The 138,401-nt window shown below is 60.5% G+C and overlaps 3 protein-coding genes and 1 non-coding gene across 6 annotated transcripts; 3 read left to right on the top strand and 1 right to left on the bottom strand.

Moving 5' to 3' along the window:
* Positions 1–43,145: 43,145 nt before the first annotated feature.
* On the top strand, positions 43,146–46,507 carry TMEM250 (transmembrane protein 250). 2 transcript variants are annotated; one of them, XM_075559800.1, is made up of 3 exons: positions 43,146–43,496; positions 44,551–44,607; positions 44,809–46,507. In XM_075559800.1, exon 3 carries the CDS (start codon positions 44,900–44,902, stop codon positions 45,317–45,319), a length of 420 nt encoding a protein of 139 aa, XP_075415915.1. In that variant the 5' UTR covers positions 43,146–43,496; positions 44,551–44,607; positions 44,809–44,899; the 3' UTR covers positions 45,320–46,507. The 2 variants fall into 2 exon arrangements, with proteins under 2 accessions (XP_075415915.1, XP_075415914.1); XM_075559799.1 differs by lacking the exon at positions 44,551–44,607 and having other exon boundaries at positions 43,150–43,496.
* A 9,823-nt stretch (positions 46,508–56,330) lies between these two features.
* On the top strand, positions 56,331–102,240 carry NACC2 (NACC family member 2). 2 transcript variants are annotated; one of them, XM_075559796.1, is made up of 6 exons: positions 56,331–56,498; positions 78,950–79,936; positions 95,718–95,882; positions 96,993–97,098; positions 97,409–97,506; positions 98,075–102,240. In XM_075559796.1, the coding sequence occupies exons 2-6, from the start codon at positions 79,018–79,020 to the stop codon at positions 98,575–98,577; spliced, it is 1,791 nt and encodes a 596-aa protein (XP_075415911.1). In that variant the 5' UTR covers positions 56,331–56,498; positions 78,950–79,017; the 3' UTR covers positions 98,578–102,240. The 2 variants fall into 2 exon arrangements, with proteins under 2 accessions (XP_075415911.1, XP_075415913.1); XM_075559798.1 differs by lacking the exon at positions 56,331–56,498 and adding an exon at positions 77,405–77,837.
* Positions 102,241–107,738: 5,498 nt separating this feature from the next.
* On the bottom strand, positions 107,739–107,840 carry LOC142460427 (U6 spliceosomal RNA). Its single transcript, XR_012786636.1, has one exon. It is a non-coding gene; the product is annotated as a U6 spliceosomal RNA (small nuclear RNA).
* Positions 107,841–116,376: 8,536 nt separating this feature from the next.
* On the top strand, positions 116,377–128,168 carry UBAC1 (UBA domain containing 1). Its single transcript, XM_075559795.1, has 10 exons — positions 116,377–116,677; positions 121,729–121,849; positions 122,186–122,259; positions 124,377–124,484; positions 125,063–125,165; positions 125,439–125,547; positions 125,837–126,104; positions 126,571–126,657; positions 127,087–127,225; positions 127,707–128,168. Exons 1-10 carry the CDS (start codon positions 116,540–116,542, stop codon positions 127,820–127,822), a joined length of 1,263 nt encoding a protein of 420 aa, XP_075415910.1. The 5' UTR covers positions 116,377–116,539; the 3' UTR covers positions 127,823–128,168.
* The last annotated feature ends 10,233 nt before the right edge of the window (positions 128,169–138,401 follow it).

Genomic DNA, 138,401 nt, shown 5'->3' with positions numbered 1-138,401 from the left:
ACTGTGGATTTAGGCAGTGGTTCTCAATCTTCCTAAACCCTTTAGTACAGGTCCTCATGTTGTAGTGACCCCCCCAACCATAAAATTTTCATTGCTCCTTCATAACTGTAATTTTGCTACTGTTATGAATTGGGCAACCCCTGTGAAAGGGTCGTTCAATCCCCAAAGGGGTTGCAACCCAAAGGTTATGATATTGGCACACCTGGGGGCCAGGTAGCAGCTGGGCGTTGTGCCAGAGTACTGGGAGTCCCCAAAGATTCTGGGGTCACCTCACCCAGATGTGGTGAAGTGGAAGGCAGGTGGCTTTCAGTGCACAGGAGGGGAGCTGTGCTCACCCAGTGGGGGGCAGTGGGCTTGGAGGGAGCTGAGAGAGAAGGAGAGGCCAGGGTAATTCTAATTTAAACCAAGTGGAGGCCTCTGGTGCCCATGTGCCCCTGCCCTTGCCCCTGACGTGGGGCCTTGGGGACAGTTTTGTCTCACAACCTGGCAACCACAGTCATGATGTTCACAGCCTCCAGGATGGACACGTGTAGCCACTGTGAAGGAGTGAAGCGGGAGGGGTAACCTACGTGGGGAGGGGCATGAGGGCCAGCAGGAGGCAGAGGACAGTTCAAGAAGAGAAAGCAAACCAGGTGGTGTCTCCCAGCACAAGAAACTTGACGATGATGGTCCCTAGACAGGCCCAGGGTGAGTGCCCCACCCCCCAGTGGAGTGCTCCCTGAGCAAATGCCCCAGGTGGAGTGCTCCCTGGTGGAGTGCTCCCTAGGATGAGTGCTCCCTGACTAAGGGCTCTCTGAGTGCTCCCTGACTGAGTGCTCCCTGAGTGAGAGCCCCAGGTGGAGTGCTCCCTGAGTAAGATCCCCCAGATGGAGTGCTCCCTGAGTGAGAGCCCCAGGTGGAGTGCTCCCTGAGTGAGAGCCCCAGGTGGAGTGCTCCCTGAGTGAGAGCCCCAGATGGAGTGCTCCCTGAGTGAGATTCCCCAGGTGGAGTGCTCCCTGAGTGAGAGCCCCCTGTGGAATGCTCCCTAGGATGGGTGCTCCCTAGGATGAGTGCTCCCTGAGTGAGTGCCCCGGTGGAGTGCTGTTTGTTACTGCCATGATCCTTATCAACTGTGTCCTTGTCCCCACCCGAGGAGTGACAGTCACAGACTGCTGCTTCCATCCACTCTCACCACCTTGAGGCTCTGGCCCGAGTCTCTGACCCCACTGAGCCCCTTCCTCGCCCCCTACGCATCCCGGAGGACACAGGACAGGTGGCGAGAGGCATCCATGGACCACACTACCTTGAGGACTGGCAGTAAGGAGGGAATGGGGTGAGCTTAGTCCGCTGTGGTAGGTGAGGCCTTGTTGGGACCAGGGCTATGGCCACCCTATGAAGAGAATGGACGCTCACCCCCCTGGCTGGTCTCCCCACCCTTCTCCCAGGGCCCCCTCCCCCTTGCATCTGGCTTTCCATCTGGCTCTTTGTGTACTTGGGTCAGGGGGGCAGCAGCTAAGGGGGCCGAGCCCCTCCCACCACCTGGTGGCTTGGCAGCTCCTTAGAAGGCCCTCGGAGGAGGAATTCAAAACAGGAAATCACAGCCCTGGCCCCTTCCTACAGTCTCCATGAGATGAAGCCAGCCTCGGGGTGAGGGTCCTCAGGGGCGGGCCATGGGGACACAGCTGTGAGCAGTACCTGCCCATCCTGAGAGCCCCTGCTGCCTTTCCTTTGTGGGTCTTGGGGAATCCCTGGGTTGTCCTGAGCCTGCCACCCAGGACAGGTGCGTGTAGGGGTTGTGCCGCCACCACACTGATCCAGTCTGCCTGCTGAGCAGATAATGGGGAGGCTGCGCTCTGTGCATGAGAACGTGGCTTCAGAAATGAGAAAGGCACGTTCACAAGCTGCCATGTGCAGTGACCCCACCTTGCTTGCTGAGAGTGAAGGGGACTCGAAGCCCTTGCTGATGAAGGTCAAGGGCAGCAGCCTTCAGGGTGAATGACCAGGCACTCCGGGGGCTGTGCATATGGAAAACGGGGAGTACGGGGGACTGGTATTCAGTGGTGTCATGGCATGCCTAGTGCCACACCAAGGCTGCTTCCCAGGTGTCAGCCGTGCCCCTCGCCCTGAGGAGGACACCCTGCCTCTGCCCAGTCCTGGCCATCTCACCAAGAGCTCTCAGGTCTCTGCTTGGCAGCCTGGGGGGCAGGACCCCGGGGTCCTGTGAGGTTGCATGGTTCAGGGTCAGGGCACCCATGGGGGTGCTGGGAGTCTGGACCTCCTTCCAAGCCACCCAACCTCCCCTTCTCCATGAGGCGACCCTGGGGGACTTCCTGCCCAGTGTCCCCTGCCCCCAATCTTCACACAGTGTCCTCTGGGCCTGAGGACATACCGGGGACAGAGATGAGTCAGAGCCCCTCCCCCATTGGCAGGTGTGCCCCAATCCGCCCATGTTAGGGAGGAGGTGAGTCTGATAATTGATGCCAAGTTCTATGACAATCCACTCCAGTTTACATGTCCCTATGCTAATTCCTCATCTCCATAAAGACCTCTTTGGCTCCCATCCCCGGGGGCTCCCTTCCCCGCAGCCAGGACTCCTAATGAGATTACTCCTCCTGAGAGTGGGGGGTGTCTCGCAGGGGGAAAAGGTAAAAGGTCGCAGTTCAGATGATTTCTCTCTTAATAGATGGTCCTCGTGAGGTGTTGGTGGGGGGCGGTTGATGTATGAGGGGCGGACGGGCTGGACCCAGTCTCTGTGAAGGACGCAGAGGACAGAGAAATGCTTTGGAGGGGTTGGGGCTCCAGAGCCCGGGAGGGGGCCTGGATGAGAAGCAGAATCCGGGACAGTTCTTGGGGTCACCGCCCTTCCACCCACCAAGTCCCTCAAAAGAAGGTGGCCGGCCGGGCACTTTGCCTTGGCTCTGTCCTGGGCAGGGAAGCTGGCGCTTAGAACGCCAGCCAGTGTCTGTCAGTCTGGGGCCTCACAGGTGTGCAGTAGGGAACTTGGTTGGCCTCAGAGCCAGCCGGGCTGGGTGGTGGGTGGTAGCAGGGCTTGAAGAGACCCCTGAGGTGAGGAGACAGAGGCTTCCTGACCCAGGACAGACTCCCCGCCTGAACGCCACGCCCAGGGCAGGAGCTGAGGCTATAGTCAATGCCTGCAATAAAAATGAGTGTCTGTGCTCCCCAGTCCCCCCTACCCCTCCCCACTGCATTCCAGAGTGAGGATCCTGGTCCCCTCCACCCCCCAGCAGAGTTGTGTAACCCACTGTCCCTGGTGGAGACCAGGCCTGTGATTGTCACCCCTAGACCTCAGAGATGCCCTCCTGGTCCCCAAACTCCTGAGAGGTCAGCGTGGGGAGCACTGCTCTCTGCCCACCCCTGTCTAGCTCTGGAGTGACCCTTACCCAGGCCACTGGAGGGTCATGGGGAAGACCCAGCCCCTGGCCCCTCAGGCAGCAAGACCCCACCTGGGCCTCCACCCAATAGCCAGCACCTTTACCTGATGGTGCAGGTGGGCCGGTCCCCAGTCTGTCTCCAGTCTGGATCAGCTCCTGGGGCTCCTGGCCTTGGCCCCCAACAGGGTGGGGATCCCCATGGAGTAGAACAAACTGAAGCAGGTAGGCAGGCAGCCCTCCCGGCCGGGCTCCCAGGGATCCAAGGGGTACTAATGATGCAGGATTTATAGAACACCTGTCATTTTAATATCAGAACAAATGTGATAAGCTGGGGTGGGGGGCGCCGGGGGTCACAGGAAGATATTTCTGAGAGGGCTTTTCCCACTAGAAAATGATGTGTGTGTGACTTTATGAAGTCAAATTTATAGACCTCATTTAGGCTTATAATTTAAAACTCCTGATGAGGAAGACATGCAGCAGAGTGCTGGGGGTGGAGGGGACACGGGGAGAGAAGCAGAGAGGGGAGAGCGGGTGGTCCCAGAGCTGGAGAGAGATGTTGTCCGTGTGGGAGGAAGGCTCTCCCCTCTGTCAGGGTCCGAGCAGCAGGGCTGTCCAGGGAGGGCCTTGCAGCCAGGCACCCCATGTATGGACACTGGAACCACCAGTGTGCAGCCAGCCTGGGGTCACACGGACCGGGTCTCGAGGGGGGAAGCCTGTTTGCAGGGCCCAACACACAGTGCTTTCCTGTGCCCTTACATTTGGTCTGCCTCCATGCCCACATGCGTCCTCCTCCAGCACACGCTGTCTCCCCCCCCCACACGTCTGCCCCCCCCCTCTAGCATATGCTGTCTCCCCAGTTGCCTGAGCGGCAGGCCTGTGACTGGAGCACACAGGCATATGGCTTCGGGCACACTTGCACACACAAGTACGTGGGGACTAGCACACGTGCGCCCACACTGCAGGCAGATCTGGGCACAGACGTGTGCACACACAGGTGCACACGTGTGCCGCACCCTGACAGGCACACTCATTTGCACACTCACATTCATGCTCCTCCCCAGCCTCCTCTCTGAATTCCTGGCTCCAGAGTCCTTGGCTCCTGTGTCCTGTGCCCGAGCGATGCAAGACCATCCTTGTCCCTGGCTGGCGAGGCCACAGGGAGACACCCCCCCCCCCCCCCGGGTGTCAGTGGAGGAAGCCTTGCTGGGAGCTGCTCAGGGGCTTCTCCTTCTAGAAAGAGCATCCTCTGGGAGGCCCTGTCTAGGGTGGGCAGGTGAGGCAGCAGGCCACAGCCCCAGTGGTTCCCAATCTGCCCTGTTGCTCTGAGCAGAGCCTCTCCCCTTGGAGCCTCAGTTTCCCCAACTGTTAACTGGAGCGGTTTGGGCGAGTGGACTGTGTGTCCCAGGAAGCTTCTCTGAGGAGTCAGATCCCAGCCTGCCATGTTCCCTGACACCGTATATGTGTGCACATGGACTAGGCCCGGTGGGTGCTGGGAACTGCCCCCACTGCCCCCTCTCACTGCCAGGAGACCCAGAGCGCCATTTCCATTTCCGGGGGGATTAGACCCTGGACAGGGTGGGATTAGCCAGTCTGCCGAGGGGATCACCTTCCCCGCCAGCTGCAGAAAGGAGTGGGGCTGGCCTCCCCGGCTCCGGCTGTCCAGGAGGGTGAGGGCGGGCTCAGCTAGACCCCGGTTTCCCTAGCTACAGCTCTCTCCCTCCTGCACTGGCCGGCAGACCCACCTCCTGCTTGGTGCTTGGTCCCTAGGGACCAAGGGGGGCCTGCCACTGGCTCAACTACTGCCCACTGGGGTCTCCCCACTGGGGGGGTCCCTGCCCAGCACTGTGCTCTCACTCACCCCTGACTCTCATCACCCAAGTCCCAACACCTCCTCATAGGGGGCACCCTCCCACGCACAGGGCCCTAAGGTCCCCGTGAACGGTGGTCCTCATCTTGGTAGAGATGAGTCACAGGTGCCCCTCCACGTGGGCCCGTGGGCAGGCGGGCGGGTGGGCAGGCGCACAGCCACATTTTCAACTTTATTAAAGGAGAGAGACTCGGCCCGGGCCACCTCCGCCCCGCGGCCTGCCTGCGCGGCCTACGCCGGCCGTAAATCCCGCCTGATTTGTGGCTCTGTGCTCCCAATAAATTAAGCCCTTCCTGATGAAAAGCCTCCTCGCAGGTCACCCTGCCGGTCCACCGCGGGCGGGGCCGGAGGGGCGCGTGGGGATGGGGGTCTGGCCACCAGGCTCTGTGCCCAGCCCGCCCCCGCCCCACCCCCACATCTGTCTGCTGGGTGGGGGAACCGCCTCCGGACACCCGCACCCCAAGGGACTTGTGCCCTGGTAAGCTCTGTGCCATAAAGACGGAGCCAGGCCTGTGCAGGCCCGCGCCCACCCTACCGGGAGTGGGATGACTTCCAGGTGACCTGGCCACTGGAGAGGCAGACTCAGGGTGGGGGGTGGGGTGGGGGGTGTCCCCTGACCAGCTGTCCTCGGGCTCCTAAATGGTATGTCCTGCACAGCAGGGCCACGGGACAGCCTGGGGGGGGGGCTGGGGGCCCTGGGGTGGCCTGGAGGCCCTGTCAGTGGCAGTGGGGCCCAGAGGGAGGGGAGGTGGCCCTGGCTTCATACCAACCACAGACAGAGCCGGGTCTGAGGCGCCCTGGAAGCCTGGGCAGTGCTCAGGTTTCAGGCGGGGTCCCAGCCACATTCCAGCCAGGCAGTGGCTTAGGTCCCTCACAGGGACAAAGGCTCCCGGGCTTCCTGGGCCTCTGGCTGCAGGCCCATTATGCTGATGAATCGGCCCCTTCCCAGGCTTGCAGGCCTTTTTGGCTGATTGCTTGTGGAGTGCCCCCACCCCTGTGCCCCATGGAAGCCCCCTCTAATTATTTTATTTCTCTTTTAGTGGGGAGTAGGAGGGAGCAGCCCCCCGGCCAGGCTCAGACTGGGGAGGGCACTTAGAAGGGGCATGGATAGACCTGTAATTGCACCATCCTGCGAAGGGGGTGCCTGGAGCAACTGCAGAGCGGTTGGGGGAGGGCGGGGTGTGTATGTGTGTGTTGGGGGGAAGGTGGGGCAGGAGGGGAGCAGTCAGGTCAGGGGCTCACAGCAAAGCCCTGGAGCCCAGGCCTCTGGTGGAAGTGTGGTGGGCTCCGGGGCCACACAGCGGGGCTCACGACCACAGGTGTGTGCTCACGGCTCTGGGGTACAAGCCTGAAATGGGGAGCCCTGGCACCTTGCCACCCCCAGTTTCTCTCGGGGAGGGTCCTGCCCGGGCCCTCACAGCTTCTGGTGTCCTTGGCTTGCGGCCACCTCCCTCCACTCCTCCCTGCGTCCCTCCTCTCCAGTCTCTCGTGGGGACACTTGTCATTGGACCATCTGAATCTAGCATGATATCTCCTCAACCCTGACCAAGAACCTCATTTTCAGACAAGGCCCGCCGGGCTAATACGCACACGGGTCACCGTGGCAGACACATGCTGCCGGCAACATGGCTTTGTGGTTGTGAACATGCCGCTTCCTGGAGTTTGGATGGACAGTGTCTGCCGCCCATCAGTGGCTTCCACCAGACCTTCTCCACAGCGGTGGTCTGTGGCTCTGGCGTGACCGGATGAACCGTCTCCACTGCGGTGGTCTGTGGCCTGGTGTGGCCAGGATGAACAGTCTCCACAGTGGTGGTCTGTGGCCCTGATGTGACCGGGATGAATAGTCTCCACAGCAGTGGTCCGTGGCTCTGGTGTGACCGGGATGAACAGTCTCCACCGTGGTGGTTCGTGGATCTGGCGTGGCTGGGGTGGACAGTCTTCACGGCAGCTGTCTTTGGCTCTGGCGTGGCTGGGTGGACAGTCTCCATGGCAGTGGTCTGTGGCTCTGGCGTGGCTGGGTGGACAGTCTCCACGGCAGTGGTCTTTGGCTCTTGTGTGGCTGGGTGGACAGTCTCCACGGCAGTGGTCTTTGGCTCTGGCGTGGCTGGGTGGACAGTCTCCACGGCAGTGGTCTTTGACTCTTGTGTGGCTGGGTGGACAGTCTCCACGCAGTGGTCTGTGGATCTGGCGCGGCCTGGTGGACAGTCTCCACGGAAGCGGTCTGTGGATCTGGCGTGGACTGGTGGACAGTCTCCACGGCGGTGGTCCGTGGCTCTGGCATGGCCATGGTGGCTGGCCATGTGTGGATGGCTCTTTGTGTGCAGCTGCTCCCTTGGGCCCTGGCTTTCTGGCCTTCTTTTGATAGCTGTCTTCTCACTCAGCACCGTCTGCTTCTGCCCCCAGCCTCACAGCAGCATTCAAAGCCTGCCTCTCTCAGTGTGAAAACCACTGTTCCTCGTTTCCCCTTTTGTAATAGGGTTTCATCGGAATTTGTCCTTGAGATTGGACAACCCTGAGCAAGGGTTTCTGAATTCATCCAGGTCATGAAGTGTGTCATATGTGTTGTGTGTGTGTTGTATGTAGATAACAGCCCACTGTGTGTTGTGTCTGTGTGCGTGTGGATAACAGCCCACTGTGTTGTATGTGTGTGTGTTGTGGTGTGTATGTGGATAACAGCCCGCTGTGTGTTGTGTGCATGTGGATAACAGCCCGCTGTGTGTTGTGTGTGTTTTTGTGTGTATGTGGATAACAGCCCGCTGTGTGTGTGTGTTGTGTGTATGTGGATAACAGCCCGCTGTGTGTTGTGTGTGTTGTTGTGTATATGTGGATAACAGGCCGCTGTGTGTGTGTTGTTGTGTGTATGTGGATAACAGCCCGCTGTGTGTTGTGTGTGTTGTTGTGTGTATGTGGATAACAGCCCGCTGTGTGTTGTGTGTGTTGTTGTGTGTATGTGGATAACAGCCCGCTGTGTGTTGTGTGTGTATGTGGATAACAGCCCACTGTGTTGTGTGTGTGTGTGTTGTGTGTGTATGTGGATAACAGCCCGCTGTGTGTTGTAGGTGTGTTGTGGTGTGTGTGTTGTTGCCGTCAGGTGCCATTGTGTCCTGGCTCACAGTGACCCTGTTCACAACAGAAGGAAGCACCTCCTGGTCCAGTGCCGTCCTCACAAAGCCCCTGATTGCAGCCACGGTGTCCACCCATTGTGTCCACTTTGCCATGCACCATGTCCTTCTCCAGGGACTGTCCACAGCCTGTGACACAGAGAGCACGCTAGTTCCCTCACCCACCAGCTGTCTGGGCCCTGCCCTGCCCTGCCCTGCTCTGTGTGGGAGAGCCAGGCACCTGAGGGGGATGGGGCAGCTGGGGGGTGGGGCAGCTGGGGGGATGGGGCACCTGAGGGAAATGGGGCAGCTGGGGGGATGGGGCACCTGAGGGAGATGGGGCAGCTGGGGGGATGGGGCAGCTGAGGGATGGGGCATCTGGGGGGATGGGGCAGCTGGGGGGATGGGGCAGCTGAGTGATTGGGGCATCTGGGGGGATGGGGCAGCTGGGGGGATGGGGCATCTGGGGGGATGGGGCAGCTGAGGGATTGGGGCAGCTGGGGGGATGGGGCAGCTGGGGGATGGGGCAGCTGGGGGGATGGCAGGAGTGGTGTCAAGTTGCCATTTGACTGGTGCCTCTCTGGACGGGTGCTTGCTGGGTGCGAGTGCTCTGGAGCAGGGTGGTCCACATCCTCCGTCTGAGGTGACCCTTGCTTGTCATCAGGCTTGGTTGTTGCAGCCGTTTCTAGACTTTAGAGATTAGACCCTCCCAGGTCAGTCCTTTCCCAGGAGTTTTGCCGTCGGGCAGCCGTCTGTTGGCTCTTAGAGCACTGTCCTGGCTGGCCCGCTCTTCACGTGGTGGTGGCCGGTCGCTCCCCGGATACTTCGGTGCTGCGGCCGCCACTCACTGGCTGACAAGGTTTGGCTTGAGCCTCCATTGGAGCTTCAGTGTGCTTCCTGGGAGATGGGCGTGTGGGATAAGGGGACACCAGGTGGGCCCAGGTGGGAGCGGACTCAGTAACTGCCTTTCCCTGCTCTCCCAGTGAAGCCCAATCTCGTGGCCTCGTGCCTGTTTGTGGCCAGTGCTGGCTCAGTGGATCCAAGTGGCCCCTCTGTGACTGTGCTCTGAGCTCCTGGAACAAGGAGCAGGCCATGACGGCTGTGGGCTCAATGACCACCCCATGCTCCTGGGGGCTGCCCAGATTGCTGAAGCCTCAGGCCTGGACCCAGGCATCTCTGCCCACCATTCACCCCCACTCACTGGCCCCTCAGGGGCTAAGAGTGGACACAGAGGCCTCAGCCCACCACTCCCCATAGGTCACGTGGCTCCCTGTCCTTGTGGGCCAAGTGAGCAGGGCAGAGCCAGCCACCACCTCAGAGCACCTGCACGCCCCTGGACTCTTCCTAGGGTCTGGGTGGGGGGCCCACCCTCACCCTCACCCTACCCTTACCCCCAGGGGAGTGAGAGTGTAGGCCCACCACCCTGCACCTCACAGTCCCACGTGGATGCCCTGGCTTAGGGATCACCCACAGATTCAGTCACAGGCCTTCACCCCAACTTCTTCCTGGGTTTCATGTGGGTGGGTGATCCCAACATCACCTACAGCTGGGCACACAGACCCAACACCCCACAGGAGGAGTAGGCACCCAGAGGGACTGGGGGTGCACCCCAGGCAGGCTGCCTCTCCCCAGAGTCTGGGTGCCAACGGAGTGTGGCAGAGAACCCCAGGTGGCATTGAAACCAGACCCTCGTGCAGGCATCTGAGAAGAGGAGACTTCCCACTCCTGGGGGGCACATTCCCAGCCTCTGGCCTCTCTCTGTGGCTCTGGGGACTTAATTTGGGCTTTTGTCTGGGGTGCCTGCTCCGGGATTACCTGGGGATCCGGTGACCGCTTCCAGGCCTGGCCCCACAATCCGAGTTCAGGGCAGGTGGCAGAGGGGAGCCTGAGGACTGTTTACACGTTGCCCGGGTGACAACCTCACCGTCACCTCCGGCAGGGAGTCGGGGTGCTCCTCCTGCCCTCCTGTGGAGGGAGGCTGGGGTGGGCTGCCCAGTGGGCAGGGGGTGGGGGCACACAGGTGTGGGCGGGCCCTGGGGGCCTGGGCAAGAGCAGTAGGAGGCGGGTTCCCTGGGGCAGTGGGAGGAGCACACCCCCAGGAGGTCATTTCAAATGGCGATGGAGGTTTTGACACCTAGGTGGGTGGGGGTATGGAGTAGGTTCCAGACTGGGGCTCAGGGGACAGGGAGAGAGGTCCCAGCCTGGAAGGGAGGTTGCAATGACAGGACCACCTGCTGGGGCTGAGGGCACAGTCCAGCAGAGGGCTGGGGCTGGGGGTGGGGAGCAGACTGGCCGGCGCAGACACCAAGGTCTGAAACAAGAGCACCTCATGTGGTTCTTGCTAGGACACTGGGGCCAGGGCCTGCGGGGAGCTGGACCTGAGGGGACATCCAGGGGGAGGTGTCCCTTGGTTGTGCTGCTGGATGCTCCGAGGGCCAAACAAGGGGTGGCCAGCGGGGCCCTCTCACCAAGGAGGGCACTGAGGGTCAGAGAGACCCAGAGGCAACATGCTGGGGACCCAGCCGGACCACCCCCTGCAGGGTTTGCAGCCAGGGCTGACTGTCCCAGGAGAGCACAGCTGGCTGCCTGCCCTCTGCTGCCCCCTGGCTGCCACCCGGCCGGGCAGCATCCATCCAACCATCTTTTACCCGGAGGAGGTTCCAACCTGGGATTTTTCAAACAGGCTCACCAAATTGTCAATTAAGTGAAAATCAATCCGCAGCCGTTCATCACCCAGCGAGGGCGTGAGGCCCATCGACCGGCCCCCAGGGAGCGATTGAGGCCAAGTGCAGCTACATCTGTGCTAGGATTGATCACCCTGCACGGCCCTGCCATCCCAGGGCCACTCACCCTGCAGCCCAGCCCCGCTCCGACCCTCGACCCCAACCCTGGGGAGGGAGGGGGGCTCGGGACAGCTCTCAGCGGAGAAATTCCAGGGAGGAGCCCCACCCCCACCCCCACCCTGAGCCCACTCTGCCTGACTCAGGAACTGAGGTGAGTCCCACCACATTGGCCTGGCCGCTGGGCAACCTGACTTCTGCCCTTCTGACCACTTGTCGCCCCCCTCCTCCCGTGGAACCAGGCCCTGTGCACCCCTGGCTGGGCTGCAGGGCTGCACCCTTTGCAGCAGAGTCTGGGGAAGCCCCACTGGGGTCCTCCTCCAGGCAGCGGGCTAAGGGTGTCTCCCAGAAGCCCAGTGCTCCCTTCCAGCCCCAAGGGACCCCTGCAGTGCCTGCACCCCCAGCACTGACCAGCTCACCATGGCTTTTCTCTGACTGAGAGGACACAAATCCTCCACCCGCCCCCCTGCAGACAGCACTGGCCTTTCCCCAGACCTGCCCTGTTGGGGTCCTCACAGCAGGCCATGGTTGGGATGGGCAGGGTGCTCCCTCATGGTTGGCCAGGGCAGTCTCCCTTCTGAGGGAACACCCCTTTCCCCCAGGCCCCGGGGTGTGCTGTTCTCCTGAAAGCTAGCGGCAGCTCTGCTGGGAGCCTTGAGCCGGGTGGTCACTCAGGGAGCATGTGGAAGCAGGTGATCACAGCCCAGGGCATGGGGGACTTTCCCACAAGGCCTTGGGAAGCAGTTGGACCCAAAGGGTCAAGAGCCGTATGAATGTGGACCACCAGTGGCTTCCTCGGTGTGACTCTGGGGGTCAGTTCCCAGCTGGCCACTCTGCGCTGGTTGCTGCAGACTCTGAGACAGACGGGTCCACTCAGGAGGTCCAAGGCACCCCCCAAGGGGCTGAGGGGCTGGCTGCTCTCTGACCTTCACCCAGTCCTCTCTCCCTGCCTCCCTCCAGGGGTACCGAGGGTGTCTTGGCTCCAGGGCATCACGCTTATGCTGACGGTGCAGAGGCTTGGGGAGCTCGGGCTCAGTGTTGCAGCGTCCACGCGTGGAACCTGTGGAAGGGGCGTGGGCTTGGTTCTGTACGCAACAATAATTCCTCTAAGCACATCTTTATTTATTTAAATTTTTGCCATAGGGAGAATTCTGGTTGTGCTTTTATATTTTCTTAAAATCATTGTATGGGGCTCCTCCAACATCCCGCACGCCCATCGTTCAAGCATGTTTGTGCCTCTGTCCCGTCATCATTTCCAAAGCGCTTCCATTTGAGGCCTGGGTGTCAGCGCCGCTTTGCCCCAGGGCCACAGCCAGTGGACGTCGGAGGGCCGTGTGCCGATGGTGGTGAGGAGAAGCGAGTGCTCAGCATTGCCGCGTCCACGCGTGGAACCTGTGGGAGGGGGCGTGGGCTTGGTTCCGTGGGTAGCAACAACTCCCGAAGGACATCTTTATTAGACCTCTTGTTTCCAGTCACCAAGGAGTCGAGTGATGGAACAGCACGCTGGTTTTCAGATCTTGGCGAAGAGGCAGGTGGGTGACGCTGTGATGCAGGGGCGTGGGAGACAGCCAGGGTGCTGCTGTAAATTGCGCTGGGCCACTGCACAGGAGAGGGGTCCAGAGAGAGCCCAGCAGCCTCTGCGCCATGGGGGCCAGGCTGGGAACAGTCCTGGAAGCCGGCATGACATGGAGACAGGTGTATGGGTTTGCACAGAGGGGGAGCCCTCCAGAGATCTGCAGGGGGTCCTCTCCGCCTTCTGCTGAGCACAACCAGCTCGTGAGTGTGGTGGAGCAGACGGAGCGATCATGGAACTCACAGCGGGCTGGAAGTGGCTGCTCCCACCAACCGAGTGGGAAAGACCCGGGGACCCGGGGGCCAGGGAGAGGCCCCGGGAGGGTATGGTCTCAGGGTGGCAGCAAAATGAGACCTGACCCAAATGGTTCTGCTCCCACGTGCAGCCAATGCCCCCAGCGAGCAGCTGTGTCTAGAACAAAGCCCAAGCGTCGGTACAGGAATGTGACAGTCCTCACTGTGCAGAGTGGGGCTCACACCGCCTGGCTTTCCATCAAAAGCTACCAGGCACACACAAAACCCGAGACCCCGAGCGGCACAGAGAGAAAATGAGTCAACAAAGAAAAAGGCAGGCACCAAGCAGTTGCTATAGCAACAGTACATGTCACGAAAGTAGAAGACAGTCAACATGTGAAGGAGTTTCGAGAAAAACCCAAATCCACGTCTGGACGTGAGAAACTCACTTAGCGGACTGACAGCGGAGGAGACACTAAGATAAGACAAGTGAACTTGAAGACGTAGCAGGGGGACCCGTCCGAGGGGGAACACGGGGAGCTACGAGAATTGGGGCGGGGTGGTGGACAACATCAAGTGTCTGTTGTTAGTGTCAGATGCCATGGAGTCAGCTCGACCCACAGCGACCCCATGCTCAACTGAACAAACACCACCAGATCCTGCGCCAGCCCCACAATCGTCCCCGTGCCTGAGCCCGTGGACACAGCCACAGTGTCCATCTGTGTGAGTCCGGTGGACTAGGGAAACAATCTCATAGAAGAGCTTTCTATCAAAGAGCAATTGAATATTGAGAAAACATCCCACCCAGTCCACATCAAGTCCACAAGTCCGATATTAGCCCAGATGTCCGATACCAGTCTATAACGTCCTCTTCAGACTCACGCAACACATGCAATGATGCCGAATGCAGGAAGATCACAGGCTAGTGGGTGGGAAGTCTTGTGGATCCTGTGGCGGTGGAAGCATCTCAGTACTGGTGTGGGTCTCCACGTGGCTCCTCCGACTCCAGGGCGCTGGCTCCATCAGCGTGACTCCATATGGCTTGTCAGCAGGAAGACAAAGCAGGGAGAGTGTGTCCCACCTCCAGGGAGGAGGACAGGAGTTCCCAGAATCCTCAGGGTAAGGCCATGCCCACACAGAGGCCGCATTGGCTGGGACCTGATTGACAGGCTAGACCCAGGAGATCATGTTGCTGCCACACCATCCATCTGGTCCAGGGCCTTCCTCTCTTTCCCTGCCCCTTCACTCTACGCAGCATGATGTCCCTCTCCAGGACTGTCTCTCCTAGCAAGAGGTCCCAAGTGCGTGAGACGGAGTCTTGCTGCCCTTGTCGAAGGAGCACTCGCCACACTTCTTCCAACACAGACCGCCTTGTCCTGGGAGCCGTCTGTGGGGCCTCCGGTCTTCTCCAGCACCCCACCTTGAATGCACCCATGCTCCCACGGTCTTCCGACTTTCGCATGGACGAGAGGCAGTGGAGAAGGCCAGGGCTGGGTCAGGCACACCTTAGCCCTCAGCGTAACGTCCTTGCTCTTCAGAACCCCAACGAGGGTTGTGGCTTGCCAAATGCAATGCGGCTTCCAGGAGCATTGACTGTGGATCCAAGCAAGACAACCCCCCACCTTTTCTCCGTCTGTCACAACCAGGGACCGCGGCCTTCAGTGTGGGTGACAGCCCAAAGCCTCACCACCGGAACCATAAGCCATGATCAAGTGACCTAGTATCCCTATCAATGGAGCCCATGAAGGAGGAGAGAGAGAGAGGTGGGAGGGGTGCTGAGATCATGGTCAACATTCTTTTGAAGTTGCTGAGCTCCGGAAACCCACAAGCTCAGGAACCGCAACAAGTCACAGGTGTAAGACACAGGAAGGCGTCATGCCAAAGCCCCTGAAAGCCACGATGGGCCGTGTGGCACCGAGACACTGAAGACGGCAGCAGATCTGAGCTCCAAAACCACGCGAGCCAGAGGACGGTGGAGCAACGCACCGGCAAGAGACATGCCTCCGGTGTGGAGGCCTGTCCACCAATGAGGATGAACCTCCCACTGAGCCGAGTGGGGCTGCGGACGTCGAGGGACACTGGCTGTGGGATCTGTGGCTTAGACGAGGTGGACACCAGGGCAGGTTCGGGAGCTGACGCTCTGTTCTGGCTCACTGCTATTAAACAGTACGTCAATGCATAGAACACCCCCCCACCCCCCAGGCAGAATGAATCGTGTGCTGGCTGCATACGGGGGGGCGGGGGGGCTCCACTCCTCCTGTGCTTCAGTTGGGTTCCAACAACGCTGGCCATGAGAGCGTCATCGACGGACGTCTGCTGCCCAGTCCTCGTGGCTGGAGAGGTGAGTGGCAGCCCATCGCGTGGTACTGTGTGTACGTACAGTCACCTGTGCACCTGGGCGGGTGCGATGAAGAGAAGACGGAAGCTTTTTGGACACACGGAGGTTAAAGAGCTCGTCGCTTCAAGAAATGATGGAGGAGACGCTGCAGACAGAGGCCGGAGAAAGTAGATGGAAACAGCTCCCCGACAAAGACCACAGGGCATCGGAAACGCGAGCAGTACACAGATTCTTCTTCTTTCAAACCCTCTCGCAGCGACTTCGGGCCGCCGTCGGGATGAATTATGGGTTTGTAGTGGACACGTCGGGGAGTCTGAGAGCCACAGCACAAAGACGGGGGTGAAAACCCTCCATTGTAAGGTTCTCAATGGGAAGCTGCATTAATCCGTGTGGACGGGAGAAACAAATTCATAAACACACGTATGCATATAAGGGAGAGGTTTACACGAGGAAATGAACATCGAGAAAACATCCCAGCCCAGTCCAGTCTAAGGCCATAGTCTGATATTAGCCCATATGTGTCCTGTCCCGCGGGAACTTCAACGCGGACCCTGGAGGAGGCAGTGGGAATTGGGGGGGACAAGAGACACGAGAAATGGAGACAAGACAGCAGTCTGATCAAGTCTCATTTATTGAGTAAAAGGCTACAGCTTATATAGGCCAGGGAAAGGGAAGCAAGCCGCAGGTGTTTCCCTGAGAACACTAAATGGGGGAAGCAAGCCGCAGGTGTTTCCCTGAGAACACTAAATGGGGGAAGCAAGCCGCAGGTGTTTCCCTGAGAACAACGACCGCAGAACAAACAGTTCCTGTGGAAAGTTACAGAGCTCAGACAATAAAGATCAAGACAATGGCCGGGCCTCATGGTTCCCGACACATATGTCCGACCAATCTATACAATCCTCTTCAGACTCACAAAGCACATGCAATGAAGCCAGATGCAGGACGATCACAAGCCAGTGGGTGGAAAGTCTTTCGGTCCAGTGGCGTAAGCATCTCAGCGCTGGCAGGGGTCTCTCTGTGGCTTCTCCGGCTTCAGAGGCCTGGTTGCGTCCATGTGGCTTGTCTTCTGCAATGTCTCCCAGGGAGTGGCAGAGAGAGAGAGAGAGACTGAGAGAGAGAGAGAGAGAGAGAGAGGTGTCTTCTGCCTCTAAGGAGGAAGTACCAGATTTCCCAGAATTCTCAGGAGAAGGCTGTGCCCACAGAAGTCTCCTTGGTGATCTCCAGATTGACAGCCTAGATGCCACCTGTACCCTCTCCATCCTTAAATTGACCCCAGATGAGGTGACTGCCACAGAAGCAGTCACGTCTTTCTTGCAGGTGGACTGTGATCCTTTGAAGACGCAGAACCCCTAAAGCACCCAGTAAACACACGACAGAGGAGATAAAGCAGAATCACACACACACACACACACACACACACACACACACGCTCAATTCGTCCAAAGGAAGAAGACAAAGTGGGGCAGCGGATGAGGAAGGGGAGAGAGGAAGACCAGTGTCAGATGATGCAGTCAGCCACACTGGATGTAAGGGGTCTAGCTGCCCGCTCCAGGGCCAAGCCTGTCAGCTGGGGTGAAAGGGCATTGGGCAGCCTCGTGTGCCAGGCTCCCTTCCTGACCCTGGGGGTCGAGCCAGGACCAAACCAGGGGGGGGTGGTCTCTCCTTTCCCAGAGCAACGGGGACGGAGTGAACCAAAGACTGCCCCCCAAGAAGAAACCGACCCACAGGGCCAGTCACCGACATGAGCTGCACACGGACCCACCGACACCAAGACCAGAGCAAGACGGTGGCCACTCCCCACGGTCTCCCACTCGATGGGCGCTGAAGCTGATGGGCCCGAGTAGAAAAGATAAACATCGCGTGACGGGCTCTCACCAGCCAGACCAAACAGAACACCCTCCGCACGGTAGAGACTGGGGGACTTCGGGCCTAACATTCTTTACACACCTTGTATGACAAACAACGCCTTCGCTGGAGCCAGAACGCGCACGCACGCCAACTCACACACACGCTCATGCACGAACACACACACGCTCACATATACATGCTCACACGCACTCACGTGCACCCACACACTCACGTGCACCCACACACTCACGTGCACACACACTCACGTGCACACACACTCACGTGCACACATGCACGCTCACGCACGTGCACGAACACATACACACTCACACGTGCACACACACTCATACATATGCACACACATTCACGTACACGTGCGCATACACACTCACACACACTCGGGGGAGACACACGGTGGACACTGCCCAGCAGTAGTGTGTTTCTTTGATATCAGCGGGCAGCTGTGAGTTGGGAGCCAGGCTCAGGTGGAAGACAGGGGGAAGTGGACAGCACGGACAGCCAGGTGGGGGACCTCCTGCTGTGCAGGCTAGGACGTGAGCTGCCCGACCACTGACCACTGGGCGGACCTTCCTGACGGAGACCTCTGCTACTGTCGGGCCCTCCGTCGGGAACGCAGTGAGGCACACGTACTGAAAACACAGCAGCCAACCCTAGAAGTGCTCACCTGAAGCTCACCTTCCAGAATGAACCTGTGGCCAAAGGACCCCTTACAGGAAGCAGGCCAACTGTGGGACCAGCGAGGATGGTGGTCACCCAAGGGGGTAGGGGGAGGTTTCTTTGGGAGGTGATGCTTTGGGGAATGGTGGCCTGAGAGGGGCCACCTGGAACAGGTTTCTGAGGCTGCAAACAAATCTTTGCAGCAACGGCCATCTACCCTTAGAGTGGCTGGCAGGTTTGAACCGCTGACCTTGCATCTGAGGGCCGATGCCTAATGCACAGCCCCACTGGGCTCCTTCGTGGGCACAATGGCAGTGGGTCTGGGGGAGAGTCAGGCACAGGAGGAAGGACACTGATTGCTTCCTGGCTCCCGGGTCCCCCTGGCGAGGTGACAGGCATGAATCCATGGGTGGGGGATTGAGCCACCTGGGGATGTGTCTCTTAGGACAGGCGAGGGACAGAAGGCAATGCTGGCCGTGCGCACGCACACACACGCCAATCACTTCTTGTTAACAGAGGACAGCAGAGGCCAGGCCGTGGGTACTGATCCAGGTGGCCAGGTCTCTGGGCTTCCTCCTTCCAGCTGGGGCATCCCCCAAGGTGAACAGGACTCCAGAGACCCCGTGGCATCCCCAACCAAGTGGACGGAAGCCCATGCAGGTCAGGGCGTGTGCACAGCGTGGCCGAGGAGTGGCCTGACACGGACTCCTGCCGTCTCAGGAACAAATTAGAGCCGTACTTGGGCCCCATAAATCTCTCTTCCTGACAAATCCGGAGAAGGGGCTGTGACTTCTTCCCAATGGCTGTTTATTGAAATTAGGCACCGGGGACACGCGGGCTGGATCGATCAAGGTCTGTCTAATACAATCAGCTTGGGCAGAGACACCCGCCCCTGGCCGCCTCCCCCCTGGGTGACCATGGAGAGGAAGGTGCCGGCCGGGTACTGAGAGTGGCCACCCCCTGCCTTTCTTCCCCTGAAGGGTGGGGGCTGCTGAGGCCAGGCCACTACTGTCACCGTGGACACCTGCAGCTACCAGTCCTGCTGTGCCTCGCACCTCCATGCCGAGCTCAGCTGCTCACCAGACCCCAAGTCTCCGGCATCATTGCCCATGTCCTGGCCCTGGGTCACCACATAGGCAGGTGGCCAGTGCCGGGCGGGCTGAGCTGGGTCCTGGGCCTGAGCTCCCGGCAGGTGCTTCATGCTACGTGAACTCATCAGAGGCTTCCAGGGTCTCTGACACGGGACAGGAGGAGACAGGACCCACCTCACTGCTCCGGAGGTTCTGACTTCAAGGGTGGCCCCGCTGGGGGCTTGGTCGGTAGAGCGTGGATTTGACCTCTGGTTCTGCAGGGGTCCCTGAATGGGGCCTCTGGGCCATCAGTGGGGCCTGAGTTTAGCCTGCTTCCTTCAAGATCTGGGACTGCCCAGAGGGGAGCTGGCGCTTGGGAACCCCAGGCGTCCATTCAGGAGACTTGGGGTTGTCTAGGCCCTGATTCCTGGGGTGAAGTGCAAGCAGGTGCTCCTGGCCCAGCCCCCAACTTTCCCACCTGGATCGCTTTCTCCATCCTGACATCCTGACATCGGGAAGCAGTAGTGATGGATGAGCTGGCCCCCAGCGGCTGCGAGAGATTAAAGGCGGGGAGGAGGGGCAGTGCCTCGGGGCAGCAGTCTGTGATCAGCTGCTGGAGACCTGCCTGCCAGCAAGCGGAAGGTTCTAGAAATAGATCACCCCCTCTGCCCAACCCCCTTTGTAAAGTCCCTGTTGGGCAAGTGTTCTGGTTTGGCCAGTTCCTTTTCCTTGGGCTGGTGAGCTTGGAGGGTGTCCCTGGGGCGGGGGGAGAGGGGGTCAGAGGGTATCCCTGGGGTGGGGGGCTTAGAGGGTATCCTGAGGTGAAGCTGGTAGAATTGCAAGGCAACACTAGTTCCTTGGTCCTTTCGGTGAAGGGACAGTGTTGCTTTCACAGAATGCACTGGACGCTGTAGTTGTTGGGACCCAGCAGAGCTGACTGGCTGGCCCCTGGTCCTAGCCCCAACCCTGACTCAGGGTGAGTGTCTGCCCCCAAGCCCTTAGGTGGCTTATTCTTGCAGACAGTGGCCTAGTCAGCTGACGGTCCAGAGTTCCCAGCTTATCCCTCGAAGCCTCAGGGTGGCCACTGGCCCTTGGGAGCCCACTTCCCATCAGGCTGAGTGCCCACCCAGCCTCAGTTTCCCCATCTGGGTGCTGGATCCAGTCCTGGCTGGATTGAGGCTCCACGGGTGCAGCCGGCTGGGTGCACCACAGGCAGCCTTCTGAGGGACAGGACACGGCCGTATGTTGTTGGAGACTGGGTTTTTGAAGGTCCTGGGGGAGGGGGACAGGACCAGCTAAGGGTGCCTCCTGCCCACTGAGGAAAGGTCCTCTCTAAGTGGACCAGGAGATACCGAGGGTGGGCAAGGCCCCCACCCAGCCTGGGGTGCCAGCTCCTCCGCCTCTGGGGGTGAGGGTGGGGGTGGGCTCTTCCCAACAGGGGGGGTCCGGGGCTCACCAGGGCGCACTGCAGACTAAGAGGAAATCAAAAGCAAATTATTTTCGGGATTATAGCTGCCTCGGCCCGGCCAGGGATTGCTCATTTTTCACAGCAGACAAAAACATTTTCCGAGGGATCAATTTTGCCCGTAGAAGAGCCGCCTTCTCTCAACCCTCAATCCATCATATTTCCACATTTGCAATTTCCCGGTGTCGGGGCGCTTTAAGTTTCCGATGAATTATTTTATCAAGCTGGCCGGCTTCCGCACCCTGCACCCAGGCCGCGGGGGTGTCCGCCCGCCGGGGAGCGGCATTGAAGGGACCTTGTGACCTACAGCGGATGATGGGCCGGGCCCATACCCTTCCCACCCCAAATGCTGGGAGCTGTCCGAGGGGACAGTGGCAGGCAGGACTGGGGAGTAGGGCCGGGAGGTGTCTGCAGGGACGGGAGGACAGAATCGGGGAGGGCAGGGCTGAAGGGCAGGACCGGTGGGACAAGGCCAGTAGGTATCTGTAGGCCCAGGGCTGGGTGGCGCTCGTGGGGAACAGGGGTGGGCAGGGCGGGGAGGCGCCTGCGGGTGGGAAAGTTTGGAGATTGATTCTGCTGTACTCGGGGCAGCTCCATCCTTCACGCCCGACGCATATAAAGCCCCGGCCTGTTGATTGGCCTGTCAGGGTGATTGGTGACTGTCCTCTCGCCGTAACAGGGAGCCGGGGCTGTGGGGGAGGCGGCAGGACAGATTGCTGGGCCTGACGCAGGGGGCCGGGGACCGCGATTTATGGCCCTCGACCCGCGAGGACCGCCCCCCTCCCCAGTGCACGTCATCTGCCTTTCAACCTGTCACCACTGAGCCTCGTGACCGCTGGCCGGCCTGCCACTGGGGCTGGAGGCACTGGGAGAGGAGGCGGCATCCTGGGCTTGCTGTCTGGTCTGCAGCCAGGCGCCCAGGCTGCTGGCGGCACGAGGGGCCCACTCAACAGCTGCTGGTGGACTGACCACCGGCTCGGCTCCGGCCTCCCTCGCGGCCATCAAGTACGCCCTGACTCAGTGCGACCCTGCAGGGCAGGATGGAACCACCCTGTGTGCTCCTGAGGCTGTGACTCATCCATCTCCTGAGGAGATGCTGGTGGTTTCAAACTGCTGACCTGGTGGTTAGCAGGCTTGCGAGTAGGCGCGACACCAGCAGGCCTACGGCGGCTGCTGCCAGGCAGTGGTGACTAAAGAGCTTGATCAAGGTTCTCCCCACACATGTGCTCACAGTCCACCCTGTCAGAGGGTCGCGGCCATGGGTCCCAGCCCTCCACCCCGTGGGGCTGCCGTCGCCCCACATGCAGGGTGTGGTGGTCCTCTGGGGGGTGCTCCTGACTGATAACGGAGAGGTGGGCGGTTTCAGTCCACATAGAGGTGCCTCAGGAGCCCCAGTGGTGCAGTGGTTACACATTGGGCTGCAGCCCACAAGTTTGGCAGTTCGAAACCACCAGCCTCTCTGCAGGAGAAAGGCAGGGCTTTCTACTCCCATAAAGAGTTACTGCTCAGAAATGTGCCGGGACCGTCCTACGCCACCCAGAGGGTCGCCGCGAGTTGGCGTGGAGGCGATAGCAGTGAGCTTGGCTTGTGCGTTGGTTCTTCATAAGAAGCCCTTGTCCATCAAGAATATCCCTCAAGACCGTCGCCACCATCACCTGCTGGGCTGACTTCTCAGCCGGGATTCTGTGCCCACCCCACCCCGATGACTGGGAAGCCCCTGTTTGGGTCAGACCTCCTTTAAGAAGCTCCCCGACAACTTAGACGCAGATGGGTGCATGACAACCCACACACAGGTGGACACACGTCTGGTTTGCCGTAAGCCCATGCACACAATCTCGGACCCGGGCAGCGAGACTTTTTGACTGACCTAAGAGTGGATTTGTTGGCCGCAGGGTCAGCCTGTGGCCAGCTTCTCCAGGAGCACCATCAAGCCAGCTCTGACCCATAGCAGTCCTGGACGACAGCACCCCATGGATACTGCCCACTCCTGCACCATCCTCCTTGTGGCAACTGCTGCATTCATGCAGCTCAAGGCCCCCTTTCCTCTGTCCCTCTGCTCTACCTGGCAGGATGTTGGCACTGACTAGGCTTAGTCAGTTCAGGTGGGCCAGGACCCTCCCACGATGCGATCTCACACAGCGTGGTCAGCTCCATGACCACAGTCTAGACATACTGAGGGAGTTGCTTTCGGGCGTGGTCCACTGCAGGCTGAGTCTGGATCCTGCATCGGTTCACAGACCTCTTGTCCTCTTGCCTGCCAATGCCAGGAGCCATCAGCCAACTGCAGATTCATTCAGCTCGGCCTCCCCCAGCCTGTGGTCTTCCTGCTTCCTGTTGGTCAGCTCCTGCAGCCACAGGAAGGAGTCAGGAGAAGCCTCCAGCTGACGACGTCTGACCCTCAGACTTGAACTGGACTGGCCTTAATCCACGTGCACAGCTGTGTGAGCCGTGTCTTGATATAAGTCTCTGTACATACAGACACATTGTCTCTGGAGAACCCTGCCTGCCTGACACACCTCCTTCCTGAAGGACTGGTCCCTGCTGATCACACGTCCAACCACCCTCGTTTCTACGGAGCGGTGTGAGTCTGGGTGGACCAGAGAAACAAATCCAGGGAGACTCGTGTGTGTGTATGAGAAAGCTTTATATCAAAGACCATTGTGTATTAAGAAAACTTCCCAGCCCAGTCCAGATCAAGTCCATAAGTCTGATATTAGCCCAGATGTCCAATACCAATCTATAAACTCCTTTTCAGACTCGTACAGTACATGCAATGTCACAGAATGCTGGAAGATCACAGGCCAGTAGATGGAAAGCCTTGTGGATCCAGTGGCGGTGGAAGCATCTCAGTGCTGGTGTGGGTCTCTGTGTGGCTCCTCCAGCTCCAGGGCTCTGGCTTCCATCAGCGTGGCTCCATGTGGCTCATCAGCAGGAATGTCTCGCAGGAAGTGTGTGTGTCTCCAGGGAGGAAGACAGGAGTTCCCAGGATCCTCAGGAGAAGGTCACGCCCACACAGCGCCTTCATTGGCTGTGACCTGATTGACAGGCTAGACTCCACCCCTTCGCTCACGTGGGCAAGAGATGATGTCACTGCCGCAGGAACACTCTGGCCGTGCTTTTTCCAAGGCAGATTTGTTGGCTCTTGCAAGACTCTTCACCGAGACCGTGATTCTGACGCGTAAGTCCTTCTTCGATCTGGACTTCCTCATCTGTGGTCCGATTCCCACATGCCTCTGAGGGACTGAGAGAGCATCACGCTTCAGTCCTCGGAGTGACCTCTCGGCTGACTAACACTTAAAGGGATGCTCCGCCGCAGACTCGCCCAAGGCAACACATCTCTGGTTTCCCTGCTGCTGCTTCCCGAGCATTGATGGTGGCCCAAGTGGAGCAATGTCCCAGACGGTGTCAATCTTTTCTGTTTGTTTCCATGCTGTCTGTTGGCCCGATTGAGAGGGTTTTTTTTCCCTTTACCTCAAATCGCAAACCAGCCTGAGACCACAGTGCTCGACTTGCATCAGCAGGGGCTGCAGGTCCTTCTCAGTTGCAGCAAGCAAGGTGAGTCACCTGCCCATCACAGGTTGACAAGACGCCTTCCTCCAATCCTGATGCCACATTCGTCTTCACTGGGTCAGTGTCTGAGGATGTGGCTCAGCACACAGACTGAATGGTCGTGGTGAAGGGACGCAGCCCGAGACACGTGTTTCTGGATTCTGGGCCCTGTAGCTGTCCCAGCTCTGTCCAGTTGGCTGTGCCTGGTCGGGGCTCAGTGTCCACGTGAGCACAATCCAGGGTTCTGGAATGCCCGCCCTTTTGGTCGGTTGGTCAGGCAGCTGTCTGCAGGGGCCTTGGCGTGAGAGCTTCCTGAGCTGCCCTAGTCGGGGGAGCACTTCCGGTGTTGCTGCTGCACCTTGGTCCTCCGTGTCCCCCCATTGCCAGAGCACAGCGTGCTTTTTTCCCTACGCGAGGGACCGGCAAAGTGTGCAGAGACAAACCAAGCATGGCTGCCTGGCAGCACCGGGGGTGGCAGTGAAGGGAGGGCCCAGTCCTGCGCCCAGGAATGTTCGGAGCTTCATGGGTGGACCTGGCAAGGAGACACATCCTAAGGGTAGACCCTGCTGCTCTGCCCCTCCACACCCATTGAGCTCCCAGCTCCACCCTTCCTGACTTCTTCTCACCCAACCTGGTCTTTGTATTGCCACCCCCGCCTGTTTGGTGCTGGGCTCCGATCCCTGGACCCGGCTACGGACTGTCATAGACTGGTCCCTGATCTCTGTCACAGACTGGGCCTTAAGACCTGTCATAGTCTAAACCAGCAGTTCTCAACCTTTGGGGGTCAAACGACCCTTTCACCGGGGTCACCTGATTCATAACAGTAGCAAAATGATAGTGATGAAGTAGGAACGAAAATAATTTTATGGTTGGGGGGGTCACCACAACACGAGGAACTGTATGACAGGGTCACAGCATTAGGAAGGTTGAGAACCACTGGTCTAAACCCTGATCCTAGGCATAGACTGAGCCCCGATCCCTGTCACGGACTGGGCCCTGATCCTAGGCATAGACTGAGTCCTGATCCCTGCCCCATCTGTAGCAAAGAGTGGCACCTGGCTGCCCTCACTTTCCGAGGAGGGAGACGGGACTGGGGATGACATGTTGATCAGAGAGAGGGACCGGCTTTGTGTAGTTGGAGCCTGTGTGAAGGCCCCTGTTCTGCAGCATCTCAGGGCCCGCCCCCCACCTCAGGAAGGTGGACTACTCCAGGGTGCTCCGTGAGGGTAGCCCGGGATGTCTTCCCACCTGGGGGACAATCCATCTGTTATTGACCGCAGAGACCACGTCCCTCTCTCAAAAGGGCCAGGAACCTCCATGCTTAGAGATCAATACCCACCCAGCAAGGCCTCGCTCAGCTGGGAGAGATGCCTGGGGTGGGGGTGGGCTGGGAGGTGGTGCCGCCCAGCAAAACACATCGCCCCTTTAAAGACACTTTTCCAAGCCTCCTCGGGGGCACGGTGTCTGTCTCCGCAATCTATTCCGAGCGCCCCCTTGGAAATTAAATTCTCCTTAACCAAAACACTCCAGGCTTCAATCAATCCCTGCTCCTGCCTGTGCCCCCCCACCGCATCTGTTAAGCATGCAAATGGGGACCCCTTGTTAGCTGGGCAGCCAGATTGATCACGCTCAGCTCAGCGCAGGAGGCAGAATGGAAGGGGCCTCCGGCACTGGACTGCCTGCTCCCACGCCGCATCCTCTGCCTGGCTGTTCTCCCAGCGTCCAGGCCCCTGCCCCTGCTGCCCCTGCTGCCGGCTTTGTGACATCAGTGATAGCCCAACCTTCAGGCTGGGTTGGGGGTGGGGGTCCGCCTGTGGGACCCCTAGTAAAGTCTCAGTCCCCCTGGCACATTGGTCTCACCACATCTGAACCACTGATGGGGACTCAGCCCCCCCCAACCATGGAGGAGACTCAGCCCCCCAGGCCCCAGTGCAGGAGGGGAATTCAGGCTCTCAGAGCCCCTGGCAGACCCCTGAGGCTGAGGGATCCAGCCCTCTGTGGGCTCCAGGTAGCCAGCATGCACCCTCACTGTCTGCAACCTCCAATCAGCACTCACCGTGAGTTTGAAACGACTGCCTGGGAGTGGGGACAATGGCTCTGTGATGTTAGGGTTCAGACTGGGGGACTTGGGACTGAGTATCTGTCCAGGGGCCCGGTTACCCCCACCTCATGATGAAGTGGTGCTAGGTCACGCGCCATGTCACCTCTGCCTGTCACCCAAGCCAGGGCAGGCCACTCGGAACGCATCTCAGGGGGGTGGTTTGGGTACAACCGGTAGCCCCCCCAGCAGACAGGAGGACAGTAAGGACCATCCAGAGCCTCTCCAGGCCCCGCCCCATGACCTCCCAGATGACACACAGCTCTGGAAGGAGCCACCAGGAAGACAGGGGTGTGGAGTATGGAGCGGGAGGGGCGGGGGGTGGGAAGGGTCAGTCAAACTCTACTCCCAGGCCCTGACCACCCTCTATGCCTGCCTCAGGGTCTTTGCACCTGTGTCCCCCACCCCAGTCCCTGGTGGCCAGGCTAGACTCAGTCCCAGCACCACCTCCTGCCTTCCTCACGGACCCACCCAGTGTCCCTCCATCGCCTTGCCACCACCTCCATCTTGCTCAGCATGGGCACTTTGGCCCTGGGTCCCTGTGCCTGCGCCCTGCCAACTGGCCCCGGGACGCAGAGCCAGCTCTCGGTGCTCTGCTGTCAGTGGGTGTGTGAGTCGTACTCTGAGTGACAGACAAGGCCGATCCCTGGTCGTGGTCATGTTGGTGGATGGAGGTGTCCACTGCAGGGGGTCATCCTTCGCAAAAGGGCAGCAGGGAGGTGTTTCCTTTCTGGACCTGGTGTTGTGGGGGCCCCGGGGCCCCACATTTCCTGTGCCAGCAGGGTGGAGAGCAAGAAGGCTGTCCAGCCAATACGGCACCCTCCACCCGACCCCACCCCATCTTTGATTAAGCGCTCTTACGTCAATTATGACGCGTGAGTCTCACTGTAATTAAACGGATTAATTCCCAACAATCAAGGTGACGCTGCATAATGTATTTAATTAGCCGGGTTTCCTGAGCAGCCCGGTGCTTCCCCCCTCCACCCCCCGTAATACACTTAATTCTGCAATAAATCATCCCAGGGCACCCGCCCTCGGCACCGGTACTCGGTCCCCGCACTGGCAGCTTGCGCGCCGGCTCCTTCCTGGGGTGGGAGGGGGTGTGTTAGTCTGGGTACATTAGAGAAACAAATCCACAGAAACTCAGATGTATAAGAGAGTGTTTTATATGAAGGGTAAGTGCACATCAAGAAAACATTCCAACCCAGTGCTGCCCAAGCCCATAGTCCAATATGAACCCATATGTCCGACACCAATCCACAAAGTCCTCCTCCATCTCACAAAACACACAGTATGATGCCAACTGCAGGAGGAAAGCGAATCAGTGAATATGTGAGCATCTCAGCGCTGGCAGGGGTCTCCACATGGCTGCTGCAGCACCCAGGGCTGCATCAGGGCAGGTCCATGTGGCTTCTTCTAGGGGATATTTTGCAGGAAGTGAGCCTTGCAAGCTGAAGCAGGGAACTGACTAAGGCAACTGCACCCTGGTCCAAACATCAGAAAGCAAGAGACCCGAGAACTAGAAAGGTCGGGCTCACCAAGCCATTTATCCCTCCGCCCTTCAGTTAACCCCACATGTGTTTGTTGGCCAGGTTGGCACAGTAAGGTGAGGGTGGGGGAGAGGAGGCCTGGCTACCATACTGAGTGAGGTCCACGGCCCTCCAGGCCTTGGCTGGCCAGGTGGGGTCTGAGCCCAGCGGGGTCAGCGGTCCGGTGCTCCAGTAGACCAAGGTTGGTGGCAGGGGTGTCTCATGGACAAGGAAGGGGACTGCTGGGTCAGCCTGTAATCGGGGAGGTCTGAGCTGGGGCTCCCAGGGCTGGAGGGCCAGAGTCCCTCACTGCCACCACCCAGCCCCTGGCCCTGTCCCAGGGCCTGCCCCCTCTGCTGAGGCCCCTCCCCCAGAGTGGCTTGTTTCAGCCCATCCTGCTCATGGGGGTACAGTCACTCCCCCCATGCTGCTTTCCTTTGCACTGGGATTCACCCCTGGCCTGTGGTGGGGTCATCTCTCTGCATCCCAAGTCTTGCCCTGCGCTGGGGTTCCCAGCCCTGTTCTTCATGGGGGCCAGTCAACCTTGCCCTCGTCACCATGGAGAGAGGTGCTGCCTGTGCCCTGGACTGAGGCAGGGGAGGCAGAGACTCCAACTCACTCAAAGCCCCCACCCGGCCCCACCCTCGGGCTGTGTGGCCACCGCATGCCATTTCCCCAAACGTGCCCTGGGTCCTAGCCCTGAGTGGGCCCCACAGAGAGAGCATCTTGCTCCCCAATGGTGACAAAGTAGCTCTCAGCGTATCGGCAAAGACCCCCCCAGCCCCTCTCAGCACCAGCCCCCCACCTTAGCCCTTTCCACCATCTCTCTTCCACTCCCCACCCTCCAGTCCTGCCAGGCCCCGTGGGAGGGACTGCAGGTGGGTTCCAGGAGCCCCTGGGCACACTGTCCCCCACCCTGGCTAGGCTGGGTCCAAGTGGCCTTGAATGCCAGCTCCATGAAGTTTCTGGGCTCCGTGGGGCGAGGCGCTGCCCAGAGCCGGCCCCCTATGCCGTCCTCTGAAGGACAAGCCCCTTCCTGTGACGGGGAACCCTCCCCGGGTCTCCTCTGGCTCCTGGTGAGGGGGGGCAGTGGGCGGGAGAAGAAGGGGGAAGGGAGGGCTTGCGATGCCCCAGGCAACCCTGCCTGGCTCCAGTTACCTCCTTGCCATCTGCCGCCCGCAGCCTCATCCTCCTGCATAATTCAGGCCCTCGGAGGGGCCCCTGTGCAGAGCTGGGCTGCAGGCATCCAAAGGGCCAGGGGGATCAGGTGTCTTGACATCGGACACAAGCCTGTCCTTTTGCCCCTTCTCGGCCACTGAAAACGCTGTGGGGGGCAGGTGGGGGGCAACGTGGGTGGCCCCCAGGCTCGGATTCCAGTTCCATTCACTGCTGGTGGCCTGGGTGGGGTCACCTTGCTCCGGCCTCAGTGAGCAGGGCTAGGGCAGCCTGGGTTGACCACTGGATAAGGACTGGCCCCAGAGGCCCAGCCCAGGGACAACTGAGCCTTAAGGCACGCTAGGGACAGCAGGCTGAGGGGTGAGATGGGGGCACAGGGTCCCAGCCCCCAGGACCCAGCACTCTCGGACCTCATGCTCCTGGGACTGCCAGCCCCTGGAGACGTGGCAAGCCGGGGGGGGGGGGGGGGAGCATCCCTGAGGGGGCCCATCCCTCTCCACCCACAGGGCTTTCTGGAAAAGCTGGGGGCTAGACACCGGGTGCATGGCCACACACTTCCAGAGTGAGCCTTCCTAGGCAGCAGCTCCGGCCCCACTCACCCACTTGGCTGCATGGACACCTGCACACAGGTGACCCGCCTGCTACGCTGCTGCCGCTGCTGTTTCAGATGGAGGGTCTCCATAATTGATGAGCCGCGCCCACAGGCGCCCAGAGCACCTGGCAGCTGGGAAGCGCGGGCAGGTGGGCGGGCAGCGGCAGCCACAGAAGCTCGCTTTCCTGGAGGGCAGGGTGACACGGGGCTGGGCCTCTCCTGGCCAGGAGGCAGGAAGACCTACCACTGGGCCCCCTTGTCTGGGCTTGGGCACTCCCTCTGTCCGGGTTTCAGCACTGGGGGCTCCACGGCGTCACACACCTGGGCTCATGTGCATGTGCACACACACAGGCACACGTCATAAATGTTTACACATACAGAGATCCACACGGGCACACATGCAGGTGCACAGCATGCAGGTATACACCTGTATAGGCACACATGGGAGCACACTCACGTGTGTACACGGACACACATATACCCCCCCACAGGCACCCATCCAACATATGCACCCACATATACACCCACGGCCACACACACTGAACATAGATACCCACAGGCACACATATGCATACATGGGGACATGTGTGTGGATACAGAGGCAAGGTCACACACATACATGTACATGTCTGTACACACACCAAACACACACACACATATGGCATACCCATCATATACGTGCACTCACACTGGCATGCATGTACTCCTAGACCCCAGACACACCGTGCACACACATGCACACAGATACACATTAAGCACACACATGAACACACACCATGCGCACAGCACGCCCATCAAGTATTTACGTACGTACCCATCGACACATACTCGGCACACATATCACACACATGCCCATTCACAGGCACGCATGTGTAGGTACATTCAGGGAGCGCTCACACGCATGCTCCGTGCTCCTCCGAGCACTCCTGTCCCCAGCTGGCCCACTCCCTCCCAGCCCCACAACCGCTCACGTCTCCAGCATAGCTGCGTCCTCTGACCCTGCCAGTGACTGGTGACGGTGCACGGAGACGGACAGTGTCACCGACCACCAGTGACCTCAGCCAGGGCCACTCCCAGCCATTTCCCCAGGAGGAAACTGAGGCCAAGGGAAGAGCTCCGTGCTCAGGTGGCTCAGTAGCTAGTCTGTGGCTTTCTGCACCTGCCCCCTTGCCAGCCCCAGCAGACAGACCAGTGCCTGCTAGGTGGGCTGTGGGGTCAAGTGCGGTCCCCTGCCCCTGAGTTCTGGGAGCCAGGATTCTGGCCCAGTGGAGTCAACCCTCACTTCAGACCGAGGGTTCCTGCAGGGGAGAGATGGGGGCTATTGAGGAGGGAGGGGTTCCTGCAGGGGCGAGATGGGGAGGCTATTGAGGAGGGAAGATCAGGTAGTACAAACACCCTGCTTGCTGTCACCTCGGCCAGGTATGGCAGGTGGTGGGTGACCTGTAGCTGCCCACGCTGTGAACATGCTGGGGGTGGGGGGTAATGACTGAGAGGGGGTGTTCTGTGGGTGGAACCTCTGTGGGGAATGGTTTCATTGCCCCACCAGAAGTCAGGCCAGGCCCAGCGGAGGGGTCACCTCATGGTAGTGTGGCCTGGGGTCCCCCACTGGACTCCACTCAGGGTCCGGTCCAGGGTCTGACCAGGCCAAGAACTGCTTCACTGGAAACCCAGTCTGTCCTCCTGGGTCACCCAGCAGTGTGTGCACCCAGCCCCTACCTGACCTGAGGCCACCCAGCAATCACTCAGCACCCCTCAACTTCTGTGCCCTTTCGTGCCTGAGCCTGGTCAACCCAGAGGCGGCTGTGGACAGGATGAATAAACAGGATCAGGGGTTAAGCATTTTGTTTTACAACCTGCAGACAGGTCTTTAAATGACCTCCTCGGCTTGGGTGGGGGGCGTTGCTTTATGAGGGGAGAGCGTTTCCCAAGCACGCCTGGCATGGCCCCCCTGGCCCCCAGGTCCCAGTGCCTGGGCTCACCATCGGGAGCAAGCAGGGCTGGCCCAGGGGAGCCCGCTGGATGGGCCACGGTGCAGCTCCCGGTCATCGATCGCCTGGAGTTTTTAAAGGAGATTTTATTTGTTTGGGTTTCTGGTCATTAAGGTAAAACCAGTAAAACAGAGCAAAATCAATATGTGGGGCATTCAGGCTCGCGGCCTTAGAGAGGGGGTGAGAGTCACTGGGGGGGACCGCCACACCTGGGGTGCACAAGGTGGGAGTCTAAGAGTCTACTCTCCATTTGGGTCGGGGGCTGCCTCTGCCTACACAACAGCTGCACCCGGTTACGGTTCCAGCCTCAGTGGATGGGGGGCTCCATGCCACCACTACTTCTACCGTTCCTCTGCCGTCTGCATCTCAGTGGGCATGAGACCGTCTCAGCAGGGCGGTCATCTGCATGTCCCTAACAACTAGTGACGCCAGCCGACCTCGCAGGCCCCGGCCCAGGGAGGGGCCAGAGCACCCTCCACAGAGGTGACTGGGGCCGTTGGCTGTGCTTCGGAGACTTGGAATAATGAGGGAGCACTGTTGGCGAGGCAGCAGGTGACCAGGGCACCCTAATCTCACCGGGGACCCCAGGCTTGTAACTCCTCAGTCTGGCGGTGAGGTGTCCTTGGGACAGAAAGGAGTGGCCCCTCTCTGGAGGCGACACCCCCACCCCCTGCAGCTCCGTTTCCCCCTCCCCCTGCTTCTCAGAGCATCCAAACACCTGCCTGAAGCTCTCTAGACTCCCAGCGGGACAACCTCCCCCCCGCCCCCAGGCACGTCACCAAGTACAATGACATCATTCTGGGCGTCTCCCACTCACCCTCTGTGGGACTGGGTGGGACATGCTGGCCCTTGGCCATCTGTGCCATCTTCCTGTCACTCTAGCCCCGGGGACCCCTCTCCCCTCCCAGGGCTCAGTTGCTCACAGTCTAGAGTCCAGGGGCCTGTGCCTTCCAGCAACTGACCCGCAGCAGCGTGTGCCAGGCCTTTCCTGCCAGTCTGTCGTCCCCTGGACGCTCCATGGAGACCTGACCCCGTGGATGGCCCTGCAGGGCTCTGGGCACCACAGCAGCAGGCAGGCCACAGGACGACATGTGGACAGGTGGGTGGCTGCCATTCCTAACTGTCCTGTGCGGCTGGGAGCCGTCCAGTCGGTTCTGGGTCTGACCAGCTCCATGGACAACGGAAGGAAACATCGCCCGGTCCTGCGCGCCTCACACACTGGTGATGTCTTAGCCCATGGCTACAGCCACACTGTCCATCCCTCTTGCCAGGGCCTTCCTCTCTGGCGCTGCCCCTCTGCTTTACTGAGCACATGCTCCCTCTCCAGGGACCATCTCTCCTGACCTCGCCAGGGGCCTCCTGGCTGCACACAGAGGTGTGTGTTCTTCAGGAAGAACTGCAGCCACGAGGCCCAGTGGACACCCTGCCACCCAGAGGCCCGCATGGCCCTGCTGCAGGGAGCCCACTGCACCCTCTACCAGGGCTCTTTCTGGCCACTGTGTGTGTGTGTGTGTTTGTGTATCAGAGGGGGGCAGGCTGGGAGTGCAGTCCCTGCACACCTGCGATTCAGCCCTCACTAACCACAGAAAATAAAATCAATCACGGGTTTAATAAAGAGCTCAGGGTTTTTAATTAAACGAGGCTTAATTACGAGGCAGGGGCGTGCTGTCAATGCCCGGCCAGGCCCTGGGGAGTTGGAGCACAGAGCCTCCAGGCCAGGGGATCGATGATGGTGGGGCGGCCCAGGCAGTGACAGAGGGCACTGGGCAGGGGGCTGCCCGCAAACACCCCTCAGAGGGACTCCATCTCCTTCCCTCCCACTAGAGGCGACCTGGGACCCGCAGCTGTTTGACTGAGGCCCTGAGAGCTGAGGCAGGCAGGCAGCTAGGGCCTCCCAGCGTCCAGATGACAGCCTACCTGCCTGCTGGTGGGACCCTCTCCCAGGCCACAGCCCCCCACCCCACAGGAGGGGGAGAGAGGACTCATGGGGCACAGCAGCTCTTCTCTGCAGCTCTCCCCACTGCACTGCCCCCCCCCGCCATCCCCCCTGACCTACATCCTTGGCCACCAAGGCCTGGGGCACTAGTGGTCATGGAGGCAAGGACAATGGGGTCCCACAGAGTCCGTGCACCAGGACGGGGCCCAAGCCAAAGGTCTGGGACTGTGTCCTTCCTGGCCCAGGCACACATGCTGCTGCTGGCCCATGGCCCAGCTGAGACCCTGACCACTGCAGTGGGGATGGTGGCCAAGGGAGCAGTAGCCCAGAGACCCCTCGGGGTGCCAAGCTCCGGATGCCTCAGGTGGGCAGTGAGGGGTCTTGATGGGGATTAGAACCAGCTGGGATCCGGGCTGTCAGTGAGCTTGTGATGGCAGACGATGTCCGGGGTAGCTGGAGGGTCTGGGCTGCCTTGACCAGGATGTTCCCCAGCACGATGCCCAGGATGTGTGCGCCCAGCCTCAGAAACCAGCTCCTGGGGCAGCAGAGAGGGCCTGGGCTTCACACCCTCCCTGTGGACAGCTCTCTCCATCCCTGTAGGGAGCATCACCCTACCCTGGGGCCCTCGAGCGCCACCCCACTGGCCACCCTGCCACCCGTGGGACTCTGGGACATAGCCATGCCCTATGCTGCCAAGGCTTGCAAAGAGCTCTCCCAGCAGCCCCCGACGAGGAGCGCGCCTCCCCGCCACAGTCTGGCCTGCGCTCACTGGGACTCGGACAGAAGCCATGGCAGCCACCCCAGTGCTGACGTCCATCGTCGCCCCACACAGCGCCAGTGTGGTCCTACGCCCAGCTGTGACTGCAAGCCTGGCCTGCCCCCAAGTGTCAGTCCCAGTAACAGCTCGGCTAGTTGTCACTTGGCCCCCACCTGTCACCTGTGTGGACATAACCTCTGACAAGTGTCACAGGGGACAGACAGACAGTCAGTGCGGTGATGAGACAGGCCCCTGAAGGCTTTCCCTCATCCGTTCAAGCGTGTGGCTGACAAGCGTCGAGGGGGGTCATGGGCGGTCGCGTCTGAGGACTCCTTCACAGAATGCCACCATGGGAGAGGCTTCCAAGCTCCTTCTTCAGCCCCCCCCACCCCCCGCTCAGAGACAAAGCCTCATAGGCTGTGCACCCCATCCCACTAGGGGCCCTGTTTCTGACACCCCACTCAGCTGACCTCATAACTCCACCCCATGTCCCCAAACAAGGTTGCCTTCAGGGTGCAGGGCAGGGGCGAGGTGCACACCTCTTTGAGAGACACACCCTACATTCGGGGAGTGAGATGCATGTGGGGCACTCGGTGGTGGAGAGTCCTGGGGCCGGAGGCTGGAGGAGGCAGGGCTAGCCCAGTGCCTGCCCCGGGCCGTTCACCATGGGTGCTCCCTGCCACCCAACTGTCTGGCTGGGGGCAGCACCGGCTCCCCTCAGTTCATGGAGCTCAGCTGGTCTGTCTCCCCGATTTGTGTGTTCCCCATGGGACTGTGACCCCACCCCAGCCCCACGGTGGGTGTCCAGTGGGTGCAGCGTCACCCTCACACCCGCCCCCATTCCACCTCCTTGTGTTTGGTTCACCTGTGCTTTCTTGCCTGCGGCGAGGGGTCCCTTCTCTGTAGGTTGTCTCCTCCACCTACGAAGTGGGATCCCCCTCTCCTGTGAAGGGAATCCCCTCTGCTGTAGTTGGTCTCCCTTTCCCGTAAAGTGGGGTGTCCCTCTACAGTGAGGTCCCTGTGACATAGGGTGCCCTCCTGTGAGTAGTTTCACACCGCAGGTGCCAATTGCAGGCAGGCAGGAAGGGCGCGGGTGCCCCCTGCTGACCACCAGCGGTGCCGCCGGATGCCTGTCAGAGGCCACTGGGCTGCCCATATGGCCGGCCCTGGTCTCTGGGAGCCCCTGGGAGTCGCCACGGGGTGGGGTGGTGAGGCTGTGCGGCTGCAGACACACACGCACCTTCTGCAGGAAGCCTGTGCCCGCCCACCCGCAGACTTCTCAGTCAGCCCGGCCATGCAGGGACCCAGCAAGAAATAGAGGCACCTTAGGGAGAGAGGCCCTGGAGGAAGGGAAGGGGGAGCTCTCAGGACGTAAGCACCAGCCAGCTGTGACCCTGCACCCTACCCCAACTCGCCCCCTGGGGTGACACCCTGGCTCAGTGTTGAGCTGGAGCACTGAGGCACCCAACCACGTGGATGAGGTCTCCAGGGGGCTCTTCATAGTCAGCATGCAGGTGCCTGAGCACCCACCCACCACCCTTGGCCTGAGCCCCAGATGCCCACCCACCACTCTCGGCCTGAGCCCCGTGTGCTCACTCACTGCCCTGGGTGTAAGTTGGAGGTACCCACCTTGTCTTCTTTCTGCCTGGGCCCTGGGAACTCACCCACCACCCTCTGCCTGGATCCAGGTGCCCAATGCCAATGCCATTGCCCCTCAGTGGCAGGGTAGCCTCAGGGAGCCCTCACCTGGGGGACAAGGTCGGCTACCTTCCTTCCTCCTCCCATGCAGATCTTGCCAGGTGGTAGACACCGCAGAGGGTAAGCCACATGGTGCACGCTGGGATGCTGTGGTCATCCCTTACGGGGGGGGGGGGGGGCGGGACACTCCCCCAGGCAGGGTAGAACTCTGACCAAGCAGCCTAGCCACCCTGCAAGGACCCCACCCTGAGAGCCCCAGGGACAAAGCCCCCCAGCTCTCGGCAGAGCCTAGCAGGAGGTGCCTCCCCCAATTATCTGCTCCCCAGGTGGTGAAGTGACCATCACACCCCCTTCCCTGCTTGTCCCTCCCCCTGAGCTTGGGACCAGCTGTGTCTGTGGTCCAGTCACCCAGCCGGAGTGAGGCCCCAGAGGTCCCCAGGACAAGGGGGTGCAGTGCCCCAGTCAAGACCTCACTCGGTGGAGACCCCAGACACAGCGCAGCTCACTCCCTGGAGACTCCTTTGTGCAGGGCAGGCACCCGACCCCACCCACCAGGAACAGACAATCCCCCCTACCATGTGACAGCAGGCAGCTCAGGGTCCTGGAATCAGCGAGGCCAGGTCTGCAGGGACCTGGGGGGCTTGGCCAGTGAACAGAGCTGCCCAGGTGAGCAGGTTTGTGTCAGAGGTCGGTGTCCACCCCAGAGATGATCAGGGAAGGTGCCAGTGCCCCCCCATGCCCCTGCCCCGCAGCCAGCCCCTGGTGCAGCAGGTGGGCTGTGTGCCCACAGACTTGCGGGTGTGGGAGCCTACTTAGCACTGAGGACATCCACCCAGCCGAGGCACCGGCTCACACGGCCAGTTGAAGCAGGCCCCTTGGGCGCTGTCGGGTGATGCAGCTTTGAGTGGGGAGGCCTCGCTGGCAGGGGAAACATTTCTCATACCTGGTCAAGTGGGGGACACATGCCTCTGAGGGCTGGGCTTGGCTGCTGCCATGCTGCCCATCCCGGCTGCTGAGAGGACCCCATGTGGTCATTGCACCCGCAGACTGAACTCCGGGCGGTCAGCAGGGCGAAAGCGTGGGAGGGCGTGGATACTGGTCGCCCACTGTCAGAGCACATCACCCAGGGGGAGGTGGACCTGCCTGCCCGCCCTTCTCCTGGTGAAAGTGCATGAACACGTCTCCCCTGCTGGGTTACCCAGTCTGCCTGCCACCTCCCAGAAAGAGTGAAATTGCTCAGTTGAGCCCCCGTGTGGCTGGGACAGGCTGGCTCTGAGGCAGACATCAGGACAGTGGGACCCTTCAGAGCACGCCCTCCCAGTCTGTCCTAGAAAAGCCCACGGAAGCCCAATCCACGGCAAGGCGAGGGCACAGGGGCCACTGGGACCCCACAGGGTCAGGGGGCTTTCTTCTGACCAGAGGCCATAAATGTCGCATCCCCCTTCCCATGGGCAGCCTGGTGGGCAGCGAGCCCTTTCGGCTCGCCCCAAAGCAGCCCCCAGCCCCGATGGGCTGGTGTCCCAGCCAAGGTGCCCACCCAGCGTCCCCCGGCCATCCATCTCCCCAGGCCTCCCAATCCTGCCGGGCTGATTAAATTAGCAAATGCAATCACACTCTGAAGCAAGTTAATTGAGAGAATTTATTTGGGCCTGACAGCTTTACGCATGTTTGATGAAGTATTAGGAGCCTGGTTTTTGATTTTGCATAATTTAACTTTAAATTCTGCTCTGGCGTTGGGTGGGGGGTGCATCAGCCACAAAGGGACCAAAATAAACCTCATTGGGAATGCATCTATCTATGATTTATTCCTTAGTGCAGCAGCTCTCTGAGCTGCCTCTGAATTGTGTGTGTGTGCAGTTGCCTCAGTGACAAGAATGTTTTAAGGTAACATCCCTGCCAGCCCATCCACCCTGTACATCTGCCTGCGTGTCTGCAACTCACTGCAAGTTCTGTGAGGCCCAAGGTAGTAACACCAGCCCACTTCTCTCTGTCTGCCCAGTGCAGCAGCTTCCCAACTCACGCATGCCACGGCCCGCACTCTGCGGTGAGACCATGCCACAAACCCCCACTCCTGTCAACACGAGTTAGTTAAAGAGTATTGTGCCAACCCGGCCAATAAACACGTGGGGTTAATTGAAAGGTGGAGGGATAAATGGCTCGGTGAACCTCACCTTTCTAGTTCTCGGGTTTCTTGCTCTCTGATGGTCAGATCAGGGTGCGGCTTCCTTAGCCAGTTCCCTTCTTCAGCTGGCAAGGCTCACTTCCTGCGAGACATCCCCAAGGAGAAGCCACATGGACCTACCCTGATGCAGCCCTGGGTGCTGGAGCAGCCGTGTGGAGACCCTGCCAGTGCTGAGATGCTTACACATTCGCTGACTCAGCTTTCCTCCTGCAGTTGGCATCACTGCATGTGTTTTGTGAGACGGAGGAGGACTTTGTGGATTGGTGTCTGACAAATGGGCTGTTGGACTGGTGGGCTTGGGCAGCACTGGGTTGGGATGTTTTCTTAATGTGCACTTACCCTTTCTATAAAACTCTCTTATACATCTGAGTTTCTGTGGATTTGATTCTCTAAAGTACCCAGACTATCACACCACAGGAGCACTAGCCTCCATCAGATCACCCTCCTCTCTGATAGGGGGACACATCCCTGGGGGCAGCCAGACCACTAAGGCGGCCCTCTGTGCCACCCTCCTCCCCAAGGGGCTTGTTCCACTAGTTCCACACAGAGCAAGCGTGTCTCTTAATGGCCCAGAGCTGTGCTTGCTGCTGCTGCTAAGGGGCAGGGAGTCGTGCCGACCCACAGCAGCCCTATGCACGGCGGAGGGAGACACTGCCCGCTCCTGTGCCACCCTCCCACCTGTGCCCAGGCCTGAGCCCGCTGTTGCAGTCCCTGTGCCCATCCATCTCTTGAAGGACCTTCCTCCTTGCCGCTCCCCTCTCCTTTACCAAGCAGGAAGTCCTGTCCAGGGACTGGCCTCTCCCAACATGTCCAAGGTACTACAGACAAAGTCTTGCCATCCTCGCCCCTAAGGAGTGCTCCCGCCGTGCTTCTTCCAAGACAGGCTTGTTGGCGCTCTGGCAGCCCACAGCGCGTTCAGTATTCGTCTTCAGCACCATCCTGGGAATGTGCTTTTCTTTCCTCACTCCGTGTCCGGCCTCCACGTGCATGTGAGGCAACTGGGAATACCATGGCCGAGGCCAGGCGTGCCTGAGTTCGTGAAGTGACCACTTCACAGAGGCCTCGTGCAAAGGATCTTCCCTGTGCAGCACGCTGTCTCATTTCTGGGCCTTGCTTCTGGTCGATCCAAGAGGAGTGGAACCCACACCCCGCCCATCATCTCTGCAGTTTTACGGGATGCTGTCTGTCCAGTTGGTCGGGAGGGGTTTGGGTTTTGCACTGAGATGCCATCATCCTGAAGGCCGCAAGCAGTCCTCAGGGGTTTGGGTCCACCCCACACCTCTCCTCCATAGGGCCCTCAGGAGACAAGCCTGGGGTTCTATTGAAGAAGCAGCCTCGAGAAACCTTAGGGAGACAGCTCCACTGCGGCCCATGGCCTTGCTTGCTAGGAGCTAGTTCGATTGGGCAGCAATCAACTCTTGCTGGGTTGGGCGCTGCACTGCTAATGACAAGGCCAGTGGTTCAAATCCACCAGCTGCCCCATGATAGAGAGAGGAGGCTGCTCCCGAGAAGGCTGACAGGTCCCTCAGAAACCCTATGTAGGCCTGCCTTGAGAGCCAACTGCATGGCAGTGGAGTATGTTTGTCGGCTCTGTGCCCTGGGCGTGGACAGCATCAAACACCCAGCCCCAGCCCCGGGCCTGGCCGCCAGGAGCCCAGCTTAGGTAGGAAGGGTGAGTGGTTGACCCCTGGGGGAGGACAGTTGGGCATGCCTCTGTTATCCAAATGTCCCAGGCCATCCCCAGGGTCACTTGGCTTTCACGGAACCCAGCAGGCCTACATTCCACTGGCCCCTGTGGGATCAGGAACCTCGTGGAGTAGTGATTACAGGATGGGCTGCGACCCCCAAGGTCCCCAGTTCAAAACCACTCACCAAGCCACTTCTCAGGAGACGGAGCTTTCTACTCCTGTGAGCGGTCTTGGAAACTCAGGGCAGTTCTCCAAGTCCTGTAGGGCCACTGTGAGTCAGAGAGCTGTGATTTCACCATACCTGAGGGGCAGATCAAACCTGGTAGGTAAATGGCTGCGGGCACTGACTGACACAGCTTGAGGCCCCTATCTTTACTGTGTGACCTTTACCACCTCGGGCACCCTGTCCTTCCTGGGCCCATGCCCTCCTTCCTGCCCCTTCCCGCCTTCAAGGAAGGCTTTGCTTTGGGGTACAGGTTGTCCCTTTTAACCACCTTGCGCCAGTTCTGTGAGACTGATTGCACTTTGTTGGGGAACCATTGCCACTGGTCAGTTCATAAAATGCAACCCCCCCTCAAATGCAGACCCAGTCCCCTTCACTCGGCAATAACACCCCACTCCCTTCCCCAGCAGCCACTGTAAGCCTGTCATCTGGGTATTTGCTGCACAGCGTGGCCTGACCTGGGGCACCAGCTCCGAGGCCTGGTGGCGGTCCCTGACACAGGCAGCTTGTTTACCTATGGGCCTGTCGTTGGACTGGGGCTGTGCCCACCTTTGGGTGCTGGTGAGAACATCGGTGTCCCTGTCCCACCCCCACCAAGTCAGCAGAAACTCAGAGACCCCACAGGACAAAGTAGGCTGTCCTCCTTAGGTTTCTGAGGTGTGAACCCATGGGAGCAAATGGCTGGTAGATTCAGACTGCTATTTCGAGGTGGGCAGCGCAATGTATACCTAGGGCCCCTGCGCCCAGCTGCAGGGTGGTGAAACGGAAGCCAGTGTGGGCAACACCTCCTGCGAAGGCCTGGTGGTGAGTGTATAGGCCCTGTTGGGCAGCCCAGCCCAGGCTTGTGCCCGCTTTGACCCTGCAGGTGAGGCCCACAATGGAGGAAGGCCAGCAGGTGGCACCAGCCTCAAGGGCTAAGTGGCCCAGAGTCAGGGAGAGGAAGGAAGACCCCAGAGGCAGTAGGGGTTGGGGGGGGGGCTTCATCTGCTGAGGAGGAAGATGGGGTGCAGAGACCTTAGAGGGCACAGCCAGGACTGTGGGGGGAGGTCAGATGTTTATAGACATGCCTGAAGGCAATCGCTGCCTGCTCTCTGCTGCTGGGGACAATGGATTACTTCTCCCTGAAGCTTGCAATCATTAGCTTGGTTCCTGTAGGTGGGGTGACTGCTAACGGTTCTTATGGAGATCCAGCTGCCATCCTGACTCTAGAATTCGCCCATCTTGCCACATGTGTACCCCCAATCCCTCCTCTTTCTAATGCATGGATCCCCCTAGATCACCCCCTTCCATCACTGTATCACCTATAGCACAACCCCTTCCTGTGACGTATGTCTTCACCTGTAATTAGGGGGCTTGCATGTTCCCAGAGAATATAAAAGTCTTGGTTAGCATTAAAGACTCTCTCCCTCCCTCCACGTGGACCACCAAGTGGGGCTGAGGTGAGCATGCTACCATGAATCGTACATGACTCCATTTATTTCAATACTTCTATCTCTCATGCTCTCTACAACTTTACTATGATCTTTACTTATTATTGCTGTACAATAGTACCTACTGGACCCATAATGATGTGTTAGGGGCTGGCTTCCCCTGGCACAGGACTGTATTCAGGCCTGTTTGGTTTGGAGGCTACCTGGTGGGGGGCAGTTTAGACAGGCAAGGGGAGAGATGAGTGGGTGTCCACTCTCCCACCACTTCCATCAAGTGTGTGCACTCAGCAGACACCACCCCCCAATAACCTCCCAGGTGCACCTGGGTCCCACTCCCCACCCCCAGCAGCTGCCAGGGCTTCATGTATGGGGTGGGAACAGTCAAGGGAGGGAAAAGACATTCTAGGGGCTGTGAGAAGCAGTGGGGGCTGTCCCTGAAGGAATTTCACATTCTGGGCAGGGCAAGGCCCTGAGGGAATTGGGCACACACTGGCTTGGAAGGGTGGCATCCTGCTAGAGAGGCTTGCAGAGGGGCTGCTAGTATAGGGCTTTGAAGGCTGCATAGGAGCTTGGCAGGCACAGGGAAGAAGAGGGCAAGCTGCACCAGGCCCAGGTGCAGAGGCGTGTTGGGCTGGTAGGGGCTGGACAAGAAAACAAGGCCCTAAAGGCCCCCAGGTCTGGGGCTGGCCAGTGTAAAGGCCTCCCCTGCCCTCCTCTCCACTGCTGGCCAGAAGCTTACAGCCCTCCTGGCCAGAATCTTATCCCTCAGCTGACTTAGTGCCTTAGTCCTGGTCACCTCCGTCCCACCTCACTGGCTGGGCAGGGGTTGATGGGCAGGGCCTCCCATGCGTGAGTGTGCACACACATGCCAGATGAGGGCAGGAAAGGGGGGTAGCCATGCATGTGAGGCTCCTGTGAGGTGAGGCTGGAGGCCCTGGTGGGTCAGGGAATGGCACCGCCCACTGTCCCCCATGATGCCTGAGGGCTGGGCAGCACAGAGCACAGTGACAGTCACAGAAGGCCAGGCTTCCCAGCGGGGGGAGTGCCTGGTCAGGGTCATCCCCTGCCCTCACTCTGACGCCAAGCCTGGGGACTAAAGGAGGCTCCTGGGCACAGTGGGAGTGGAGTCTCCACCGAGTTCTTTCTGGCCCCAGACCAATCCGATGAGATTTTCTAACCCGCTTCTGCTGCCCCTTCTGGGCCATCACGACTGTTTCCCTGTGCCCCACGTCCTGTGGAAGCAGCTTCGACACCGTGGCCTCCTGCAAGTGGTTCCTGCATCCAGAGGGTCTGTCTCTTCTTGGTCCTGAGAAAGACTTCACAGAGGGGTCGCTGGAGGAAGCGGATGGAAGCCGGGCCTGGATGTGGGGAAGCGCGGAAGTCTTCCCTGAGGGCCAGATGGGAGCTGTGTTCTCCAAATGCCTCGACCCGGGGGTGGGGAGGGCGGGCCCCGACGGAATGCCCACCCTGATGCTGGGGAGGTCTCACTGGGAGGAAGACCTTGTTGTACTGGACCTTGGAGCTGGAGGACGGAGGAGGGTCCAGGAAGTGTGCCCGGCTAGCTCAGGAGGACCGTTTCCCGCTCCTCGCTGGAAGAAAGTCCTCCCCAAAGCTCTTTCCTCCCCAGATTCCCGCGTCCAGCTAGGCCTCCAGGTGGCCGCCCCGGGACTCCGGCCGGCCACCTCTCTCCCCCGGGCAGCATAAGGCCAATAGGGCCCGGGGACCACGGCCAGGACGCGCGCCTGCGCACTGCCGACGGAGTCCCGGGGCGCGCGCGCGCGCTATCGGGGCCGTGCGCGCAGACCCACTATCTGCGCTTGCGCAGGCCAGGCTCCAGCGGCGGAGCACGTAAGGGGCGCGCACGCACGCACGCACGCACGCACGCGACCTGGGAAGCACCGAATTCCGGGACAGCGGCGCAGGCCCGCGGAGGGGCAGGGAGGCGCTTCTCTGGACGGGGTGCGGGGGCGGGGGGCATTGAGAAGCGCCCTACGGTGGCTGCAGAGGGACTTGATACGGCGCCCACGCTGGGCCAAACGCTGCAGCCGGCCGGGTGCCGGCGTCCCTTCGCCTACGAGGCGGTCCCGGGCAGGGAATATTGAAGCCGGCCCGCGGACAGACCCGGCGCTCTGTGTCCTCGGCACCATGCTGCCTCCCTGTTCTCTACGCCCCGAGGGACACGGGATCCCGCAACCCCAGCCCCCAGCATCGTCGCCGGCTGGCCCAGGGGCTCGGGACGCCGGCGCCACCGCCGACAGGGCAGCCGGTGAGCGGGCCACGGGGTGCGCCTAGGGCGGGGGCGGCGGGACAAGCGTTAGTGCCGGCGGTCCGTCTCCAGAGTAACGGGCCGAGGTGACAGTGGAGCGGGGCCCGGAAGTGAAGGGACCTGCGAGTGCCGGCGCTGCCCACGGTATGGGGCCCGGGTGCCCGGTGAGCCGTGGGCCTGGCTCCGCAAGGCGCCCGCGGCGGCAGCCGCTTCCAGCGATCTGCATGCACACGGTCCACGGGGGGCGAAGGGGGCAGCATCCTCCCAGGGAGCCCCCACCCCAGCTGCTGCATTGCCTCCTGCACTCGCCCAGGGCTGAGCTGGGGGGCAAGTCCGCAGGCACAAACCCGCGAGGAGGCGGACCCTTGAGAACCACGTGGTTACTGGTCAGCGTGACTAGGTCGTCAGGGGCGATCCCAGCGCTGCGGTCGGCCCCCCAGCCCCGTGGAGAGAGGGGACCTCGTGGTGCATCCTTCCTGGAAGTGGGGAAGTGAAGCTTCGAGAAGCCGCCCCACACCTCGGGTTCTGTGAAGCTAGAGAGGAAAGAAGGTGGCCAGAGAGGGGCTGGACGGGCAGACGCCCCCTCCTCCCTGTGCCTAGGTGGTGTTCGTCAGGGGACCAGCAGGAGCCAGACCCCCCCACCCTGCCTCCATTCTTGCCCTTTCATCTCACCGGTCCCAAACTCCCACGGCCTACCCTCTCTACCCACAAATAACTTGGCACGTGGTAGGCCACCAGCTGCTGTTTCTGACCAAGGCATCGGACCCACTCCCACGGATTCAGAGCTGCCTCACGGGGCCGAGGTCCTCTGCCGCAGCGGTTTGCCACACCTATCTCCCGCCGAGGCCCGTTGGGATGGCAATTGATTGCTGTAGCCATTGTGCCACTTTTGGAACCCCAGGCAAACTGCTTAAGCCAGGACAGTGTTGGCCCCTGACAGTCCACTTTGGGACCAATCAGGAGCCAGCCTCAGGAAGGTGCCGCCCACCAGGCCCCGCCCCCGGCACTCGCGTGTGAGCTCGAAGTCTCCAATGTCCTGTTCCCTGTCCTCCAGGCTGCATCCTGGGCGCCCTCACCTGCGGACAAGCCCCATCCTCCCGCACGAGCCCTGGTGACTTCCTGTGGGGCACTGGGGGGAGGCCAGTATCACTACAAACTGCTACAGTGGGCCAGGAGCCAGGGCGGGACAAGATCAAGGCAGGGTTTGGGGTGGCAACCTGGAGGGGGTGGTTTCACAGGTAGGTGGGGCCCCCTCCCCACCTCCCCAGCTCCCTGAAAGTTAACCACACATCTTCTGCCCCTTCCCTTGCAGGCCTGCATCTTTCTGGAGCCTGGGCTGCGAGCTCTTGGTCCTAGGCGTCCATGCCGCCGCTGCTGACAGCCGCCTGTCCGCCACCGGCCCCATGCCGGTCATCCCCATCCCGCGGCGGGTGCGCTCCTTCCACGGCCCGCATACCACCTGCTTGCACGCAGCCTGCGGGCCGGTGCGCGCCTCCCACCTGGTGCGCACTAAATACAACAACTTCGACGTGTACCTGAAGACGCGCTGGCTTTACGGCTTCATCCGCTTCTTGCTCTACTTCAGCTGCAGCCTCTTCACCGCCGCGCTCTGGGGTGCGCTTGTGGCGCTCTTCTGCCTGCAGTACCTGGGCGTGCGCGCGCTGCTGCGCTTCCAGCTCAAGCTCTCCCTGCTGCTGCTGCTGCTGGGCCGCCGCCGCGTGGACTTCCGCCTGCTCAACGAGCTGCTCCTCCGTGGCATCCACGTCACCGTGCTGCTGGTGGGCGGCCTGGGCTGGTGCTTCATGGTCTTCGTGGACATGTGAGACCTCAGCGCCCTCCCAGCGCCCAAGAGAAAAGGGCTTAGACCAATTTCTGCTACAGGGACCAGAAGGCCCTGTCTTCCTGCTGCCCCACCCTTGTGGGCAGTGAGGGAGTGCCCCCCCCCCTACTGCGTGCCTCCTTCAGGTCCCAGAGTGGGGCTTACCAATCCCAGCCCCCACTGCTTCTCTGGGGTCACATCAGCCCCGACTTTCATCAGTTGGGGAAGAGTCTGCCTTTCTGTTGGCTGTACAACACCCACACCCCCATGCAGCTGGCTCAGCTACGCAGAAGGGGCAGCTCCACTCACTACTGCACTGCCGCCAACCCTGCAGCACAGCCGCTGGTCCCCCCAGCTTCTCCCCCAACTTCCCAGCCCAGGCCTTGGGGATCAGATCCGTGAATCACAGGCCAGGTGTCCAGGTCACAGGTCTGCTCCCACACATCCAAGGGGCCTACACATGGCCCCAACAGATTCCTAACTCAGGCCCTGGGCCGATGACACCACCTAGAAGGGCTGGCTGGGTACCTGGGGCCAGGGCCCGGGGCAGGTCTGTCACTTAGTGAGCTGCTGTATAGTCACAGGGGTGCCCTGGCTTCCCTTGGCTGTGCGTGTGTGGGAGTGGGTGCCCTGTGTTGCACTCTTAGCATCTGAGCAGCCTCCAAGGTATGCCCACACAGACTGTAGGGAGCAGCTAGGGGGGTGGGCAGGAAAGCCCTGGGTGGGAGCACCAGGACTGGGAAGAGGTCTTGTCTCTGTGGTGTGACCACGGCTGGTCTTGTAGCTTTAGGACAAGGTGAGTGGGAAGGACCTCTGGTCATGTCACTACAGAAACAGGCCGGAGCCCTGGCAGGTGGTCATCCGCCTCCCAGGCAGACCATGGCCAGGGTCCTGTGTGCACCAGACAAGCCTCAAAAACCCAAATCAGGTGGAGAAAGCAAAAAAACAAAAAACCCAGCGGCCCGGCCAGTGTGAGCTGTGGCCCTCCAGTGTGAGCCGTGGCCCGCCTGTGGCCTGACCCCAACCCCTCGCACTATAAACCACGCTGCTTCCCAGAGGAGCCCCTGCCCATCCCACCCCACATTGCTCGGCTGCACGGAGCCCTCTCGGGCAGGCCGGGCAGTGAGAGGGGTCACCGCCAGCACCCAAGCTCCACTGAGATTCTCTCTGCATTAAACATATTTTCCTACCATGTGGACAGTGGTGGTTGCTTGGGGCCAGGGCCCCCTGGGTTGAAGAGGTTACTTCTGTTGCTGTTGAAAGTGTCCAGTAGCACACACACTCCTTCAGGCTTCTTGCTGTCCTGTCAGTGTGGCCCATGGCCCCTGAGTGCCCCTCGGGCTCCACAGTGCTGTGGTCCATCCCAGACTGACCCCTTTAAGAATGGTCACCGGCCAGAAGAGAAGCACTTGCCTAGGTGCCAGTGTCACCTGCCAGCTGAGGACCATGTGGGTGGGCTGAAGAGGGTGGCCCTGAAATGCCAAGGCCACTGTGAAGTCTGGCCTGGGAACAGCCAGAATTAGGGGAGGGTCACGGAAGAGGGGGCTCCAGAGAACACTAAAGTCCCATCAGTCTACTTTCACCACAGGACGTGGGGTCCCTGCGGCCCATGGGGATGTGGTGGGGACCTACGAGGAAGGCTCTGGTTCAGGTAAAGGCCTGGACAAAGGCGCTAAGTCTCCAGAACTGCCCAGCTTGTTGGGGAGGGTTTCATGCTGACTTGGTGAAGGGCTCCCAGAACCAAAGGAAACCCCTGCCAACAAGTCCATCTTACTCAGGAACCCTGTAGGACATGGCAGAGTTGCCCCTGGGTTCCCAAAGTTCAAAGTGGAGACTGGCATAGACTGTAGGCAGGCAGGCCTTTATTCCACCTGAAGATGCCTTCCTACCAACACCAGGACAGCCACTCAGACCAGCGGTGATGACCACAAATGTCACGCAATGGTGTTGCCACCCCCATTGTTACTAGTGTATGACAGCAAGAGGGGGAAACTCGGGTCACTCCCCATCTCCTCACAGAGTGCCCCCCACTTCCCGGAAGCGCAGCACCCCTGCTTTTCTACTCCTGGGGCACGAGCCTCTGCGCAAGTGCAGGGCACTTGCAAGGAGCGTGCATGCACGCATGCGCACACAGGAACACAGGCCACATGCACAGTGCACCTGTGTGTGTGCGCTTTCATACACACACCAGAAGCTATCCTGCCACACTGCACCAGTGAGAAGTGCTCCCTGCCCTGCCGACGGGCTGGCAGCCGGCCCAGATGCCCAGAGGAAGTGCTGAGCCACAGCGTGAAGATGGGGCGGAGTGAGAGTTGTCCAACCCCCCTACACACACACACACACACACACCCCACACCCCACCCCACCACCCCCAGGATGGGACCAGGCAACACATTCTCACAAAGCAGGCGCGGTACCCCCACCTCACCCCTGCAGGATGCAGGAGCAGGCGATGCGGGCATTCTCCCCTGGCCTCCCCCTGAGCAGCAGCAGCAGTGGGCTCCTGCGGGTATTGATGTCCCCCGACCTTGAGAGTGTCCTGTCCCTTCCAGCCTGTGATTGGTGCAGAGGCTCTGAGTGCTGATTCAGCGTTTCCCGGAGGGAAGCTAGCTAGCTTCCACCCGCAGAGAGGTCACACTCGGCCTGCCCTTCGGGTCTCATCTGGAGGGGGCTGTCCTGGAGGGTCCCCACCCCGAGCACCCAGCTTTCCCCCAGCCTGGCCGGGAGCGGCCGGCTTTCCAGAAAACCCCCTGCGTCTGGCACGCCTCCCCGACAGTTCCCAAAACTGCCCGCCCCGCGAGCCCTGCAGCTGATTCAGCGCCGCGCCCTCCCCCGCCAGCTGGCCACGTGCCCGAGCCTGCTGCAGCTGGGCCCGGGCTCGCTCACGCGCCGCCCCGCACCCGAAATTAGCGGAGGTCTCCCTATGGCCCGAGGACTGTGCGGTTGTGGGACCGGCCTGCGCCTGCTCCTGAGGGTGTTACTCTGCCCCTAAGGATTAGGGGAAGGGGCTGGTTGGAGGGGGAGGGGGAGGGAGGGTACTGCCCGCATTCTGCCCCCGCCCACCGCTCTGCGCTAGCGGGTTGGGAGCCCTGCCAGCCTGAGGGCTTGGAGGACAGCCCCTCCACCTGATGGCCTGGGGCTGGGGGTCGTGTGTGGCCCGCACCCTTCCAGCTGGGTGCGCCTCTTCAGTTTGCAGCCTGTCGTCGAAAGCTGCCTGGGCAATGGCAGAGCCTGGAAAATCCGCGAGTGTGAGTCTCAGAGGGAAAGGGCACACTGAAGCTCAGGTCCCCCAGGGCAGGCAGGTCCAGCTGCAGCACCCCCTGCCTTTCTGACCTTGGAGCAGGGGCCTGGAGGGACTTGGTGGGGGGCTGTGGGAGCAGTCAGGGTGGGTCAGGTGGCCCCAGGTCATACTAGGTTAAGAAGTTGGGTTTGGGTGGAAAGGAGGGCAGTGGGGAGAGAAGATGGGTGGGGAGGAGGGTAGGGGGAGAGAAAGTGAAGTGAATAGGGGGGGCATGAGGGGGGTTTCTGACCAGGGGGCTCCTCTCAGGGGTCACAGGAAGGGCAGTTGCACCCCCAATTCACCAATTCCTCTCTCTGCCCTGTTCCCCAGGCTGGGTCCCACGATTCTTAAGGCTGCCATCACCCAGGCCAGGAGCTGTGACATCATTGCCCCTCAGCCCCCTCAGCCTGGGGCCAAAGAAATGGGGGAAACAGGAGAGGCCAAGATGTCCAGTTCTTAGCGGGCAGGAAAGGTCACTCTTCCTACCCTGGGTCTGGGGCCAAGGCCAGGTCAGGAGTGGGCAGTATACCACTCCCCCTGGCTGACCAGCCAAGTGGCCCTCAGCTGACACTGGTCACCTCACACAGCACCTCAAAGACCCACCTGCCACCCTCCCCAGTGGAAATGGTGCTCCCCCCCCCATGGCAGTAGTCCTCTTTGTCATTCGGTCTTGATCCTGGCCTGGTCCCAGGCCCTGCCAGGAGGGGACAGAGACCAGGAGGAGGAAAGGCCTGCCTTCCACCAGGGCCTAGGCTGTCTTGGTCACTGACCCACAGAGCCTGGTGTCCAGGACAGGAGTCGATCTGGGATGCTATCTCGGACCTCGACTCTCTGACCTCCACCTGCCCAGGTGGGTGTGGCTCCTGTGACGATAATGTGGGTGAAGTGTGAGTACATTATTTCTAGGGATGCCGTGACATAATGCTGACATGAATTATTTGTATGCTTTTCCAATTGGACCACGATAGTCCGTCCAGTCAGTTTCCCAGCTGCTTAACAGCCTCCTTAGTGGGTGTCAGTAAGCTTCTTTGGTGCCTCCCGGGGAGCTGTCCACCGACCTGGCTGGGCTGGGACGTGCATGCACACCCCCACATTTCCCACTGCCCTCGGTCCGTGGGCTGATCTCCCAAGAGACCAGGTCAGGCCTGGGGCAGCACTGGGCCCTGCCCCTCTGTGTTCCCTGGGGGGCCAGGGGCTGGAGTGGAAGGAGGCTACTGGGGGGCCATCGGCACCTTGGAGAGCTGTCACTGACCCAGGCCTAGCCCCTGCAGGCCCGAAGCTGTACACCCTGTGGTGAGGCCAGGGCGGGCCCCTGAGGTCACTCACACCACTTGCCCCAGGGCCAGGCCTCAGGACGCCAGGTCCCGCCCTCGCGTCGTAGTGCGCAGGGCCACGCACACAACACGTAAGCACGTGCGCACGCAGTGGCAGGTAGGGTCGTGCAGGCAGGTAGTAACGGCCAGTCTGACCTGTGTGATCCTGGCTCTGGCATCTCTGGGGGGTGTCAGACGTCCCCCCCAAAATGCAAGCTTTTGCTGTGTGAGATCCGGCCCGTCCTGGAAGTCCTGCGTGTCCCACCTGCATCTCACTAGCTACTGCCGAAGCCTCGCTTAAGTCTAGAACGGTGGGCCCCGCCCCTCCCGCGGGCCTCCTGGTAAGCACCCTGCCCACCGAGCGCGACCCCTGCACAGGCCCCTGTACAGCTTCCCCAGGGCGGGCGGCAGCAGCTGCAGAACAGCTGTCCAGAGTGCTGGAGGGAAATTTAGGACAAGAGGGAAGAAGATTAGCGCGTCGGATTTAAACCGCGCGCATGTAGACATCAAAATAGCACTGCCACCCTAGTTCACGCGCTGCGAGCCACGGGTTCGCCGCCGTGCGCCCTAGTTCACGCGCTGCGAGCCACGGCTTCGCCGCCGTGCGCCCTAGTTCACGCGCTGCAAGCCACGGCTTCGCTGCCGTGCACCGCCGCCGCTGCGGGGAGCCCAGAATACACTCCTGTGGGTTTTTTTGCGGGAGGGGTCCGCCCTGTGCCAGAGCATGGTCTTGATGGGCCTTTGTAAGGGGGGCCTGGCCCAGTGCTCAGCCGGCGTAGGAGACACCTTCCTTCCCAGCCCCCACCCCACCTCTGCTTGCTCAACCTTAGCCCTGTGAGGATGCTGGTGGCTGCCAAGGCAGAGGGAGGACAAGTGGTCTGGGGACCCCCGCTGGCTCTTTGGTCCTGCCGCAGGGGATGGTCCTCAGGGCCCCTGGCCCCCACTGGCAGTGTGGGGTACAGGGTCAACACAGAGCCCCCTGGGGTGCCCCTGCAAGCTTGTGCAGCCCAACTTCAAGGGTAGAAGGGATTCCCCTCCCCGAAGCAGTGTCCCTCCTCCACTGCAGGCAGACTGGGGCCAGCACAGTCAGCCTAACGGGTGGGGGTGGGGGACACGTGGAGTCACATGATAAAGTCAGGCGTCGTCCAGGACTGGAGCTGGCTCCGGGTGACAGAGCACAAGGCCATCCCTTGCCTCTCCAGAGTCCTTTACCCTCACAGGAAAAAAAACCCTCAAACTCCCCACCCACTGAGTCGATGCCGACTCAACAGCCCTATACAGCAGGGGAGAGCCGCCATCGTGGGCTTGTGAGACTCACAGGGGTAGAAAGCCTCATCTTTCTCCTGAGGAGCAGCAGGTGGTTGTCAAACTGCTGATCTTGAGGTTAGCAGTCCAAGGTATACGCACTCCCCCACCAGGGCTCCCTCTGAACCTCCCAGGCCCACGGAAATCCCTTCCCTATGGGAAGAAAGGTACGCTGCCATTCAGAGGTGGCACCTCCAGGTGTGCACAGGTGCACAGCTGTCCGCCCACCCCACCCAGGAGAAGCAGCAGGTAGAGAGCCCTTCCCTGGCCATCAAGCCCTCGGCCACCTCCTGCCTGCTCCTGCCCCTCTGCAGTGGCCCTGAGCTGCAGGGGTGCAAGGGAGCCAGGTGCCCAGGCCTGGACAAGCCCTCCCTGCTGCCAAGACCTGGAGGGTACAAGGTCCGTCTGGGCGAGGGTGGGGGTCACTCTAGGGCATGGCCAGGAGCCCCTCCCCTCCGGAGCCACCTCTGGGGTGCTGTGGGTGTAGGGACCAGTGCACAGGTGCCTGTTGACTGGGAAAGTGCTTATCTGCCCCAAGCCTCCTGTGGGATGCCTTGGGGCTTGTCTCTTGGTGGAGTTGAGTGGCCCGAAGGCTGGTGAGGTCCTGATAAACCTCAGCAGTTGACTTGTATGCACCAAGGCATGTGTGCTCATGTACATAAGAATGGGCCTCTTGGGTTCTAAGGAACATTCTGGAAGGCTCGCCTGGGGGTCTTGTTCAATGTGATCTGACTCCAGGGGTGGGGGTGGCAGTAGGGATGCAAACTCCCAGCAGGGGTCCACCCAGAAGATTAGAAAATGGGCCTGCAGTTTACCCAGGTGCCTAGATGTTAACCCCCCCAGCTCTGAGTGCCACCCCCCTCCCCAGTGTTCTAGGATAGCCATGTGAGGGCCTGCAGGGCAGAGCCATGGCTCTGTGGCCCCCTTGAGCCCCTTGCCCAGTGTAGGGCCCTCCCAGAACCCACAGCCCACAGCCTGACCCTGTAGGCTGGGGATAAGGGTTCCCACTGTCCTGTGTCAGAGCTTTCCTAGCCCAGAGTTGAGGGGGTGCCTGTGGTGCCTGGCCACTCTGGCCTCAGGGTGTCCTTGAGCCAGGGAAGTGCTCCCCTTCCATGGCCCCTTCTGCCGGGCATGGAAAGCGGGTGGCAGGGTGAGGAGGACTTTTGTTGGGAGCAGGACAGCATGTACAGCTTGACAGCAAGCAGGCGGGCACAGTTGTGAGGGTGGCGCAGAGCCGGGCATGTTTGGTTCTGGGGGGCATAGAGTCTCTGAGACGGAACTGACTTGGCACTAACAGTAACAACAGGAGAGCTGGTGGTAGGGAAGGAGCGGGGTCCTCAACTGGCATGCCCTGCAGCCCCCCACAGTCCAGGGAACACACGGCTGGGCTGGTGGAGCTGGCAGAGTTGGCTCCTGGAATGCTGTCCCTGCCCCATGTGCACTGCAAGCTAGCCCAATGCAGTGAGCCTTCATGGTGGCAGGGCCCATGTGTTGGTTCCCGGCTGCCTTTGCTTGGAGCTGTCTTGGCATGTGGCCTCCTGGCCTGGAGTTCCCATCCAAGTCAGGCCTCCCCGTGGCAGAAGTGCCCATCTCTCTCTCCTGCAGACACTGCAGCTTGGCGAGGTGCTATGGGGGCAGCAGGTAATATGTGAGGTGGCCTGGCCTCATGGACCTGGGCACAGCCCCTGGCAGCCGCCTGCAGGACCCAGCAAGCTTGCCCTCTATTGCATGTATATGGGGTCAGACAACAAGCAGCTGCCAGTAAAACACCTTGCACATTTATAATCCAGTGACTTTGGTCACATTTTCCTAGTTGTGTCATTGTAACTGATATTTACCACCGTCTGTCCCCCGTGAGGAGCTCTGGTGTCCCCATCTGCCCCCTTCTCAGTTCCAGCCTCTAATGCCCCCCCGCCCCCTGACACCAAGGAACATCTAGCCTGCAACCAGAGGCCCAGGACGTTGAGCTGAGGGGAACATGAAAACGGGAGGGTGTGCCAGGCCCAGGAGAGAGAGAGAGGGAGAGAGGGAGGACCAGGGGCTGGGCAGGCAGGCCTGCGGTCCTGAGCAGGGGGTTGAGAAGGAAAGTGCCCGAGGGATCAGGAACAAGACTGTGGGGCAGTGACAGGATGACTTGGTGCATGTGTCCAGTGTCCCCAAATTGTGTACTTGGGAAGGGTTAATTTTCAGTGTGTGAATTTCACCACAATAAGGAAAGACCAGTCAGCCCGTGCTATGTTCGGGGTGGCCCTCTGCTATCTGGGGCATGCTCTCTCCTGACTGAGGGGCCTGTGGGTGGCCTGTGGGGTCAGTCCACAGCAGCACCCCATCTGAGGGAGAGGCAGGAGGGGCTCGGAGCTCTGGGCAGCAGCAGAGGCCTGGGCTGCCCAGAGCTTCAGGTCCCAGCCCAGCTGTCCAGAGCTCCCTCCCTGCTCCTCTGAGTGGACAGTCACTGCTCCACAGTGTGGCGGCAGCCTGTGGGAGCAGCATGCTCTTCCACGCTCGGCCCAGGTCACTGATGCACCTTGGGCTTGCAAGAAGCGTCTGAGATTCGTGATGCCCAGGGACCCCACCCAAGGGACACTGGGGGAAGGGGGCTTGACTGGTGGCTCCCTCTGCTGTAAACAGTGAAGACTGATGGGGGGCAGTGGGGCGGGTTGGGGGGGGAACAGGCAACCCTCCAGAAAGGAGTAGGGGCTCCACCAGCTCCTCTGGGGGCTCGTCCTGTACACTGGAGTGTCACGAGGGTTCATCAGTGATGCTAGGACAGGAATCTGTCCCCAGCCAGCCACCGCTGAGGGTCTGGGCCGGGGTGACCCAGATACTGCCCTGGGTACAAGCACAGCAGTACTGAAGAATTGCACAGGTGGCAGTGGGCCCCTCATCAGCCTCAGACTGTCCGGGTGGCCCCCCTGGGGGACAGTGAATTCAGGGGCACCAGAGCAGGATGCTTCTGGCCCCCAGAGAGCTGGGCCAGGAAGGTGCTGCCCACAGCTACAGATACCCCAAGGGACCCTAGTGGAGTGGCTGGAGTGTAGGGGTGGGCAGGTGTGGTGAGAGGGCGCACCCTTGTCCCAGCCCTCAAGGTTGTGGGGGGAGGGGGCATGGGCTCTGGGTGGGCGAGCCTGCGCCTCCGGCCCTTGGGTCTGTGCCGCCCAAGGATGCCCTGGGCCCAGGATTGAATAGCCAAATATGAAAGGACTAAAAGAAACAAGGTCCTCATGTGAAACCATCGTCCAGCTTTGGATGATGAGGCTTGCTTCCCCCGAGGGGCAGCTCTCCCGTCCTATAGGGTGGCTGTGAGTCAGAACTGACTCTAGCAGTGAGTGTGGCTTGTAGGAGTGGTTATGCATTGGGCTGCTAACCAAAAGGTTTACAGTTTGAAACCACCAGCTTCTCCTCAGGAGAGAGACAGGGCTTTCTACTTCCCTCGAGTGTTGGAAATTCACGGGGGGCAGTTCTGCCCTTTCTTAGGGGCTACTATGGGTCAGGCGGACTGGACGGCAGGGTCTGGCAAGGACAGACATTGCACGCTCTTACCTGTAGGCAAGGGCAGAGTTACAGACGTAGCTGGAAAGTGACTACTTAAGGGGTACAGAGTTTCTGTGTGTGGGGGCTGGGGTGGTGGTAGTGGTTGGAAAAGCATTCAAATGTTTACCAAATCTGTCCAAATCCCTTGGACACTCAGGAAATGAATGAGGAGTACAGCTGCAATGTGCAGCTGTGGGGCAGCCCTGCCAGGCTCTCAGAGGCGTCTTCTGCAGTGGCCCTGCCCTGGCCCTTGTGGACGGCTTCTGTGGCCTGTGTCCAAGCTGGTTACCAGCGTCACTCTGGGGACCTGGGCTCACCACATCCACCTGCTACTCACGGCCACATGTCCAGGCAGGGCAGCCTCTAGCCCCCAATGTGCCCACTTGCCCTGCGGCTGGGAAATGCAGTGGGCTGGGCTGGGCTGGGCTGGGCTGGGCTAGGAGTGGAGGCCGACGTGGCCTCCGGGAATGGAGGGGTCTGGAAGGTGGGAGTGTGATGTGTCAGAGGGTACAAGGGAAGGTGGGATGGGGGTTGGAACTAGCGGCCAGGGCATCCTGGGGGCTCTCACCATCTTTGTAGTGCCAGAGGAGGGGGTGCAGGGCAGGAGAGTAACTGGGTGGAGGTATAGGCTGACTGGGAGTCAGGGGGGTTCCCAAGTGCTCTCCCACCAGGTAAGGTGGGGAAAGGTAGTCTCACGTGTTCCCAGCTGTTGAGCCTACCACGTGCAAGGCATGAGTTTGCTGTGGGCAAGGTCAGGGATTTGTGTGAGGCTGGGTCGGGTCACCAGCATCAAGTCTCTGTTGCTTAGGGGTGGGCAGAAGCTGGTCTCTGGAAGGAGGTAGCCCTTAAAGTGCAAGGTCTGCTCCCCCGTGGGGACCAGCGGGTCCTCTGGGTGTGTGGGGCGGAGCCTGCCCAGGGACCTTCTGAGCCCTTGGGTGTCAGGCCCGCTCCTTCCCGTTACCCGCTATAGTAGTCCATGGGGAGAGGCCTGCGCCAGAGAGCCGCTGAGAGTCAGCAATGGCGCCCTGGGGCATCCGGGCCGCGCCACGCCCTAGGCTGGCGGTCCTGGGCTGGCGCGAGGCCGCTCCCGGAGGGCGGTGCACCTGGCTCCGCAGCCTGTGCACCGGGAGCTCGCGGAAAGCCGGCCAGGGGACAGCGGCCACAGCCGAAGAGGACGCGTCCTGGCCTGGGGGTTGTCCCGACGCTCTGCGTCTCCGCCCATTTTTCACTAGTGGGTCCCTCCGCCGGCGCCCAGCCGGGCCCGCCGCAGGGAGCGCCGGAACGAGGGCGGTGCGGGGAGGTTGGGGAGCGCATCAGTGCCTTCCCTGACCCGGCCCCAGCTTCCCTTAGGCCCCGCCCCCGGTCCCTGTGACCCCGCCTTCGGCCCCGCTGGCTCCGCCCTAGGGCCCCCCGGACCGTCCCCGGCCTCTCCCTGACCCCTCCCCGACGCCTTCCAACCCGGCCCCGGCCCCTTCTCGACCCCGCCCCGGCCTTCCCTGACCCCGCCCGGACCCCGCCTCCGGCCCGCGGGGCGCCCACCTGGCGGGAGCGAGGCGGGCGCCCGGGGCGGCGAGTGCGCGCGCGCGGCCGGCGCTGTCCCTTTAAACGGCCGGGCCCGCCCCGCCCCCGCCGCGGTGCGGCCGCCGGTGCCGAGGAGGCCGGAGAAAGTCCGCGGAGCGCAGGCCGCCGCTTCCTGCCCGCGCGCCCGGAGCGCCGCCGTTGTCGCCGCCGCCGCAGGCCGGTCCGGGCCGCAGGTAGGCGCCAACTTCGCCGGCCGCGCCGGGCCCCACGCCCGCCGGCCCGCGCCCGCCGCCCCCGCACTTCCCGCAAACTCCGCCGCGCGCGCCCCGCCGCGCAACTTGGCGCGGGCCGGGCCTGCAGCGGACGCCGTGCCGCAGTGCCGCGCCGGGGACCCCCCCGCGGCCAAGTTGGGCGCCGGCCTGGCCCGCGCCGGAGGTGGGGGCGCCGCCCCAGGCCGCACCCCGCCCGCGAGCGCGACCCCGGCCTGGCGTTCTGGGGTCCCCCTGTCCGCTGGGTCTCCGGACCTCTGAGGACACGGCCTCCCCTCCCCCTCTCTCCCCCGCGAGCCCCGCCTTCGGGGCCGGGAAGCGGCTTGACCCGGCCAGGATCGAAGGGACACCCCCTTCCGGCCCCTGCCCGATCCCCGCAGCCGCCGCCGCACCGACCCGCATTCGGCCCGGCCCTGCCCACCCCTCCACCCCGTGCTCTTAGCGGCCCATCATTGCCAGCTTTTTCGAGGGACTACTCTGCCTGGGCCCGCCTGCAGGCGACACCCGCAGGGGCGCCCACCTGGCACGCTGGACCCCAAGTCCCCTCCTCAGCCCCGAACCGCCTTTCTGGCAGGGAAACTAAGCCTATAACTCTTCCCAGGAGGTCCTGGGCTGGCCTGGCGGGTACTGCTGGCTGCCCTGGGGCAACTTGTCACCCCCTACCTGACAGTCCTTTCCCGACGACCCCATGGGGGGTGGGGGCGCTGCCTGAGGCCTTGCCTCTGGAGAGCCTCTGCCATTACTGGGGCATGGATTCCGATCTGTGCGGTGCTGTAGCACCACTGCCCCCTCACCGGTCCCCCAGCCCCTGGCCCAGCTCTTCCCAGCCTGTCCCTCACCCCGTGTGACCAAGTGGTGACAGGTTCTTTGACAAGTGACAGCCAAGTGCGTGTTTGGTCCCCATGGTTTGTATATGCTGTTCCATGTCCCGGATGAAGAATCTGAGCTAGGGGAAAGGTCTTCAGACCCCCTGCCCCTCAGCCCCAGTGACCGGAATCAAGGAGGTAGTGGGCCCCTGTCTTTACCCTGAGAGGCCTGGACAGGCACAGAAGTAGAACAAGGTGTCACTTGTCACCTCGGCGTCCAGGCTGTACGGTGTCCCTTACTGAGCTGGTTCTGTGAGCTGCCCCATTGTCCACTGCAGCCTTGGAAGGAGGCTTCAGACCGGAAAATACTGGGCTCTAGTTACCAATAACTCCTGGGGGACTTCTCAGCCAAGAGCAGCGGGCACCCTGTGGTGGGCTGCTGTCTCTGAGAGTAGGGTGGGGGGAGTTGGGCAGCTTTTCAAGAGCTCTGTGACCCTGCAGCCCATACCTGATGGCCCATTATCTGGTGACCCAGCAGGTTCCCACTTGCAGCCCCAGGTGCAGAGAGAACTGTCTGGGGGAGGGAGGTCCTGCAGCAGAGGCTGCCTGCGTGGTCTTCCTGACAGGCTGCTTAACTGCAGACCTCCTGGCTAGCCAGGGGCTGCTTTAGCTGGTGCACCCCCAGAGCCGTCCCAAAGAGCACTCCAGAGATGGGTGGGATTTGGAGGCCGGAGCTCACCTGCTGCTTGTGCCTGGGGCCCTGGTGGCCTCTGGGGCCCTGCCTTTTTCGTCCTCTGCCCAAGACTGTCCCTGCCTGGCTTTCTGCTGTCCAGTGGCGCTGCTATGTGTGTTGGGGGGAGTGAGGGGCCAGGTTTGGGCTGGGTTCCCCTGGGGTCTGTGTGCGAGTGCTCCCAGAGAATCCCGCCACGGGACACTGATGTGAGCCCCCTGCCCCCCATGACGGGCGAGCCCAGGGCCCAGAGGAGGGCTGTGTCCGTGTTGTCCAGCTGCCTGGCCCCACAGTGGCTGGGTTTCAGAACTGGGTGCTGTCTCTTCCTGTAGCCCCTGTCTCCAGGAGTACTGAGGGGTGGGGTGGCAGTTCCTGAGCTGCCCCTGGGAATTGGCCACTGGGCGTGTGGATAAGGGTCTGCCTGTGCTTGGATCTGACTGGGAAGCAGCCCCTCAGCTTCTGCCTTCCTCCCATGAACCCTCTTTCCAACTCAGCCTTTTGGTGTCTGCAAGTGGAGGGGGTGCTACCACCCCACCCACCCCAAATCAGCATAGTGGTGCCTGCTCCCCTCCATCACTGCCTTTCTGGTCCCTTGGCCGGGGTTTGAGGGGTCAGGATAACCAGGCATGGCTGGCCCTCCTGGTCCCTTCTGTCTTCCCGAAGCTCCTGCCGTTCTGAGCTCTCACCAGGCTCCGTGAGATCATTTGGCAAGTATGCTCCCGCCTGCTGTCCCCTCCCGTGCCACCTGCAGCTGCTGGACTCTGGGGCGTGGACCCGGCCCAGTGGGCTTCCCTGCTGGACGGCAGGCCAGAGCAGGGCTGTCCTGAGGTACCTCTGTTAGGTGGTACCCTTAGAAGGGGCCACCTGGTGCTCTGTCCTCAAGGACAGCAGACAGGAGGTAGGTGCAGGATCCAAGCTTTGGCATGTTCTTCCCCAAACCTGAGGGTCTGCAGGAGACCCTGGGCTTCTGTCGTCAGGGGCCTGAGTTTTAAGTCCAGCCGTGAGCTATGCGACCTTGAGTACGTAAGCACTCTCTAAGCCCACCCTGCCCTGCACTTGCAGATGCCACAAACCAGCATCTTCATTCATCCTGTTGCACCGTGGACTTTAGCTTCCATTCAGAAGCGCTGGGCCTTGGGCTTTCCCATGTCACCTCCCCTCCCCCACACCTTTCCCAAAGACTGTGCTCTGATGGGGAAGGGGTATGTGCCCCTTTAAGGGGAGGTGGCTGTCCTTGCTGGGGAGGACCAGAGGAGGTGCTCCTGGGGAGCAGGGGCTGCTGGTCTCTAAGGGAAACTCCCCCCCTACTTGGCGCCAGACCCGGACATCGAGGCGGGCATGCCACCATGGAGGCCTGGACCCTGCCAGGGGCCTGGGCAGCGGGCAGAGCCGGGTGGAACCCAGGGCCCTCAAAGTGCCCATATATAGTCACTGGGGTGAGCAGAGCTGTCTCTGGGCTCAGGGCCCGGCCCCCAGGCCCAGCGCCAGGCCCAGCGTCGAATGCCCCAGGGGGGTCTGGCCCTGGGCAGGAGGAGTGAGGGGGTGGGGAGTGGGGAGATCCTCAGGTACAGGGCAGCAGAGGTGTTTGTTGACTGAAAATAAAAAGTCAGTGTAGAGTCAGCCCTGTGAGTTGGGGAGTCCCTTCTGAAAGGCCAAACCACTCGCCCAGGCTCATTGCTGGGCTTGGTCTTTGGTCCCAGCCCCGTACAGACTGCACTGCCACCCCACGGGGACCACCTCAGGACCCCTCTGGCGCCTCAGCGCTGCTGCTCACTGGTCTGATGGTGCTTCTCCACCAGAGCTGCTGGGGCTGGGCGAGGCTGGGGCGTTCACCCCCCAGAACCGTCCCTGGCAGGCAAAGGCCTGGCTTGCAGTCGGCATCCAGGCTGTTAAATCACAATGTTACTGTCCTTTCCTCCTTTAATTTCGTTAAATTTCGTGTGTTGATACTTTTTGTTGTTGTCAGCAGTTTCTCTCTCTCCCTTTCTCTCTCTTTTGGATATGAAGCCATTAGGGCGAGAGAAGATTAAAAAGATACATTACAATTAAAATGTTAATGAAATCCGCATCATACAACTTTTGAAACCCTTTAGGCATTAATCTCGCCTGTGGCCTGTCCATTAACTCGGACGATTCTTGTTCCACACTGACCCCTGCTGAGAGATTTGTGCTATAATTGGATTTTTTTTAATAAAAGAAAGAAAAAAGCTTTTAAGAAAATAGAGGTTGAGAGGGGATCTCCGGGTAAGAACAGAGGAAGGGTGTTGGGTTTGACTGAGTGTTTACGGAGTCCAGTCGTGCTGCCCCTCCTGGGAAAGCTGGACTGTACCCCTGCACCCGCCCCCCCTCTTCCAGCCCTGTGTTGTTGGATATTGGGGTGCTCTTGGGTTGAGTGTGCCCAGCCTGCCCCTTCTTCTGGCCTGTAACAGTGTTGGGGGGTTTTGGAGGGTGGGCTCCTGAACCTGCATGGGCCCCAGCTCTTAGGCCATGTGAAGGTGTCTTCCCCTCCACTTCCTTCACCCCCACCCCCATGCTTGGTCTCCAGGCTGTTGCTCAGGCTGCAGGATAGGGGGATTCGCAGTGGAGTCTGGAGGTCTGGGATTAGGGGAGCCCCTGTGAGGGGGAGATGCTGGGGGAGGACCGGGGGCTACTGGGCCCCAGGGTGGGTGACTCAGACACAGGAGCTGGAAGGCTTTATGTCATGGGGTTCTGGGTCCCTCACATGAAGAACTTGGGCTCAGAGGACCTGGGGGCTTCTAGTGGGTGGTGGGATGTGGGGGACCTCTGGCTGCTTCCCAGTGTCCTCAGACCTCAGTCAAGGGTGGTGGCAGGTTCTTGTGGGCCTTTGAAACTGGCTCTGAACTCCCCTAGGCTGGCGGAGCTGCCTGGCCTGGTGGGGCTGGGGTGGGGGTGGGCTAGGGGTCTGCAGGCAGCAGAGTGTGGCAGCTGTGCATGTAGGGGTGCAGCCTGTGAGCACCGTGTCTGCAGGGCCCGTGGATGGTGGGCAGTGGGACTGTAGCAGGCCGATTCATGTCTTGTGTGTTTTTGCAACACCTTTCTATAAAGGGAAACATCATTTGAAATATGATTACTTAGTGTTGTAACAGCCCGCCGCACAATCATTATCAGAGGCTGATATGAACTTGCAAAGGATATTATGCAAATTGCCATCTTTCTGTGAGGAGCTCTTCTCTCAGGGAGTGGCGGGGGCGCCCCTCTCTACGGCAGCCCCGCCTGGCCGGGCGCCGTCACCCAGGGGCCTGCCCTCCGGTCTGCATTGGGACTTGGGGAGCATTGTGAGCTAGGCGGGGGGCCTTGGGAGACATGGGTCATGGTTCAGGTGACAGGACACTGGACCAGTGGCCCTGGCGTAGCTGGATGTGGCACCCAGGTGCCCCAGGAAGGAAGGCATCCCTCCAGGCTGGTGGATTACAGGTGTCCGCCTGGTCTGCCTTGGCTCTTCCCAGGAAGGTCGTGGGAGGAAGCAGTCTTGGGGCATGGACCCCGCCCTTGAGGCAAGGGCCCCCACCCCCTGTGCAGTGAGTCAGCTCTGAGAGCCGGGGTTGGAGGGCTGTGTCCAGCATAAAGGCTCTCAGCAGAGCAGGGAGGAGAACTGATGGGACGGGCACTGGGGTGGAGCAGGGAGGGAGGAGTGTGGCCCCGTCACAATAGGACCCTCCCTGAGCACTGATGGGGGAGTGTGGCCTTGTCTGTTTTGGGCTGAGCTCTGACTCCACTGGGGCCTCACATGTCATGGTCACTGAGGCTGAGTAGGCTCTGCCCCCTCCCTCTGGGCTGTTGGGAGCCGGATGGCAGGCCTGGCATGGGGAGGCCAGTGGGCACACCAGGTGGACTCAGGGCCACCAGGCCCCATGGGAAACCCACTGCTGGACTGCATGGGGCAGTCCTTGCCTCTAGGTGCCCCTCTCCCTGGGCAGGGGGCCCTCTGTGGGCAGTGTCACTGTCTCGCCCTGGGTTCCTGTGTGGATGGGGCACAGGGTGGGCGGCCTGGTACCCGAGTTTCCTCCAGTGTGAAGTGTTTCTCCTCCGCCCATTGTAAGGAACACCAGAAGGGCCGGGGCCCTGGTGGTACAGAGAGTTGGGTGCTGGGCTGAGCGGATTGTGGTAGATTGACTGAATGTTGGAATCCACCCAGCTGCTGCTAGGGGCTGAGCAAGCCCTGGAGACAGACCAGCCCCACACACACAGGACCACCTGTTCCAGGGGTGGCAGCGCCACGCCACAGGAACTGACGGAGCAGCCGGGGGGGGGGTGCTTGAACCACTGATACACCGTGTACCCACAGCACCAGCAGGCCTCCTTGCCCCTCCTGTCTGTGGAAGACGGCCCTGTGGTCACCGCTGACACCTGTTTCCATTGGGGCTCTTCACGTGTCCTGTTAATGGGCTGTTTCCATGTAGGGAGCCCCCAGGACACCCTGCCCCCCCACACTCTGGGTGTGAGGAACCCTGCCCGCTCGGGACAAGCATGGGTCAAGGCAAGGCAAGTGACCTGCCCACCAGACGCTGGGCTGCACAGGAAGCTGGCTGTTGGTGTGAGGGGCTGCACCCTCGGAAGCCGGAAGGAGCGCTGTGTGCTGGCTGTCCTGTGGGGTCAGAATTGACCCCACAGCCTGGCCAGGCCGGTGTTCTGGGGGTGGGGTGAGCACTAGGGCACAGGGCTAGGGCTTGGATTGGGGTTGGTGTGTGCAGATACTTTGGGGTCACTCAAGAAGCCCTGGGCACCCAGTGGGCTCTGCTAATGACAAAGCCCCTGATTGACGCACCTCTCACCCCACCCCCCACTGTTCTGAGGGCAAGAGGTGTGGAGGCTTTCTGAGGCCATAGGCTTTACAGCTCAGCAGCCACTGGCAGGGCCCCTCGGTCCCCCTGGCTCACTGTGAGTCACTGGGCTTGGCTTCTTTCTAGCATCTCTTGGAGCAGGAATCTTGGTGGGGTGTCCCTACCCCTGGACTGTCGCTGGCTCTGAGGGGTCCTTTCAGATGCTGATGGATTCCCCCGCCCCTTTGGAGTTGCTGGAATTCCTCTAGGGCTTGACCAGGCTTGCCTTGGTAGTCGGAGACCTTTCCTGTCTCTGTCCTCTTCCCGTGGTCCAGGTACTCCCGCTGCACAGTGACTTCTTGGAGTCTGCTCGGCGCATGCATAGAAAGGCTTCGTGTGTTTGGGACAAGGGTGGTCTGGGAATCGGGGGCAGAGGGGTTGTGCTGGTGGGGGGGGGTGGCAGCGGTGGCACAGCTGGGTGGGGGGAGGGTGAGAGGCTGCTCACCTGGAAGGGTGCTATCCATGTCAGCTGGACTCAGACGCGTTGGTGTCTGTCCCACTGAGCTCCGAGTTCCAGCGTGAGCTGCCTGGAAGGGCCTTTGAGAAACTGAATCTCTGTCATCTCTAGTACCTCGGGGTTCACCTTCCTGCTGGGTGTCGATGGGTCCTTTGGGCCTGAGCTGTCTCTCACCGCAGGGGCCTCATCAACGTGTGACAAATCAAAGACCAATCTATTGACAACTGGTGTCTCCTGACGACATGTCCAAGGGATGAGAGCAGAAGTCTCCCTGCTCCTTTCTACGAGCTTTTCATATTTCTTACAAATACCATCATCCTGACCTGTCTGTTCTCCTGCCTTCCCCATTCATTGTCCGGCATAAGCCAAGCATCACAGCTGGGTCCGTCCTCACAGGGAGTTCTTGGCTCTTTAGCCCCTTGAAAGAGGTCTTGTGTGGCGGGTTTGCCCCATGCAGGAAAATGTTCAGTGTCTTGGCTGCTGTCTCCACGAGTACTGACTGTAGATCCAGAAAGAAGGACCCAGTCTTCTCCTTACCCTGTTTCCGTGAATCCTTTCTCTTCATTAGAGGAAGTGTTCCAAGCCCTCTCCCCATGAGCAAGGTGGTGCCTTCCACATACATCCGAACCAGGCATACTGAGAGGAGCCAGCCCTTGCCAGATGCCAAGCCACTGAATGACTAACCCTCCATCTCGGCTCCCGGGCAGGTGCCTTGCTCCTGAGTGTAATCCACGCTTCTCTGGGAGCTGTGCACTTGGAGGCCTTTGCATGGTCAGGGAAACCCAGACAAACGTTGCACTTAATTGCCTTACAGCAGAAAGGCCACACGCAGGTCCCTTGATGTGGTACAGGAAGGATAGACTTGCTGGCAGTCACTCGACCTCAGGCTCTTGGCTTGGGTGAGTCTGGCCCGAGCCACTCTCCTGAGGTGGCCAAGGCTCTGTGTTAGTGGCCTCTGGTCCCCACAGGCCGCCTGCTGGGCTCTCTCAGTGGGCCTTTGTCCTGAGAGAGTCCCAGGGTCTCACCCCAGTGCTGGCCGGGGCTCCCTCTTCATCAGGTCATGGTTCTCCAGGACTTGGCGGCTCCCTCGCCCCATCCCTGGCATGCTTGTCCAACCTGCTTTGCTGTGGTTAAACCACCAAGCCAAACCCACCACCATCACTTGGATGCCGACTCGTAGCAGCACAGCCTCATCCTCCTCTCGGAGCACTGGTGGCCTTGAACCGCCGACCTCGTGATCGGAGGAGCTCCCACTCAAGGCGGCCCTCCTGTAGCAGGCTGGTGGGCGGGCCGCTGGCCCTGTTGTGAGCCACGGTGCTGTGGGCTGGTTTGGGGGAAGCAGGTCTTCAGGTCTCTTCCTCGTCTGTGTTTGCCTGGAAGCTCTTCCGAGGCCTGCCTGGTCCCCACAGGCACCCCTGCTTCCGGCATCCTCTCTGGAGCATGGCGTGGTGTACGCCCACCGACCCAGGGAGGTGGCGTCTGCCTGCAGAGCTTCGTGGTGGCATGGGTCGGTGGCCGAAGATGGGGGACAGGTAGGGGGGCAGCTGGATGCAATGGAGCGTTGCCTGTGTTGGCCCACAAGCTGCTGAGTGGAGGGCAAAGCTGGACCTCAAAGGTGACCCAGTTCCGGGTCCCTGTCACAGTCCTCGTCACTTCCAGACCGGCTCTCCTGCTCCAAGGCGTCTCGAAGCCAGTCTGCTGCCTGACCCAGACTGTGCACGCCTGGGGCCCGACTCAGGTGTGCGAGTGCGCGGGCATACCTGTATGTTCAGGACCCCCACTGAGGCAGGGTGGCCGCCACATGGGCGCTCAGGGCAAACTTGAGGGGCTTCCCTCTGGGACTGGTTAGTTTCCGTGAAGGCGCTGCTTGAACAGAGCTGGGTGGGCAGAGCAGGAGCTCTCCTCAAGCAGGGAGGGTGTGCCTGTGCTGAGACTGCACCCGTGGAGGCTGCCCGGAGAGAAGCCCATTTTTGGCTGCCGGTGAGGGAGTGCTCCAGCCGGCAGGAAAGGCACGGCTTCTGCCAAGTGCACGGTGCAGGGGCGGCTGTGTGGGTCTCACCTGTCTCAAGTTCCCCCTTTGTGCAGGGACTCCTGGGCCCCCGCCTCGGTGCCTCTTCGTCATGGGCACAGCACACAAGGGGTGTCTATGAGGGCGGGGGCTGTGCCTGGCTCATGCCCGTGTGGCATTGTGACTTGGACCTTGCTGCTGGGTGGCAGCTGCTGTCCCAGAGTGCAGGGAACGCAGTGCAGATATACACTCTTGTCTCTCCCATCTTCCGAGAGACATGGGGGCTCCAACCCTGTGCTGCTGTGGGGGCGGGACATACCTCTGGGTGGTGTGGTGGCTGTTTGGCGTTTTGAGGACAGTGGCGCCTGTGGGGCTGAGCCCCTCATCTGCAGCAGGCTCTCCACACACCTGATCCTGGCTGAGCAGTGCCGTCTGGGCAACTGGAAGGCTGTGAGCGGGGTGGGGGTGAGGGGAGGTGGTTCTGTGCCATTTAAAGTTTAGGGTCTGCAGGTTTGGCACTAGTCTGACGAGAGGAGTAGTCAGTGCTGGAGACAGAGGGCATTCTGGCCACCATCTCGTCACCAAAGTAACAAAGTCATTGCCATCAAGTCGATGCTGACTGCAGCCCCATAGAACAGGACCCCCTGCAAGTTTCTGAGACTGACTCTCCATGGCAGTAGACAGCCTCGTTTTTCTCTCTTGGAGTGGCCGTTGGTCTCAAACTGCTGACCTTGCTGATTGAAGCCCACGCGTAACCACTGTGCCATTAGGGCTCCTTGGAAAAGAAGCCGCTGGCACCAGGGGCACCCAGGGAGAACCCTGGCACAGGAGGAGGGAGGATTTGGAGCAGCGAGGGCCACGCGTTGTGCAGAAAGAAAGGTGCTCGGGAGATGAGGGTCTCTGTTTTGGCAGGAAGCTGCACGGCACACAGTGGGACTTTTCAGCAGGAGCAAAGTCTCAGCGGACACAGGGTGCCCATTGCTAGCGTCTCCCATGGTGCCCCGGGCTCTGGCGGCAGGTTTGTAGCCCGTGAGAGTGGAGCTCCGGGGTTCTGCACCCCTGGGCTTGTCCGCCTGTCCTGTTCCACCTTGTTCAGTAACCAGACTCTTCACCGGAGACAAAACAGCTCCCTTTGCTCTTATTTCTGGGAAGAACAGGAACGTGGTCCTCGGTGGACTATATTCCAGGGCCATGGTGCACGGCCACATTCTGTTTGCCACACACGTGCACTCTGCCCACATGCACACCACACATGTGCACTCTGCCCACACCACACACGTACACTGCCCACATGCATAACACGTGCACTCTGCCCACATGCACACCACACACGTGCACTCTGCCCACACCACACATGTGCACTCTGTACACACACACCACACACATGCACTCTGCGCACACACAGGCACTCTGCCCACGCACACACCCCATCCATGCACTGTGCACACACACCACACGTGCACTCTGCACATGCACACAAGGTCATGCCACTGTCACCATATCTGACAGCATTACTATTAACCACAGATATGCATACTGCCTTTGTGTATGCACACACTACACATCTGCATATCATGTGCACACATTCCCACCCCCCCCAAGGTCATTGCTCTTACAGCCGACAGTGTCTATTTTGTTAGTCATACATGGACGCCACACGTACACCATACATGTGCATATCATACTTGCACATAAGTCGCTCACATACACGGTACATGAATATAAGGTCATGCCGTGCTTGACAGCGTCCATGTTCTGTTACACGCATGCACATCACACATGTGTACCACGTATGCTGTGGAGTTGTTTCTGACGTACACCACTCCACATGGGACCAAGTCATGCTGTCTCTGAGGGTAACAAGACTCATCTTTGTGGGAGCAGACGGCTCCGTTATCTCTCCTCAGGGTGACTGGTGGGTTTGAACTGCCAACCCTGTGGGTGATAGCCCAACACTGGCCCCACAGTGCCACCAGGGTTCCTGAGAGATGGTCTTGTCACTGCGTACCTGCTGCTGCCCGCAGCAGAGTGCTGCTGTCAGTGGACTCCTCCTGCCTTCCCCTAGAAGCTCTGTCCTGCAGGCGTGTTGACTTTGCTCAGATCCCTTTTCTGCCTCTACTGGGGGAGGACCTGTGGCTCAGGTTAATAGGTTTTGGATGTTGAGCCAACCTTGCATTCCGGATGTAAAGTATGGTCAGTATGGTCGCCGTGTGTAATCCTTCACGTGTGACTGGATTTGAGTTTGGTTCTTCTTGGGTGAAGGCGCGCTGTCTGTAATTCATAAGCCAGTCTGTCTGACTTGCCAGGTCTCTTCCCTCGTGACTGCTCTGCCTGGTTTGGTGTTGTCAGGTGGTTTCCTGCCCTCCTATTTCAGGTAGGATCTGCGCAGACGCGGTGATACGTTCTTGTGGGGGCCCGTGAAGCTGGAGATGACCATGGGTTCCCTGCTGGCTCTCCACGTGGGCACCAGCACCTGCCAGTTTCTCAGCATCAGCTGACCCCCGAAGGTGATCTTCCCATTCCTACTCATGTGAATGTACATTCTGAGTCCCCTTGCGAGGTCTCTCGACCGCCAGGTTAGTGGAGCGTGTGCAGCTCCACAGCCAGGCAGCCGTGGACGTCCCGCATGTCTCTCTGACTCTCATTTCATTCCCCTGCGACCACAGGGCTCCTCTGGGTAGAGCCTTGTTTCCCAACGGAGGGCCAGCAGAAGGTGCCAGGGCCTCCTGAGAGACAGCTCTGTTGGTGGTGGCTGGGGATTTTGTGGCAGGTTCTGTCATTGAGAGAGGACAGAGGGGCCTCCACACAGCAAGGTTGTGAGGCTGTTTTCTCTGGCTCCACCAAAGCCCACGAGCTGCTGCCTGTGTCCAGGGTGCCCTTTGGTTGCAGACAGTTGCTGAGATTCCTTGTGAACTCGTTCCTGAGCTGTAGCTTTCCTGGGGTGGGGGGTGGTTCTTCCTCTACAGTGCTGAGTCACTCAGTGTTCTGTTTGGTTCCAGAGAGTCAGATTCACGGCATGGATCTTGCAAGGGCAGGGCAATTTGTGGCTGCAGTGACCAGCAGGACAGATAGCCCCTCGCTACCTGCCCTCCGGTGACTCTGGGGCTGCCAGACCACTGCTGCTTTTGTAAATGGTGGCAAACATGCGGAAGCAGGGTACCCTCCCCTCCTTGCCCCCCAGGGGCACGGGGAACTGAGACCAGTGGCTCAAGCCTGATTCCTACGAGGAGAGGCCAGGCCTGCCTCTGCCCTTCACCCTCTTACCATCTGACACCCGCCATCCTTCCCAGGGCCCTGCTGCTTGTCTGCTGGGTCCAAGAATGTGTCGCAGTGACCACACACAACACACGGTCAGTGCCCACTATGCAAGGCTCACTAGGGGCGGGACAGGCTACCATGCTGCGCAGCGTCCCAGCTGTGCCTGCTGGCAGGACTCTGTCTGGCTCTTCATTCCTCTTGAGTCCCTTGGGCAAGCCTCTGCCTTGCCAGGGCCATATCACAAAGCTCATGAGCTCTGCCAGCAGTGCCTGGAGACACCCCTCTCTGCCAGCAAGCCTCTCCCACGGCTGTGCTCTCCTGGCCCCTTGGCCCAGGAGACTGCCAGCAAGCTCCTGGCTAACAAGGACAGGGAAGCCTACTCAGAGCCACTCAGCCCAGAAGCCCAGCACGCCGTCTCCCGCTTGTGGTTGTCTCTGGTGCCACCTCTCTCTCTGTCTCTCTTGGGTTTCAAGTCCAAGGGACTCACCCCACTCTTGACTCTTTCCTGCTGGTTGTGAGAGGACCTTTCCACCCCCCCATACCCCCACCAGGCTCCAGAGATGACTCATTCTAAGCCTAGTAGGATGACCAGGCTGACCAGTCTCCTTCTTAGTGTCCCCTACACCTTATTTGCATGTGCCCGCCCCCACAGGATGTCCTGCACTTTGTTTACATAACTAACAAGGTATCTGATTTTCCTTGGTAGTCCACTATCTCCTCATTTACATAGCCCCACCGACAACATTGGTGTGAATGGCAGATCCTGGCCAGAAGGGAGGGCCATCTTCAGTGACACAGTGCCTGGCAGACGCAGGGGTTCAGTCGCAGCCAGTGTGTTGGGCCTGCCTAGGGGTTCTGGGCTTCATGCACCCTCAGGCCTCGTCACAGAAGGGGGTGCCCAAAGCAGAAGTCGTACAAGATTTGGGGGACGGATGCGAGCCAAGAAATGATGACTGTGCAGAAGGCCCTGGACGAGGCTCATGGAGTACGAGTCTGGGCTAGAGAGAGAGCTAGTCTGAGTCCCCCGGTGCAAAACTGTCCCCCTGGGGTGTCTCGCTGCCCCCCCCCAACTCTAACTGCTGGCATCTCCACTGATCCTACGTTGCTGGCTTTGCCTGGGACTCAGCAGCAGCTGGCCCTGCTCATGAGCAGGCTGACCACGTGCACCTGCCCTCTTTCTGGGCTCCATGTCCACGTGCTTAGTGGCTTCCCTCAGTCGTCCCCTCTACCTGAGACTGATTCCCAAGAGTGTCTGGGGCAGGGGGGACTGGAGGGGTAGCAGCCTGGTGGCATCGGGGTGGGGGCTGCGAGGCTCCGGTTGTCTGCATTCATTCCCTACTTTTCTCATGCAGTGTGGGGTGGAGAAGACCCCTCGCGGTCTTTAGGTGACACCTGGGTGTGTGGGAAGGTGGTCTTTTGGGCTGGGTAGGGGGGGACATCTAGGAATAGTAGGGGCAGCAGAGGTTCATGGAGGAGGGAGGCTTGGAAAGGGAGCCACCAGGCCCACAGACGTGGGACCGTGTCCTTAGTGTGTGGCGCTCTGCATCTGCACACAGCACCGGCGCTGGAGCAGTGGGGACCCCACTTGCGCTGTCCCCATCATCCTCCAGCCATCGCTTCCAGCTGGGGGGTCCCCTCTGACCTGGGGGCCCCATATGACTGACCTGGTTTTCCTGGAATGTTCCTGGGCCCACAGTCAGTCCCCTGCCCCTGGGCAGACTGGAGAGAGCACCTCTCCCTTGCGCCCACAGCTGGCTGGCGGCGTCCACAGTTCAGGCCGGCTAGTGGGGCAGTAGGTGGAATCACAGGTGACCAGGTGTCTCCTCCAACCCATGCTGACCCCATGTTCAAGGGCACATCCTCCCAGCCCACTGCTGCAGCCCCTGTGGCTGACAGCCGTATTGTCATGCGGCTTGGAGTTCAGATGTCTCTTCTGTTTCCTTTGGGGTCCCTGAGGACAAGGGTCTGGGTGGTCTGCAGTGACTCGCCAAGGGTGACACCTGATATTCCCTGGTGTCTTGGTTTGTGGCTGCATCTGTCCATCCTCTGCCTCTGCTGTTGGGGGCGTCTTCCCCTGCTCTATGTCTCCCTATGCCATTCACTGGCTTTCGAGAGCAAACTAGAGACCCTGAACTAATCCCGCCTTCAAAAAAGATGTTGTCCAAAGAAGGTCATTGATGGTGGGCTTTCCTTTCGGGGTCCATCATTCACCTCACTGTGGGTTGACGGACTGGGTCCATGGGCCACTTGGGGCAGTACGAGCTAGGATGCCCACCTGTCGAGAGATGCGGCACGCTGCTGGCTGCGGCCCTGGTGGTAGGACAGTTAAGGGCTTGGTCAGTGACAAGCAGGTTGCAGATCCAAACCCTCTGTCTAAGGCTGGCTCTCTCGAGGAGCCGAGCCCGGGAAGTGTGTGTATGTGCCAACACACACAGGCTGACGTCAAGGAAATGGCCCGGAAGGCTGCCGAGGTGGGGGCCCTACACCAGGCTGGAGGGGGAGGGGTCTGTCTCTCGAGACTGCAGCTGCCCTGGCTGATGGACCCAGTGGACGAGGGGCAGTGGGGGTTCAAATCTAAGGTTGGTGAGATGGCGGGCTGCTGACCACCCTCAGGGTCAGCAGGCACTGCGCAGGCCGCTGGCTCCGGTCTGAAGGGCCGGCATGGTAGCAAGGAAGCCAGCCCACCGCAGCCTCTGCCCAGGTAGGAAGCCAGCCACGTGCCCAAGGGAGAGTCCAGCCAAGGACTGGCTGCTCAGAGCAGATCTCATCGTGGCTGTAGCCCCGTTAGGTTAGGTCCTGGTGGAGAAGGACCGTGTTTGAACTTCCAGCCAATGAGAGTTCCGGGCCCAGCTGAGTGGGCACCACACCGTGTGTTCTCCCTCCCACGCCCCGCCCGTGGGTGGTAGGAGCTGGTGGTCTGCTTTCAGGCTTGCTGCTGCCTCAGAAGCCCCAAGGAGCCGGTCCACTCCATCCTGTGGGCTGCTCTGAGCTGGCCCGTCCAGAGGGAGAGTGGCTTCCTGAGCTGCCGCCCCACAGTACAGCTGGCCTGCCGGCCGGGTGGCCCACCTACAGCCTAGGGTGTGCCCTCTGAAGGGGTGTCTCCCCTGCCCTGCTGATGGGCTTCCTTTCCCCTGTCTGTGACTGCCCTCTGAAGGACCCCTGGTGGCCCTGTGGGGTAGGTGCTGGACCGTTAACCACAAGGTTGGTGGTTCCAATTCTACCCCACCCCTCCAACAAGAAAATCCAGGCTTTCTGCTCCCCTAGAGGCTGATGACCTCAGGAACCCCATACAATGTCGCCAGGAGTTGGAATCCCCTGCTTCACCCCCTCACCCCCCACAGACCTCTGGACCAAAGGACTTGTGGTTGGATTCCTGCACAGAGACAGCAGCGAACTCTCAGTAGCTTTCATTTGGCCCCAAGGATTCTTCCTGCATTATCCCTATTTCCTTTAATTTGTGGGATTTCTAGTAAATGGACTTAAAAATAGGTCTGGGCGTGGTGCCAGGGCAGCCGCCACCATCTCTGTGCCGCCGCCTCCTCCCCCCTCCAGAGGCTGCTCAGAAGAACCCCGGTGTCACCAACCCGACCAGAGTGCCCTGAGGAGGGAGTCAGAAGGACATGTGTCCAGGTCCCCCTGCTCCTGCTGGACCGATGATCACGCGGCAGTGTTGACTGCACGGGAGGGTGGGCCTGGGATGCGAACCTGCAATTGGCCTGGAGGCCAGCTGCCGAGGCAACACACACAGCTGACAGGAAGAGACCCCTTGGCAGAGGGCTGGAGGATGCAGGTCATCTGCCCTGGCTGGCAACCCCTGCCACTGTCTCCCGAGCCAGGAGCCGGGGACTGAGGGAGGACAGGAACGGCTCCTGATACCTGCAGCCTCCAATCCTGACTCCACCTCCGAGGCCCGGGAGCCTGCCCACCACCCGTACCTGGCCAGTCAGAGCAGCGTCATGACCTGTGACCCGTCCCCCTCAGCACTCTGGCACACCATGGTTCTAGGACATTTTGCTGCTTGCGCCTGGGCCCAGCTGCCAACCTGGAGGCCCACCCCACCAGGCATGGGTCTGGCTGTGGGTCCCTTTCGGGGGCCTGACCTTTCCCCAAAGCGCCTGTCAGACCCGGGGTGGGGTGGGTGGGGTGGGCAGGGAATTGAGGCCATCGGAATGAGCTGAGTGGGGCCTGTAAATTGGGGCTGACTCGGACAGGGACTCCACCCGTCTGTCTCCCATCACTCTGGACTCCTGGACCCGCTCAGAGGTGGTGCCCATGCAGACCCTGGCATCCCCACCTTGTGGTCCTGGGACACTCCCCCAGCACTGGCAGTACCTTCCTGGGAGCCCTGCTGTGCCGCGCGGTGTGTTCTGCTTAATTAGAGATGCAGGGAGCTGTCTTCCCGCCCGGCTATTTATGGCACTCCATGCAAATGAGGGTCTGAGGGAATATTAGGGGGAGGAGGAGACAGGTTCTGTCCTAATGAGTTGGAGTGGTGCCCCCCATTCTAGCCCCTCGGTCCCCCCGCCACCCTCCAGGTGGTGTTGGCCACCAAGTCCAAGCTGCTTCGGAACCTGCCCCCAGCCCTCAGCCTTCTGTCTACCTGCAGCTGGGGTGCTAATGTAGAGGGGGACCCAAGCCAGTCCCTTAGATCAGCCTTTATCTCCTCAGCCCCATCCCACCTGTCAACTCCCAGCAGGGCACCCTGGGGTGTTCCAGGGCTGGGAGGGGCTGGAGGAGGGGCTGTGCCCGCCAAGGAGACCAGAGCAGCGGGTGTCAGTGCAGCGGGTGCCTTTGCCGCTGCTGCCTCTTTAAGTTACTGAAGGAGGCCCAGAGCTCACGTTATTTAAATTACAAATGTGATTCCTTCCAAACAGCTCGGTTCTTCTGGAACTGGCTGGCTGCCCCCGTCCCCCCAGGCGGCAGCTGCAGGGCATTTGCAGTCACTCCACCCCTGTGGGCCAGGCAGGTGAGCCTGTTGGGGATCTTTGAAGCCAGAGACCTCCCTAGGAGCTCAGGGAAGCAGGGCCTGCTCCGCCTGCACAGCTAAGGTCATCAGTGACCCCAGCCTGGGCAGCCTTGCCTCTCCCTCTGGTCACCTCTAACCTGAAGGTACCCACAGTGGTTGCTGGCCAACGGGGGTGGGGGGACAGTTTTCCCTGCGCCTCCTGGAGGAACGAACTCCTGCTGCCCATGTCTGGGGGTGTAGGTGTGCCTGGGCCTGAGGCCCCTTCCCTGAAGCCCAGGAGGCTGATTCCCAGGGCCAGAGCTGGCATGGCCATGGGTGGGCAGCCGGAGTCCCGCTACATTTGAGGTCCTATCCTCTGGGCCAGGCTGCTCCCATGCCCCTCAGAGCCGGAAGTGCTGGGGCTAGAGCCATGGCTTGGGTGAGGAAGTCACCTGGTGGACGGAGCTGTTGCTGGAATTCAAAGTGCAGGCGATTGGCTGGCAGCCGCTAGCCAGCGAGAAGTGAGCAGGCTTTTAACAGCTTCTGTGGCACCACCAGCAGGCACCCTGGCCTGCCTCTCTCAGGCCTGCTTACTCACTGGGGCCCAGTCCAGGCCCTGCCTTCCTGGGTGGGAAGTGGGCTGGTCTTTCTGCAGCTTTCTTGAGCCACCCCCCCACCTCTCCGCTCCCCGCGGCTGCACACAGATGCTGAGGCCCGGACCTCTTATTAGATTGGTAAAATTAAGTCCTGCAAAATAATTGAATTGAATTCATCTCGCCTCTTTCTCTTTGCTGGTGGTGACCCTGAGGGAATGCGGTGCCACCAAGCCCGGGTTGGCAGTGCCCTAGCCTCAGGAAGCAGGGCCCAGAGGGTGAGGGGCTGCAGGGAGGGAGGGGGTGATCTAATAAAGGGAAACCGAACTCTCTTCCTACCCTTACTGCCACTTGGGGGCACCCTGTTAAGGATCCTGGTGATGGGGTCACACCTTCTAGACTAGCCCTGGAGGGTCCCCAGGCAGGAAGGGCTTGCCATGATGTGGTTCTTGGGCAGCCCCAGGCTGGGGTTGGTGCTGACTCTGGTTGGGCCCTGACTGGTTGGTGCTGACTCTGGGGTGCCCCTGGATGGTGAGGGCTGGCCCTGATGTCAGTAGGCTACTCTGGGCCCAGCCTTTTCCTGTACTGGCATTCTGCCCTGCCCTGCTGTGGGTCCCTCTGCCCACAGACACCTTGGCCCTGGTGCCCCTCTGGTCAGCGACCTCTCAGCACAGGACAGGGTGGGCCTGGACCCAGCTTCCCAGGGGGAGGGTCTGAGGAGGGCAATAGCTTGGCCTCCACGGTGCCCTCTGTTTGGGGCGGGGAAGCTGGGGCCGTTGGTTAGTGCCGGGGGTGGTGGCGCAGCTTCGCTGGGGCTTGTTGGCAGGGCTTTCCCGAAGTGGGTTCTGATGGGAAGGGCTTAGAAGACAAGGGTCCCACAGTACATGGCTCTGAGACACCCAGGTGCAGACAGCCCCTGTCTCCGCCAAGCCCTTCGATGCTGGTCGCCAGTCTCCCTCCACTCTAAGGGCTGCCTCACCTCAGATTGGGCTCGATCTGCCAGCACCACCACCAGTGGTCCAATGCTCAACCCTTGGTGCCACCAAGGGGCTCCCAAACAAAGCCAGTAGTTTGACCCCTTGCCCAACCCGAGGGGGATGCAATGGGGGTGTTTGTGCAGAAGAAGGGACCAGGGGTGTGCACGCCTGGCCAGCAGGGAGACTGAGGAGCGGTGGGGTAGGCTGGAAAGTGTCTGGTGTCCAGGCCTGGTCCCTGCCTGCATGCGGGCCCCCCCCCCCCCTCCACGGCTGTGCCCTGGCTGAGGAAGCCACGCCAGCATTTCTTTCTTCCCTTTAAAGGTCAGCTTTGTTCCTGCTCTGGGGAAAGCTTCTGAGAAAGCAACTTAAGACCAGTTCCCTGCCTGCGCCCCAGGGTGTGGTGGCCCACCCGTCCAGGTGGCCTGAGGACAGGCAGGGAGAGCAGCGGCTTGTCCGAGGTCCTCAGGGGCCTGGCATCTTCCAGGGGACAATGGTCTCCTCTGTGCCAGCTAGTTGGGCCCAGCCCCGGGCGCTGGCCCTGAGATGGGGGCCAAGGGCCTGGGGGCTGGGCAAGGGGAGAGCACCTGGTCTGGCCTTTCTTCCCAGTGACCGCTGGGAGGGAATGAGTAGGCTTCCGTGGGGAGGGACCCCAGGGCCCACGGTGCAGATCATCCCGGCCACAGGAGAGGCCCAGGAAGTGGTAGGGTGCTGTCAGGGGAGCCCGAAACTGGACCCGTGATTGGCGTGACTGTCTCTGGTGAGTCCTCACTTGGGCAGTCAGCATCCAGGGGACCCTGCTGGTCTCTGTTCACCTGGTCAGGCTAGGCCAAGGTCCCTCCCGCCCCCTGGTGCAGCGGCCCAGCCCTGCTCTACCTCCCACCTCAGGGTGACTACTCCCCGGTCTCTGGTTGTCTCTGTCATACCCCCACTACCTGCCCGTCCCTGGGCATTGGCTTCTCCCCGGCCCTGGTGAGGTGTCCACTGGGGCCCCCAGGGCCAGGTGAGGGGATTACAGGTAACCCAAATGCTGCAGGGTGGGTGGTGCAGCTCCAGGACCAGAGCAGGCATGATGGGGCCTGAAGCTCCCTCCCTCTCGAGTGGAGAGGACTAGAGGTCCAGGGTGGGCTGTGCGTTCCAAGGGTGCCGCTGGTGAGCGCAGAGACTGGCATGGGGGTCTGACCGAGAATGAGAGTGCCACCCTCTCTCACTGCTCACCCACCCCCACCCCTGAGGCAGCACTGTGGCTCGTGGTGGCAGGCCAGTGAGAGCACACTGCCTGGGACTCGCCCCAGGTCCAGTGGCCAGGGCAGACTTGAGCCCTGCCTGGTGTAGAAGCAGTCCTTCTGTGTGCTGGGCCTCTCCCTTCTCCGGGTGCTCTCTGCTGCTGCCCCTACCCACCTGTTCCATATGGCTGGCCCCTGTGTCTGGGAAATCAGAGACTGCTGTGAACAATGGGGCTTCTTCAGCCTCGTCACTAGGAGGGACACTGAGGGTTTGGGGCGGTGCAGCCTCACCTCCTTGCCCCCAGGGGTTCAGAGCTGGGAAGAGGGCTGGGGTTGCCTCCCTGCAGGCTAGGCAGAGCCCAGGGGGTTCTGGTCCCCTGGTCACCTCAGGCCGGGCCCCCCAGCTGTACACTCGAGTTGCAGTTTTTTGAGGATGTGGGCTGCCCTGTGATGGGGCGGGGTGTGGATGGGGAGGGAGGGGCTGTGCTGCATGGGATCAGCGACCAGGGCAGGGCCTTAATTGGGGGGTCCCATGGAGAGGGGAGGAGTGGGGCCCTCCCTCCATCCCCTGCCTGACCACTCGAGGCTTCTTTCTCCCACAGCACTCGTGTGTTCCTCCCCTGCCCCCCTTCTCCCTCTCCCTCTCCATGGCCACTCCTCACCCACCCTTCCCCTGCCCCTATCCCCCGCCTCCTGCCCACACCCCCCTTCTGCCCCCTTGTCCCTTCCCCTATAGCCCTCTCTGGTCCCCTGTCCACTCTCCTGCACACATGCCACACTTCTCTGGTCCCCCTCTCCCCTGTCCTTCCCCCCCACCCACCCAGTGCCCCCTCCTGGTCCCACCCAGTCGCCCCTGCAGGCTAACTGGAGTTGCCCGCTGCCGCCCTGCAGGCTGTTTGGAATAGTTTAAATGCTTGGACACTCCTGCACTGGGCGGCAGGCGAGTGATTCATATGCAAACTGCACTATAAATCTCTGGCGGGCTGGGCTGCGGCCGGAGCGCTTCCCCGCGCAGTACAGTATTTCTGCCATCTTTGTTTGCATTGCAGTGAGTCATCAAAAGTCTGTCTTGTACCCACACCCTTGCTGTGCGGGCCTCTGGCACCGCCACTCTGCTGTTTGCAAAGCCGGGCCGGGAGCTGGCATTGGCTCCGGCGCCCGAATCAAAGGCGGCATTCATCCCCGCGCAGCCTGCCTGTCCGTCTGCATCCGGCCGCTTCATTTGGATGCTGTGCGCCGCCTGGGCCAGCGGGCCGTGCAGCTGAGCGGTGCCCGCCCGGGACCGGCCCCTCCGCCCTCCCGCCCCTTGCCCTCGCCTCTGCTGCAGTCTCAGCAGCCGGCGGCGGTGGCGGCGGCGGCGGCGGCGGCGGCGGCGGCGGCGGCGGGCGGGCGGGCGGCCACTGTACGGGACAGAGCCGGCCCCCCGGGCTGGCGGGCAGTGTCGTGCAGTCAGCAGTGACCAAAGGTAGGACCCCTGCCAGTGACAGCAGCCCCGCCTGGCTCTGCGGGCCCTCCCAGTCTGCCCAGCTCCTGCCCTGCACTGGGACCCCGCCCTTAGCGCCCCCCACCCGCCACTGCCGCACTAGCTCCCGCGGGTCAGAATGGGCCTTTGTGTGGGGTGGGGTGGGGGCACCGACTGGCTGACCAGCCCGAGAGTTGGGCCTCTGCCCTCTCCGGCCAGTCCCCTCCCCCGCCCCTTCCAAACCGGGAGCAGTGGAGCTGTACTTGGAGGGCCAGCCACCACCCCCGCCCTGTGACCCCGTGACTTACCTGGGCTCGCTGTCTCAGGGACAGGATTGGCCTGTGCAGGCACAGGGGAGCAGGCGTGCGCATCTGGGACCAGCTCTCCAAAGTCCTGGCCACAGCGACTTGGAGACCCACTGGATCTGTGCCTCCAGGGGGGTCCCCGGACCGTGCAGTCGCTGCTCAGAGCTCTCTGACTCAGCGACGACCACTCCTTGGGGGACAGGGGTGGGCCGAGCCCTTGGGGACTTACTTTCCTGGGGATATCCCTCTCCCCTGCACCCTCATCTCTGCCTGGACAGAGAAAGGGAAAACCAAAGAATGTTGCCCCAGTCTACGCCTGTCTGCCCACCGCCGCCCTGTGGCAGCCTCTGGGGTCCCTTTGCAAGCCCTAACTTTTTCCTCGGAGCAGTGGCTTGCTCTTGCCCCTCCCCCACCCAGTCCTCATGTGGGTCACAGCTCTGCTGCTGTCTGCTGCACTGCAGGCTGCCCCCACCTCATGGCCTTGGGGGGCCTTGGGTGGCACTCCAGGAGCAGATGAAGTTGGAGCCTTGAGGTGCTTGCTGGACCCAGGACTCCCATCTGTGGGCAGGGGCAGCTGGGGTGCGCCTTCTTCCGCCATCTGCTGTGCTGCCCCACTCCAGGCTTGGGGAGGCCCTTGTAAGGGTGGGGCAGTGGGACCCAGGACTTTCTAGGTTGGTCTGCAGGATGGCCCTCTGGGGGGCATGGATGACCGGTGCGGGGGGGGGGGGGCGGAGGGAGGGAGGGCGGGGGAGGCAGGTCTTGACCTGTGTGTGTGTGTGTGTGTGTCTCATGCCCTCTGCTCTTCTACAGATGCGCCCCGTGGGGCTGAGCCCGAGCTGAGCCTGTACCACGGCCCACGCCAGTGCCCGCCGCCCGCCATGCCCCAGATGCTGCACATTGAGATCCCCAACTTCGGGAATACTGTGCTGGGCTGTCTGAATGAGCAGCGCCTGCTGGGCCTCTACTGCGATGTGTCCATCGTGGTCAAGGGCCAGGCCTTCAAGGCCCACCGTGCTGTGCTGGCCGCCAGCAGCCTCTACTTCCGAGACCTGTTCAGCGGCAACAGCAAGAGCGCCTTTGAGCTGCCCGGCTCGGTGCCCCCGGCCTGCTTCCAGCAGATCCTGTCCTTCTGCTACACGGGCCGGCTGACCATGGCGGCCAGTGAGCAGCTCGTGGTCATGTACACGGCCGGCTTCCTGCAGATCCAGCACATCGTGGAACGTGGTACTGATCTGCTCTTCAAGGTCAGCTCACCCCACTGCGACTCGCAGACCGCCGCAATGGAGGACGCCAACTCTGCCCCCCAGAGCCCCTGCCACCAGCTGCAGCCCGCTGCCGCCGCCGCCGCCGCCGCCGCCGCCGCCACCACTGCTGCTGCCCCCTACCTCGTGTCCCCCTCAGTGCCCATCCCGCTGCTCACCCGTGTCAAGCACGAGGCTATGGAGCCACCGCCGGCCACTGGCCCCGGCTTAGCGCCCAAGCGCCCACTGGAGGTGGGGTCCCGGGATGGCACAGTGGTGGCCACGGGCATGGCGGTGCCGACTGGCGCCACCCCCCTCAAGCTGTCCCGGGTTTCCTACTACGGGGTGCCCAGCTTGGCTACCTTCATCCCCAGCATCCAGCCAGTGGCCTACACCCAGGGTGAGAGGACCAGCCCGGGGGCCAGCAGCCTGCCCACCACTGACAGCCCCACCTCGTACCACAACGAGGAGGATGAGGAGGACGACGAGGCCTATGACACCATGGTGGAGGAGCAGTACGGCCAGATGTACATCAAGGCCAGCGGCAGCTATGCAGGTAACGGCCGTCCCGTGGGGGGAAGTCTGCAGAGCCGGCCATCAGGATGGCACAGGTGGAGCCAGAGGCTCACCCGTCTGGACCCCCAAGTGGGGCTTCCGGACCTGATCCTGGAGCGTGTGGGCAGTGCTGTGGGGTCTGTGGGTGGGCACAGTCCTGGCTTCCCCGGGAAAGGGGATGAGACTCAGTGGCCCATGGTCTCCCTCTCTGACACCCTGCGTGGTACCCCAGCTCAGGCTTCAGAGGGAGCCCCGCCTTTCCTCACAGTGCTGGTGTCACCCCTGGCTGACTCAGTGGTCTCAGGTGCCATCTCAGCGAGGCCCCAAAAACTGGGCCCCGCCCTGTATTTGGGGGGGGGGGCACAGGAGGTGCCTGGTGAGCCAGATGAAGGCCTCCACGAATGCCTGCTCCGATTTGTTTTCTTCCTGGGTTGGGGAGGGGGTCCCTCACCTCGGGCCCAGGATGCCCGTGTTGGAGCACTGGTCATGGCAGAGGGGGCTCACCCTGCTGGTTGTTGAGAACCTGCTGGGTGGGCCCTGAGCCTGGGATGCCTTGATGGCTCTGTAGCACCCAGGCTGCTTCCCAGGGCTTGGTGCAGGGTCAGAGGTGGGCAGGTGGAGGGCACAGAGCTGGGGGTGTGGAAAGCCAGGTGGGGGTGGGACACAGGCTGACAGCTGAGGGCCAAGTAGAGAAGAGGCCACCTCCCACCCTGTTCTCTCCCTCCAACCCTGTTGTAGGGCTCGGTAGTGACTTATTTACATGGATGGGTGACGGGGCTGCTGCAATCCGAACCGTACAGTTGGGGGGTGACGGTCTATGGCTGTGGGGGCGTGGAGCATCTGGGCCTGACTGGGTGGTGGAAGTCACCAGGGCTTGGCATCTGTAGTCAGGACCCTCCTTGTCTCTGCAGAGGTGGCAGCCCCCCCTCAGTTGTGGCATCTGCCCGTATGCACTTCCCCCTGTCCTGCTGTCCACTGCATGTCCTGAGGGACCCAGTTGGTCCAGGGCTCTCTTGAGTCCCTCAGAGAGGTTGGGATAGTCAGACTCTAGTCCCAGGGCAGAGCTGATGGCCACCAGGCAGTCCCTTGGGGGGCTTCCCAAGCCCAGCGCCCGGCTGAACCAGTGCACGGATAGCCAGGACAGTCAAGCCAGTCCTATGCTTGGGGACTGGGCCTCCACTTGGGGACCAGCGCTGGGAGCCCTGCAGGCACTGGGAGGGGACACACCCCCTCCAGCCATATTGGTAGGCAAGGGCTTTGCAGAGGGTGGGCGGGTTGCAGTGCAGGGGGTAGGTTTAGGGGCGTGCTGCCCCCCATGCTGCAGTGTAGCCACAAGGCCACCAGAGCTCCCTGCCCCCTTGGACCTGGCTCAGGCCCCTCCCCAGGATGGGCGGCCGGAGTATGGGGTTGGTCTGTGGCGGGTATAGGGCCCCTCACTATCCCAGCCTGGTGCTGTGTCAGCTCCTAAGTGGGGCAGAGGCGGCAGCTGCCTCTGGCAGGAATCTGGGTTATCGGCAGAGGTGTTGCCAGCATCGCCAAGGTGGGGGAGGGTGGAGCCCACCCTGCCCCTATTCCTGCACCCCCTCTGCAGCCTGGCCACCCTCTGAGACCTAGCCACGTCTTCTTGGGGGCTGCCTAGCCTGCTCGGACCAGGACGGGGGCCGCATGTAAGCACAAGGCCCACCCCTGACACTAAGCCCCTTCTACTTTCTACCTCTGTTTCCCCACCTGCCGAGGGGGGTGCTGGCCTGGGTGGTCCCCAGGGCCTCACAACAGGGCTCAGCCCAGGCACGGTTCCAGCCGGAGCAGTGGCTGCGTCCCTCCCTGATAGACTCCTCGGTGGCTGTCCTGATGGCCAGCAACTGGTGGTGGTGACCGTGCCCCAGCAGCACAATAGGGCCCCCCACCTCCAGACCCGTATCTCCACGCCACTTGAAGGAGACCCCATTTCCATGTTCCCTAGCCTCCCTTTAAAGGGGCACCTTTGGCTGCTTCTAGTCTACCTGTGACCCAGCAGTGTGCTGAAGAGGCTGAACCTGGGCCTGGACCTGCACCTCACTCCCGGGCCACTGGGCCTTGGGCTCTGTTGCCCCTGCCATCCGCTCTCGCCCAGTGGCCCGACCCATGGTCACTTCCTGCAGTTGGCAGGTGAGCCCCCCTTCTCTGGGATGGGGCAGGGTGTCCAGGAGTGAAGCATCTCCTGGCCCCATGGATTGTGGAGTCACTGGGCCCCAGTGGAGGACATGGACACCTGCCGCTGGCCCACCTTGCCGGGCCTGCCCCCGTCTTTCCTTGGGGACCTCATGTGTCCCTGCTCTTGAAGGCCTGCAGCCCTGTGGTAGCCGCCTGCAAATCCAGGTGCACCAGGACCCAGGGCCCTACCGTAGCCCCTGGGAAGGGGGTCCCACCACATCCCCGTGTTTACTGGATACCCCTCTGCCAGGCTCTATTAGTGGCCAAGGTGAGTGTGGCCCTCCCTGCCCTCCCTGGGCATGCCTTCAGCCATGTGTCATGTGGTGCTTCTTGGTGCCTGTTGGCCTGCCCCTCCTCCGCAGTGCATGCTCTAACCACCCCACTCCCTGGGGACAATCCCCTGCGTACAGTGTAAGGACCCCCCCAGGGCTGCTCAAGTCACCAGCGTCATCCCTGTCACCCTGGCAGAGGTGACCCCCATAGGGGCCAGTGCCTCTCTGCACGAGGCTTGCAGGCAAGGGGAAGGGGCTTATCCCACCATCCCCGTCTGTCCCAAGTCCATTCTGCTTGTGGAGCTTGGCCAGCACTTGCTGCAGCTCTGGATGGCTGGACAGATGGACTGTCCTGGGACTCCAGCTGTGCTCCAAGTTAACCCTTACCTGAGGAGGACAGGCAGCCCCTGAGAGGAGGGCATGCTTGTGTGTGGGGCGGAGGGGAGCAGAGATAGTCTGTGTGACATGCCCAGACCTTACCAGTGCTGGGCAGCCATAAGTCTGTGGGCAGTTGGATGGGCCTCGGGGGTCAGTCCTTGGGCACATCTGATGCTCAGGACCAGCATCTCTGCGTTCCCAGAGAGGGCGGTGGCACTTGCAGGAACAGGGCTGGGGGCCTTGACTGATAGCTTGGCATGGCAGCCGAGACACAGAGTAGGCTAAAGCAGATGACTGCAGGACACCCTCCCACCCACCCCCACCAGGACTGGAGCCCCACCTGTTTTATCCGGACCTTCTGCTGACTGAGTAAATGGGCACCTCAGCACCCAGGGAGGTCTTGCCCTCTGCCTCTCTGCAGGTGGGCCCTCCCTCAGCGCATCACGTACCCACCAGCAGCAGAAGCCCAGTCAGTGGCCCTTTGTCCAGGTTGATACATTGTTGTTAGATGTATCAAGCATCAGTCCAAGTCGAAACACTGTTGCTGCACATATCCGCCCCTGGGTCTCTTCTCACTTTGCATATGGAAGCTACTGACTTAGAAGCGAGTACATACTTTCCAGGCTTTGCTGCGATTTGTAAGTGTGTGCTTGGTGCCTGTGGTGTTGTCATGAATTCGTTTTCCACTCAGTAACTTTGACACACTTGGTTAGCGCCTTCCCACTTCCTTCAGGGGTCTTTTTCGTGCCTCTTTCTGAGCTTTGTCTGGGCCCAGTGCTGCCCTTGGGCAGCTGGTCACTGCTTGCAGGAGCATGCTCTCCACTTGCCGCCCTGCCTGTTGGTGGGGCTGGATCAGCGCCCAGTGGAGTGGGGTTCTGCAGGCTCAGGGGTTCCACCAATCTCAGTTTGGCCAGTCTTTTTTGTGATTCTGACTCCTGGGTATTTGAACTGGTGTCCCCCAACCCCAACCCCCGTAGCATGGGGAGCCACAGACCTGCTTTCTGTCTCAGGACTGGCGTCTGTTCTCAGCTCCGTACCCGGGGTCATATGAGGCCTGGCCCCGTCTTTGGCTTTGTGTACAGGACAAATTCTGAGGACCCTGCTGTGGGCCCCTGGACTTCCACCTGCAGCTGGCCCTGCTGGTAGATGGGTGTTGGAGCCTCCTCACCATCCCCCAGCTTCCAGGATGGGGGTGGGGGTGGGGTGGTTGGTGCGTGGAGGGGCTCTGGTGGTCCATGAGTTCAGCAGTAGGCTGTAACCATGAGTTCATCAGTTCAAACCTGCCAGTAGCTTCGCAGGAGACAGATGAGACTGTGAAGATTTCTAGCCTCAGAGAGCCTCTGCGGTGTCCGGTCACAGGGACAGGAATTGACTTGGTGGTGGCGGGTTTGGGCTTCTGTGTTTGGTGTAAGTTGGGCATACAAGGAGCCCAGGTGGTCCAGACACTCGACTGCTAACCCAAAGGTGGGCAGTTCAAATCCACCAGCCGCTCTGTGGGGGAAGGACGAGGCTGCCTGCTTTCACGAAAATGGATCCACGGCTCTGAGGGTCCCAGGGGTGGCTGCTGGATTGACTTGGTGGCAGTGGGTTGGTTGGTTGGCTTTGGCAGTTCAAGAAGTGCTGGTAGTGCTGGGAGTAAGCACTGGGTGGCTATAGGAGAGGCTGGCGGTTAGAGCCCATCGCCTCTGCAGGAGAGAGGTGTGGCAGCGGGAGCCCGTCCTGGAGCCCACAGGGGCGGGTCGGCTTTGTCCAGTGGGGCCGCCATGGTGGGGATTGCCTGGACAGTGGTGGGTGTGGCTTGGATGTAGAGTGGGCATGCAGGGGGTGTTCTGCCTTAAGTGGTGTGCCTGATGGCCTGTGGTGCCCGGTGTGTTTCCTGTGTTGTTTTCAGATCTGCCCGCTCTACTGTGAGCAAGCACATGGGCGGCAGGTCTTCTGTCTGATGGCCCCTCTCGGAGGCCAGAATGTGGGGCTTCACGAATGTTTAGTTTGACGGCTGGGGCTTTTTGTTGCTACCTATACAGGGCTTCTTTTTCTTTCTTAATTAGGGTTGCTAATTTTTGGTTTGTCTCTTTACAGCTGTGTGTTTTGTTTACCCCCCACCCCCACCCTTGGCATGTATGTTCTCGTGCGTGTATATGATGTGTTTGAAGTGTTCCCTCTGGCCCTGTGACCCTGCCCCTCACAGTGGCCTCCTCCTGCAGTGGTGGCTCTCACAAGGCTGACAGCTTTGCTCAACAGCAAGGTCCTGCGAGTGCCGTGCCCGTCCTGAGCTGCCGGGCCGGGCCGTCACTGATCAGTGGCCATGTGCAGCGTCCACAGGTGTCTGTGCCAGCAGGGCTAGGCTGCTTCGCCGCCCAGCTGTGTGGGTGACATGGCTGGACAACTACCTACTTGCAGGTGTTGAGCTCCTCGGTTCTTGGCTGCCTGCTTCAGGAATTGTGCCCACGTGAAAGCCACTCAGATGTCTGCTGGCCCCTGTGGAAGCATCTGCTCTTGGGGCCGGGTGGAGTTTTGAGTGGGCTTGAGGCTCACCGTTTCCAAGTGTCCAGCCAGTGGCCCCATGACAGCGAGTTCCCTGTGGTGCCCTTGGACAGGCGTCGGCTGAGCACACTAGCGGGCGCAGGCGTATTTCCCAGCCCTCTTTGCCCTGCGCTTGCCTTGTGGTAGGGGGAGCAGGGGGCTGCTGACTGCTCTCTGGAGCTGTGGCCCCACCTCTGAACCCTCTGATTGGTCGGCCTTTCCTCCTCGGAGTTGTTGGGGCCTTGACACCTCTGCAGTGTGGTGATGTAGTGGTGATGTAGAGGCTTGGCACGCCCCGGGGGACCGATGTTTAGGAAGAATGGCCTCTGAAATGTTCCTCTTCCCACGCAGGGGACGGGGTGGGGGTTGGGGTGGGGGGGACGGGACTCCATACACGTCTTTGGTTTCTGGGTTTTTATAGAAAAGCCACGTCAGAAACCAAACCAAACCCATTGCCACCAGCTCCCCCCATGGTCCACCTGGATAGCCCGGAGGCTGTAAATGATCACAGAGCGAGCAGCTTCCTCCTCCTTCCTGGGAGCAATTGGGGGCTTGAGCCGCTGGCCTGGCAGTAACAGCCCAGGCCTAGGGCAGAGCAGCACCGGGCCCCTTGCTTCTGTGTGGCAGGGTGGTGATGGGCACGTGACACACCCGTCACAAGGTCGGGTTTAAACCCACACAGCTGCTCCAAAGGAGAATGGTGAGGCCGTCCATCCCCATGAAGCTGTGCAGCCTCAGAGACCCCGAAGGCCGGCTGTGGTTCGGAATCGACTCGATGGCACTGAAATCCGGAGCCTGGTGGCACAGTGGGTGCGTGTCGGGCTGTGGTCCCCAGGGCGGCAGTTGGAAGCCACCAGCACCTCCTCGGGAGAAGGCCCGGGCTTCCTGCTTCTGCGGACACGGCTTCAGAAACCCGTAGGTGCCGTGGTCGGCACTGATGGCAGCGAGCGCTCATTTTGTATGGGGGGTTTCAGAAACTTCAGGGGCAACTCCCATGACCGTCTCCTTCCCCTTTTCCCACGGGCTCTTTGAAGGCTTATGTCACCAAAATCAGATTGATTTTCACATCGACCCCATGCTGTGGGCCCTGCTTCACCTGCCTTCAAGCTCCCTCACATCCTCCAGGCTCCGCACTCACGGGCTTGCAGATGAGCAAAGCCGTGGCTTCTGGGGCGGTACTCACTCTGTGGCCCCTGACCCCTCTCTCTACCTTCTGGTCCCTGCCCTGGCCCCTAGAGCAAGACTGTGGGGGGTGTATGTGTGGCGTGTAGTGGGACCTTTCTGCCTGGTTCTTGGCTTAGGTGAGTAATGTGTCTGCTCGTTGGTAATAGCATCAACCCACCACCCTCCTGTCCAGGTTGACTCACAGCCCACCCTGGGGGTCCCGGGACCGTCATGCTGTACAGGCGTGAAAAGCCCCAGCTTTCTCCCGAGGAGCAGCTGGTGGGTTTGAAATACCGACTCTGTGCCCTTCTTCGCTGGCCTACTCCAAGTCCCCCCGTGACCGTGGTGGCTCCCTCCGTTGGCCGTGGTCCCGTGTCTTGCCCACTGCTCCCAGGTGTCTAGCAGCTGTGCATTCTGGGATAAACTCAGTGAAGGCGCCTTCTCAGGGGACACCCTGCCAGGCTCAGCCAGTTGCCATCTCCCTGGGCACTTAGGACATCCAAGCTGTCCTGGATGTGCCGGTCACGCCTTTCTGCAAGAACCTGCTGCCTCCTCTTCCCAACGCGTGGAGAGCGGCGGTGGCCAGGGAGCTCCTTGGACACACACTGGTGTGTAGGCTTGTGCTTTGTGTGGTGCTCGGTGCAGAGCCCCGTGACCATCGCTGGCGCTCCTCTCGCCCCTCTCGTCAGAGGTGCTTCTCAGTGGTGCCCTTTCCAGACACTGCCTGTGCGGCGCACCGGCCACGCATGCTGTGGACTGCCTCTGTGCTGTCCTCTCGCAGGTGGGTGATGCTGACTGCCCTCTGGCGTGGTGTCCCTCACAGAGCCTGCTGTTGGGATGTGCCCGCGCCCGCTTGGCGCCATCTCAGTGCGGTTAGTGTTGGCCCCAGGGGGGGGGCGTGTCACTTTGCCCTGGTAGTTGGCGCTCATGGTTGGGGAGAAGGGGCTGGGGGCTGGGTCAACTCCATGTTGACGACTTGCTTTTCTCTGAGTTACTCAGCCGAGCTTGTCTGCTTGTCCAGCATGGTGAGCACTGCTTATTCCACACCTCTGCCCGTGTGAGGCTGCAGGCTTCCTGGGACACCTGCAGACTGGCCGGTCCTCCTTCCAGCCCTCTGTCCCTCTCTGTGGCAGAGCAGGCTCTCTTGTTTGCTGACTGTTGCCGACCGGAGGCCCAGGCTCATCTGGCACCTTCAGGGACCTAGCTCTGGGATCCCCCGTTTTGTTTTGTTTTTTGACACGCAAGCTTCCTGTTGGCGTACCATACACCTCCTCACTGCCCTGCAGCCTACTCTTTGCAGTGTGCCAGTGTGTCTCGTGTCTAAAACAGACGGAGCTCTTTCCGAACGTCTTCTGTTCCGTGTGTCTGTCGGTTGATGCTTGCCGCTGGATCCCTTCCCCAACTGTAAGCCTCTCAGATTGGCCTCTGCTGTCAGAACCAGCTCCTTCGAGCCTGCAGTGCATGGTGCCCGCCAGAGTGGTGTTGGGTGCACCGAGAGCAGCATGCCCCGCCCCAGTGCTCTTGGGCTGTTTTGTTGCTCTCTGCACACCTTTTCTCAGGTGTGACCCTGGACGTTCATCTTCGATCTGACCCTGCGTCATCTTTCTTTACATCTCTTCTTTCCGTTGCTTGTTCCGGTCTCTTGGAATGGAAAGTTGATTTGTTAGGAGCCCTAGTGACCTTGCTAAACTCTCTTATGGATTCCCGAGTTCTGCCTGAAGGTTCTCCTGGGTTTCAGTCCTGTGTGCAGTCCTCTGGGGGCATGAGTGGTTACTCATTGGGCTGCTGACCACAAGGTCACCAGTCCTCCGCTCTCGAAGAGAGTGACCGTCTCGGAGACCCCGGAGCAGTTCTGCCCTGTCCTACAGGGCCGTGTGGGTCAGCACTGAGTCCGAGGGGTGCTTAGCTGTTTGACTCGCCCCTTTCTCCTCGACTCTGACAGCCTGTGTGGCTTTTCACTGCAGGGCACAGGTGAGTTTGGTTGAGTTGATCCTGTCCACCACGATGAACCTTGCTCAGTAATAGATCTTGCTTTAACATTCTTATGGCCCGCGGGACATATATCACCCACTTACACTCCTCTCCATCTACAGGAAGCTGCTACTGGGGCGCAGTGTGACTCTTGTTACAGGACACGGGAGGGAGCTGCACTGTTGCAACCTGTATCTGACTTACTTCTTTCTCTCGTTAAACCAGAAGATACGCCAAGGGGACTTCAGAAAGCTCCTGGGAATTTCCCACGATCTCTTACTTCCTTTTTCCACCAATGTGTTTGCAGCCCCTCCTGTTCCCAGGTGCCCGTGCATCATTCAGCACTGCCTCTCTGGGTGTTGCCTGCGGAGCGCTGTCGGCCCAAGCCGTGGGATCAGGAGCAGTGAGTGGCAATTCCACCCCGAACCTCGAGGAAGCGATTGCCCTCATTGGCCCCGGTCCAAGATGAGGTTCTCTAACTTCATGTCCAGGGCAAGTTAAAAACTACATAATTGATGTATGTGTGGATTGTGATAAGAGTTGTATGAGCCCCAATAAAATGATTAAAAAACAAAACAAAAACCAAACCCTGCCGTCCAGTCGATACCAGCTCACAGCGACCTTACAGGACCCGGTCAGAGCTGTCCCTGTGGCTCCGAGACCGTACCTCTGTGGGAGTAGAAAGCCTTCCCTCTCCTCCGTGGAGGGTCTGCTGGTTTCCAGCTGCTGACCTTTCGGGTTGCAGCCCAGCGTCTGCGGCCTGGCCAGCCTTTGCACCGCAGCTATAGTCTCTGCTGCTTGTTTAACGTTGTCGTGTCTGCTTGGCTCGTCCTGCCTCTTCTGTGTTGAATGCTGGGCGTTGTCTGCCTGCCTCTGGGAGGCCCAGGCCTGCTCCTTGGAGCAGGGTCTTGGGGCTGCTTGTTCCAGGGTCCACAGGGAGAGAGGGCACCCCCAGAGCTCCTCGGTCACATCCTGGCTGTAGCCGTCTCTGCGTCTCGGTGGGAAGCCTGGTGGGTATTGCCGCACTCCCCGCTGGCAGGCCCCAGAATAGATTTCTGTCTTTACAGTGTGAGAGACACCAAGGTCTAGGTTTAGCTTTTATTCCTTTAGCTTTTGGTTTAGTTGTAAAATGGCACCTAAAATGTTGGCTAACAGGGTCTTGGCCATTCAGGTCTCTCTCTCTTTCTCCCCCCCCCTCTCGCCCCCCACTTACCATCACATGCTCCATCTGTTTGCATGCATGACAGCTGCAGGAAGTCCACAGACTGTCTGAACGTCGATGAGGTTTGCCTGGCAGCAGCGAGTACTGAGGTCAGAGGGACACTGGCTGTGATGGTCAGATACTTGTTGACCTGGCCAGGCCAGTGAAGTGGGCGGTTATGTCCTGGCCCCCTTCCATACTGTGTTCTGACATGCTCACCCTCCGTTCGGGCCTTGTGCAAATGCTTGCATCGCGACAAGGCCTCTGGAAGCCAGCCAGGCCAGCCCATGAGGAGTGACTGTCCATGCCCTAATTATTCCCCATCAGAGGTTAGCCCAGTGGCTACTATCTCATAGCCTCGAGCAAGAGTCCATGGGTGCTTTCCAAGTTAAGCATATTTATTTTTATATGGAAGTTCTTTTATTTATTTTTTAATCACTTTATTTTGGGGGCTCATACAACTCTTCACCCATCCGTTGTGTCAAGCACATTTTGTACATTTGTTGCCATCATCATTCTCAAAACATTTGCTCTCTACTTGAACCTTTGGTTTCAGCTTCTCATTTTGTCCCCTCCCTCCCTGCCATCCCTTCCCTCATGAACCCTTGATAATTTATAAATTATTATTATTTTGTCATGTCTGTCTCCCTTCACCCACTTTTCTGTTGTTCATCGTCCAGGGAGGGGTTATATGTAGATCCTTGTCATCGGTTCCCCCTTTCTTACCCCACCCTCCCTCCACCCTCCGGGTATCACCACTCTCACCACTGGTCCTGAAGGGGATCATCTGCCCTGGATTCCCTGTGTTTCCAGTTCCTGTCTGTACCAGTGTCCATCCTCTGGTCTAGCCAGACTTGTAAGGTAGAATTGGGGCCATGATAGTGGGGGGAGGAGAGGAAGCATTAAAGAACTAGAGGAAAGATGTATGTTTCATTGATGCTATACTGCATCCTGACTGAATGGCTTGTCTGCTTCCCAGCCCTTCTCTGAGGGGCTGTCCAGTTGCCTTCAGATGGGCTTTGAGTCTCCACTCCGCACTCCTCCTCATTCACAATTATATGACTTTTTATTCTTTGATGTCCGATACCTGATCCCACTGAAATCTCGTGATCACACAGGCTGGCGTGCTTCCATGTGGCCTTTATTGCTTCTGAGCTAGATGGCTGCTTGTTTACCTTCAAGCCTTTAAGACCCCAGACACTATGTGTTTTGATAGCCAGGCACCATCAGCTTTCTTCACCCCATTTGCTTATGCACCCATTTGTCTTCAGCGATCGTGTTGGGAAGGTGAGCATCATGGAATGTCAGTTTAATAGAACAAAGTATTCTTGCATTGAGGGAGTACTTGAATGGAGGCCCTATGTCCATCAGCTACCTTAATACTAAACCTATAAATATATACACGTAGATCTATTCCCCATCCTCATATGTAAATATACTTACATATGTACATGCTTGTATTTAGACCTCTGTAAATGCCTTTGTCTCCTAGTTCTTTCCTCTATTTCCTTTGACTTTCCTCTTGCCCCACTATCATGCTCAGCCTTCATTTGGGTTTCAGTAATTCCTCTCAGTTACATTGCCCTTGATCACGCCCTACCAGGCCTCTTACACCCTCCTCACCACTGATTTTGGATCACTTGTTCCTTTTTCCCTGGGTTTGTTAACACCACTTCCTTTTCCCCACCTCCCCCTCTCCCATGTCCCCCCTGAACCGTCAGTCCTGTTGTTTTCTCCTCCAGATAGTTTATGCAGCTTGTCTTATCTAGATAGACCTGTGGAGATAATGATATGCACTAAAACAAGACAACCTGGTCCGGCCTATAGCGACCCTGTGTACAATAGGACCAAAATGCCACCCGGTCCCCACGCCTCCCTCACAGTGGTTTGAGCCCATTGTGGCAGCCCCTGTGTCCGTCCGTCTTGTCCAGGGTCTTTCTGTCTTTTCCAAGCATGATGTTCTCCTGACAGCATGTCCAACAGCCACCAATACTTAGTGCCGTGGAGTCAGTGCCGACGCACAGCCACCCTGTGAGACAGGGCGGGGCTGCTGCTGTGAGTGTCTAGGCTGTGGCCCCTCATGGGAGTGGAAAGCCTTGGCTTCCTCTTGTGGAGTGGCTGGTGGTTTCAAACTGCTGACTGCGGGTACCCACCCAGTACATAACCACTATGCCACCAGGGCTCGGGGAGCCCGTCCAGAGAACGCTTCAAATAGCTAAGTTGCAGTGTTCTGTCTCCCAGTGACCATGGAGGACAGACTAGAACTGGCTCTGTGGGTCCTGAGGCTCCGTCTTCACTGGAGCAAAGGGCTCGTCTTTCTCCCTCGGAGCAGCCTTGTTGTGCCGGGCGCTGTGTCTGTCTGTCAAAGGAGACGGAGGCCCCAGAAGCACGTGTTTCTCTCCCGTGTTGGTGTGTGTGTGGTTTTCTTGGAGTGGACTGGCTACGGTGGACGTCCAGCTGTCCTCACGAACGCTTGCGCAGCACTTTCTGCACTGCCCTCCACTGGGGGACGCAGCATTTCCCCCCCCCCCCCAGCCCTTTTGATCGCACTTTCCTTGTGGTGAAGAGTGTGCACACGCATCTCCCCACCTGCTCACCTGCCACTTGGACCCCCGGGGGCGCTGCTGCTCCCCTCCCAGGCTGTCTTCTCTCCCCTCCTGCACTCTGAGCCATCTCAGTGTGTGGTGGCTCCGGTCCCTGTCGGAGGTGTGACTGGCAGATGCATCACACAAGGCTCCAGCCAGGAATGGAAGGTGGGATTTGGGGACCTCTGTTACAGGTCTTGCCGTGGTAGGACAGCCAGGCGTTCACTCTTAGCCAGGGCCACGCAGCGCCCTTCCTCAGGGGTCCTGTGCTTTCCCAAGGTCACATGCTAAGTCCCCCTCCCCCAGCCTATATGTGGGGAACCAGCTGGCCCACAGCATGTATTAAAAAGACCACCCACCTGGGTCCACTGCGTGGGTTCACGGAAGTTGGCCGTAAGCGGTGAGCCCTCCGCTCTGCTCCACGGCCCTTTATGTTGACCTGTACATCAGGGCAGTCCCCACCCCGCCCCCGCGGGGACTGACTAGAAGGGCCTGGATCTCCAAGGCTGATCTTTGCAGAAGCAGACACTCCCGCCATGTCTCTCTTCTGGAGCTCTGATGGTCGGGCCACAGTCCCTCTGTTAGCAGCCAGGTCCTTGACCACTGCGCCCCAGGACTGGGCTCCGGGGCCCTGGACCACTGCGCCCCAGGACTGGGTTCCGGGGCCCTGGACCACTGCGCCCCAGGACTGGGCTCCAGGGCCCTGGACCACTGCGCCCCAAGACTGGGCTCCGGGGCCCTGGACCACTGTGCCCCAGGACTCGGCTCCGGAGCCCTGGGCCACTGCACCCCAGGACTGGGCTCCGGGGCCCTGGGCCACTGTGCCCCAGGACTCGGCTCCGGAGCCTCTGGGTGTCTGTAAACCCCGTGCTGGGATTCCACATGTGCTTTCCCTCTGGCTCTAAGCTACGTCTTCCTGCGGACAGGACAGACTGTTATTGGCAAGTTGACGCCATTGGTGCTGAGCAGAACTGCTCCGTAGGAGTTTTCTTTCCAAGGCTGTGTGATCTGAGTCTGTCTGTCTGTCCCCTGCCACAACACAGTCTATAAGCGGGCTGCTGGCTGTCTCTCCCAGTCACTCGTCTTGCCCGACCGAGGTTCCCAGCTCTCTCTGGGAGCATGCATCACTGGGGTAGGTCCTTGGCCTCATGACCTCAGTGGCCTTGGGGACAAGAGCAGGCTTCACGTACCAGTGGCTCCAGGGGAAAGGGCCCAGAGCGGTCTCCCATCTGAGTCAGTCTCCCCAGAGGGACGGACACCTCACAGGGCTGGGGCCACCCACTGGGCTCCTCATTCCCTTCAGTCAGGGAGTGCTTGGGCCTTTGACTTGGGACCATTGCCCAGGGCAGCTCCTGCCCTGTGATCCCTGACCTCCAGCCACTGCTTCTTCTGCCCCCATCCAGGAGGTGTGCCAGGAGGGCTGGGGTGTGTGTGTGTGTAGGGGGAGGGTCCTGATGAGGGAACTTCAGGGGTCTTCCTGCCACCGGCTCCAGCTCACCTGGCCTGAGACCACCTGGACCCAGAGGTCCCAGCCCCAGCGGGCGGGGCAGGGTGCAGGCCAGGCGGGTGGGCTCTGGCTTGGTGGGCAGGTGTAGAGGCTCTGAGCGCCTTCCTCTGTGTGCTGACACCTGCAGCGCAGAAAGAGCAGGTTTTCAGTTGTCTGGGGAGGAGGTGGGGGGAGGGGGCTGTGGGTAGTGCGCTCTATAGAGGCCGCCCAGGGAGTGCTTGTTTGCGTGTGTCATCTGCAGACTCTGGGAGGGGGTGGCAGTTACAGCCTAAAATACCATTGGGCTCGTTTGCACCCTGGGTAATTCCAGGTTGTAGAGACGTCCCAGCTCAGCTGTCCCCCTCCGCAGCGCCTTGCAAGCCTGTTGGGGAAAGTCCCCAGCAGGGGGGCTAGGGTGGAGGGAGAGACAGGCAGCAGTGAGCTCACCTGGGTGGTCTCCTGCCCTGCCATCTGGGACCCTGCTAGCTGTGAGCCCTTGGGGGGGAACAATTCTGCTCTCATGTGGAGCCTCTGGGGGGGGGTGTCGGGTTGGAGGGCACTGTATTAAGACTCCAGGAAGCACCACTCCTGCCCTGAGACACAACACCCTCCTGCCCCGACACACATACACAAGAGGGCCCCAGGGGGTAATGGGAGGACAGGCCACCTTCCATCAAGTTCCCCACCCCTGCCCATAATGTAGGGAGTCAGGGGCACCTGTGTTCTCAGGGGGGGGGGCTGAGCTGCGTGTAAACTGCAGTGGGGGTGTGTGGCTGAGCTGCAGGCGGTCTTGGGGGATATCGAGGTACACATGGACTGTGGTGGGGGAGTCTGACCTGCAGGTGGTCTTAGGGGATATCAAGGTACACATGGACTGCGGTGGGGGAGGCTGAGCTGCAGGTGGTTTTCACACACACACACACACACACACACACACACACACACACACATGCCCCGCCACGTGCCCTCTGACTGTGGTTGTGGAATACCGCCTCTACTCCCCGGGGGCCTGGCACAGAGTTAATCCACAAAGGACATACAGACTCCAGTCTGGCCCATGGTGAGCGACTCCGCGGGGTGGAGCAGAGCAGAGCTGGGGGCTGTACATCTTCATGGGGGCAAAGCCTCACCTTCCTCCTTCAGGGCAGTTGGTAGGCTTGAACTGACCACCTGGTGGTGAGTGGCCCACCACTTACCTCACAGCAGCACCTGGGCTCGGTGGTACAGAGATGCCCAGGTGCCCTGCCCACCCCTAGTCCTCCAGGCAGTAGCTCCCGCATGCGTCCCCAGACCCATGCCCCTGGGTAACCAGCTTGGGAGCCCCTGTCCTGCAGCCACAGGAGAAGCCCAGCCCCCTTGCAGGCCAAGTTCCCACAAGCCACCTTCCTGGCCCGAGCTGGCATGACCACCTCCAGGCCAGCTGGACCGACCCCCACCCCAGTGACCTCAGCAGCCTGGGGCTTTGTTCACACCTGGACCCCAGACAGGGCCGCAGCTGGAACCCACCTGCCCAGACAGGTGTGTTACAGGTGCAGCTGGCTAGTGACTGCAGCTGGGAGCAAGGCCTCCAGGGTAACATGGGGCAGGCGCTGGCGGATGACTCCAGAGATTGCTGCTGGGCCCTTCCGGAGTTCCTCAGCAGACAGAGGCCATCCAAGCCCCCCCCCCTCCCTGCCCCCAATCTCCTTGTCCTGCTGCAGCCTCTGTACCTGTTTGTGGGCAAGACTCTGGTGGTGTTGCCAAGTCCCCTGCCCACTCATCCAGCTGACAGGCCCCTCTGCCCATACATGGCTGACCCTGCAGAGGGAGGGGCAGTGTCCCTGCCAGGTGGCAGGTGAAGCAAGCACTCAGAGCATAGCCCAGAGAGGGCAGGGAAGGGGGCCCCTCTGCCTTTCCCTGGCACCTGCCACACCCTCTCATTCCTGGGCCTCAGCACTACCCGTGTGTGCAGGGAAGGGGCCTTGGGCCAGCGGGTTGCCCCCTCACATTGGCTGGTCTTCTGCCCACAGTGCAAGAGAAACCTGAGCCAGTGCCCCTGGAGAGCCGCTCCTGCGTCCTCATCCGCCGGGACCTGGTGGCCTTGCCTGCCAGCCTCATCAGCCAGATTGGGTACCGCTGTCACCCCAAGCTCTACTCAGAGGGGGACCCTGGCGAGAAGCTGGAGCTGGTGGCAGGTGAGTCCCTGTGGCACATCTCAGGGGTAGGGGGGTGGGGAGCGTCAGCACTGGGAGTCGGTCTGTGGAGCTAACTTAGCAAAATCTGAACTAAATCCCCTGGGTGCTTGGGTGGGGCCTGGACTGGCACAGCCAGCGCTGTGTGGGAATGTAGGTCACTGATAAAAGTGGCTCTGTGCTGCCCTCCCCCCTCTGTCCCCCACCTAACCCTGCCTGGTCTCAAAAGTTTGGCCTTTGAGGTTTCTAGTGTCGCCCCGCCTGGAAAGAAAGCCCTTGGCCCCTCTTTCTTGGGCGGGTGGGGGAGGCAGGCGGGGAGATACACAGTGGACTATGTGTGAGAGCCTCAACCTCGCCTTCCCACCCATTCTCATGCCCCGCCCCCCCAGCACGGGCTGTAACTGACCCCTTGGCCCATGGATCCAGATTGCATCAGGCTTCTCCCTACCAGCTGGGTGTTCTAGAATGTTCTCTCCCATAAATACCACCCATGGCCTGACTGCACCAAGAGGGCCATGGCCAGCTGGGAGGGCACTGGCCTTTTAAAGAGGAACCTATCTCCCCGGGCTACATGGTGGGGTGTCCAGTTGTTGGCTTTGGAGCACAGAGTCCCCACCAGCTCCCAGGGCTCTTGCCCAAACCTAGGATGAACCCAGTAGCTCACCCCCACAGCATTTGGGCCCTGACCCACGGTCCCACTCTCCAGTGGATGGAGACCACATATGTGCACTAACCCCGCCTTGCCCAGAGCAGGCTGTCAGCTGGCCAGCTGCCCACGTAGCCAGCCCTGATAGGGATCATTTTCCAGGTGTCCCAAGGATCACACATCACCATCACCCCCCCCCCGGGCCTGTCACCTGGATGGGGGTGTGTTAGACAGTGACCACCTTGCCCCTGCTCCCTGCCCCAGGTCATGCCTCAACCAAAGCCACTCTGTCCCGGGGACGAGGTCTGTGTCTTGGGGGGCGGGTAGTTCACAGCTGCCCCCCCCAGGACCAGCCGTTCTCTGGTGGCCCTGCCTCAGGCACCCCTTCCCCAGGAGGCCAGGGAGCCCTATGGTCAAGGGCCCCTCTCAGGGTCCCCTCTGATTTATCCTGTACTGACTGGCCGCAGGCTCCGGCGTCTACATCACGCGGGGCCAGCTGATGAACTGCCACCTGTGTGCAGGGGTGAAGCACAAGGTCTTGCTCCGCAGGCTCCTGGCCACCTTCTTCGACAGGTGGGTCCCACAGGCAGGCAGCCACTGAGAGCAGGGGGGTTGGTTTAGCTGACCTTTCCCAGAGGACTTGTGGGCTCTCCAGCCCTTTCCTGGGGGCATCCTGATCAGGGATCTGAGGGACCTCCCTGCAGGATGTGGGAGCTTCAATGTGCAGGGTGGGGGTTTCCAGGACTTTCTGCATACAGGGTGGGGTTCCTAGACCCCTTCTACATGAACTGTTGGGCACCTGGGCTCCTCCTGCCTGCAGAGTGGGGGGCTGGGCCCAGGGCAGCTCCTTAGAAACGTCTCTCTTTGCCCGTGCCCCCTCCAGAAACACGCTGGCCAACAGCTGTGGCACTGGAATCCGGTCCTCTACCAGTGACCCCAGCCGCAAGCCACTGGACAGCCGTGTCCTGAACGCCGTGAAACGTAAGGCGGCCGGGGTCCCAGGGCAGGGTGTCCAGGGCCGGGGCCAGGAGGGAGGGGCTGGGCAGAAAGAGCTGCTCTGAAAATCCAGGTCTTGAGGTGCTAACGTTCCTAGTGAGGCTTCTCGGCAGGATGAACTCAGCTGTGAGACTATTTTAATACGTGAAATAGATCTAATGTTCCTTTTTGAACAAACCCCTTATTTACATTTGGAGTTATTTTCAGCCTTTGCCATCTGCTCGGCCGCTCTGTCTCCCACTCCTGGGCGTGAGGGGGTGGGGTGGTCCAGGCAGACTATTGCCTCCCCTCCACACCCCTCTTAAAGTAGCCCGAGCAGGCCTGTGTCCACCCCTGGCCCAGGGGCCAGCTGCTCACACCCAGGTCGCTAGAGCCTGAGGCCTGCCTTCTCAGGAAGACAGGCTTTGCGGGTGGGGCTGTTAGGGGAGTGGAGCTGGGGTTGACAGCGGTCCCCTCCCCCTTGGGGAACTGCTGCCAGGGCCTGGATGACAGCAGCCCTCGGGGGTCTTCCTTCATGGGTGGTGGGTGTCACCGCAGCGGGCTGTCGTTGCAGTGTACTGCCAGAACTTCGCGCCTAGCTTCAAGGAGAGTGAGATGAACGTGATCGCAGCCGACATGTGCACCAACGCCCGCCGTGTCCGGAAGCGCTGGCTGCCCAAGATCAAGTCCATGCTGCCTGAGGGGGTGGAGATGTACCGCACAGTCATGGGTGCCTCCACCGCCGGCGTGCCCCTGGACCCCGACTTCCAGCCCTCCACCGCCCAGGTCTTCGAGCAGCGCCTCTTCGCCGAGCGCCGGGGAGACGTCGCCGCCGCCATCGTGGCTCTGAGGACCGACCCCAGCGCAGACCTGGGCGCCCCCGCCCCCGCCAACCCTGCCTTCCAGGCTGGTGAGGAGGCTGATGGGACCGGCTCGGTCATCCAGGAGGTGGCTGCGCCTGAGGTCCCGGCCTCTGGTGGCCAGAGCCCACCCCCGCCCTTCGAGCCGGGCAGCTCCAGCAGGCCTGAGACACCGGCCAGGAGGCCTGAGCCAGGAGGCTACCCGGGAACTCTGTAAGGGCCTCCGGGCGGCGGCTCGGGGACCTCAGGCTAGTGCTGCTGCATGCGATCCTAACCCAGCCCTGAGCCGAGCACCACCCTACTGAGCTGACACTGTTGCCTGGACACCATGTGCCGGCCTCTGCTTGTATCTAAACATATGAAGGAAACGCCTGCGGTGGTTACACTGTAAGCGACCAGGTCACTGGAGACCTAGCGGCTAGAAGGCCGGGGGTGCCTTCCCCTGCCCCCAGGTCAGCCTCCAAGCTGTAGCTTCCCCTCCCCTGGGGAGGTGTGGGAAGTCCCCTCCCCTGATTAGCAACCCCCTCCCTCCCTGTCTCCTTTCTGTCCTTTCACCCAGGAAGACAAAGCCAGTGGCCACCGGTGGCCCATGGGAGGGGGTGTGTGTGGCCATGTCCTGTGACACTCCGTTCCTTCACCAGGGGGATTCCAGCGGGCCCCTCAGAGCCTGTAGCATGAAGCTGGGCCCCCAGTAATACACGCCTCTCATTTGTCTGTGTCCCGAGGCTCCAGGGGTCTGGCCTCCTTGGGCCACCTTGCACTTGACGGAGGGAGCGTGTGCCTGGGCAAAGCCAGTCCCTGGGTCTCCCTCATCCCCACCCTGTGCCCTCCCTAGGGAGTGGGGGACTCTCCTGGCAGTGGCTGACCACCGCCTCTGCTCTTGGGGGTCTGCTTGTTTTTGTTTCCATTCTGACTGACATCTGTTTGCTATGTTTTGAACCCCAAAGAGCAAAAATTGAGGGGCACGGGTGTTCCTGCCCTCACTGCCCTGCACTGGGGGGCTCCCCTCTGATGATCGGGAGACATGCCTCTCCTCCCCTGAGCTATGGCTCCCCTGCCCCCCCAACTAGGTCCCACTCACGCCCCCCTGGGGGCTCTAGTGTCTTGGGCTGGGTCCTGCCCAGCAGGAAGCCCTGCTGAACCCCTCGCTCAGGCCTTGGGAAGCTGGGTGAGCCCTGGAGCCAGTGGTGGGCCATGAGGGTGGGCCCCAGGAGGGTGATCCGTCCCCTTGGGACTCTTTTTAAGGGGGCACAGGGTATGAAGGGCTGTGTTGTCCTCCTGGTCAGGGATCTGTAACCCCCCCCCCCCCCCAGCAGAGGTGGATCTGCTGCTTCCTCTACGCTTTGTCTGTCCAGTGCCCTGATCCCATAGTCCCCTCCCTTCTGTTCATGCCCCCCCAGACCAAAAGCTAAGGCCCCCTGCAGCTGGAGGGCAAAGCCCTGTAGTGCCTGCCCTGCCCGCCACCTGCCCCTCCCCAGAGAAGAGGGCTCAGACCTGCCCCTGCCTGCATTCCAGAAAGATCTGGTGCCCCCCAGAAAGGAAACTGGAGCTGGGGCTCCAGGCGTGGCCCCTGCCGAACCCAGCAGGTCCCCAATTGCATGGGCAGGGGGGGGGGCAGTCCTGTGGGCTCAGGACTGTGGCCGCTCCTGCTGGCCAGAGGAGGCACTCTGTCTCCCTGTCCCTGGAGCCAGGAGGGGCCTCCGGGTACCTCCTGCGGCCCTGGTGGTGAGTGGTGACTTCCCTCTGGGGTTTCCCACCCTTTATCCCCCGCTCCCTGCTCCACGCTCCCCAACCTGCACTTTAGTTTGACTGTCACAGTGGACGCTGGAGGCTGTCTCCCTCCGCACCCACAGGTGTCCCTGGATCCTGAGGCCAGTGTGCTGCCGGGGTCAGGTGGTCATTGGGGTCAGTCCTCCCGTTGGGTCCCAGGTCAGGAAGGCATGTGCGGTCAGGCAGCCGAGAAGACTGTTGACCAATGTGTGCAGTCCCCGCCGTGGGTGATCCAGGCGGCCTTTTGCACTAACTGTCTGGCAGAGGGCAGGGGCGCAGACTATTCGCCGGGGCTCCCCCGGCCAGATGTGCCGCAGCGGCATGGAGGGGCCATCCAGAGTGCCTTAGCATATTGACCATTTCCCCCAGGTAACCCGGACCCCCGTCCGTCCTTACACGAAGACTAGGTCCAGAGGTGGGACCATTGCACCCACGGGGTGACCCTAGTCCCTGTCGCCCGAGAAAAGAACCCCTCGGTGTGTGTGCTTTGCCCCCACCTGACCCTGAGCTGAGTAGTAGCAATACCACCTCACACAGTCTATTCCAGAACTAATTGTAGCCTTGCACTGGGGGCGAGTGCAGAGGGGGCCGGCCCTCAGGGGCGGGGCAGCCTCACCCGCCCTCTCCGGCCTTCCAGCCGGGGCCACCTGCACAAGTCCCCAGGAGGGACGAGAGAGGTGGCAGATACTGTGAGCCCGGGGCCTCCTGGCCGCCGCTGCCTGGTACTTGAATCCTGTCTTGTGTGCACTGGTCTGGTCTGAGCCAGAGTCCCCTGTGGTTCTCCCCAGAGGGGGGGACAGGGGGGGACACACCGTCTCACTTGGCCCCGATGTCGGCATTGCTGGGGGGAGGTGGTGCCTGTGGAGGGTGGCATGTCTCGCCAGCCCCTCTGCACAGTCTCCGAGGATGGGTGTGTGTCCCCATGAGGGACGGCTGCCTGGCAGGGGCTTGAGATGGGGGTGGGGAGAGTGAGCTCCCTGTCCGTCTTTCTTTGTCTCCCATACTTGTGTTTATTTCTGGGACAGAGGTGGGCAGACTGGTGGTGGCACCTCCTCCATGGGGGCCACACGGCTGCACCAAGATGAGAGCTGGCCTGGCCCCAGCCCACCCCACTGAGCTGGAGCCCCACTGCCTGGGACCTGGCAGCTCATGTGGGGGTGACAGGGGGGTGGGGGCAGGCTCCCCAATGCCACCTCCACACATTCTCTGCTTGGGACCCCCACCTCCAAAGGGTTGTTTGTATGGGAAGTTCTTGTGGGGGGTGGGCTTGTGGGCCATTAACCCTGTGAAAGCCCAAAGCCAGCCTCCAGGCTCCTGCCAGCAGTCCTTGGGAAGCCTGGGATGGAGCCTGTGCACAAGCTGTAACCACTGTCCCTCACTGCTGCTGCGCCGCACCGCCCCCGCCCCCCCCCCCCCCCCCGCCAGGCCTGGAGGGCTCCGCCCCCGGCTTGCAAAGGTGCCCGTCTTTCTGTTGACCGTCAGTTTGTTGGTTTGTGTTTTGGAAGGCGCATGCGGCCTCTGGTGGCACACATGGGCAGCCCGCTTGCACTCCCGCCCCTTCCAGGGTTGGCATTTTGCACATGACTGCGATTTCTATGTCAAAAGAAGCCAAAATTTGCAATACTATTTTTAGCAGACAAAAGTGTAAGAAAAGAGAGCTGAGCGTAAGTGTATCAAACTGTGTCTGACTTGAGTGTTGGGTGGCGCTCGGTTCGCAGCGGACGCCAGTCTCTGGACGAGAGACCGCACAGGAGGAGCCGGTCCTCTTGTTTTCCTTTGTTTTCCGTTTTGTTTTGTTTTTTAAAGAGTTTGGTTAGGGGTTAAAGTACTGTAACTCATGACTGTTAATAAGCAAATAAACACAGTGGAATTCGCCGTTGCTGACCCGGAGGCAGGGCTGTGGTGCCCGGCCTGCTGAGTGTACATCCTCCTGGGGGCCCTGGGGCTGCATCCCCAGCGCCCCGCCCCGCCCCTGCTTCTGCTGTTACTGACAGATGTTGCTGGCGGGACACCTGCCAAGGGCAGCTCCCACCACACACAGGCTGACCGTCATGTAGAGCGCTTTGTAAACACCACATTTACAAGATAATAAAGTCAGTTCAAACCCAAACGCCTGGGCTTTGTTTGACCATTGGGCTGGGGAGGTTGGGGGTGGGCAGAGCAGGGTGGACTGCGAGGACAACCCCCCATGGGTCCGTACCCCACCCCACGGCCAGAGGGAAGCATTCTGCTAGCTATGGGCGGGGCAGCTTTGGCTGGGGTGGGGGGGTCCCTGTCTTCAGCAGCCTGCCAGCCTGTCAGTGGCTGTGATACAGGACTAGGAAGAGAGGCCCAGTGGACACCCTGTGACATCACAGGGGGCCCGGGGAAGGGGGGGCAGTGCCTCGAGGAGCCCAGCCCAGGAAAGGCTCCGTGGGGAGGAGTCAGGGGACAAGTCCCCGATCCAGAGAGCAGGCACACTGCGTGGTCCTCAGAGACCGGCAGTCCAGTTCTCCACTCTGCTGCTCACAGGCTGGGGACCTTTGTTGCTGTACCTCCCCACCCCCCATCACCCCCACTTGGCCCCAGATGAGCTGGTGTGGGCCCTTCCTCCTCCTCTTCCTCAGATCATCCAGGGCCTCCATCATGTGACTTGTCACTCAGTGGACCTTGGCTCCACCTCCAGCCTGGGCAGGGCCCTCACCCCCTGGTCACCAACTGACTGCCCTGCACAAGGGGCAGCTCAGGCCTGCATTGGGGTCTGAGGCTCAGGGGTGGACCATGGAAAGCAGCCCCCTCTGACTCCCCACGTGTCCCTGGGCCCCCTTCTTGCCATGAGGGGCTAGCCTAGCCCTGCTCCCATTGACACTGAGGCCAGGGTGCATGTAAGACACCTCCAGAAGTGGTGGGGCAGGATCTAGGCAGACCTCGGGCTACAGAGCCACGCTGGGGTCCAGGATCAAGCTCTGCCTGCAAGGGTGGGGGAAGCACATCTTTGGGGGGAGGACAGATGGCAGAGCACCCCCCTGCCAATCAGCATCCCCCTGGGGGGTCCCTCTTTTCCAGTACACTCAGGGTCAGCTGTCCTCAGTCACACCGGGCAGGGCCCCAGCACAGTGGGCAGTGTCCAAACCCCAGGGCAGCCGAGATGGGCCTGGCTTAGGGGTGGCCACTCATAGCCAAGAGGACTCAATAGGGATGTTTTCCTTGTTGATTCTCAGAGCCAGGTTCCCTAGGAAGGAAGAACATGGACTGGACCCTGGAGCCTGTCTTCCCCCTTCCATTCCCTGTGAGCTGGCCCACAGCCAGTGTGCGCAGGGCTAATGGGAAGGCCTGTGGTTCAAGTCCCCGACCCGGTTCTGAGGTGAGAACAGAGGCTGAGCTGCAGACCCCTCAAGATTGGCTGCTCTACCCAGCAACCTCAGCCCCGCCTGTGGGCGGAGCAGCCCAGGAAGGGGTGGAGCCTGAGTGAGTGGGGTGCAGTTCACCCTGGGCCTGGGTCTCAGCAGCTGGTCCAGGGAGGGTTGTATCCAGATCGGGCACCTCCACTGCAGGACCCGGCATGCCCTAAACACATCCCCTACACCCCACCCTGGCTGAGCACTGCACCCATCCTTGGCACCCACAGAGGTCAGGCCATCTTGTTCAATGCCAACCCCACACTGCTCAGTCTGGCAGGGGTGGGCCTGGACATTGGTGACAGGCCTGGTCTGGAGGTTGGCCCCTCCTGCAGCAGAGGTGGACGTGTGGAGACACCTGGGGCCAGTGTGGGTCCTGACTGGGCCCGTGCAGGGGACAGGGCAGCCTGTCCTGGGAAAACCAGGGGGCAGAGCACTGACCCCTTCTGTGTAACCCAACACAGGTGCCATTGGCCCCACCCAAGGAGCCAGAGACTGAGTCTGAGTCCAGGGCCCCGCATGGGGGCAGGGAGGTGACCAGACCAGCACCCAGTCTGCAGGGCAGGGGGAGGGTATGACTGTTTTTGTTAGCAGGTCAGGAATCTGAGGCCAGTTCCCTCACCCCACTCTGCCTTCCTCCTGCTCTTCTCTTGGGGTTCCACAGGGGTCGCCCCCATGCCCAGCCCTGCCAGGAGGGTCTGAGGGGCCAGTATTCCAGCCTCCAGTGGTGGGTGGCCTGTGTGCCAGCCCTGTGCCCACGGATGGTCCCGGTTTGGCCTGACTCACACCTGGGCTCCCCAGGCCTGCAGCTGGGGAGGGGGCTGGGCTGAAAAGGACTGGTATCAGTGAGAGTGATGCCTGCTGCCTACCCACTTCCCCACAGCTCCTGCCAGTCCACTAGGATATCTAGCAGACTGGACCCAACAGAGGGGGCAGCCCCTCCGTACACAGTCCTGAGAGTGGGAGACTGACTATCCCCAGAACATGACGACGCCTAGTCTGGACGGGGACTGGCCCCCAGGGAGGCACTTGCCTCCCCCAGAAGCCTGGGAACCTCTGGGTTTCTCAGGAATTACCCCCACCCCCACCCCACTGCACCCAAGCAGCCCCATGCTTATAGGCCCCTCCTGCCCGGCCCCTAGACGTCCCGCCCCTCTGTTCATCCAGAGTCCTCTGCCCTTCTGGAAACTGCCCACTGCCCCAGCCTCACCGCCAGCTGCCACCCCCACCCCAGAGCGCCCATCTCTCCCCGCCGGGCTGTTCTGCTGCTCACTTGCGCGGCAGTGGCGGAGGCTGGGGAAGCTGTGGGCTGCAGTCTGCAAACACGCTGCGTGGTGCCTGCCAGCACCATGACAGCTTGCCTTGCAGTTGGCGGGGACAAGCTGCCACCCTGGCCGGCCTTCCCAGCCGCGGAGCTGTGCCTCTAGCCCCCACACCCTCGCTGTCAGAGCTCTGTGAGCCCAGGAGGGTCTCGTTCACCCCGGAGACATGGCAGCAGGTGTCCAGCCATCAGCTGAAGAGGGGCCCAGGCTCGTGGGATCCAAGGGCAGGGGAGGCCCTGAGGTGCTCACCTGCTACCCTGACGCGCCCCACCGGTAGTCCAATAGACATATTTACATCCCGACACACCTGTACCCCCAAACATACAGCACATTACATTTCACACACCAACCTAAACCCCAACACCTGTACCACCAACCACCCCGCACACACGTCCCCCCACATACCACCAACCACCACCCCACCCCACACACACCACAAATAAACATGACCACTCAGGAGACAAACACACAAGGCACACACACACACACACACAACCACACTGACACCCAGTCTCTCGTGCACACACTTATACACACTGAGACACCCACCATATCTCACACACTCAATGCCACACGCTAACACACACACTGACACACACACCACATCTCACACACACTGACACACACACCACATCTCACACACCCAGAGACGGGGACAACCCCTCAGCGCTGGGCCCCCTGGGAATGGGGGAAGGCTTCCAACCGCCATGACCTGCCCCTCTGAAGACAGACCACAACAGAAGCCAGACTGGTCCACCCTTGGCCTCCCGCACAGAGCCCTGACCCTCCCACAGGCCCTCCCCCAGACCCTCCCTTGGGTCTTTCCTCAGTCCACTCTTGGCTACAGGCCCCCTGCTCCATGGAGGGCAGCTTCCTGGAGGAGGTGGCACTGGGCTGGGGGATGTGGAGAAAGAGAACACGCCTCATCTATCTGTACATTCGTCTCTGTGTCTGTCCACCTACCTGCTCACCCACTGGCCACCCAGCCAGTCAACCTTCATCATTCTCCCGCCCACCACCCATGGTGAGACCTGCTGGCTGCCTGCAAGGTCAGCAGCCTGGACAGTGGTGAGGCCAGGCCCAGACCAGCAGACCCAAGGCTCCCGGTGCTTACCACGAGGGGCAGGCTATCCCAGACACACAGCTCCTGGGGGGAATTCTACTTCCAGACGTGGACCTCAGGCTCCCACCTGGCACGGACCAGCTGGACTCTGCTGCCTCCCACCTCTGTCCACCTGTCCCTGCCGCCAGGTGCCAGGTGAGTACATTTCCTGAACTTTGACCCTTGAGGCGCTAAAACCTTCTGGGCACTTCTCCAGCCTGCCTCCAGCTGGCCTCCAGCTGGCCTTTCTCAGGAGCCCTTGGGTGAAGGGGGTCTGCTCTGGGTGGAAGGGGCTTCCCAGCCAAAGCCGGAGCCTGGGCCCTGGCTCCACGACCCTCGTCTGTGCATCCTCCTGCAGGTGGGTCCTGGGGCCGAGTGTGTGTGCGAGGGACTGCCACCGCCCAGATTTAGATGGACTTGAGCCAGGCCTGCAGTCGAGTCTAGTGGCCGTAACTAAATTAATGAAGCAGGCGCGTGGCTGGCTGGGGGCGGCCCCATGAAAGCCCCTTCCTAGAACAAGTTATTACGCAGCGCCCGCCCGCGCTCTTTCTAGCTCCACGGGCCCCAGCGGCTTGCTGGCAGGGCTGGTGAACCGGTTCATTTGAGGTAACAAATGAATCTTGATTTGATTTTAAATGCAATGACAGCCAGATTTTTCTCGTATTTAATCACCTCCCCGCTCGCGCGGCTGTGGCAGCGGGACGGTCGCGCTTGCACATGGCGGCCCCCGCCGCCCCAAGGAGCCCGAGGAATCGATTATGTTTATGGGGGCGCGTGCGCGGCGGCGCGGCGCGAAATGGGCGCGTCTGTCATTTCTACAGCTGCTTATTTCACGACTTCTCCTGCTTCCAATTTCTCAGCTGTAAGGATGCGGGCACGCGAGTCTCTTTCATTACAGATAAACCGTCCTGATTCCTTATTAAATATTTTTATTAGCCTGGAGCTAATAAAAAGTGTTGGCGATGGTAAATCAGGCCTGGGGACCGGCGTCCCGCCGCTGGCAGGCCATCAAGTGCGTCATTTACTCGGAGCAACTCCCCCCCCCCCCAACAAGGCTTCCATATTCATACTCATTACCGGCTCCAGGCGTCCCCAAGATGCCGTCAGCAGCTCAGCAGAAGTGGGCTGACAGGACATTTGTTCTTTAAACTCAGCCCCACCAGCCCAGTCGGTTCTGTTCTCGGCTTAAATAGGAATGGGAGCCAGGCACAGCCCCCAGGTCAGCTAGCCGACCCCCCCCCCCTCCCGCCGCCCCTGGCAGTGGCTGGGGTGGGTGCTAGGCATGATCAGGTGGGAGAAAGAAAGGTCGCGGGATCGTGACCAGGCTGGCCCCACAGCACCTGTGCAGGGTGTCCCAGCTGCCATGGAGGACTCAGACTCTAAGAAACAGCACATCCGGGGACTCCAAGCCCCTGTCCACAGTTGGTGGCTCACAGGATGTCTGGGAGGTAGCCTGGGTTGGTGCTGGGGCACCACATGCTTCCCCCGACTCATCCCACGCCCCCCCAATTTCTGCCCCGTGTTGGAGGAGACACTTCCTCAAGACCTGGGTGCCCCTCCCTGACCAGATCGCCCACCACCCACACTGCCCACCCCACAAGGGCCCTGCAAATAGTTCCACCCCCCACCTCTGGGACCTGTCTCAGGTATTGGCTCAACCTGCCTAGGCAGAGGGGAGAGCCAGACCCATGGCCCCAGGGCTGCACCCCTCTGTCTTCCACTTGTGCCCTCCCCCCCCGCCCCCGCCCTGCTCTCTCGGGCCCTGGATAGACTCTTGGGGGCAAGTTAGGACCCATTTTCAAGTTTTTTTTCTATGGAACGCTTCACGAATTTGCGTGTCATCCTTGCGCAGGGGCCATGCTAATCTTCTCTATCGTTCCAATTTTTTTTTCATTTTCAACTTCTGAGACATAAGTCCACACCTTAAGGGGATGAGTGGCTGGGGGCTCAGGTCCATGGTCTTGGGGAGGAGGCACCAAGGTCACTGGGTCTAACAGCCCACAAAGACATCGGCCCACATCCCACCTGGGTGCGTAGCGGCAGAGCAGGTGAGCAGAAGCTCCGGGCGCCGGTCGGCCAACCCCTGTCTGAGCACAGGGGAGTGGTGACCACACAAGGAGTGTGGAAAGCACTTTCCAGTGGACACGTGGGCCAGGCTGACCTCAGTCCCCAGCCCCGGAGACCAGAGACCTGGACGGGGCCCGGCTGCCACCGCCCGCTGCTCTAAAAGGAACATGAAACGTCCCCGGGTAGTGTGGGGGCATGTGGTCATACAACTCAAACCATCAAACAGACAGGTGCACACATCCCACACAATCTGGCGTGTACAGCACCTATACACTGCCCTGCCAGTGCACACCTTTACATGCTCCACAAGTGCACTCACACACACACACAGACACCCACACACACTCCCCTGAGCACACACACGTGCACATGCTCCATCTACATACCTGGGAACACTCGCAGATGCACACCCATACACATGCCCGAGCACACCTACATGTGCACGCCACGCCTGCCCACTCGCTGGCACACACTTGCATTGCACAGGCACCACGTGCACGCCCACTCACATCTTTGTGCATACACACACTTACTGAGCATGCCACGCCCTCCCTCGGGGCCACACCCGCACATGCCCATAGAACCACACAGTGCATGCCTACATGCGCTCACACACACACACACACGCCATGCCTACGCAGACACCCACGTATAAGCACACTGTGCACATCCACACGCACACACTCACATAGCAGAGCCTCTGCCCCAATGTCCTGTTTTCTGAGCACTTCCTCCGTGGTCAAAGGGCCAGCCGGTCAGTGGCCACCCTCTGTCCAGAAGAAGCAGGTGCGGGGCTTGGGTCCTGGGATGGTGCGGGTCCCAGGGCTCCATAGGTGGGCCTCCCTGGGGAGGGCTGGGGGTCTGGGGCCTGCCAAGTCCAGGAGCTGGTCCAGGTGGGGTGTTCTGGCCGGGGTGGGTGAGGGTCAGGCATCGCTCCATAGCCCACAAAACGCAGCTCCTGGGCTGTCACCCCTCCCAGAGCTCCTCCGTCCTGTGTCCAGGAACTGGCACAATCAGTTGCCTGCTGGGGTGACAAGGGGACTGGGGAGTGGGGGGGCTTTGGCAGGTAACTAAAAGCCAAGCCACCCAGCAGCCCGAGCCGTGCTTCCCCTGGAAACAAGAGGGCACAGGGGCCCTGGGGGTGAGGTGCGCCCGCTGCCTGGAGTAGGTCCCCCAGAGAGGGGCTCCTCCATGCTGAGTGGGAGGAGGCACAGTGGTCCCTGGGTGCCCAGTGTGGGCAGCTGGGTGAGCGGCACTGTCCTCACTCACTATATTCACTCTGGGGAGAGGACCCTTGTGGGGGAGCCCCTGGGGTCGCTGAGGGAGTCGGGGAGGCCGGCTGGGCTGCGGGGTGGGGGAAGGCAGTTCCAGAGAGTGCCGGAGCAGCCACGTTTTAACCCAGAGGCCTGCGGCCACTTGGTTATGAGAATCACCAGAAAGCTGTTAATGTGATCATGAAATATTCAGCAAGGAAGTCACTTACACGCCTCTCGTTCCCAGAAACGGGCCGGTGTTTCCTGCTCCCTGCCAAACGCCTGCTCGCCTTGCGCCTTCCGGACCGGGAGATTAGCTCATCGCGGGCAGCGGGGCTAGGGAGCCTGTGGAAAGGCCGACAGAGGTGCCCCACAGCCCTGGTTGGGGGCCTGCGAGTCACCCAACCCTCGTGCACCCTGCTGGCACTGGCCAGTGGCCCCAGTGGTGGTGTACCTGGCAGCTCAGTGGTCACCCACTTTGGAGTCACCCGTGACCCAGACCCCCAGTCCCGACTGGGCTCTGCTGACCATGTGAGTTTGGGAAGGTTAGCTATTTCTGGGCCTGACACAGGGTCTAAGCCTCTCCCCATGGGGCTGAGACACCCTCTTAGGCCCCTGGCTTCCTGGGGGTTCCTCGCCCCAGGTCCCCGCTGACCTCTCCCGCCTCTCAGAACCAGGTGGCTGGGGTCCAGGGAGGACAGGTGGACATGAAGCCCAGGGCTCGCACTGGTTCCTGGGGCTGCGTCCTGCCCACGGTCTCTGACTGCCACGCACTCTGCTTCAGGCTGGTGGCTCAATCCTGGTGCTCGGGGGCACTCTGGGCCTTGGCAGTGGGCAGAGTCCCGGGTAACCTGGGAGACAGCTACTTCATTGCCTGATCTTCTCCTGGGAAGCTTCTGTGGGTCCCAGGCCCCCACCTGGACCACCTGGACAGCTCTCTCCTTTGCCACACCCCACGGGGCCACCACCCTAGATGTCTTGTGCCCCGTTTCAAGGGAGAGGGGCAGGGCCAGAGGCTCGTGCAGGGTCTGTTGTCCCACATCAGCCCAGCAAGCGGGCTCCTGTCCTGACAAGGTGAGGGGGACCACGGGGGCCCAGTGGCCGGGTGGGGAGAAACTGTGGCCCTCTGGCCACATTCAGTGCTGCTCGGCCACGGGACAGAGCCCCCTCTGAGGTGGAGGGGTCTGAGCTGAGGGAGAGCCCCTTTTCTTGTCACAGGCTGTCGGCACCCTTGAGGGCTGGGACCACTGCTTCCTAGGGCCCCAGTGTGGTCTCAGGAAGGTGTACCAGGAGATGGGATGGGGCCATGGTGAGGTGGCCCTGTCTGCAGCAGCTGGGTCCTCCAGGTGCACAGAGGGCGGCCCTCACTTGGGATCGTGGGGAGGCCACCTCACTGCTGGCCACGGGTTGGGGGCCAGAGGCCACGCAGAAGCCCCTGGGAAGACAGGCAGGCCACAGTAGCCACCGAAGCTCAGGCTCTGACCATCCGGGGTGGCCAGGGCTCACCCAAGGGTCTCCCGTCGTGGGTCGCAGCAAGCTCCTGGGCCTGCTATGGCCACCAGGAAACTCATGCCATCTTGAGGGCGATGCCAGGCCGGGGGTCTTGTGCTGTCCACCGGTTTTCTCCTTTATTCCCTTCCTGGCCTCTTCAGAAAGCCCTGTCTGAACTGCTGTCAGCTGGGAGGGGAGACGGGGGGGGGGGGCGACAAGGCCTGAGCCTGTGTACCCCAAAGTGGGGGCAGGCTGGTCCCTGCTCTCAGACAGCGGTGAGACCTGCTGGGAGTGAGGGAGACACAGGGCCACAGCTCTCAGCTCGTGGGCACACCTGCTTGGTGTGTGGGGTGGCACAGGGTGCCCCTGGCTTGAGCCTGGTGAAAGGCTGGAGAGGGGCTTCCAGGCCATGGAGGGGGAGGAAGTGCAGAGTGATCATTAGGCAGCATGCCACTGGGTGCCACTCCGCCCCCGTCCATGCTGGCACCCCAGCCTCTGTCCCTGTGGGCGGCACCCTACCTGAATTTGTGTCACTTTTTTACGAGTCAGGTCACACTGGTGTACTAAACACCACCCTCACTGCCCTCAAGTTGAGGCCAAGGCACCGCGACCAGAGCGAGAATCAGGGTGTGGACTGAGCCAGGCTCTCCAGAGGCCCTACGAGGACCGCCGTCCTCATCCTTTGCTCCTGGTGGCCCCACCTGGCATCCCCCCTCCTTCCCCTCTCTGCTGAGGACAGTACTCCTGGTGGCCTGGGCCTGCCCACTCCTGCAGGGCCTGGTCTTAACCTCACCGGTGACCCAGGCAAAGGCCCTCTTTCAGAGCCAGCACAGGAGCAGCTGCTGGTTTCAAACTGCTGGCCTTGGAGTTAGCAGCCCAACGTGTAAGCACTGGCCACTGGGGCTCCTCCCATGGAAGCAGTCTTGGGAACCCACGGGGATGGTTCAACCAGGCCACAGGGTCGTGGTGAGTCGGCCTCAACTCCATGGCAGGGAGGGAGGGACAGCAGAGTTCTCAGACGAGCAGACACTTCACTTCTGAGGGCGGCGGTCCTCTGTGCTGCCGCCGGGCCTGGAGCTCAGAGCTGGCCAGTGGCTTTCCATTGACAGACAGGCCGGCTGCCGCCCAGAGGCCCCCCCTGCCCACCTGGGGACCGCAGAAAAGGACATCCCTGTGTTCTAAAGGCACCTGCGCACAGGAAGGAGCAATGTGGCAAACTGCAGGACACGGGTCTTGTATAGCTCTGCAAGACCGGCCACTCACTCACGGCCAGTAACTTTTCCCAGGCACAGGAGGGGCGCTGTGCCCCACCCCTGCACCAGCCCTTCCTCCGCTGCCAGCCGGCCTGGGAGCGCCTGGACTTGTAGACGCTGCCCCTAGGGTCCTCAGAGCGAGGCCAGGGCTGATGTGCAGTGGACCAGCATGTGCAAGTCAATCGGAAGCTGGTGAGCGTTCAAGCAGTCCCCAAGAGCCAGTCACCCTGGACTCTGTCCCCCCGAATATGTAGGCTCCCTCAGGGATACCCCCGGAACCCCGTGCTCAAGAACCAGATGAGCTGTGAGGGGACATCAGGAACATCATCCAGAGCTGCCTGGGAGCTGGGTGACCGGGGAGGAGGGGCCCTGCCTCTCACTTCACCAGTCCTGGCAAAGAGGCATCTTGGGGGTTCCCTGCTAAGAGGGCAGGGGTCTGGCCCGCTGCGCTCAGCGTGGGTTTCGTGGCTGGTGGCTTGTCAGTGCATTGGGAGAGTGCTCCCGCTGGGCAGTCCCCGGGCGCCACACAGACCGTCTATGCTCCCGGGGCCGGCATCCACACAGAAGCAGGCCTGGCTTGGCCCGCCCCCACCCCTGGGTGTGTACACTGCAGGGGTTCTGTGCTCAGTGTTCCGGAACCCGATTGCCAGACACTTCTTTTGAGGGCCTCTGATTGGGCTTGTCTGGAGCTCCAGCCATGCAGCTCACAGCCCGGGGGTGGACTGTCTGCTTCTGTCTCACGGCTATTGAGTCCTGGCTGCCTTACACTGACCTGTAGGCCAGGGTAGCTCTGCCCCTGTGAGGGTCTGAGGCTGCCAACATTGACAGCCCCACCTTCCTCTCAAGCTCAGCTGGGGGGCTGAGCAGCTCTGCCGACCTGGGGTTGGCAGCCCAGTGTGTAACTGGCTGAGCGATCAGGACTGCGGGGCAGGCCTGGGGTCCGTGCCCGGCTCAGTGATCCCATTGTGCAGAGGGGAGAGACAGGCTCAGAGAGGTGAAGCCATTTGCCTAAGACTGCACATCACACAAGGGGCAGTGTCAGTCTCTGAACTCAGCACCATTGGACCCCCAGACCCAGATAGGGACAGGCTCCCGGCACTGCGGAGCTGAGTTGGCATTGCTGTGGACCGAGGGTCAGGAGGGCCAGGGGCTGTGCCCAAGGGGACCTGCGAGCTTGCTGTTGGCCTGGCTGACTGGAAGCCACTGCAGGGCCACGATGTCGGGCCCTGGGGGGTGCATCTGCATGGCAGCAGGCTGCAAAGGGAATTAATAATAGGCCTGTCCTTTTAACGAGCAAATTGCAAAAATTTAGAAAGAAAGGCAGCAGCGGCAGATTAAGATGGCGAATATTCATGAGCTGTGACTTCATGGGACCTGGCAGGCGATGGCACCCGGTGAAATCAGTTGGGGGGGTGGCGCTTGTCACTTGAGGAGGTGGGTGATTAATACTTTCCCGTTGGCACCCCTGGATGGGCCAGGTTAATGTAATAATTAATTAAGCCTGTGATCGCTCTAGCCCACGGATCCCCAGGTGTCTCAAGGGCAGGCTCCCTGTCCCCCAGGACCCTACTCTGCCCACCGAGGGCCCCTCAGACCTCCTTTCCAAGGAGGGAAAGCTTCTTGGGGGCTGGTCAGGCTGAGCTTTGGGTGCAGGCCAGGGAGCTGGGGGCTTCTGCATGGGGGCACTGCAGAGGGAGGCCTGGGTCCTAATGGTGGGGTTCGTATTGAGGACCGGTGGGGGCAGGTGGGCATCGCTTCCCTCAGGCCTCCCACTGAAAGAAAACAGACTGTGTTTTTCAATTGGAGCACCCACTGGGCTATGGAGGCTGGTTTCCCCTCCTGGGCTGCCTCAGTTTCCCCCTGCACACTCTCCCTAAGACCACCTGGTCATGCTTAAAGTCTCTGCTCCCAGACCCTCGGGCGTGGGTGCTGGTCGCTGTGCTCCCTGCATGCCATGGTGTGGTGGTGGCGGTGGTGGTGGTGGTGGGGCTGGTGGAGGGAGGGGGGACTTGCACTGTCACCCCGTACCCAGCACACACCCGCCTCCTCGGCAGCAGTACGGCTCACCCTCGCCCTCTAGTGCTCATCTCCGGCACTACCTCCAGGGCGCCCTGTCTTGCAGGGGCTGGAGCTTGGTTGGGGACACTCTGGGTCCAGCGAAGGAGCAATCGATGGGACCCAGCCACCCCCACCCCCGTGTCAGGTCTTCTGACTCTACAGCGCCCCCAGGACACCCCGAGGGTGGGAACCGTGGCTTCCTTGTCTGTAGAGATGCTGAATTAGGGTGGAGTTGTGGGGGGCGCAGGGCAGCTCCCAGCTTCTAGGGGCCCTGGTGCCCACAGCCCGCAGCCCATGGGGACACTGAGCCCAGACATGCTTTCTTTTCTTCTTCCACAACCACAGGAACCCTGGTGGCAGCGTGGTTACAGATTGGGCTCCTAACCATAACATCAGCAGTTCAAGACCACAAGCCGCTCTGTGGGACAAAGACGAGGCTTCCTATTCCTGTCCGTTGCAGTCTTGGAAGACAGGGGCAGGTCTACCCTGTCCTGTAGAGTTGCCATCAGTCAGAGTCCACTTCATGGCAGTGAGGCCTTTGTTTACAACACAGACCACTGCCTCCTGCAGGACCGGACACCTGGCCTTTCCCCCTGCCCTCCCACCCCTCGCCCTTTGGAGCTTATCAGGCTTCCCTGTTTGTTGTATCCTTCACACCTGCACAGGCCTGCCCCAGGCACCCTTCCCCTACATTGCTGTCCTGCTGACCAGTCCCCCTCTGTCCTGGCGGGGCCCCACCTCCTTAGCATCTGCCCTTGACTATCGCTCTATGTGGGTGGGGGTAGAGGGTCTGGCCCGTAGGGGCAGGTTAGGGAGGGCTGACTGCATACAGAACTGGGCCTTGCTTGGAATTCTCACCAAGGGCAAACAGAGGAAGCAGGGCGGAATGGTATGGAGGGGCTAGGGGCCTGGAAGCTGGAGGGCCTGGGCCCCCTGACCCTGCAGCCTGCCAGCTCCAGGGGCACAGCCATGCCTTTTTCACAAGCCTACTTTATTTGATCGGTTTTGCTGTTGCTCAGCAGTTCCTACGCATCCTGGCCCGTGACGTGGGCGTCTTTCCTCAAGTCCTGCAGCCTTTCTCTCCTCCTCTTCCCCCACCCTCCTCCCAATTCAGCTAAAGTCACTGCCCCAGGTCTCCTTGCTAACCAGATCCCCAGTAGATCCCCACCGGATCCCCAGCAGACAACCTGCAAGGTCAGACAGCTTTCACCAAGGCAGCAGGACCAATGCCCCTTCTCAAGGGGCTTTGAGGCACAATTATAGTGCCAAGATTGCCAGGAGGCCAAGCATGGGGTTCGGCCATGCCCTGCGGCCAGTGCAGTGCCCACCTTGACAGGATAGGCGTTTGAATGCAGGAAATGATACCGTGAGCCCAGGTCCATTGGTGGCCCACACCTGGCCCAAAAGGCAACCGTGCCACCCCAGAGAACAGGAACCAGTAAGCACCTACCTGCACCCACGGGCAGCACCTCCCAGGCAGGTGGCCACACACCAGAGCTAGGCTAACCAGTGATTCTGCACCTGAGCCGGCAGAGGGTGTACCAGGAGGCCTCCCACAGATTTTGGTCCTGTCCCCGGCCCCTGTGTTTCTGATGCGGGCGATTGGGCGGGGCCTAGAACCTGCATTTTAATAAGTACTCCCTTGATGCTGCTGCTGCTGCTGGCCAGGGTTTCCCACTTTGAGAACTACTGTTTGGAGTGGTGTGGGCCCAAAAAGAAGAATGCACATCTATAGCCGACTCTTATCTGGTAGTTAGGGGCGATTAAAGGTAAAAGAAACAGGTGAAGTTAATTCTAAGGGTAACTTTACTCAACCCAAACCCGTCTGGTTGATTCCGACTCACATGGACCTTGTGGGCCAAGGTTCCTTAAGGTTTCTGAGACTGTACATCTTCACAGTCCTACCATCTTTATTGACTCCAGTGTACCCCAGCTACTTTCAACATGTCATCGACATGAGCGCGTGATTGCAATAGCGGATGTTCATTTTTTACATATGCTTTGGAATTTACTGTGTATTTTGCACTTAGCATCGTTCGCAGTTCAGACTAGCAAGCGACCCGGAGCCAACGGGCAGCAGCCGCCCTGCGCTGGACAGCGCTCGCAGGTGGGGAAGGGCCGAGCCGGCCAGAGAACTACATTTCCCGGCATGCCTCGGGAGCATCCCAACGTACACTTCCGGCGCGGCGCCGGCCGAAGCGAGGCGGCAGCCGAGAACTCCACCTCCCGGCATGCCCCGGGCGTTCCCTCTGGCGCATTTCCGGTGCGGCGGCGACAGCGCGCCCCCGGCGGCGGCGGCGGGAGCGAGGCGACTGCTGAGCCCGCGGCCAGTGACGGGCGGCCGGGCGACGGGAGCCGGGGCGGGGCAGCGGCGGCCAGCGAGGGAGCGCGCGGCGGCCTGGCCCCGCCCCCGCCCCGCCCGCCCGCCCCGGTGACCTTCACGGCCGGGCGGCGGGCGCAGGCCCGGTGGCGGCGGCGACGGCGCGATGTTCGTGCAGGAGGAGAAGATCTTCGCGGGCGAGGTGCTGCGGCTGCATATCTGCGCGGCCGACGGCGCCGAGTGGCTGGAGGAGGCCACCGAGGACACCTCCGTGGAGAGGCTCAAGGAGCGCTGCCTCAAGCACGTAAGGCCCGGCCGCCGCCCTGCCCGCCCGCCCGCCCCGGGGCTGACCCCCGTCGCCCCTGGCGCTGACTGACCACCGGTCACCGCCGGGGCTAACTGACCACCGCCCCCTCAAGACTGCACGGCACCCTGCCAGACCCTGGCCACCCCAGGGACTGCCCCTCCCCCTGCCAATTCTGGACTGATCCCCGCACCTGTGCCCCCATTACCTCTGGATTGCCTGACCCCTGGTCTGTCCCGGGCCATCCTCCCCAAGGCTATCCTTGCCCAGGTCCCCGTGTTTCGCCCCCTACCCTCAGTATGCCCCTCCTGCTGGACCTCTGGACCCCTTTCTCCAGTACCCCACCCCGCCCCCACCCCACCCCACTCCTTTAGATGCACCGGCTGGGGAAGGGTGGAGGGAGCAGATGGGGAAACCCAGGCCTGGAGAGGTCCTCAGGTCTCCCCGCATTTGTGCTGTGGGGACAGCATTCAAACCCAGCTTGCTGCCATTGAGTCTCTGCTGACTGGCAGCGACCCCACAGGACCAGGCAGAGCCACCCCAGTGGGTCTCCCTCTTGGCAATTGCTCTTCACAGGAGTAGAGAAACGCATCTTTCCGTTGGGCGGCTGCTGGTGGTTTCGACCCGCAGACCTTGCAATTAGCAGCCTGAGCATAACCACTGGACCACCAAGGCTCCTGTGCCGTGGGAACAGGGTTGTTTTCAGGGTGAGCCGGGCGGTGCCCAGACCCTGCCCTGCAGCACCTTCTCTCCTTGGCTCAGCCCTGCTGGCCTCTTTGCCGGCCTTGGGCCATAGGTGCGTGGGCCCCAAACTAGTGCCACTGCCCACTGGTCCACGCATTCGTTGGAGCAGCCAGATTCCGTGGGTGGTTCTGGGAGAGGGCCCAGGCCAGCGCCCCTCGAGCACCACCTCTGAGAGTACTCACAGTGGCAGGCTCGCTCCTAAAACTGAAACCCACTCCACCAGTCGGTTCGGTTCTGACTGACAGCACCCCTCTGGGCGGTCTCCAAGGCTTTCCCGGGGCAGACAGCCTCCTCTTCCTCTGCAGGAGTGAGCGACTGGTGGCTTTGAGCGGACTGGCTCCTTGGGAGGCCTGGTTGTTGAAAGCCAGTGCTGCCAGGCCAGCAGGGAAACACGATACTTGGCTCTGGGGCGCGGCCCCCTTCAGGGCTCGAGTTGGCTGTCACAGCCGTCACCTGGGGGCCAGTTGTCCTGAGAAGAAAGCCAGTTAGCCTCCAGGATGAGCTTTATTGAGTGTGCTCGCCACTGCCCACCAAGAGGACGTTTAGACGTGTGACCTGCAATGCCCGTGCACTCACCACCTGCCCTCGCATCAGAGGGCTGAGTGACGTTTGCGCCTGACCCCCGAGCTTGACAGCCCTGTGGCCGCAGTGTAGCCTCACACCACTTTGCTGGAGGTGGGCTTGTGTCACCTGAACTCACTGCCGCCACCCCATGTGCAGCCCAGGTGGCTGGAGGGACAGCCGTGCAGGGCGGCCTTTGCCAACTCAGCATTTTTAACGGGTGTTTCTATGATGATTGTGTTCACAATGGGGCGTGACCATCTCTTGGGTCTATTGCCAGGCTCCTGTTACTGTCACCACACACACGGTGTCCCCTTGCTATCACCACTCCCTCAGCGCCCGGGCGTGTGCTGGCTTCCCTACCGAGCCTCCCTCTGATTGCACCCATGTTCTCATCCAGGCTCACTTGGCCACGACCAAGCAGCTTCACAACATTCCTGGACACGTGGGCTGACCAACAATGGAGGGAATGTGGGAAACATTTTGAAGCTCGTACATGTTGGGGTGGTTTTCCTCCTACCCCGCCCTGCTGGTCTCACCGCGGCCAACCACCAGCACATGTTAAGCAGGAGGCTGGATGGGCTTCCCCAAGCCTTGGCCTGTGGGCACCGGTGCCTGCTGTCTCACTCACTGTGTGCTGGGTCTGCCTTTCCGGCACCCGCAGGGGCCCTTGCGATGGATGGGGAGGCCCTTCCCAGACCCACCTGGCGCCTGGTGTGCCGGCTTCCTTTCCCCTCCGCCTGGAGTGTGGGAGTGGGACACTATGGGATACTTGGAGGTGCTGGAACATGAAGGACAGGTGCTGGCCCTGGGGAGCAACTTGCCACCGTCACCTGGCCCTCTCTGGGTTCTACCAAACACGTCTGGAAAGAGCCCTCATGGTGTAGCAGTTCTTCTGTGTCAGGTCAGTTGCTCACCACAGGGTCAGCAGTTCAAACCTAGTGGTGGCCCAAGCAGGAGAGAAAGGAGGCTTTTTCCTGTAGAGGGAGACAGCCTGAGAAACCAAGGGGCTGTTCTACCCTGCCCTGTAGGGTCGCTGTGAGTCGGCATTGCCCAGTGGCAGTGAGGTTATTTTTGAATTCCAGTGGCTGTTGCCCCAGGGTTGGGGGAGGGGTACCAGTGAGGTTTCTTCGGAGATGGCTGCCAGACTGGGCCCCCCTGTGGACAGTTCCATCTAAGCTATCTGCAGTCCAGGGAAGGAGCTGGGGGTTGGGGTTGGGGTTGGGGTGAGGAGGCCTGGCCCCAGGGCACTCTGCTCAGGCAGCTCTGGCTCTCTGTGCAGCATCCCTGGCTAGATTCTGAGCTGCCCCTCACAGAGCGTGCTGGGTAGCTGCCCACCAGCTGGGCTCACTCCGGTCCCCTTGCTTCCATGGACACCCGTACTGGAGGCTTTCCTGGGCCCTCTGCCCTGTTGTCAGCCCAGGTCACTGAGGTTCCTAGAGCCCCCGTGTCCAGAGGGGAAGCACAGCTCTGCCGAGGGCCACCATGGTGTAGGGGCTTTCAGCCTTGGTGATGGGGGGAGGGTTTGTGCTGAGCCCCAAGATGTACCTGTTCCTCCTGAGGAGGGACCTCAGGCTGCACATGGCCTTGGACACACCCCCTCATGGGCCACCCCCTCCCACCCGTCCACAGGCATTGAGCCCATGGATGTTAGCAACCCCTCTGCGCCCCACCCCCACCCCATGGCTCTCTGCCCCCTCCAGCAGCCTGCAGGAAGAGCGCCATGTCATGAATGGAGTTTGCCCAAGTCTTCCCAGAGGCCTGGCCCCACTGCTCTCAGAGACAGCTTGGGTTAGAGGAGACCTGGCTGGGGTGGTGGTCAGCCAGCCTGTGCTGAGTTTCGTCCTGCTTCGAGGTCATCGGCAGAGGATTCTGGACTTGTGCAGTCTGACCGGGCTGTGCGTGCCCCGTTGGCCAGCCCAGGACACTCAGCTGGTTCCCACGCAGCCACTGACGAGGCATTTCTTCTGGGCTCAGCGCAGCACCGGTGCCCATGTGCACGGCCCCGTGTCTGAATGCCTCTCTGCAGCCAGGCCACTGTCAGATGTCACGGGCTCTGGCACAGAAGAGAGACAAGGGGATGGGCCAGAACACCCCCTCCCCCTTCCCAGTCTCTTCTGTCCTGGGCGCTCAGCCCCATGGTAGAGCTCGCCACAGCAAGTTGCCACCCCAGACAGTGGCGTGCAGAGAAAAGGGTGCTGTACACGGTAGAAGAACCCACAGTTCTGCCTGGGCGGGGCCTACTTTGTGGTGTGCAGCCATTGCAGGCTGGAGCCAGCTGCATGGTCCCGCACCGTCACCAGGGTGCTGGTGCCTGAGACCCGGCTGGGAAACGGGTTGGTTTTGCTCCTGAGGGAGGGTAGCGTGGTGTGTCTTGAGATGATGCCTGAATGGCCACATCCGAACCCCTGTTTCCGACTCGGAGCTTGCTTGGCACCGTGAGTCTCATTAGAGGAAGGCATGCAGCATCTGTGAGCCTGAGGCCATTTCTGACACGCTGTGAAACATGCAGCAGGTGCGTAGGCCGTGGGCTGCAGGTGCTCTTTGGACTTGGGATCTCAGTGGTGCTCAGTGTCAGGCACCTGGAGATGCGGTGCTTGTGGGGACGTGGGCCCCAGCGCTCCAGAAAGGTGCCTCCCAGGTCGCACAGGGGGAGGTGGCTGTGGGTGTCCCTGAGGCAGTTACACCTCCAGATGCCTCTGCACTCAGCTGCCCCATGTGGCCCGTGCCCATTTCTCGTGTCAGAGGGCAGTCCCCTCCTGCCTGCCCCCTGCCCCCACGGCAACGAGAGCAGTCGCTCTATGCCCGGCTCAGCAGAGACGGGGGAGAGAGAAACGGGGGCTCCCCCAGAGCTGCCCACCCCGTCCCTTGAACTCTGAGTGTGTCACTGGTCTGCAAGCTCCCCTGAGAGCTGAGGCAGAGCCCGTGGGGCTGGCGGCCTGGCCCACTCTGCCCTGGTTAGACGTGGCCCTCTGAGCCGAACGCACACGGTGCTGTCCGGACATTGCAGATGTGGGCATCGCCCATTCCCCTGGGTGTCATCCATGTCATTGAGCGCCTGTGGGGGGAGGGCTGTGTGCTGCCCTGTGTGTGAAGACCTCGTGCCTGCATCCCCGCCACCCCGGCCCCCATCCCCCTCGTCCTGGTGCCAGGGGCTCCTGGCCCTGCCCCTCGAGGCGCTGCAGCTGTCCCTGTGACTGGCCCTGCTCTCTGTGCCAGCCAACCCCAGTGCTCTCCCTCTGAGTCCCTCTGTGTCCCTGGAAGGAGCAGGACCCGTGCACCTGCCACCTGGCGTCTGTGCCTTCCTGGGAGCAGTGGGCCTGCTGTGGGAACTGCAACATGGTGCGGCAGATCCTTCCAGACCAGGTGGGGGCCCTGTCCCCACAGGACAGGCTGGCCTCCGTTCCCCCTGTGGTAGCACGCGGGGTGAAGGCGGGCCTATTCTCCACGGGATCAGCAGTAAGGGCCCGTCAGCCGCCCGGAGGGAGGGAGCGGCTGCCCACACCCTGCAGGTTTGCAGCTCTGCTATGTTCCATGGGGTCTCTGTGAGCTGGCATGGGCTCAATGGTGGTGGGTGTGGCCCATGCGAGACCAGGGGCTAGGTGCTTGGGCTCCCAGTGCCCGCCCGCTCAGCCCGGAGCTCTGGTTGGAGCCAGGGAGAAGCGGGCCGGTGGCTGGCGTGGCAGTGCAGTGTCGGCAGTGCTTAGAGGGGCTGGTTTCGAAATGGCCTCTGGTCTCTCCCCCAGTGTGCGCAGGGGGGCCTCGAGGACCCCAAGAGCGTGGCACACCACAAGCTCCTGCATGCGGCCTCCGAGAGGGTGCTGAGCGATGCCAAGACCATCTCGGAAGAGAACGTCCATGATAAAGGTGAGCCGGCCGCCTGGGCAGGCTTCGAGCCAGAACACCAAGGGTGTCATCCTTCTCTGTTCCCGAAAAGCCCTTTGCATTGTGGGCTGTCTGCGAGCCGGTTTCCACAGAGCCGGGAAGGCCTGGTGATCCATGTCTGGAAATCCGCCGTGCGTGCTCAGGCCCCGGGGCACGTGTGGCCACGGAGGTGTTGAGAAGGGACGTCACACCGGTCTTGGCCGGCCACATGCAGGCAGTGTAGCAGTGGGGCTGGGAGGGGTCCGTGGTCAGTAGAGACCCCGTGGAACCCACCTCCTGGTCTTGGGACCACTCAGGCGGGATTCTGGCTTTTTCCAGATGTCTTATTACTGATCAAGAGGCGGACCCCGGCCCCACTCCCTAAGATGTCCGATGTCTCCACAGAAGAGAAGGTGAGCTTGCATCACATGACCTTTTCCCGCCCCCGCAGGACGGACGGGTGGGCCAGGGCGGGGAGGGGGGAGAGGGGTGTGTGCCCAGCCAGATGACTGCCAGTCGGGACGGCCCGGCGTCTTGTGCTGCAGGGGGTAGCTGCCTGAGCTCCTGGGTTCTGCCTGACCTCTGGACCCTTCTCGAGGGCGGTGAAGCCCCCAATCGTCTTCTGGGTGACTCTTTGGTTTTGTGTTGTGTTTTGGTCTCCTGTGGTCTGAGCCGACCCTTCTCCCATGTGCTCACTGGAATTGGAAACTGGCCCAGTGAATCCCTTCTCAGGTGTTCCAGCACCACCACCTCCCTAAGGCCTCTGGTTCAGGGTCTCTGCCCTGTGTGATGGGAGCCACGTGCTCTGGTGGCTTTGTGTGGACTGAATTCGCTGAGACTTGGTGGGGGGTTGTGTTCTTCGTGCTCGCTGACCCTGGCCCAGTGGAGATGGGATAGTCCGGGAGTCCAGTGGGTGGGGCTGGGTCCATTGGACACCGACAGGAGAGGAGAGGAGAGAGCTGGTCCACAAACAGGGAGCAGGCTCACAGATGGGACGAGGAAGGGAGGTGCAGATAGGAGAAATGAAAAGGGCAGACGAAAGGAGGAGACGGGCTTGGGGTGGGGTGTCAGGGGGTTACTCGTAAGGCTCAGTGTCCTGCCTGCTGATAGGGAGCAGTGGGGCGTTGCTTCCTGAACGGAGTCCCTGCTGGCACAGGTGTCAGGTCAGGGTGCCTGGTCCCAGCAGGACTTCTCCCCAGCCCAGGGCACCTGGGGGTTGGCAGGCTGATGGTTCTGGAAGGACTTTCTGTCCAGCACGGCTTGCTGTCTGCCGGGCGTGCGTACCCACTGCTGGGTGCATGTGTAGGGTGGGGGGTGGCGGGGGCTGGCCCCGTTCTGGCCCCAGGAGGCTGGGGCGTTGGCCATCCTGTTCAACAGACTTCAGGTAGGCTGTCCTCTGGCCCCCTGGCCCTGTCTGCTCTCCTGTCCGCATGCAGCCCACTTCTCGAGCATCATGGCCTGGACACTTTTCTCACATCCAGGGTCTGCCCACCACCTGCCTGCCAGCACCCAAGTCCCTCTGATGGGGAGTCATGGAGGCACAGGACAGGCACCCTTGCGGCAGGCAGGCTCACCCTTAGGGTGTCCAGCTTCCCCAAGGACAGGGGGTGACCCTTGGGGTGTGGTGGGCCATTATCCCCATGTCTGTGGGCAGCGGTGAGGCGCTCCTGGGTACCTACCCCGCGGGGGTGGCCCTGCCCTGCAGGTGTCCTTGTGTGTGGGTGCTGGTGTTGGTTCTCTTCCGTGTGTGTTGCTTGCTACACGCCCAGCGCTCGCTGGGTATCTGCTTCGTTCAGGCGGCCACCTGCAGCCCCGGCCTGTGCACTGGACGCCCTGCCTGTGATCCCAGGGGCCCCTCTAGGTCAGGCTGTGCAGCTCTTTATCTGCAGCCGCACCTGGCTAGGGCACGCCACCCCAGCCTAATCCCCAGAAGTCCCTGAGTCAGGCATTTCCAAGAACTGCCGGGTGGGACAGGCACAGCTCGAGTTACAGTGTCATCTTGGTGTCAAGAGCTCTAGGCGTAGGGAGCTGGCCAGTGCAGCTGCAGCCCATCCACACCATAAGGCCACACCAGCCTTTGAAACCAGGGCACACACGGCCAAGCTCCTGCCTCCCTCCCCCTCCAGCTCCCGCCTCTCTGCATGGCTCCCCATGTCCTCTGAGCTTGGCTCTGCCTGGGTGCCCAGGTGCCTGGAGGTGGCTGAGTTACAGGCTGATTCCCAACCCTGTTCATTTTCTGCGGGCAGGCCACAGAATGTCTCCCAAGTTCCCAGACTCTTCTGTAGGACTGGCAAGGCCTGGGGCCACGTGGCCACGTGGGTGGGCAGTGTGTCTGGATTCTTCTGTTCAGGGTACACGTGTCTGTGGTCATCTGCTCATCTGCTGGCCTTTCCCGGGCTGGGCCTCCGAGCAGTGGTCACGGGCTGTTTGGTCCCCAGGGTCAGTGCCTGCTCCCACCTCCTGTTGTAGTCACGAGGGGCAGGCCTGGGCGTCCACCCTCCTGCTGATGTCCTGATTCCTCTCCGCGTAGAACAAGGCAGACCAGACGGCCCCGGACAGGGATGCCATCTTCCGAGCCACGGCCAACCTGCCCTCCCACAACCTAGACCGGGCCGCAGTGCCCACCAGCACGCGTGATGTGAGTGCCCACCCAGGGCCCTGCTGTGTGTGTGCCCCCACCCCTCAGCCACATGAAGGGCACACATGGTGGGGAGTGCAGCCTTCCACGGGTGAGTCTGGGGGAGGCTTTCGGGTGTGTATCCGAGACAGTGGCTCTAGGGCAGTGCGTGTGTGCATCCTCAGCTGAAGGACGCATCCCAGCTGGCTCCCCATAGAGCAGGGTGACCCCAGGCTGCCTTGGGAGAGGCTGGTGGCTTACGGGCCATCCAGGGTCACTTGGGAGGGGGCAGGAGAGGCCCTGCCCCCTTCACCTGAGGGCCCTGTGCCCCAGATGCAATGCTGCTCCCGTGAATATGCCCGTGTTCCCGCCCTGCTCTTGGAGCTTCCTGTGGTCCCCAGCGGTCTCACTCCCACAGCTCTGGCTGTGCACCTGTGCTGACGCTCCCAGCGTTCTCAGCGCGCCATCAGGCCCCGTGGTGGGCCATGGGCACCCTACTTGTGCGGTCCCACCCCGGCCTTTGGTCGGTGTCTGCGTCACAAGAGCACAGCAGCGACGGGCACCTGAACTGAATGCCCGCCATTTCCTTGTCGCTGCAGTTCCAGACGGAGCTCCGGAAGATCCTGGTGTCGCTCATCGAGGTGGCCCAGAAGCTGCTGGCGCTGAACCCCGATGCCGTGGAGCTGTTTAAGAAGGCCAACAGTGCGTGCCCAGCCTGGCGCAGGAGGGGCCAGCAAGCACAGATGTGGCACATCCCACTGAAATCTCAGCTTCCCTCCTGAGCTTTAAGTCATGGCCAGCAGTGGCGGCCCTCCTGGAGGGGCCAGCATGGCCCTGCCTGTGTCCCCATGATCCCATCTGTGCCTGCCTATGTCCCCGAGGCCCTGCCTGTGTCTACCACCCGCACGTACCCTTCCTATTCTCCCTACCCTCCCCTGCCCGGCCCCAGGAGCCCTTGTGCCCTCTCGCCCACAGCCCTGCTGGACGAGGAGGAGGAGGAGCGTGTGGATGAGGCAGCCCTGCGGCAGCTCACGGAAATGGGCTTCCCGGAGAGCAGGGTCACGAAGGCCCTGCGACTGAACCAGTGCGTCCTGCCCTCCACAGTCTGTCAGGCGGGGTCTCCAGGGGCCACACGGGCAGTGCGGGCCGGTGTCCTTAGAAGAGAATGGCCTGCAGCCATGTAGGGCACGGCCAGCTGTCCCTCCCCTCGGGACCCTGCGTCGAGTGCTGGCCCCCTGCACCTGTGTCCCGAGCTGGACACCCATGTGCAGCCCCGGGTCACTGGGTGGTGCAGGGCGGCAGGGCTCTGGGGGCACGGCTGTGGGCTGGCCAGGAGCTGGCCAGGAGCTGGGGCGCTTCTTGTTACCTTGCAGTATGTCAGTGACCCAGGCCATGGAGTGGCTCATCGAGCATGCAGAGGAGCCTGCCGTGGACGCGCCCCTTCCCAGCCAGGCCTTGCCCGGCGCTGCCGCAGCCTCCGCATCTACCTCGGCCTCCGCATCGGCCGCCGCGTCCACTTCCACTGCTGCCGCTGCCGAGGTGCCCGCGGGGACGAGTGCAGGTGACGAGGAGGCCAGAGACGAGCTCACCGAGGTCTTCAGGAAGATCCGCAGGAAAAGGGAGTTCCGGGCGGATGCACGGGTGTGTCCCTCGAGCAGGCTGCTGTGTGTCTGGTCTGCCCAGCACGGTGACCTCTCCTTCTACCCTGGGCCCAAGGCCGGCGGGTCTCTGCTCCTGCAGTCGTGGGTCCCCCTGTGCGTCACTGTGAGTCGGCGTCCACTCCATGGCAGCGAGTCGGGTCGTCCCCACATGTCTGCGACATGATGATTGCGCCGTGTCACGTTGGGTTGGGTGTAGGCTGTGGGCTGGTCTGTAATGCAGTCACCCTCTGACCAATGACCATCTGGGGGTGCCTGGACGGCGCCTGCCCCTGTGGGGCCCCCGCTGCATGTGTGCTCTGCCCGGGTCCTGGCATCCCTGGCTCAGGAGTGGAGGCCCCATGGTCACCCATGGACCACCACCTGCTCAGATGCTGCTCGTGAGCTGGGCACGGCCCTGCAGCTGCCCTGCCCCGGCGCCAGCTGATGCCTGTGTGGTTCTCACACAGGCTCTGGTCGCCCTGATGGAGATGGGTTTCGGCGAGAAGGAAGTGATGGATGCTCTGCGCGTGAACAACAACCAGCAGAACGACGCAGTGAGTGACAACGCGTGTCTGTGCACATACACTTGGGCGAGTGGGAGGGGGGCCGGCGGTCAGGTACCAGAGCACGGCACCTGCCTGAGCAGGTGTGGGGTTTTGTCTTCCTGAGGCGCGGCAGGCCTTCCCACCTCCTGTCTGCGTGGCCCGTGCGGCCCAGCCAAGTGGCACCTGCTCGCTGACACACACTGGCTTTCAAGGGGCCATGCAGACCCCGCTCCCTGTGCTTCGAGGGGGTCACCCTGCCCAGGTGTGGTGGTGGCAGCTCAGACGTGCCCGAGGTCTGTGTACCTGTTGAGCAGCCGAGTGGGCCCAGGTTCACGGAGCCCTGGAAGAGCTATGTCCCTGCAGCAGGGGGGCAGAGGGCCTGTGTACCTGCCCATCCGCCGAGGTCTGTGGCCGCCGGTGATTGCCTTGTGTTCACAGTGTGAGTGGCTGCTGGGAGACCGGAAGCCGTCCCCCGAGGAGCTGGACAAAGGCATGGACCCCGACAGCCCCCTCTTCCAAGCCATCCTAGACAACCCTGTGGTGCAGCTGGGGCTGACCAACCCGAAGACACTACTGGGTATGTGTGAGCCGGACCCGGACGAGGCCATTTTCTGAGGGAGCCTGGTGCCGGTTCCTGCCCTGTGTCACGGCCCCCTGACTAGGCCCTGGCCACAGCCCCGCCATCCAAGGGTAGTGGGAGGTGTGCCTGTTGTGGGGCTCCTCTGATGTGGCTCTTGCCGGCCAGGAGGTACCCGTTCAGCAGGGTCTGAAGCCCCCCTTCTCTTCCCTCCCCCTCCCCGCTCCCCGGTGGTGACAGTACTGCCCTGCAGTGTCCTGGGCTGTCAGTCCCTGGCCTTTCTCCCGTGGGACGCAGGTGGCTCCTGGGCTGAGCCCAGACGGTGTCCAGCCACAGTCACTGGCCCGCACCTCACCCCTGGGCTGGACAGGCGGCTCGGCTTCTGAGATAGGAGGGGGCTGCGTTCTCCTGAGCACAGGGGGCTGTGTTCTGGGGCCACGTGGGCAGCTGGCAGGACGGTGTGTGTGGCCTCTGCCGGCAGCGTTCGAGGACATGCTGGAGAACCCGCTCAACAGCACGCAGTGGATGAACGACCCCGAGACGGGCCCCGTGCTGCTGCAGATCTCACGCGTCTTCCAGACCCTGAACCGCTCGTAGCTGCCGCCGCCGCCGCCTCCCTGCCAGGGCTCCAGCTGGCCCGCAGGGCGCCGGTGCCTTCCGCCTCGCCTGACGGGGCTTCTGCACCTGCTTTTAATCCTGCTCCATACCTGCCCGTGATGGAGTGGGCACGTTGCCGGGGGCGCCGGGCCCTGTTGGCAAGGGGCCGCTGTCCATGGGGAGGTGGGAGGGGTTTTGGGGAGCCACCCTGGTCCCCACTGTAGGGTCCGGTCCTTGTGTTGGAAAGGAGGCATGTTTCAACGAAGTGCTCTTCCAGCAGACGCGCTCAGTGGGTGGGCGGGGGCAGTTTCACAGCTGGTCTTCTGTATTAAACTCCCTTCTCCTACTCAGCCTCTTGTCTTTCTAGCACCAGGGAAAAGGTACAGGCTTCATGTCATTGTGACAGTACCAGTCCCTCCGCCAGCGAGCGACCCCATGAAAGAGACCAGCATGCACGCGTCCACACGTCATAGGGAAGTACACACGTCCATCCTCAGTCCCCACCCGAGTCACGGGGCAGCACAACCCAACGCTGCAGTAAAGCCAGTTCTCAGCCTCCGGCGCTGCCAGGTCAGCCGCTGGGGTTGGTGGGGCCACGAAAGCAGCGTGGCCTGTGGTGTGGGCCCAGCTGAGTCGCAGCCTCCCTGCGTCCGGCCACTAGGTGGCACTCCAGACGCTCTCAGAGGGCAGCGTCCCAGCGCCACCCGGAGCCTGCAGGGAGCTGCCGAGAGGCAGTCCTTGTCTGGTGCAGCTCACACCCGCGCTGATAAGCAGTCAGTGATGAGGGCCGCGCTTCCTGGGGGTTCGCCCTGTGGGTCTGGGCAGGCACACCTTGTCCCACCTTCCACAGGACACCCTGCCCCTCCAGAGCCCATCACTGCCCCTGCGCTCCCGTCGGACCCAGAGCCGTTCTGCCCCAGAGAGGGGCAGAGACAGTGCCGGTGGTTTCCGGCTGCTCTTGTCCTGGGAGCCAACATCTGAACGCCCTGCATCTTGGTGAAAAAGGCCCACGTGCTCCTTGGAAGAGAGGGTGGGAGACTCCTCCGTCTCGCGGGGTTCGGACCAGGCCCTGGGGAAGGACACCAGGCTGCGTGTGCCTGGATGACTTGTCCAGACCAGGGCTCAGGCCAGCAAATGTTTGAGATGGAAGAGCCAATCCCATCGGCAACAATTTAAAAACTCTTCAAGGGCCAAAAAACTAATGATTTCATTTTTACAAACAATGAAATCAACATCATCTGAGGAAATCCAGGACAGATAAACCCCTCAGGACCATGAATGAGAATAGCAATACCAGGAGGGTGGGGGGTAGTGGGGGGAGAAGGGGGAACCGACCACAATGACTGACATATAATTCCTGCCCACCCCCAGGGGAACAAACAACAAAAGTGGGTGATGTAAAATATGAAAATAACAATTTATTATTTATCAAGGGTTCATGAGAGGGTATGAAAGGGAAGGGGGAAAATGAGCTGATACCAAGAGCTCAAGTAGAACATATTTTGAAAATGATGGCAACATGTACAAAAGTGTTTGACCCGATGGGTGAATGTATGGATTGTGATAAGAGCTGTACGAGCCCCCCAATAAAATGATTACACACACAAAAAAGAAATCAACATCATCTGAGGCAGTTATGCCTTTCTAGTTCTCAGGTCTCTTGCTCTCTGATGGTCGGACCAGGGTGCAGCTGCCTTAGCCAGTTCCCTGCTTCAGCTGGCAAGGCTCACTTCCTGCAGGACATCCCTGAGGAGAAGCCACATGGAACTGCCCCAGTGCAGCCCTGGGTGCTGGAGCAGCCGTGTGGAGACCCTGCCAGCCCTGAGATGCTGACACGCTCACTGACTGCAGTCAGCGTAATTGCAGGTGTTTTGTGAGATGGAGGAGGACTCTGTAGATCAGTGTTGGACATATGGGCTAATGTTGGACTTGTGGGCTTGGGCAGCGCTGGGTTGGGATGTTTTCTTGATGTGCACTTACCTTTTACATAAAACTCATCATCTGAATTAATACTCTTCAAAGAGTTCCTAGTTTCCCTTCAGAGCCACGTGGACGGCCCAGAGGGCCACGTCACCCACAAAAACACGGATTCTTATGTGCATAAGAACTTCCAAATCGGACCCTGACCCCATGGGGGAGGGGGCGCCTCCCAGGTGCCCAGTCCGCCAGGAATCTTGGGCTGAGTGATCCTGAGTTCTACTTCTCTCTGCTCCCCTAAAGCCAGACTCTGGGTGACATTCCAGGCTCTCAGAAACTGCTCTTTTCGGCAGGGAGTGGGGCAGGGGCTTCTCGAGGTGCCAGCATTGTTCACACGACACAGTCCAGTGACAGTCACCGTGCCATGCTCGCCACACGCCACCCCTTCTCTGTTTTCCCACCACTCGAGCCAGCTCAGTGCCCCCTGACGAGGCCCGCACTCCCACTGCCCTGGTGATCCCCAGTGGACTCTGCTGTCCACGCACTTGCCTGTCCCCGGGTGCTTCCTGCACACGGAACCACACAGTCCTTGTCCTGGTGGATCTGGCTTTTCAAAAGGCAAGTGTCCATGACACGGGGACACCACTAGGGACACAACGACCCCGAACGTCTCACAGAACCCAAGCAGACACCTTCCCAGGTCATTGAGGTTTTGCAGCACATGGCTACAGGTTGCACTGCCGGAACCAGGCGAGGAGCGGAAGGGACGCTCTCAGGATGGCCAGGCAGCCTGGCCTCGTGGGTGTGAGCCGCAGGGAGGTCAGCCCAAGGGTGACGGGGCTGCCCTTGGAGATTCCCAAGGGCAGCAATCTCTCTCTCCCACAAAGTGTTTTGAGTTTTGTTTTCTCCTGGGGTTGGAGCCACCTCGGCACAAGCGCATCTCTTACGCAACAGGAGGGCCTCGGGCTGGTTTGAGCAGACATGGGACAAGCACCAACCCTGAGAGGGCCCCCACTCCTGGACTGTTCTTGGTCTGGAAGCTCCTCTGGACCCTGCTCACTTTGGGTGACCCTGCTGGCATGGGAAACAGCAGGTCGTCACTTCCGGCAACCACAGACCCCACAATGCGACACACACAGACACAGGTGGCAGTGGCCGCGAGTGTGCGTGGTTTCCTGAGCCAAGCAAAGAGGGTTGACAATTCCTACTGAACAAAGCTGGAAATTGCCATGGGAATTGGAGAAGTCCTCCACGGGCACCGGGGGATGCTCAGCCAGCTCCCCTCATGTGGGATCTGAACGTCCTTCCTGGTTTTGATCGTGAGGATCGGACGTGGCTCTCTGCGCAGCGTGGCTCCACACCCCAAGGGCCTGGCTCCCACTGCCTCATAAAAGCGGCTCTGAGCAAGGGAGGGGGCTCCTTCCTGGGGCCCCAGCACAGCCCCTTCGGAGCTGGACACCTGCTCTCTCCCCCCTCGAGGGCACCATTTCCAAGTGGGGTGTGTCAGGAGAGGGTTGTGTCCGACTCATTTCTCAGAAGACACAGCCCGACCCTGAGGATTTACGATGAGAAGGTTTTAAGAAAGGGAAGACTGGATCGTGAGCGAAAGGCCACCAGAGTCGTGTGGGGCGGTTGTCTTGTTTTTGTCTTTTCATCGTGACAATACGCCTGCTCTTTCTTGGAGGGTCCTACAAGAATGTCCTTGGGACACCTGAGCCCATGGGACCTCCGGCCTCATCAGGAGCTCTTCATAGGGCAGCTGCTCAGGTCACTGCTCAGCACCCAGACTGAAGAAGGGCGGTGAGGGGATACAGCCCTGACGCCCACCTTTCTTGACTTTAAAACCATGCAGGGTGCCCTTGTTCTGGTCACTCCCCTGCCTCCTGAGCCCTGTGCAGGCTCTGCATGAGCACAAGCAGTGTTCTGGAATTCCTGGTCTTCTCCAGGCGATCTAAGTTTGCTGTCACCCACACAGGCTTGCAGAGTCAGCAAAACACACGCAAAGATCTCTCTGATAGTCTCTGCTTCCAGTCCAGCCCCATCTGATGTCAGCAACGTCCCCTGTTCCATGTCCTCTTCTGCAGCCGGCAGGACCTCTGGCAGCTTGCTGTCCGTGTACTCCTGGCCCCGCAGCATTTTACTCGCACGTGCGCTCAACGAGAAAGGCACGGTAATTGCTGGGCCACCTCTCTTTGGAGTGAGTCCACACACGGACTCCTCCAGGCTGGTTGGCCAGGGAGCTGGGTGTCTTCCAAACTTCTTGATACGTGAGTGAGTTTCTTCCAGCGCCACATCAGCTTGCTGGGACGTTTCAGCTGGCGTCCCGTCACTTCCCGGAGCCTTGTCTTTGGCTGGTGCATTCAGTGCTGCCTGGACTTCTATCTCCAGCACACGGGTGCTTGCACACGTGCTATCTCTTGGGCGAGTGGGTGTCAACCCACAGGTGGTGTGCACTCTTTCCGTCTTCTTGGGGAGCTCCCTGCAGCGTTCAGCGTGTCGCCCAGAGTCTCTCATCGCTGCAGGCCAGCCTTGACGTGTTCCTCGCGTTGAGACAGGCCGAGCATGCTTGTCCTTTTTGGTTTTCTAGGTCTTTGCACTTTCCATGATCATATTTGACTGTCTTCCTGAGCGGCCCTGTGGAATTTCTGCTCAGTCTTTGACTTCCCCCTTGGTGCCATTTTGCCAGTGTCAGGGTCTCTTCTGATGCGCACTTTGATATTTTCCTTCTTCCTCGTCCTGTTTTAAGAAATCATTTTATTCTTATCACAATCCATCCACTGTGTCAAGCACATATGTACATTTGCCCTCATCATTCTCAAAACACTTGCCTTCTACTTGAGCCCTTGATATCACCTGCTCATTTCCCCCCTCCATCCCCATTCCACCTACCTCATGAACCCTTCATCATTCATAAATTATTATTTTGTCATATATTACACTGTCCGACGTCTCCCCCCACGTTCTCTGCTGTCCCCCCCCCCAGGGAGGAGGCTGTACGTAGATTCTTGTAATCGGTTTCCCCTTTCTACCCAACATGCTCTCCACCCTCCAGGCATCGCCACTCTCACCTCTGGTCCTGGAGGAGTCATCTGTCCTGGATTCTCTGTGTTTCCTGTTGCTATCTGTACCTATGCACATCCTCTGGTCTAGCCAGACTTGTAAGGTAGAATTGGGATCATGATAGTGGGGGAGGGGGGAGGAAGCATTTAAGAACTAGAGGAAAGTTATATGTTTCATTGTTGCTGGTGTATTTCTTCATTGTGGGCTTTATTGCTTCTGAACTAGATGGCCACTTGTTTATCTTTGAGCCTTTAAGATCCCAGATGCTATATCTTTTAATATCCGGGCACCATGAGCTTTCTTCACCACATTTGCTTATGCACACGTTTGTCTTCAGTGGTCATGTCAGGAAGGTGGGCACCCATTGATATGATTTTAAGTTATTTGATGTCTGATAACTGGTCCCTTCTACACCTTGTGGTCAGACAGGCTGATGGGATTTTTTCTTTGTCTTCAGCAATCGTGTTGGGAAGGTGTGCATCCTGGAATGCCAATTTAATAGAACAAAGTGTTCTTGCATTGAGTACTTGAGTGGAGGCCCAATGTCCATCTGCTGCCTTAATACTAAACCTATAAATATATGCACATAGATCTGTTTCCCCACACTCTTATATAAATATATTTACATATATACATTCCAGTCTTTAGACCTCTATAAATACCCTTTGTCACCAGTTCTTTCCTCAATTTCCTTTTACTTTCCTCTTGTCCCACTATCATGTTCAGCCTTCATTTGGGTTTCAGTAATTTCTCTCGGTTACCTTGCCCTTGCTGAATCCCTACCAAGCCTCTCACACCCTCCTTGCCACTGATGTTGTATCACTCTTTGCTCCCTTGGCCCTGGGTTGGTCAGCACCACCTCTTTGCCCCCTCCTCCCCCTCTCCCGTGTCCCCCCAGAACCATTGGTCCCATTGTTTTCTCCTCCAGACTATTCATCCAGTCTATCCTATCTAACTAGATCTGTGGAGATAATAATATGCACCAAACATCAAGTCATAGCAAGATAGGCGATGAGTGAGCACACAGCTATGACAACAAAAAAGGAAACCAATTACCCACAGAAGAATAAATTAATTAAAAGAAAAAACTTTTAAAAAGAAAGAAAAAACCTGTAAATAGATCAAGGTCTGATTTTTGATCTCTAGGCATGTCCTTCAGTCAGGAACAATGGGGTACCCTGCTCTGGCCCCAGAGTCTGTCCTTTGTACTCCCTTGGGGGCTCCCTGCTCTGCTCCCACGGTTGCTCTGCTGCATGTTTAGTGGTTTGTCTCGGTGTCATAGGGTCAGTCTGGGCCAGTCCTGACACTGTCTCCAGTGCTGTCCCCCTTAGGGCCCTGGGCCATCAAGGGATGGCGTGTCTCATAGTGGGATCAGCCATATTGTCCACTCTGTCCATTGGCTGTTCAGAGCGGGGATATCGTCCTCCAGGCCTGATGGGCCAGGATGCGCTCCACTCTCTCTTCCTCCCCCTTCATTTGCTCCCATGTGCTCTGATCAGACACGCCCCTCTCCCCTAGCTGCAGCCTCAGCGCCGCCCTCTAAAGTAAGTTCTTCGGGGGTGGGGGGCAGTAGTCCACGGAGCTGGTCTGGGGCCCTGTCTTTTCAACGACCCGTTAGCTTTCTTCATGAAGGATGATCTTGATGTCCTCCCACAGCCCATCAGGTTCTTGAAATGCCCTTGAAATTTAGGTCTTATTCTGAGTCTCATGGACTTGTTTTCATGGGTGATCTGCTCCACAGTCTGCCTCTGGCCTGGTTTTAGCTGCTGATACTGAACTTCTCTGTCATCTCCTCCCATAGATGTAGCCAACTTGATTTCTGTGTATTTTATCTGAAGAAGCCCACGGGTATAGTTACCTTTTGTGTTGTTGAAAAAGTTGTGTGTGATTAACTCATTGGTCTTACAAAATCCTATCGTGCAATCTGCAGCTTCATCTCTATCACTAAGGCTGCATTTTTCAACTATTGTTATTCCTGTTGGTTGCACTCCCCAAAAAACCACACTCGCTGCCATCAAATCAGTGCTGGCTCACAGCACCCCTGTGGGTTTCTGAGACTGTCCTGTCTAAGGGAGTGGAAAGCCCAGTCTTTCTCTCACAGAGCTGCTGGTGGTTTCGAACTGCCGACCACAAGATTGCACCCCAACATCTAAGCAGTATGCATCTGGATTGTGTGTTCGATCAACTTCAGGCTGAAGACATTGGTAGAGTTCTTCGACGGCTTCATCACTAGTTTCAGTGGTTGGTGCGCAAGTTGAACGGGCAGTCGCGCTGACTGTGTTTTCTAGGATGGGCACTGAATTTGCACCATCACAGACAGCATCGTTCTCCGGACAGATCTCGAAACAGTATTTTTGACAATGAATCAATCCCATGCCTCTTGAATCTGTCATTCCTGACATAGTAAACCGTATGGATGTGCGATTCAGCATGGTCAGTACCAGTTCACTCCAGCTCAGTCATGTCTAGAGCATCCATCTTTAGGAGTTCCATTTCATTTTTGGGACAATTCCCAATTTTCCTAGATTCAAACATAACCATCCAAGTTCCAGTCATGAAGCGACGTTCGCAGCCGTTTCGTCTCATGCTGAATCGTGCCCCTTGAGCATTCTAAATGAAGGTCATCGTGGTCCACTCGACGTCGCGGAGGCAGCTCTTCCTGGGCCGGGGTTTGAGTGTCTTCCAATCGCAGAGGCTCGTCTTCTGGAACCCCGTCTATCGAGGTCCTGCTGATATTCGTGAGCGCCTCAGGATCAGACAATGTTTGGCTGATGTTCATAAAGCTCGCAACACCAGCGGCTTCTTCATTGCAAACGACTGTTCTGTTCCGCAACACAGACGGCAGCTCCATGTGTGGACTGCAGTGGATAACGTACCCCTTCCCAGTCTGCTCTGAGTCTGGAGGCTCTGCTGCAACCGGTTCACCTCGGACGACCATGGACATGGCTTCCAGCGTCATAGCAGCATGCTGTGTGGCAGTTACACAATTTCATGTCAACTTGATAAAAGAACGAAGGGTAGAGCCTAGTCTGTCAGTCAGGTCACAGCCGGAAAGATGTCTCCTTGTGGGCATGGCCTAATCATGAGGATTCTGGGAACTCCCTCTGCTTTCACAGTCCTGCTGACAAGCCACACGAAGCCCTGGCACTGGGGGAGCCATGTGGAGACCCACGCCAGCACTGAGATGCTTCCACCGCCACTGGATCCACAAGACTTTCCCCCCACTGGCCTGTGACCTTCCTGCACTCAGCATCATTGCATGGGCTGCATGAGTCTGAAGAGGACTTTATGGACTAGTATCAGACTTATAGACTGGATCTGCACTGGGCAGGGATGCTTTCTCAATATTCAATTGCTCTTTGATGTAAAGCTCTCTCTTACACACACGAGTGTCTCTAGATTTGTTTCTCTAGTCCACCCGAACCGACACACGGTGACAAACTGATGGACAAGTCCGGGACTCTCAATAGTGTGACAGTGACGCACCATGATGTGATCTAACATGGTGCCATCAACTCCATGATGGCACCTGATGTGATGTAATCAATCAACGCTGTGAGCAGCCATCGTGTGCTGAACCTTTGATGAGGTCACAGGCCTGATTGGACCAGAGAAATGAGTTCATAGACACTCATGCGTGTGTAAGAGAGAGCTGTCTATCAAAGAGCAATTGTACATTAAGAAAACAGGGTCGTTTGTGCCCCAAAGGGGTTGAGAGTCCCAGGTTGAGAACCACTGCTCTAGACAGACACGTGCACGTCGTTGGCTGTGCTTTCCTAGAGAACCCGGGGGAAGTGGATGGATGGGATGGTGGACGGATGGCAGGTGGACGGGTGGGTGGACTGAGGCTGGATGACAGGTGGATGGAGGCTGGATAGAGTAGTTAGAGTGTGGATGGGCGGATGGGTGAGATGGTGAATGGGAGAGTGGGTGGATAGGTGGATGAATGGATGGACTGATGGATGGGGAATGAAGAGTGGATACGTGGATGGATCATTGGGCGGGTAGATGGTAGGAGGATGGATGGACAGGTGGAGGAAGGACAGATAGGTGATATCTGGGCCCGGGCTTGGGACACAAGGTGATGTCCGTCAGCAAGCAGACGAGCTGCCGGGCATGTCTCCAGGTACCTGCATCGAGCCTCTGCAGCCAGCTGGGTCCTTGGAGGCTGTGACCTCCCTAGCCTGTACTGACCCTCGGGGGACAGAAGCTGGCTCTTGACGTGGCTCTCATACTGACCTGTGGCCTCTTGAAGGCCCACACCACCCAGCAGAGGGCAGCCTTTGGCATGTCATATCTCCCATTAGGGAGAAACTAGAACATAATTAATTAGGTTTCATTTAAATGAAGCAGAGCCTCCCCTTACGTGGTTGGATTGAGACCGAGGTTGAGAGCTGGCTGGGCAGGAGCACCTCTAGATGAAGTGCGTGTGCTCCTGTGTAGGGGTGTCATGGTGACAGGTCTGGGGGGTGTGCAGGGTGACATACAGGCAGGGTGCTGTGGGGCATTGGTATGTGGTGGTGAGGTGCTTGAGTTCAGGGGTGTTTGGAGTCAATGTTGGGGTTCCGAGTCGTGGGGCACTCTGGTGGGGACTGAAGCAGCCGAGCCCCCTGCAGGTGTTCACGGTGGAGTGTGTCCCCTAGAAGTGCTGGGCGTCCTGCAAAGGGCAGGTGGTGAAGCGAGGCCACCAGGCAGGCTGGGGACAGCGGGGTCCTGAGAGTGGACGTGGACCCTGATTTCGGTTTCCTCGTGGGCCACGCGGCTGGGTCTGTGGGGTGCAGGGCGGAGCCAGGTAGGTCCCGAGCGAGGGCAGCCCCCCCCCCCTGAATCTCCTGACTCCCACCTCAGTACTCTGAGGACCCTTATCCCTTATGGCTGCATAGGACTACCTGGGCAGCTCACCTGAGGGCCGAAGCCATGGTTAGGGGGAAAGGCTGATCCTGCCCCTCCCTCCAGCCTGCCTAGCTCACAGCCCCATCCATCTGCTTCCCCTCCCCTCCGCCCCCTCCCTCCTGCTTCCTGTGACTGCCCTTGGCTGGAGTGTCACTGTAACGCATTTTCCCCCAAGTAGTGCTGCGGGGCCCTAGGGAGGCTCCACCAGGCTTTCTGCTGCCCCACTGACTCCCTGCTGATTGATCTCCCCCACTCTGCTGTCTGCTACAGAGGCCGGATCCAGACCAGGTCCTGACTGCCAGACTGGTCTGGGCATGCTGCCTGCCTGCTCTTGTCCTCTGATAAGAATGGAGGCTGCCCGGCACTGCCCACGGCGGTGGCTGCCTGTTCCCGGGGCGGCCGAGAGGTCACCGTAAGCCTGTGCCAGGCAGTGCTGGCCCTGATCTCAGGAAGGGACCGGAGCGTGTCCAGTTCTCCACAGGCCCGGCCCACAGAGCAACCCCAAACCCTCCCGGGTCATCGCCCTGAGGCACAGCCCCATGCAGGTGTGGGTGCCCCTCCTCTGCCCCAGCGCCACGCGGGGGCCAGGCTGGAGTAGCAGTGCATCGTGTGGCTTTCGAGGGGTGCTGGGGTACCGTTGGGCTGCTCACAGCAGGGCAGCCGTCGAATGCCTTTGCATGGCCAATAAAATGCCAGGAGCTGCCTCTCT

This window comes from Tenrec ecaudatus, chromosome 10 (genome assembly GCF_050624435.1).
Source record: "Tenrec ecaudatus isolate mTenEca1 chromosome 10, mTenEca1.hap1, whole genome shotgun sequence".
NCBI classification, from domain to species: domain Eukaryota; kingdom Metazoa; phylum Chordata; class Mammalia; order Afrosoricida; family Tenrecidae; genus Tenrec; species Tenrec ecaudatus.
This window is presented reverse-complemented; position numbering and strand designations above follow the sequence as displayed.

Bases quoted from the DNA above. Each gene is read 5' to 3' on its own strand.
- TMEM250 (XM_075559800.1), top strand. From the start codon at position 44,900: ATGCCGGTCATCCCCATCCCGCGGCGGGTGCGCTCCTTCCACGGCCCG.
- NACC2 (XM_075559796.1), top strand. From the start codon at position 79,018: ATGCCCCAGATGCTGCACATTGAGATCCCCAACTTCGGGAATACTGTG. The intron at 79,937-95,717 runs GTAACGGCCGTC...TTCTGCCCACAG, and splicing joins GGCCAGCGGCAGCTATGCAG to TGCAAGAGAAACCTGAGCCA. The intron at 97,507-98,074 runs GTAAGGCGGCCG...CTGTCGTTGCAG, and splicing joins TGTCCTGAACGCCGTGAAAC to TGTACTGCCAGAACTTCGCG.
- UBAC1 (XM_075559795.1), top strand. From the start codon at position 116,540: ATGTTCGTGCAGGAGGAGAAGATCTTCGCGGGCGAGGTGCTGCGGCTG. The intron at 116,678-121,728 runs GTAAGGCCCGGC...TCTCTCCCCCAG, and splicing joins AGGAGCGCTGCCTCAAGCAC to TGTGCGCAGGGGGGCCTCGA. The intron at 121,850-122,185 runs GTGAGCCGGCCG...GGCTTTTTCCAG, and splicing joins AGAGAACGTCCATGATAAAG to ATGTCTTATTACTGATCAAG.